The following is a 139,976-nucleotide window of genomic DNA, read 5'->3' as shown; positions in this document are numbered from 1 at the left end:
GTGAACTTTTGCTGAATTTGATTGGTTGGTTTATGAAGTTGAGTGTTCAAACGTTTCAACCACAAATTAGAGATGTGCATCAATTTATCGGCCATTGTCTTATCCCTTTAGATCCCTGAAAGATATTACAGTTTTTTACACAACAAAATTCAACACAAATAGAAAAGCTTCCTCTCAAAGTGCCGGGCGAGCACAGAACCCTGCCACCGCCTTTATTTTAAAATATTTTTTATTCTCATTGTCTATAATCTGTAGGGGACCCTAACCCTGAGGGGCTACCCGTATTACCCAGTTCTCAATAATACCTTTAAAAATACCATCCTCTTGTTTTCAAAATAAGAAGGAGGTTTTTTCTGAGCCCAACTAATCTCTTAAAGCACCGAGGTGCTTCACTACTCAATAAAAAAGTATTATGCTAGATGTCTCAAACATGTATTATCTGATTATTTATATAACATAAATATTCAAATTTAAATAAATTTAAAAAGATAGAGGGTATTCCTAGAAACTAAATTACCTCGCTCAAACATTTTTATAAAATATTTCTCTTTGTCATAAGTTTGCTTAAGGGTAAAAATAAATAAAGAATAAATTTCAGAATAAGAGGGTATAGTTGAATAGACAAAGATAATAACAAAAGTTTCTATTTATTTTCTGTCTCATTATTATACTTTCTTTTCTATATTTATCTTTTTTTGGCAACAGTCTCATTTTCATTTCATTGGATACATAAACAGAATAAATGAAGAAGGGAGGGTTAAGTTTCTTCTGAGGGGAGCCTTTACTAAATACCTTTTTTTTGGTACCGAATTTTTTTCGTACATCAAGTATTACGTTTGCATTTGTTTCATCTATAGATTTATAAAATGTAAGAACTGATTAAGAAAAAGAAAGATTTTGACTGAACTATGGACACTGCCGCTCATGTTAAATATAGGTAAAAATGTAAGGAATTCTGAAAATGATAGTTTGGTAGGGCCATCTTACTCAATATAGCCAACAAAAATATAAATAGTAAGTTTTGTTCAAAGAGGGAATATTATTCAGAAAGTGATTTTTCATCTAAAAGAAACTTTTTTTTCTTTAGTCATAATTTATTATCATTTTGATATAAATATTAAGTAAAATAACTCCTATGACGATGTTTATGATATGTAAGCTGTAAGCAATTAAATACAATGAAAATTTGTTGACGAAGGGCTTTAAAAAGTTATGCTGATGCAATGCTTCATTGCTCGTAGAAAAGTTGGAAGTAAAATAAACCTGGTAATAGTGACTAACTTTTTATCTTTGTGACGTAACTGTCTTAACCTCTTTTCGAGGAAGCTTTGTGTTTATCAAGATCAAAATTAATTTCCTTATTCCATAATTCCAGTCCAGAAAAAATGTCGTCTTTGTTTAACTTTCCTAAAGAGTTGCGGCATTGTGAGATTGTTTATGTTTTGGTAATGCCACGCACTTCTGATTTACATGTGTGTGGATAAAGACATTCGGAGAATTGAGTCGGGCCTAACATTGGTCTCAGAGTGCGTGAATAACCCTAGTATGCCAGGTGCTTAAACCATAAGAACTTCAGGTAGTTTTTTCTTCATTTCATATAGAATTGTATGGCATATAGGACGGATTTATTAAGTTTTAAGGCTTTAGCCAGCTACACGTGAAACTTTATTATGATTCAAATATTATGTTTTAGTAATTTTTATGTGCTTATATTTATGCATTTAACAATGGTCTTTAAACCAAATAATTAACAAGTTTATTATATTCTGTTTATTAATTGATCTTGTAATTTCAGGACTTTGAAATAGTTTGTGTCAATAAATCTATACTCAAACCTGCTGTTGAACTTGATGGTTCCTGGTATTGGGGGTTTTTCCTTGAAAGACTTTGATCTCTAAAACTTCCCGCAAATTCGGAAGTCACACTTAACCAAAGTGTTATGGTTAAGACAGTAACAAAAATCGAAGGATAGGAGGGGAGGTGGGAAAAGAAACCCCTAAAAAAGAGATGGATTTTTGTTACGTCACAAAGATTAAAAGTTAGACACTATTACTATGTTCAGTAATTTTCTTATGATTAAACATACCTACACCTGAATATTCTTTCCATTCTTTGGTGTAAGAAGTAGTGGTAATGAATAATACAAAGAACCATAGCTAGGACTAGGTATACCTAATACATTATCTAAAATAAATAATATCTTGTTTTGTTTGCTTATGTATATTTTATCACGCATATATTACCTAATGTAATCTTATAAATAAACAAATGAAGAACATTGAAAGAACAAAAAAATTTTGGATGGGTTTCGACTTACATACATACATCCAGCTAATTCAGTAAGTATAAAAATTCTTGTGTTGTGTTCTTTAATGTGTTTTTTTAAATACTTAAAAGTTTCCTAAATATAGATCAATAAACCTTAAATATTTAATGTAAACTGTTAGATTAATAGATATTCAATAATATAAGTTTCAAACTAATCAACTCTTAATTCAACATACACTGTAAATACTTTATTCCCATTTATTAAACTTATATTACAGTTTAGCTAGAGTAGATACAAAAAAACAAGAAATAAGTTGAAGTTTGCTTCACTACAACAAAGGAAATAAGTTGCATAAGTTGACTTACTTTTTACTGAATGATTTAAAATTATACACATGTATAAAAATGATTTGCTACTTAAAAGTTTAACAATTTGTACAATAACAAAAAAGTTTCATATTCTAATTATTTTTATAGTGCTGCATATCGATCCACTTAATAAAGTTTTTAAAAGTATTCAAAAAGTTTGTCTTTTAAATATTTTACATATTTCCACAAGAGAGGACTATATGATCAAAAAAATTTATTAAATGCATTTTGACGGATAGTATTTTTCTTTGGGTGCTGTATCCTTGTTCATAGTTTCACCAACAGATTAGTAAATAATTTCGCTGTTTTAATTTTTATCATCAAAGTAATCAATATGATATTAGGAGGTCTTCTTCCAATGTTATGTTTCCTTTTTTATTTTCGTCACAAAAAATATAGAAATAGTAAATTGACATTTGTCCCATGACCCTTCTTAAATCCTTTTACTAGCGTGTCTACTTAATAATTTGGTGTTCGTTGTTAGCTTATCCGTCACTGCCAATTAGTAAAAGATAACTATGTATGTAAAATTTAACCAATAGTAATTTTTAACAATTAAATGCGCTTTGTGCCCAAAATTGTTGCAAAATTATTATAGCTGAACGAAATATAGATATAATTGTCCTTGTTTCCCTTTCCTTAAACATGCTTAATGGATATAGGCACGAAACTTGTAGTAAATGGAAAAGGAAGAAAAAATATATTATTTCTATTTATTTACTTTATAAATGTCAAAGGGGTATTTTTTCTACCATCTATTAACTACATATAACTACAGATTATATATAAGTATAGTATTTACCATATAAATCATTCTATATCCATGTTATTTGGAGCGCAGCAACACTATAACAAGAGTTTGACAGCAAATACGTCTGAGGGTCATTTCAATGGACATATGATAATGATGTGAACTGCTTTGAATTTGATGATACAACCTACTATTCTAATTAAAATTATTTAATTACAGAAAATTGTCCTTATTTATTAAAACATAGGATGAAAATTAACCATCTTATTTCAATTAAGAACACTTAAGTTGTATTTTTGTAGTTTAGACACAAACAAAGCCCTTAACACAAATATAACACATTCTACAATTAATTTACTTCTAGACATTTAACATTAGATAAAATGTAGTAGTAGCCAAATACCATAAACGGGTTTTACTTTTTGGATTTTACACGTGGCTGCCAAGCCATGCCTTTGAAAGATGCATCATTTTATATCTTTAAATCAACGAACCTGTCAAATATGCAGAATAAAAAGACCATTTTCCTAATTCAGAGTCAGGGTTATATCACAAGAAGATTTTAATACATTTAGTGAATCAGCTTCTGTTTATTATTTCAAACTTTTAGATAGTCCCTGAAAATAGCTCTTTTTCTAAGGGACATTAATGAACTTAGTCAACGTAACGTAACCCAGAAGTAACCTCGTAAAAGCAGGATGCAAATTATTTTTCCTTATGTTTTGTTACCCCAGTCCGTGGTAGCCCCCCAACTCATGGTGTGAATTTTCAATTTTATACATCTCAACCAAATATTGGACAAATTTTCTTTAACAAGGACAATTTACAATAAGTTCAGGATAAAAGATTAAATATTAAATTTCTTCTATTGTCCAATACATTCTCTGTAAAATTGACATTATTTGTTTCATTATTTCATTATTATTGTTGTAATGTCAGTAGAATATAATGATGTCGATATTATGTCAGTCGTTAATGAAATGCCATGTTGTCAAAATAAATCATCGAAATTGCATTTCGATAAATGATGTTATTTTTGACGGGACTAACTTGAAAATTTTATTGTTGACAACTACTTGACATTAACTTTGATAGGTTATAACTGTCATGATCGTATAAAATTTGCATTATTTTTTAATATTCATTACCACTAAAAACTTATAATTGCAAATTTTAATTTAATGATAAAGAGATTTTTTTACTGTGATTATGTTGATCTAATAACATTACTGGAGTTTAATTTGATCATCATTAACTGTATGTATGAAATCCTCGTAGTTCAATGTTGAATGTATTAGGGTTAGAAACAGCCGTTGTTTTCTTTCTTATATTCCAACACAATGAGGAAAATAATCAAAATATAGAAACTTTCATGATGTCTAAACTATCACCATAAGAACGGAGGTATAATTAGTCTCTAATAATAATACTAAAAGTTCAACGTAATGACGACTTAAACATATCCTATTCTACGCATGCTTATTTTAATGACATAGTAATTCAATCTGTTTGTAATTAATAAAGTTATGCTTTTCTAATCATTCACTAAATGCAAGTACATAATATTCTAAAAGGGTTAATACGCTTGGTAATGTATTCTACAGGGTTTTAGGGATATCAACAATTACGATACATTAATCTCCCCACTCTGCCTTGGAAGTTTATATAATGGGATAAGAATTGGTTATAATATATTTAACTGACGTCCCCTCCCTCCCTGGTAATACGTTCGAATAAAAATATTCTAGACATAATATATTTACCAACAGACACCACAGTATAGGGTGCCACGTTAATAATTTTTCTTAGTTTCCGTAAATTAAAACCAATATTAAATGTATATTTATATTTATATAAAGGGAAAAAAATATCAAATAGTAAATGTTAGTGTTTATATTATAAATCTCCTCTACTTCCAGCTTTTCCGATGACAAAAATATTAGTTCTATTGGTCCATTAGTATAAAAAGTATTTGTATAAAAATCCAAGTAGATTTTGTCCTAGTGCCATTTAATACATATTGGCATCCTATATAGACAACACTTTTACCAATACTACTAAATATTTGATGAGAATTCTATATTTACAACTAACCTGTGTCAGATATAACCAAGGATAAAGGGATAAGAGATTATATTTCTCCCTTATCTTATGAGTAACTTTGTCTTTAATGGCATATTAAAGGCAAAGTTAGTGTAAGAAATAGTGCGATCAACTTATTATCCAGTGTCTCTTCCCCTCCCTGGTTATAGCATTCAATACATTTAATGTACGTAGTTCTAGTACTTAAAACTCAGTAAGTTTTATTTATTTGATGCAGCAATAGTAAAAATAAATTTAAATTTAGAATATCAAAAAGTGTTTTTTTAATTGTAAAAGCTAATTCACTTTAATTAACTACTCTTTATGTTTGTTTGTCTAACTGTCTGAAATGTTGATAATCGCGTTTATGGATGTTATCTTTCTTGTTAATTTACTATCCTATGTACATGGTACTTTCCTTTAAATGTTAATGTTCATATCCTATAAAGATAATTAAGGAAAAAACGGGAATAGTCCCTTTCGTAACATCGCCTCATAAGGGGCGATTCGTCGTATTCTTAAAGTGGCTTTTTATAGGTTATTTTAGGTTAGGTTAGGTTATATTGGGTTAGGTGATTGCCCCACAGGGTTAGGTAATTGGCCCCGCAGGGACTAGAAATAAGAGAAAAGCTACTGTGAAAGATACGAAGAATCCCCCATAAGGTGCGATGTTACGAAAGGGACTATACCCGAAAAAAACATTATACTAAAGTGTAGATTAGGTAATTTCTGTGCAATTACACATACATAGAGGGATAAGACAATGGGCAATAAATAATCTTCTATTCTATTCTTATTCAGCCACTGCACTGGTAACTGCCAACTATCAGGGGTTAGATTGGTTGGAAGTAAGAATAATTTAGTTACCAATTACCTCTTTATCTACCTAGCCTAGCAATTACAGAAAGGTCTATCAATTTACGTAAAAAAGGAACAGGGGAAATTTTCCAATAACAACGCAAGCTTATTTCATTACTGTCTGTTTCTCAATTATAAAAAGAGAAGAAAATAAATTGAGGTAAAAACTTTAAGTTGGTAAATACTAAGTTAGATAAGAAATGAATTACCAATGGAAAAAGGACGATTGTGTCCATAAGAAGTGCAATCAGCGTCCAACAAAGAATTTGTACCCTGAGAAATTGAAAATTATGGAGCAGCTTTCTCTATAAAAATATGTCAATACATTGTCCTCTTATTGTACAATATATACTTCACAAATTTTAAATATCGGATAAAACATTCTTCAAATATTTTGTTTGGTTGAAGGATATAAAACATTGGTCGTAATATCACTTGCTAGATGTTATTCTTTTAAAAATCAGGAAAATAAGGGAGAATATCAATCAAATCGATAGTAATATTTCACTAAAATTAGATCTCAGTTAAGCTATTATAAAATTTAATTTTAATTTGTTTCAGATAATTAATCGGGGAGATAATATGTGGTCCATTCCATATAACAGGGATAATACCATTCGACATTAAAGCCTAAAAACCAGTCCACCTTAGTCCAATAAGGAAATGAGAAAAAATAACAGAAAGAAAAAAAGTTCATCAATAATAAGCTTTTGTAAAAGTATTTGAAGAATTTTCACATTGCTAAATTATGGAATGTATGCATATGATAAAAAAGTAACTTTAAAAACTACCTAAAGGCGAAGCTTTTCTATAATTAGGGACTGTACGTACGTCCATATGTCACGGTTAGTTCTTTTAGTTTATTTAATCATGTTAGAATTGTCAAATCGATACAACATTATAAAATATTTTAATTTTTAACCTTTTTGACAACAATTTTTGTATGATATTATTGTCCTATTCAACTGATTTTTAAAACAATATACTAATACTCTAAAATCAAGTCATAAAAAAGAAAGTATGCCCTTAAACAGAATGTATTTACGCAGTTATGTTCAATACTTTAAATTAATATTCTACTTATTAAGTTTTGATACTCTACAAGTGTTCATGTTCGTTTGTTGAACTTAGAGTTTCGCTTTTATGGATGTTGTTCTTCATTAGATCGTTCCTGCTAGTCTGTATGTTGGTAATACACCTTTAAGTTTACAAGATCATGCTCGACAGTGACAGAACAATAAAACTAATTTCAAATAATATGCGCAAAGATTAAAATGTAACAACCATGAAATCTCTTTTACTGTTTGCAATTTTATCAAAGGGAAATTTGAATTTTAGATTTACAAAATTCAAATCCTTATTATGTTTGTGCGATGAATGTGCGGTTATATGTGTGTGTGTCTGTGTGTGAGGATGGGTGTGTGTGTGGGTGTGTGTGTAGGTGTGTGAGTGTGTCTATTTGAAATTCTTGTGTGATGTTTGTTTGAAGAAAATAGATGGTGAATTTGAAATCATGAATCTTCAAACATGCCTATAGGCTTCAATATTAGCTCAGTTTCAAATACATTCTAATAATCTTCTTAGAGAATTATGTACGAAGGAAAGCATATGATCTTAGCACATAAAGCGCGCATCATCAAAATATAGGTTTCCCCTATTTCTAGACCCTGCGGGGGTGGGGGGGCTCTAACCCTGAGGGGCCAATTGCCTAATTTTGCGGGGCAATCACCTAACCCAACCTAACATAACCTATAAAAACTAATGTGAAAATACGACGAAACGCCCCTTAAGAAAATTAAAAGTGAAAATCTAGTTTTATCTCAAGGTATCATCAAATACTTTGTTGACTTCAAGGTGTCAAAAATTGCATAATAAAATAAAAAAATATTTACTTTACTTTATTTACAAATTGCCTGTTCTGTTAGTATTTACATAACATAGATCACAAAAGCATAATTCTAAATCGAAGCATTTGACATTTTTTAGACGCAATTATACATATCAAAATAGTTTTTTAAAGTAATTGTAGAATAGATTTTATGTCTTAAAAATTTGTACTATGAGCAAATCTGAAAAGTTTGTATTTTGATAGTCTAACTTTTCCCTATGGACTTGTTGTCAAAATAGTTAAGGTTTTTAGCATATAACCTTATGGTGATTAGTACAAAGCTCTAAAGACCTATAATCTTTTTAAAAATTATTAACAAAACTACCTACTTATAAATACCAAAGTTAAAGTTTAAAAAGAAAATCTTATTTACAAAAACTCTTTTTTTCCTTCTTTTATATGTATTGTAGAATGTAAAAAATGCAATAAATGTAGCGTTGATTTAACTCTTTTATGTTTACAATTTTTCCCCTATTTGACAATTTAACATTTAAAGCTATTTCATTGAAAGAGACAGGGCTCTGCAGTTACAAAAATAAAGTTTTCGTGAATTGCAAATTAGAATGATAAGAGATTAAGAGATATAACAAGGGTGACAACATCCATAAGTAGCGAAAAAAATAATCTTTAGAGTATGTTAAAAAGACATAAATGGAATAAATCACGAAACCTTTTAAAAATGTATAATGTCTTTTGAGGCATTAAGCTAAAAAGAAAAACTTAAAATCTAGGAATCGATCTAGCACCCCAACCAATAACAAGTCTTTATTAAACTCGGTGAAAATATGTATTTGTATAATGTTGACTTAATTAATCCCTAAAAATTCCAGCTTTTTATCTTGGAAAGCAGTCGAGAAAAATTACGAAAACAAAAAAAGCTAGGAATCGATCTAGGACCCCAATTAACAAACAGAAGGACTAAACAATGTATAGATTAGATGCACATATGTCATAGGAATCTTCACTAAAAATTTCAGTTGTCTATCTTTAATAGGAGCCGGGATCACCGGCTTTTCCCCACTTTGTCTCTAACAGACAGACAGACAGACATTTCGGATTATAGAGTTGCTTCGCTACTATAAATAGATGATGAATAAAGGGGGAGGTAGGTTGTGCTAGAATTCCGTAAAGGTGTGAATTTTAAGCCTTAAATCTTACACCTTTACGGAATTTTATCAAAACCTACCTCCCCCTTTCTTCCAAAAATTATGGAATTTGTTGACTGGTAAATTTTGATATGAAAAAAATTATAAGTAATGTGTAAAGAAATTTTTAGGATTTGTATCTGACTCACCTGATCAGCAACCCTATTTATTTCAAGCAAACTAACCTATAATTTTTCATTACCACTGCTAAACTGCGTTAAAATTGTAAAATTGCGGTTGCAAACCCTAAAAAGCTATTTCATTGAAAGAAGAGTGGAATTTTAGAATTTTAGTATGTCAAGTCAATGTTGAAGAAGAAATCCCGTAAAAAGATTAAATTTCCAACATTTTTTATTTGAAATATTGCATTCCTTGAGAGCTTTGCTTTTATACTTCGCCCAGTTGGAGCCACGATTTTTATTTTTTACCGTAGTTTTATGGTATTTTGTTTCCAACTCTCCTTTTTTTTATTCCGAAGGAGATTTTTTTATAAAACACGATTCTTATTTCAATGGGGCTTAACTTAGTCAATCCATGATTAAAATGATTAGCTATTGTAGTAAACAATGTTCGCGTATCTAACTAACTTAAGTATAAATTCTATTCATAGTCTATACAATAAAAGATTTCTGAATTTGTTTTCAATTCATAATCCTTTTAGAGCGCACACTTTTTCTTCAATTTCGTATATTTTCTTGGGGACACATATTTCAGACTAGGGCAATATTAATTCAGAAACATTTCTGAAAATTTCTTTTTCTATTTAGTCTTTTATACTTCCACCCATCACTAAAAACGTGAACATTAAGAATTGAACATTTCTGATAACGATAACGAGTATTGCTAGGCCTTTTAGTTTATACCTAATTTTACATAGATACTCATGTAAAGTTGAAATTGAACGTACAATTCTATCATGTACAAATAAGAAATCAATGCTATCCGATCCTGACTGAAGTACCCAATTATTGTATTTTAATTTTAAAATATCTTCATCTATATATTAAAGTTTATTATATTTAGGAATATATAACTGTATATTTTATCCTCGGAAGTTTTTACATAGATTTATAACAATATTAGTAGCGCAGCTATTCTACAACTAGAATAGTTACGTACATCTCACCGTGAAAATAATGATCTTAGGTGTAATTTTTTACTCTACAACATCTACTTAGTAAAAGTTAAAGTTTCCACGTACATTTATTTGGTTATTGCTGCGCTAGTTATGAACATAGAAGACCTTGTTACTGTGAAAAATAGATATCAAGTTTAAAAGTGTTAAGTCAGCAAATTTCATTGTCTTGGAAGGATTCAATTTTAAAAAGGATTTATTCTTTAGATTTAGTTTTTGATTTAAACTATGTATTGTATGGGCGCTGGCTGCTTGTTTAAGGCAGGAGTCAAAACCGACAAAAACCCTGTGTACGTCACTAGTTGAGAGGATGATAAAAAAAACCGTTATGATTCAGGTATTTAGTCACAAATAGGTATATGTGAATGTCAGATGTTAAATTTTGTAAGTAATAAAATATTGTATGAGGTTAGTTTAGGATTAACATGTTTAAATTACCACCATGGTTTACAAATTAAAAAAAAATAGCAATTGATTAGAGCTTAGCTGATAATGTATCTGCAAAATTGTAGTAATTTAGCAAATATTTTATACAAGGATATATAGATGATAGAAATATTATTTACTGAAATGAAGCAAACCATATTTGGGTCATATTAAACAAAGTACAATACTACACAATTATCTGGTAAATTCAATCTTTCTTAATTTAACTTGAAACATTTATTATTGCACTCTAGATCTTTTTATATATTGCTTTAAAAACAAAGTGTAGGAAATCAAGTTTTTAGGGCTAAAAAATGTTCGAGTTATTTCTAACCTTTAATTTTCCTAAATTTATTGCTTGATAACGAAAATTAAAATTATATAACCAATTATCAAATTTATCATTTTTTAGTCTGACAAAATGATGAACACCAAAAAGTTATTCTTCTTGTGCAATATCCCAAAAAAATGTATTTTTTGATAATTTAAAAAAATCTGATAATATTTATGATGTTATATGAACTTAATAGACTAATATCTAATTTAAAACCTAATTTGCCAATACAATGGTTAGCTGTGTCACTCATGCACCATCAAAACAACACACACCAACACACACACACATACAATCTGTATTATTTGCGATAAAAAAAGTTTCAAGCATCTGTCCTTGAAAATCTTATGATAAAAGTTGTGAGATAAAGAGTGTTGTGTCAGTGCTGGGCAGCCGCAGCTGCATTCAGGAGCTCCTTTTAATTAAGTAATTAAGACGACTGAAAGAAATTTAACCGACCAGTAAGATAATAATTTGAGGTAGCATCCAAGGTGACCTTTATTCATTATCTAAAGCTACACAAGAACCGAGCAGTCCATTTTTCAACAATCAGTAACTAGGCGAAGCCTCTCTTACTTTGCATTTTTTATTATCTGTATCCGCAGGTGAGCCACGCATAAAATGTATGGGTGCCAAGCCCTCCTGTGTTGTGAAGGTGCACAGAACAAAGAACACAAAACTCTTCACCAGAAATCAGATTCACAAATTATCAAAATAAAGGAAAACCATGCACTTTCTTTTACAGATATTTGGCACAAGAGAAAAGTTTTATTTTTTATAAGAGGTAAGTTACTCTTTAACTTCTTTCATTCTGTCTTTATAATGATTATATATTTTCGCCTAATCGTTATTTATCAAGGTTTATTGCATCAAAAAAGACATAAGTTGTATTTTTGGTAAAAGTTTTCAAAATATTTATGGGAAAATAATAACTTGCAGGAATAGCTTATTTTTCTGTCCATCCAGACTAACTTAATTTTAAAATATAACTTCAAACAAATATAACATATGAAAGCAAAAATTTTTATCATTTGACCTAAATAATAAGCTTGCCCTAATATAACCAAAAGTTTTAACAGACATTAATGTTTTTTTTCGCATTTTTGCAGATAATATCTACACATATACAATAAATATAAGATTTAGAATATTGGACATAAGTAATGGTATAATATTGGAAAGGGTTTTTCTAATACATTTACTATTGTAGAAAAACCTAAATCTATTTTTGCCGCATAGAGTATTTCCATATCCAATAAACAGGGCAATTTGAACACATTAAAAACTGAAAAGAAATATTTAAACATTTTCTAGTTCATGTTAAAATATTAACTCTGAGCTTGTGCGGTAGTTTATATTTTATTTCTCTTTGCTTTAAAATACACAATTTAAAACAAGCTTTTGTATGATTATGTTCTGCTCATCCGTATGTCCACTCTTGTAGTAAATTTATTCATGCTATAATTGTCCTATCGAATTTAAACTTTGAATAATGTAAGTACGTCCATTTAAAACATCCAGATGTTCTAACTTATTTGGACAATGATTTATTGTATGATATAATACAATGTAATGTACGTAATGTAATAATGTACGTCCTTAAACAGTATACAGTATTTACGCAGTTTCACATCAAATTTAAATACAACTTAATATAAAATTATGATACAATCGGGGAAATCTTTAATCAATGTTAGATGGTTTGTACGTCCGTTCATTCTGGATATTTAGATTTAAAGATGCATAGCAACTATTTAGTTTGACCTATAAAAAAAAATATTTATTTAAGGCAATTAATGATTTATAAATATGTAATAGGTGTTTGAATGAACTTTTAGCTTTAAATAGCTTTTTTTAAATGTTGATATAGTTAGGTATTTTTATTTTACTAGATCTCTAACTTTAAAAGTTATTCAAATATTTTTAAAAGATAATTTAATTAAATTAAAAGTTCAGATTATTTTTCTTATCAAATAAAGAAACAAAAACAAGAAAAGTAATTATCATAAACATTAAACATGCCTTCCTTAACAAAATATTAACAAAAGAATATTTTCTTTTAATCATTCATATTTAAATATTGAACACTAATAATTATGTTAACAAAAAGTATTTATGTACACTAAAACTCAATATTTGATAATTTAACAACAAAAAGAGAGTTTCTTTATCTAACTTCACTATGTAGCCCATTCTCTCACACTGTAAACACGAAACTAAAATCTTCGACTTTTGTAGCGAAGAAACTTTTTGGAGTTACAATGGAACTCAAGGGGGAAAATAGAGAGAAAGATCGAGAGAGAGAAAATCTCATAAAAGCCTCGACAGAAGAGAGGGAAAATATGTGAGAGAAAGAGAGTCAGATGATATAATAAGGAGTATAATTGGGGGGAGATGGGCGATTTTAGGACTGAGCGAGTAAAGAATTTTGAGGGTTGATGTTTAGGGGGTGGAAAAATGCACGGACAAACAGCCCTTGTGAAATTTACTAGGTGAAGAGGTTGTATGAATAAATTTTCTTGTCTCATAAAATCTTAAAATCTGTTTATGTCTTCTCATATTGAAATGCGAGCGGTAAAGAAATGCCCTCAAATTTTAACTTAGGTTTGAAGGATGGGGGGGGGGGGGGCGGTACTTAGTCATCAGTGGATTAGTGAGTAGCCAATAGTCTTTAAGAAAAATGCATGTGTTTTTTAATATCATGTCTGAGATAAACTGCATTTATTTGATCGAATATCTATTTTTGTCAAATTAATTAATGATTTTCAATGTTTTTGTTTATGTTATTTATTTACAAATTTTTTTAATAAACGTTATAACATCTCAGATACATCAGTATAAATTTTTTCTATCAAAGCATGTTTTTAAACATTTAAAAAACTCTCCACTTTACCAGTTTTGTATTTGCACAATTTTTTATTTGTCTAATTTTTCAGACCGTCCATTATATCAAAACAGTTTGTATAATAAATTGAACTCCGACTACTATTACATTTACATAAAGTCAATGCCTTGTAAAATAAGAAAATAATAGATTTAGACTCAATTAATATATAAAAATATTTCTACAAGTAGGGGCATAGTCGCTAGTGGAAAAAAAAAATATAAATTTATCTAAAGACGATTTCTTAATGGGTCCTTGTACATCATTGTATAAACAAGGGAATATCATCCATTTAGAGAGGAAGGGTGGTGATAGGGTGTGTGTGAGAGTAGGGGTGAATACAGAGTAAGTGTGAGATTGAGAAAGCATGAGCCGGTAAATACTTCCGTGTTATCCAATTTCCATCCCTTCATGGCACCCCTTCCTTCCATTCACCCTTCTGTGCGAGAGAATCTCTTAACAAAATGCGGAAATCAAATTCCCTTTGATAGATTTTATTCCGTGACAGTACAAAATATTTCCATAGGAATTCGAGTTTAAATATTATAAAAGTTTGCAATTAAAAAAAATAATTGCAATAGGCAGCATCCGTGAAAAAAAATAAACTAGGACAATAATTCCCATATTGAGCGTTTCTAACAACAATCTAAAATAAGTACAATGTAAAATAAAACCCTGTTCTACTTCTATTAAGAAAAAACAAGAGTGACATTTTCTATGAAAGCACAAATATATAAAAAAAATCATTTATATATGTAGACTGCAGACAATGAAGGAAATATAATTTATCTATGATACAAAACGAATGATGTCTGTCCGTCTTCTTTTGAAAGGATGTTGGTACTTGGTACACTCCTCTGAAACATCTAGACCTTTCCTTGACTTTTGAAAGAATTTACTGTCAAGGAGAACCATATCGGTTCAAAGGTTAGCTAGATCCTTTGCTACACACATACATAGTAAAACATCCTTTTACTTTCATTTAAGATTATATTTTTATAAAGGTTTTGTGTCTTATATTATTCGTATCTCTCTCTTTATCTATCTATCTATTTCTTTCTCTTCGTATCTATCTATCTCTCTTCTCTGACTGAAAAGTAAACATCTTATCTATAACTCACTATGTCTGTTTGTCCCGATATGACTTTAAGTGTGTCGCTAAAAACTCATTTTGGAAATCATTTGGAATATCACATTTCCCCTATAGCGTTACGGACTGACAGACATAGTGAATTATTGAATTATAGCTGAAAAGTTATATCACCATCTCCCACCCTCTTCAAATGGCATTTTAAAATTCTGATGCTTTTTATATAGTGGTGTTCGCAAGGAGTTGCTAGGGTGGTGCGCACCAAGAAAATTTTACACCACCTTCAAACTATAATCAATTAAAGACAACAAGAGTTGTGTTATTTTATTAAGTCAGGAATAGAGTGTTGTGAGATTTAATTAGGGTTTTTAATGTAAATTGCTAGAAAAAATAGCAAACAGACAATGGAGGCGAGCAGACGTCTTCATATTCAATCCTGTGTAGATTGAATTTTTTCAATCTTACCCTTACAGTCAGCTCTTCAAAAACATGGGTTGAAAATTGTATGGGTACTCATACTAATTCATGTGTTGTTAACATGTACCATCAAAAATAAATCTGCCTTCTTCATCGAAAACAGTGAAGTCACCTTTTTTTTCTTCTGCAAAAAAAAATCAGTCAAGTTATAATGAGAGCTTGTTATACGATCCGATCTGGTCCTTCACCCCTTCCTTCTCCTCATCTCCAAGATGTAAGGTGACACAGACGACCGCTGTTTTACACACCACACATGCACAATGGGAAAATCTCGGAACTAAACAAATCATGCTGAGGATCAGATTTGTTGGTTGCTGCTCAATGTTTATCCTCTGGCTATTACTCAGGCTGTTGGTTTCTACCAATTATTAAAATGAGTTAAAGGCATCCTTCATTGGATGTGTTGCGTCGAGCTGCAGACGACATGTTATCGTTTCTGGCATCTACAATTTAAATTTTCCGCCAAAATAGTATGACAGATGAAAACAGCATTGTACAAACTGTAAATAGAAACAATAGCAAAGAAATGGTTTATACATCTTCAATCAATGTTTCAATTTAGTGAATATCTATCTAAGATATTGAGTAGAAACTGTATCAGACTACAAAGTATAAAATTTAACTGTGAATTGAAATATTATCAATCTACATAACACACATAACATTTGAATACTACTGATGTTTTATCATTATTGTAGTGATTATATTATTCACTGTTTTATCTATATTTGCATTATATGTGCTATCATGATTTTTAACTACTTTATAACATTGTGTCCAATGTTTTTCCCACTGTGAGTGTGGATATCTTATCTATTTATAAACAATGAGAAAGAATTAATCCTTTCTCAAAAGACATGTGTATGTCATTAACTATTAACCTGTATAATAACTCATTATTATAACAATTTTGCTATTTAATATTTTATGTTGTATTAAAATAGTAATTATGATTACACAGTAATTTTATATATATGTAGAATGTTTATGATTTTTATTTTAATATGTATGATATCTTTTCCTAAAGTTGAAATATATCATTTAAAACTAAAACTAGTTAAGGGAATATACACACAAAAAAAATTTAAACTTATCCTAAACATCATATTATAAACTTATTTATTGCTATTAATTTAAACAGTCATACAGTTTTGAGAAAATGACTTTGATAAACTTCAAAGCAGTTTGTAAATTAACGCGCGAAGCGCGCAAATTTTTTCACATATGTTTAAATGTTGATGTTTACAAATGTTTTCATAGAAATAACTATTTATTTAACTAGTCTCCAAAGTTTCATAAAAACTTTTTCTTATTCTTTGGCTCAACAACTTTAGGGACTTGATTGAATTTTGATTGGGTGGTTAATTAAGTTGAGTTTCCATAAGTTCCATCCACTAATTTTAATTTATATAAGGATTAATTTTGTGTATCATTATTGGAGATGTACATAAATTAATCGGCCATTGGCTTTTCCCTAAAGATCCCTGCAAATATGTAGGTATTTTCTTTTCAATAAAGTTTATATTTTATTTATTTTAATGACAACATCCATAAAAGGAAAGTACAAAAAAATAGTAGATGATTATTTTAGATTTATTTGATAAAATAAGCACAAGACCCTATTTTATTTTGTATGATGACTGTTAGACCGACAGTCAAAGTAAATTAGATGCTGGCTGCTAAGAAGAATGGAAAAAATTATTTTGATACTGTAATACAAAAAAAGTTTGAAAATCGGACCAAAAACACCAATAATAAGGGGAAATATGTAAAATATAAAAATAGCCAAAAACCTTCTAAAAGACCTTGTTTTATGGATGTTTTATAGTTTGTCCCTGATAATAGGAATGTTGTCTTCTAATTTTTATAGGAGCCAAGAAAATCGTTTTCCGTTATCTATGTCTAACTTTTTCTACATTAGTTTAAAAAATTGTTGGTCATAGTTGGGAATTTTTAAATATGGTAAGGTTAATTGAATGATAAGTTTGTAATTGTCGCGAAGCGCCAACAATTTTTTTGGTTATTCTTGATTTTTTGGAAACATTGGGACAGTTTTGCTTTTGGAGAGAGTAGGGGGCAAAATGGGGCATTTTTGTTCACCAGGAGGGGTGGCAAAAAGGGGCATTTTTGTTCACCAAGGGGGGTGGCAAAAAGGGTCTTTTTTCAACATTTAGAGGGGGGCGTTGGCTAGGGGGGACGTTTAGGGCGCTAGGGGAGGCAATCACCCCAAGTGCCCCCTTCGGTTTGCACGCCACTGGTAAAGAGTTGCTTTGCTTTATTTAAATACTGTTGTTCTGAATGACTTAACTGTAAATCTATAGATTTTAGCAATAACTAAACTCAGAAGCTGTTCCTTTCAGGGGAGATTCAGAAAAAAATGGTTTTTATCCAGGATTTGACAGCCTGCAGCTAAAAGAAAGGAGATTACAGAAGCTGCACTTGTACCTGCCTTCATTAACACTTTATTCATTGTCAAAGCTGCAGTCGAAGCCATAACAAACTGCACTGATTTTATTAAGAAGCTGAGAAGCTTGGAGGAAGAACCAGTATATGTAAGCTGCGCCCCTAGCCCCCCCCCCCCCTTTTCTTAAACACCCTCAGTCGCAGCCAAAGAAGGAACAGCCAAATGTCTTAGGGGATTGGGTACTTTAATTGAGTACTTTCTTAAAAAATTCCTCCACAAAATATCTATATGAAATAATGTTACAACTTTTTCTTTTTTCAGAGGCTACTGGCGAAGCTCATTGTTTAACTGTAAATATCTCTGCATTAGAAACAAATGTTGGCTATAAAATCCAATAAACTATGTGAGCATAGGAAGTGAATAATGTCAAATACACGGAACTGGCATTCTATGGATACAATCCTAACATTTATTTATGGCCTCCATATGTGTTCAATATACTTACTACAATCATCTCCCTTTGTTCATATACTAGATACAACAAATACGTAGATTTTCTAATTTTAATTTTTATTAATTTTATTATTGAATCAAGTTACAGAGTAAAGGGTCATTCAGAATTATAACCCGTATAAAAATTCCAGGCCCATGTTTGCATTTTCGATGGACTAGAGAACAAAGTAAGTTTGGTTGAAAATCATATTATTCACTTGGACGGACTTACAGAAAACCCAAGTTATAGAATAGCTTTGCTTAAGAATCTTTTTAAAATTGAGTATCTTTGTTGAAACTGAATTTACGATGTCTAGTATTGTTAAAATATATAACCCTATTTTCACCCCTATGTTGCCATTACATTAAGTTAAGTATTTATCCAATTTATGTTTGTTTAACTGAAATTGAGTTCATGTCTTTGAATAAATAGACAGAGAGGGGTAACAATGATTGTAAGGTACCATTTGAAAATAATATTCACATCTAGTTATGTTATGTTTTCATTATCGATTTTATAAAATAATACAATTGGATTTTTTTCAATCTAATATTTGAAATGGCGACCTATTCCTGGAATCAAGAATCTTTATTACAAACGTGTATTATTTCTCATTAATCTAAACACAATTACAGTAGAATGATATACAGTATACGTTACGAAAAATTACCGCTCTTTAAAAAGTTCCTGCCTCCCATCTAATAAAGTTGTAACCCTATTTTTTGTATGTGTGCTTTTATATATATGTACTAGCGGTTTCACCCCTAGCCTCTAGGGGCTTTGCCCCAAGAGGTATAATTACATCTTCTATTACTTACCCAGCAGAACGGATCGCAAATTTTCGTACCTACCCAGCAGGAAAACATTTTCTCGTTTAAAAAACGAATTCGCAAAATTTGTAAAAAAATAGTCTAATGTGTTCTCAAGAAAATTACTACTGGTGCTGCACATAGTCTAATGTGTTCTCAAGAAATTATTTTTTGGGGGGGGGAGTCAATTTACATTTTTTTTTTGGGGGGGGGGGGGGGTGTCCCACCCCCCAAGAAGATAGCTTAAAACCACCACAGGACCGATAGGTATATACCCTGAAGAGTAGAATCCAATTGGTTCAGTGGTTACCGAGATCTTAAGCTTCAGATGGACGGACAGACGGACTGACGGACGGACAGACATCAAGCTACTTTGTATTATAGATAATTGTGTGTGTTGTGGTCAGTTAAATTAAAGAACTTTTACCGACATCCGGCAGGCTATAAAAGAAAAAATTCAAAATGCCAAAATTCAACCTATTATTATTTTTAGTGAATTTTACTTAAGCCCAAAAATCACATAGAAAATTAATTTTAGCCTAGGGGTTATTCAGAGTTTTATCTCAAGCATAAAATTCTGCTTCTATAGACTCCTTACTCAACTTTCAAGCTCTCATACAAGTCATTTAAGCTCAAAAATCATGTATCAAGAACTCAAAATTAATGAAATTTGGGCTTTGTGCCCAGGGTGCCCAATTTTCAGATCTCAGCCCACAGAAGGGCTAGAAAAAAGCTCTTTAGCTTTTTGGTAATGGCAGAAGGAATAAAAAGCAGTTACCATTTGAACCCATAGTCTAAAATGACTTAAGAGTACCCTTAGGGCCCCTCATAGGCTAGAATCGAGACATTTTCAATTTTCGATTTTCAGAGCTTGATCTTTAAATCGTTTTTATGCCGCGCTGAATCGGGGCGATTCAGAGGTGAACCGTAGGCGCGCTGGTGGTAAGCCACAGCGCACCTGATTTTTAAAAGATTTTCGGCGCGGTGTTGTTAAATCGCTTGCGCACTCACTAAAATATCGATCCGCGCCAGTACAACTTTATTACTTAAGCAGTGCCAGTAAGGTATTTTATATAAAATACCGTGTCAGTATGGTATTTTATATAAAACATTAATATAAATTTATTTTAAAAATAACTATAAAAATGTTTTCACGATAGTTTTGCAATAAAATATTAAAGTAATTAAAAAAAATATCCATTTATTACATATGCAATGGGTCTTTCATTGGGGCTCAGTGCATGATTCACCCCGATTTAAACCGGCAATGCCACTCGGTGAGTGCCATTGCCGCGCCGGGCCCGCGCCACTCGCCCGATTCAAATCGCCCATGCAAATTCAATTTAAAGATTGATATTAATAATTTGATGGTGCGCCAAATGAATCGCCCCGGTTTAAATCACCTATAAACGATTTAAAGATCGAGCTCAGGACTCCAGGTATGAGTCTTTGGTTTGACTTTAGCTCCCTATAAGTAGAGCTAGGGTTGAGATATTGGAGTTTTGTCTTTCTCTCACTGTGGTATCTCAGTGTACTATCCTAGCTAGGTAGCTTGATATATCAACTATCAAAGAGCTGAGACAACTTTTAGTTAGACCGCATCAGTAGAGGAAGGAAAAAATTCACTCAAAATACAGAATTGGTTGATTTTTGACATTTTGAATATTTTCTTTTATAGCCTGTCAAATGTGGGTAAATGTTCTTTAATCTCAATGACCGCAACAGACACAAGCATACATATGTATAAAGAGCACAAACACAAAAAATATTGTTAAAACTTTATTAGAAGGGGGGCAATAGCATTTTAAAGACCGGTCATTTTTTGTAACGTATACTGTACGTACATTAGAATCCTTGTAACTGAGTAATCGATTTATTTTCAACTAGCGACTATTTGAGGAGAGGGAAGTCAAATTTGATAACCCAAATTCTTATTATCATTACTACTCTATAATTCCAAATGTCCTTCTGTCTGTCTGTATGTCCGCCTGTATGTAATTAATGAATTGAGGGAAACATTATTTTCTCAGCTCCTGTTCAAGATAGACAGCTGAATTTTTTAGTGAAGATTCCTATGCCATATGCCCATCTAATTTTGTTTTGTCCATCTGTCTGTTATTTGGGGTTTTCTTAATTCTTGCAACTCCTTTTCAAGATACCTAGAGATCTGAAATTTTATGGGGTTAATTAATTTTACATTCTACATATTTTCACTGAGATTCATTTAGATTTGTGTAGTAATTGCGGTGCTAGATCGATTCCTAGATTTTCAAGGTTTCTATATTTTAGCAAGTCCTTTTCAAGATAAAGTCCTGAAATTTTTAGGGATTAATTAATTTACATTCACATATTTTCACCGAGTTTCATTCAGATTTGTGTATTATTTGGGGTGCTAGATCGATTCCTAGATTTTTAGGTTTTTGTGATTTTATCTATTCCTATTCAGGATTGACAGCTGAAATTTTCAGGTATCGATTCCTAGATTTTAAGCATTTGTGATCAGGGGCATCCAAGCTTTTTTTTGGGGGGGGTAAAATTTTTTTACGGGGGGGGCAATTCTTTTTTTTGGGGGTAAATTGGCGTGTGAAGCAAATTTTTGTTACCCCCCCCAAAAAAATGTTTTACCCCGGGGGGTAAAATTTCCTGGGGGGGGGGGAGCGGGTAATTAACCCCCCTAAAATCTGTTGGCAGGGGTAAATGTTGTTTACCCTTCCCCCAAAATTTACCCCCAGGGAAAAATTGTTGGGGGAGGGTAATTTAAATTTGATTAAATATTTAGTATTAAAAATGCACACGAAGCATGCAAAAATTTTTTGTTAGATTTTTTATTTTGGGGGGGTATTTACCCCCCAAAAAATTCTTTGGGGGGTAAATACCTCCTTCTAAAAGGTTGGGGGTGCCTATGGGGTAAATTTTAAATGGGGGGGGGGGGGTGGAGTACAATGAAAAAAATGTTGGGAGTACCTATATACGGTACCCCCAAATTCGTTGGGAGGGGGGGGGGGGGTTATCCCCACTTTAACCCCCCCCCCCCTTGGACATCTATGTTCGTGGTATAAAGGTTGCGTGATTTCTCTATTTTATCAAGTTTAATGATTTTTGTATGACACTGCTCTTTAGTAAATTTTTTTCCAGATATCCATTTTTAATTTTAGAGCTTCGCTACTTATGGATGTTGTCATCCTTGTTTTGTATTTTAAAAGAAAAAGTTAAGAAAAATTTTGGGATGGGGGGAATTTTTTTGATTTTAGTCAAAAAAATTTAATTAAATTTAATTTAAAGGGGGTGGGGTAATTTTTTTCTAGCGGCAATTTGTCTCGGGAGGGTGGTAATACCATCCCCCAAAATAGTTATAAACCTTCCCTGGACCTTTGAGAAGCTACCCTGTTAAGGAGAACCCGGTCGGTTCAGCGGTTAGCGAGATCCTTTGGTACAAATAGACACACAGACAAACATCCTTTTACTTTATCATAAGGATTTATATAGAGGTTTAGAGATTATCGTTTCTTACAATTTTCAGTTAGGTTTCGTGATGTTGCCTAATAATCTATAATACAAAGTAGAACGATGTCTGTCTGTCTGTCTGTCTGTCCGTCTGTCCGTCTGTCTGTCCGTCTGAAGCTTAAGATCTCAGTAACCACTGAACCGATTGGGCTCTACTCTTCAGGGAATATACCTACTGGTCCTGTGATGGTTTTAAGCTATTTTCTTGGGGGGTGGGACACCCCCAACCCCCCGAAAAATGAAACCCCCCCACAAAAAAAAAAATTTTTTTTACTTTTCTTTTTAAATCTAAAATACCAAAAATTAGGTTGATCAAACCTCTTGGGGCAAAGCCCCTAGAGGCTAGGGGCGAAGCCGCTAGTAAATTATAATATACTAGCGGTTTCGCCCCTAGCCTCTAGGGGCTTTGCCCCAAGAGGTTTTATCAAACTTATTTTTCGTGTTTTAGATTTTAAAGAAAATTTTTAAAAATATTTTTTTTTGGGGGGGGGGGTATTTTTCATTTTTGGAGGGGTTAGGGGTGTCCCATCCCCCAAGAAAATAGTTATAAACCTTCCCGGGACCTATTAGAAGCTACCCTTTAAAGGAGAACCCGATCGGTTCAGCGGTTATCGAGATCCTTCGTTACAAACAAAAAGACAAACAAACAAACAGACAGACATCGTTCTACTTTGCATTACAGATAGTTTTTAATACTTTTTATAAAAGTCTTGGAGTTTTTAGGATCATCAATCATTTAAGTTGCCAAAAAAAAAACGGCTAAACGGCTGAGCCATTAGCCGTTACTTTTCCAACTTGTTGTTCGATTTTGGGAAAATATACCTACCACAAGGATTACTCATGCAATGCATGCAATTAAAGTTTCATAACAAAATTCGGATTCTAAAAGCCATTTGCGCATTGATTACGAGATGGTTGGATTACCCCTCCCCCCTTACCCATAAATTCTTTAAAAATTTACAATTCTTTTTATTTAAATACATATCTATCTTGTCAAAAACATTTGCTTGTTGGGTTAAAAAAATAATGAAAATCAAATGTAAATAATAGTTATTTCTCGCATTGACCGGGCTAGATTTGCTTGATTCACTTCACTAAGAGATTTTTCATATAAAAATGTCTTCCCCGGCGGCTGCCGGAAAAAATGTTGTGCTTTGAGATATGGAGAAACAGTTGAGGCGGAATATATAACCCTCCTGTATATGTATAACCAGGATAATTATAATTAAGATTATATTTGTGAAAGAGATATATCTAAAATTATAATTAATTTAAAACTGTATACTTAACCTAACACGACTAACACATATAACATAACCACAGGATATATGTATTCCTGACTAACAACCTTAACCCTAATATTACAGAGCATTGCATTTGTAGCAATAAAAAGATTGTCCGGTCCAATTAATAAATAGGTACTTAAAAAAAAAACAGAAAAAAAGTTATAAAAAAAAAGTTTTAAAAAAAAGTTGAAAAGAAAAAGTTGAAAAAAAGTTTTTAAAAAAATAGTTGAAAAAAAAAAAGTTGGGTAGGGGAGAGAGTGGAATATATTGTATGTTTATGTTGGGAGTTATTGTGGAGTGAATCAGACAAAACTAGCTGTGTCTGATTTTGGACCTTTTCTCATCTACAACTTACAAGATTTTCATCAATATGTCTAAGAAAAAGGAGGATGCTCTTTGTATTGAATGCAAAGAAAAAGTCACTGGCAAGCAATATTCTGTATCCTGTTCCATATGTGATCGTTGGTTACATAAAGATTGTGGTCTAGATGATGATGAATACAAACTGATAGACAAGATTTTTCAGAAAAAGGGTTCACATTTCTGGTCTTGTGATGGATGTTCCAGGGGCCTTTCTAAATTACAGCAGATGGTTACTTCTAATAAAGTGGAAATAGACTCTTTGAAATTAAGAGTTGATAGTCTTGAAACCTCAGACAAATCCCAAACTGCTGATATAGCGCAGGCCAAGAAAGATATCAAGTTACTTACAGACGATGTTGGTGAACTAAAGAATAGTGGTGGTGGAAGCAACGAGACAGTTTATTCTGAACTTGATCTTAGAGAGCACAAAAAGTTCAACATTATCATATATGGTGTACCTGAACAAGACGAGAATGAGCAGCCAAGGGTTAAAAAAAGTAAAGATTCATCCCTTGTCTCTGAAATCTTCACTGATATCTCTGTCAAAATAGATATGAAAAATGATGTCAAGTTTCTTGCTAGAGTTGGTGAGTTCAAAAATAACAAAACTAGACCAATCACTATTGGATTTAGAGAAACAAATACACGTGATAAAGTGCTCTCTTCAGCATGGAAATTAGGTAAAAGCAGAACAAATAGGCAAATATCTATTTCCCCAGATCTCACTAAAATACAGTTGGCAAATGACAAAAAGCTCCGTGAAGAAGTAGAAGCAAAAAATGATTCTCTTTCAACAGAAGAAGCAAAAAACTTTGTTTGGAAGCTGGTGGGAATAAAAGGTCAACGGCAAATGAGAAAAGAAAGGATAAGGGAGGCTACAACACGTCTGGACTACCGAACCAGGACCAACAGCACGAGAAGGACCAGGGAGGAGATGGAGGAGGACGACGATCTCCTGGAAACAAGGGAGGAAAGGCCCAGAGTCAAAAAACGGTGCTAAATGTTTTGTATTGTAATGCACGCAGTATTGTGAGCAAAGTTAAAGACTTAGAGGTTATTTCAAGTGAAAAAAACCCTGATATAATACTTATAACTGAATCATGGTGTTACAGTGAAACTTCAAATAATGTGTTAAATATTCCAGGCTATTTTATTGATGAAAAACTACGTGTTGACCGTAATGACACACTCAATGGAATTGGAGGTGGTCTACTAATTTATGTGAGAAATGGACTCAAAATTTTATCCTGTGACATAGACTCAAATTTTAATCAATTGTGTAGTTTCAAAGTTTTAAATGATGACCAGACAACGGATTTTGTTGTGACTTTAATTTATAGATCTCCAAACTCCAACCAAGAAAACCTTGACAATTTATGTGAGCATTTTAGTGCAATATGTGAAGACGAAAATCACTTCATTATTGGTGATTTTAATATGACTGACATAAACTGGCAAACTCTGAACTCCTGCAATAAATACCAAAGATTTGTTGATACAACTTGTGAAAAATCAATGGAACAACTTGTAAATTTTCCTACTCATAATAGAGGTAATATTTTAGATCTCGTGTTTACTAATGTTCCAAATAGAGTTCTTAATATAGAGAACATTGGAAATTTAGCCAATAGTGACCATGCCATCATCAGCATAGATATTTTATGTGACCTAAAAACCAACGAGTCATCTAATGACATACCTGATTGGAACAATTTGAAGTATGCAGAATTTTGTGAACATATAATGAACAGTAAGCTTGAAAACAACATCAAAAATTTAGATACAGAAAATGGATGGGAATATTTTAAATCAGTGATGTTAGATGGTATAAAAAAATATGTCCCGCTGAAAAAAAGAAGTGATAACTTAAAAAGACCTGCCTGGATTACAAAAAAAGTGATAAGCCTTAGCAGACAAAAAAGTAGAAGGTTTGCTATTTATTGCCATGACAGAACAGAAGAAAACCTGAAGATTTACAAAAAGGTTGAAAAAAATTGCAGGAAAGCAGTTAGGAATGCAAAACGCAAATTTGAAAGAAAAATAGCCAGCAGTTCAAATAAAAAGCAATTCAATTCCTACCTCAAATCAAAAACTAAAACAAAAACTGGTGTTGGTCCTCTCATAAGTGACAAAAAAGTTGTTACAGATGCCAAGGAGATGTCTGACATCCTTAATTCCTATTTTGCTTCTGTGTTCGTTTCTGATGATGCTAATGGAAATACACCTCCCACCAGTGAAAAAGATTATGAAATTCCGTTAAATCTTATTATTGTTACAAAATTGATGATTGCTGAAAAAATTGACAATTTGAAGAACACCAACAGTTGCGGACCTGACAATATTCCCACACCAATATTGAAAAAATTTAAGGATTATATAACTGGTCCATTGGCAGTTTTATTCAACAAATCCTTAAGATCTGGCACTGTACCTTCTGATTGGAAAGATGCGAATATAACACCCATTTTTAAAAAAGGCAGCAAAGGAAAATCTTGTAACTATAGACCAATATCTTTAACTAGTATCGTTTGTAAATTACTGGAGTCCATAATTAAAGATGCTATTAATGACCATATTATTAGATACAACCTGATGAAAAGCAGCCAACATGGATTCCTGAAAGGCAAATCATGCACCACCAACCTTCTAGAATTCACGGAGCACATTATGAAAAGCCTGGATGAGAGCATACCTGTAGATGTTGTTTACCTTGACTTTGCCAAAGCATTCGATAAAGTCTCAAGAACCAAACTCATGAAAAAAGTCCAAAGTTTTGGAATTCAAGGGGAAATATTTACCTGGATACAAAATTGGCTAACTGGAAGAAAACAAAGAGTTGTTATAAATGGCAAGGAATCTGACTGGATTGAGGTGAAATCAGGAGTCCCACAGGGCCCAGTGCTTGGCCCGCTCCTGTTTTTATTATTTATAGATGATATTGATGAAAATGCTATTCTGATTGCAATATTGAGAAAGTTTGCCGACGATACCAAACTTGGCCATCCTGTCAAAAATGATGATGATAGAAAATTGTTACAGTCTCAATTAGACGCTCTTTTTGACTGGTCAGTATCCTGGGGAATGCCATTTAATGTGGACAAGTGTAAAATAATGCATGTTGGAAGAACAAATAAAAAATTTGATTACACCATAAATGGTCAAACTCTGTTAAAAGCTGAAAGTGAAAAAGATGTTGGAGTTTTATTTGATAAAAATTTGAAGCCAGGTTTACAATGTAAAGAAGCTGCACGCATCGCTAATGGTGTTTTAAAACAAATTTGCCAAGCATTTCACTATAGAGACAAAGTAACATTTTTAAATCTCTATAAACGTTATGTTCGTGTTCATATGGAATTTGCCACCCCAGCCTGGAACCCATGGCAAATAGGAGACATTAACTGCCTTGAAAAAGTCCAACAAAAAGCTGTATCTATGATTTCAGGTCTATCTGCAAATTCATATGAAGGAAAACTAAAGGAGTTAAAGCTTCTCAGCCTACAGGACAGAAGAGTTAAAGCTGATCTTGTTCAAACTTACAAAATTTTAAATGGCCTTGACAAAGTAGACCCGGCCACCTGGTTTAAATATGTTGACCCTTCCCGACCCACCACCAGAAATATAAACAACGTGAACTCTTTACACATAGAACACAGGAGGACTGAGCTTGGAAATAACTTTTACAGTACCAGAGCTGCAAAGAAATGGAACGAACTGCCAAATGATATAAAAATGCTGCCTAAACTGTCATCATTCAAGAAAAGAGTTGCTGAATATTTAGCCAACCAAAACTGATGACTGCTGCCCAGTAAACCTCTTATTATAGCCCTATGTTTGGGCTCTCAAGAGTATTATCAACATAAACACATAAACATCGTATTATAAACGGCCTTCGGCACCTCGGGGCTAAAAAAAACTAGTTTTAATCTTATGATTGTACATTTTTATATTCGTAGAAAGCTTGATATAATACGATGCTAGACATAGTTTTTTCGTATGGATGAGAACCGGTTCCTATCCATTGGATTCGAATGAAAACAAGAAATTAATTTAAATATTATTTTGTCTGCTACGCGCAAATACCGCTGAAATTATATAAAACATAATTTCCTCTAGACAATTTATTTTCAACCATTTTATAAAACTTGAAGGTCAAAATGTTTTAAAAACTAGTTAATTTTTAGTTTTCTATATTAACTTTTTCAATAAAATTTATCATATATTCGCGTATTTTGCAATATTTTATAATATTAATTTAGGGTAAAATTGTTACAAAGTAAAAGACCAAGATAATGAAGTTGCTGAATATTTCAACCAATAGCATTACAGGAAATATATTTTATCCAATTAAAATCAAAATAGAATAAAATCCACCAATAAAATGACAGAGAAGAGCCTAGAATATTTTCGAAAGAGAAGAAGGGATGTGAAATAGGCAAAATCGATTTTATATAAAAAAAAAGCCCAAGCATACATTTTTTACTTTCATAAAGGTGATTTTCTTACAAGAAAGGGGATCACGGCATGCCGGGGATCACTTTGATTAAACAGGATAGTAGCAACAAAATTCAGAAAACTTGTTCCATTGCAATTATTGGGTTAATTTACGTAAGAAAAGTCCTCATTTCGAGATATTTGGAAAAGAATAAAAAAAGTGCCCCCCCCCCCCCTTCCCTCTACCAGCTAAAAATGCATCTAGGACTAACATTGTCGAAGAACAATCAAAGTTTAGTTGTGTAAATTAAAAATAAAGTTATTTTATTTTTCTGAAAGCACCATGCAGATAATAATCTGGCAAAATATTTTGAAAATAATCTATCTCTTTAAAAAAATATCTTATCTACAATAAACATTTTACAAAATCGATGTTAGCTATTAATGAATGGGGATCAGCTACTAAAAAGGGAAGGTAGTTGCTTCTGACTCATGTGCTTGCTTGCTTGCTAAAGAAAGAGCAACTAGAATAGAAATATGGAATGGATGCAGAGAGAAGGGAAAAGTATGGGAGAAAAAGGGGAAATATTACATAAATAGGGGAGGTGTACCGCTTATACAGCAAAGTACATACAAATTATTGCAGCAGAGAATTAGGCGAATTTTCTGGAATAAAACCATCAAAACAGTAATTTAGTTGCTTTTTCAGTTAGTAAGTCTGTCCGTGTAAGTGAAGGGAACTATTATTCTCGTCAATCTATCACAATTTACCATTTTCAGATCAAAATTAAAAAGAAGTGAAAAACGACTAGAACACCCACGTGAGAAAAAGTGATATTAACATACAAAAAAAGACATTTTTGTTCGAAATTGTTGTTAAAACTTAAGTGATTGAAAATGTCTGTGGTTGGAATAGACTTTGGTAATGATACCTGTTACATCTCAGTTGCCAGGTAAGACGGCCGGGGGCTTCTCCATTCAATCAAAAAGATTAAGTTAATTGGACCTAGGTATTGTGGTGAAAAAAATAAAAAGTAGGTATTTATAATGCTACTTTATTTAATAGAAATGAAACTTAAGATTACTATATGATCTAAGGTTGATTTGTAACAGTGCAGTGGGTCATTGTTTATTTTCATACATTTTTATAGAAGTATTAGGTTTTTCATAATCAATGACTTAGCATTTTTATTAGTATTACGTTAGGTACCAATTAGAGTTATTTCAGATTATATTTTTAACGAAAATAGAATCTATGAAATCTAAATACTAAGGATCCCTCCGACTTATAATGTATGATATGTGTAGGTATCCTAGAATTATCATGCATGATATTGTTATATTCCATGAGTAGAAGATTTTAAGCTACTCATGGCCAGTTACAAAGACAAATGAATCTTTATTTAATGGTATTTATTTTCTTTAGATACATACTATTACCATACTAGGTACCTACATATATAAGGGAAGGGGGGGTTAATGCAACCATCTCGTAATCAATGATCAAATGGCACTTAGAATTCGAATTTCGATCTGAAATTTTGCATGAATAATCCTTGGTAGGTTTATTTTCCTTAAATCGAACAAAAAGTTGTAAAAGTAACGGCTACCGACTGGCGGCTCATACGTTTTGCCATTTTTTTGGCTATCTTCAGGGCAAATTGGTCACGAAACCTTTCTCCATATGATACTCTTTGCCGCTCCAAAACGTTATCAAACGGTTCTATCCGGTAGCCGTTGGTACTAGAAATTTTAAAAAATGTTTATTGCTATCATTTTAATGAATTTAACCAAACACATGTTTTAAAAAGTTGATTCGTACGTAATTAATGATGAATTGCGGCATTGCCCTGAAAATAGGCAGAAAACGACTAAACTTCTGAGCCGCCAGCCGTTACCTTTCCAACTTTTTGTTCGTTTTAGGGTAAATAGACCTACCAAGGATTACTCATGCAATTTTTTTAGATCGAAATTCGAATTCTAAGGGCAATTTACTCAATGATTACGAGATTGTTGCATTAACCCCCCCCCCCCCCCCCCCTATTATTACTTACTAATGTCAGTATAATAGATAAAAAAAATGAACACACAGCTACATAGATTACAATTATTACTTTGTAGCTTATAAAGTCCGTTCAATGATTACGGTTCTCTAGAATTAGAAATATGAGGGGGGAAAGCTCTGGAATAATAATTAATGGAATATTATGAACTGTGATCTGCATTTTCTTCTTTGTTAGGATGTCTCATGAAAAAGTAACTTCAATTTAAATTATAATATTTCGTGATTTTCTAATATCGATAATCTTACTTTTAAGTCCTGCTGTATTAAACAGATAATTTAGACTGGAAATATTTTTAAATTAAGATTTTGATATCGTATTACCAAATAAGGTGCATTTTTTTGATCTAAATTCAAAGAACGGTTTTGTTTGAAACAAATTTTTAATCATATTTTGAACCTACTCTTCATGCTGTTCAAATTTCAGGCAAGGTGGTATTGAGTCAATCGCCAACGATTACTCCCTGCGTGCGACGCCAAGCTATGTCGCCTTCGGTGAGAAGCAGAGAACGCTCGGCGTAGCGGCTAAGAGCGGCCAGATGACTAACGTAAAGAGAACGTTTTTCGGGTTCAAGCGGCTGCTGGGTCGCAAGTTTGATGATCCCCATACTCAGGAATGTTAGACTAAAAATCAAAATATTAACATTTCTGTATGATATGTAATGGCTTGGAAACTTATTTTTTTTCATTAAGAATTTAATGATGTCCTAATAAATGGTGGTTAGGCTGCTAGTTAAAAAAAAACATTTTTAAATAATTGCTAGGTCAAATGTTAATCACCTACATATGTAATCAATGCATACAAAACGCTGGGTGTATGCTTGAACTAGCCAGAGTAATCAGGGGAATGATTTATTTTTTCTTATTGTAGATAAAAGATATGGCTAAAAGAAATTTTTCGGACACACTCGTAAATAAATTACAATGTTTTCACCTTTAATACCTACCTAGGTAACATGGTGGGTGTTCGTAAAAATGAAAATTTGTAAACAGGTACATAGGAAGGGGAAAATTGTTTGATCAAATGACATGATATCGAATGATAACCTAATGGTGCAACTCTGCACCTCTACTGGTTCCAGTGACATTTCTTTTTATTTTAAGTTTAACATGTTATTTGAGTAGGCTGAGCTATCCAGATACCCATTTGAAGTTCAGAAAAGTCAGGACGGAGGAATAGGATTCACCACACAGTTTAACGGAGAACAGGAAAATAATTTAAGATTGTGTGATTATCCTAGTTGAGGCAGTAAAACCGTAATGTGCTAATTAAGTGGCTGTGATAATAAGACAAAGGTATCCTCCGCAAGGTTAGGTATTCGAATATCTTTATTAGAGTATTCTAGAGTTTCAGTCTCAGACCACCAAGAGCTAAAATATTTTACTGGGAGGGCGGGGAAATGTGAACGTGCTAAAGGTATATTATTTACTAGGGATAATTATCAACTCCGTTACTCTCCAAGACTGCATTTCATGTTAAAGTCAAATAATTCTTTATCGCCTGATGAAACATTCTTAAGTTAGATCCATGGTTGAACCTCTGTGTAATGGGCGAGCAAAAGTATTATATTCTAATATTATTTTGTGCAAATACTATTTTGACTTTGAATTTGCGTAGTTAACTTAATTTTTTTTCTTATCCAAGAAAATTATAATTTTCCCCTCTAAAATATTGACATCTATTCTTATGTTTAACTTTACTTTTGTTGTGTGAAATGCAATAAAATTGGGTCAAGCATTTATTCTACATTCAATTGGTTTGCATAATGCAGGAAAAAACTACTTCCCAAGCAAGCAGGAGCCGCATCAAAATTAAACGGCTCCGACACCCCGCAAAATATCGTAGGGAAAAATACTTAACACTTCAATTATTTTCTATGTATCAAGCTTTCTTAAATTATTATTGGCTGTAAAGAAAATTTTGACAGCTGAGCAGCTGACTGCCGCCCTGTTTACAAAACTGAAGATCACTGCAGAAACTGCCCTCAGTGCAGTGGTAAGTAATACAAATTCTTTACCTCATTACAGCTTCTTTCATCAGGTTGGGAGGGTACTGCAATTTACACGTGTACTTAAATTTTTATATTATCGATATAGTTGGTTATTGAACATTTGGTACTTTAAATTGTGATTTGTTTGTTCCAAAATGGCAGTGTTCAAACTTTTGACCAATTATTTTTATCTACAGAAGCCAAAGGGGAAATTTTATTGATTATTAATGGGGAAGTCGTCAAAAACATATTTGCACAATATAAATCAACTCTTTAAACAACTAATACGCGTAGAGATATTTTCCTTCTAGCCAATAAACTTTCGTAAAATATTTGGCACGATTTACCCCTTTTTCCTATTTGTTAATTGCCCATTAACTATTTGGTATTAGGTACTTTTAAATTCTTAATATTTACGTACTTTGTTAAGGTGAACGATGTTGTTATTTCTGTTCCCTCCTACTTTACCGACGCTGAGCGCAGAGCACTATTGGATGCTGCCAGGTTAGAAGTTAACATTTTTCATAAAACTACTGAAATTGTCAGTTATATTTTTTGTGGTTAAAGCAATCAAATGTTTTTTCTCTCTTATCAAATTATCAATAATGCATTGTAACAAACATCTATTTGTACAGACATTTTTAAAAAGCAGAAATAAATTGAAAATGAAGGGGGGTTTATCTTGTTTGCTTATTACTTAACATCAGGTTAGGTTGTATTAGGTACTGGGTGGCCATTCAAGGGTTAGAAAAATTATCTTCCCCTTATTTTCAATTTATTTGGGATCTGAGCTCAACTGTACTTTGTGCGATGGCATTTGTCTGTCATTGTTGATGTAATTAAAAAAAAACTTACATATAACATGTTTGTTTATATTTCATCATAGTTTAGGAAGATAAGCCAAGTTAACTAAATCATAATTTTTATAACATAATTAAACATTTCTTCTAATTACTTATGAATTTAGAAATTCATTAAATAAACACAATCTACATTCTACAATGTCGATTCTAACATCATATAATCAAAAGTTGCCAATTAAAAATATTTGTTTAGAATTGCTGGTTTGAATGTTTTGAAGCTAATGAATGAAACGACTGCAACTGCTTTAGCCTATGGAATTTATAAGCAGGAATTGTAACTTAATCAACAATAAGAAAACAAGCAAGTTCCACAGTCGAGTATTGTGTAATTGGTAGGGGGTGTTATTACCCTTAAAGGGTTAAAAACAGGTCAATGTACTACCCAAATATATTTTAGGTTTCTTCATTAAACTAAGTTTTATGATTAAAATGTTATTATAATGGATACAAATAGTATGTATTATTAACTCATGCATAAACATATTATAGTATCTAAGCCTGACATAATGTGGATTTTCCAAAAGTTTCCTTATAAAGAAGATAGGTGAACAGAGTGATTATTAGTTTGATATTAGATGTGTTCGTACATGATCGCATAACACCATAATAATGATTTACATGAAAGTGACGTTATTTTGGTTCACATTTCTGATAAGAAAACCGTATTTTGACAAATATGTTACAATCAATTTGTGAGCAGGATCTACCAGAACAGGACCAACCTTCTCGCAATGTTATTTTTGTTGATGCTGGACACACTACTACACAGGTAAACATGCACCTTAGTTAAGAAGTTCTTCTCCATTTTTTATGCCTTTTTAAAAATAAATCCCTTTACAACAACGGAGATTATTTGCATTATTTACCTAAAAAAAATTTAACATCGGATCATAAACACCTTTGATGATTAGTAGTATAAAAACAGCAGTTTGACCGCCATAGATGTCTTTAACTTAAATGTGTTCCATAATTATGGAGAAGTGACAAGACTTTTCAGCCGTTTATCTTAAATAGAAACCTAGAAAATCGCGATTCACTAAAAATGTGGAATTACTTACAACTTGAATTATAGAGTTCTATTGCCATTGAAAATATGCTTTAAAAAACAACAATTTTAAAAGCGGAATTTGTTTCTTGAACCACATAACCTTTACCATGTCAATTGTCAATATGTGCTATGTGTACTGCGTCGGTTGGTAAAAACATGTACTGATCTAGATCATGTGAATAAGTTTAAAATATAAGATGAAAAGAAGAATTAATAGACTATTGGTTAACAGATGAATTTAAAGTTATTGTGATAGAAAGGGAAACAATTTTTCTAAAATAGAGTAGGGGGAGGTGCATAATGACACAAATCAGAAAGACCGTGAGCATCATACAAAGATATAGGTATAGAACATAATACCACATTTATAGAAATGAAACTTTATTTATGACAATCCCTGCCCTCCACCTCCCTTCCTCCCCCCTTGTTCTTTCAACGTTTCGGTTACCTTTATTAGGAATGGCAATCTTAATTAGATTTGAAGATCTCCGCAAATTTTGACCCAAATTTTTAAAAATAATTCTGGGGTGTAATGAATTTTTTCATTTCAGGTTTCTGCCTGTAGCTTTAACAAGGGTAAACTTCGTATGTTGGCATCCAGTTCTTGTGCAGTTGGTGGTAGGCTGTTTGATGAAGCTATCTGTAGTTATATGGCGGAAGATTTCAAAAATAGGTAAAGTGTTTTTTTAAGGGAATTAGTTTTAATGAGATATACAGTATAACAAGATAAATGGCTAGAGTTCTTTCGAGTACTAGATAAATATTATTAATCTTTATTTAAAATTGACAAGACTTACTTGGAAAGTATAAATATACGTATAGTAAGAGTTTTTACACTGAATAGATGAACGCCCATATCTTTGATATATGAATTAAAGCTTAGACTCGTATAAAAGTAATGACTAACTTTGGTATTATGAGAAATTTTTAAGTTTTACCTCGTGTAGTCGTGATTTGTATTGTCCTTTGATAAAATCATTTCGTATCAAAGTAGAAAACAGTTCATTGCATATGAACAAGTTTGAAAAGAGGGGTTGGGGTTAAATATTTTACTCATCTAATATAAACTACTAAGATTTGGATTGATTGGGAGAAGAAGGGGTGGCAAGCATAACATAATATAAACATTTTAAAGTACAACGCCTCTTAAGGGGCGATTATTTTATTTTTGCCTCACACCTAGAAGTTTTGTTCATAAGAGAGACCTGTATGCACTTTCAGTTGATTTGGTTTAAAATATGAATCCAGTGATCAATAAAGTGATCTAATAAAGACTTAAAATTGCACCTTCTACAAAGAATAATGTTGTCTAGGTATAAGCTAGATGTGAGAAGCAACAAGAAGGCCACCCTCAAGCTAATGACTGAGGCTGAGAAATTAAAGAAATTGATGTCAGCAAATCAGAATTCTCTCCCCCTTAACATCGAGTGCTTCATGAACGATATCGACGTCAAAGGTAACTGAATGTTCAAATCACCATGACATCAGCTAAATGCTTTACATTTCCGATAACTGCCCACAATTCATTATTAAAAAAATTTAGTTTGCCATTTCCCATCTTAACTTGACTAATGTCAGTTAGCTAAACAAGATTTTATTTCTGGCAACCAGAAAATCTAAATAATTTCTAAGAAAAGTTTGTGATTGTAGGAGCTATGGACAGAGCAACTTTCCTAGATCTTATTGCACCACAACTCAAAGAACTGGAAGATACAATGAAGGTTTGTTATTATAATGATATATTTCAAATAAAATATAGATATCTCATTTATTGTTGAGACTTTATGAAACGTGTAGATTTCTAAGGAATTTGAAGGCTTTATACATTTAATGCTTTAAAGTACCTAAAAGAATTTTTCATAACTTCTAAGTATGATATATTTATGAAAGTTCTATTTCAATACTAAGAAACAGAAGGAGGGCGAAAGGTGGCTTTTGTTGTTAGAATTAGATGGCTAACTGTAAATATAAATATGTAATATGAAATAATAAATTTTACAGAGAGTGTTAGAAAGCAGTGCATTAAAGAAAGAGGAAATTTACAGTGTTGAGATTGTCGGTGGCAGTAGTAGAATTCCAGCCATCAAAACAATGATTGAAGAGGTAAGAATCTCAGTCATAATTTTTTATGAATTTGGGTTCAAGAACCTGAATATTTTATTTTCTCGGATTCGGATTTTCTTATTCGTGTTCCAAGCTTATTAGATTTTCTGAACCCAAGTGAACTACACCTTTAAACTAATCAAAACAATTAATCTAGGTATATGGCCACAAATCTTCTACAACCTTAAATGCAGATGAAGCTGTGTCCCGTGGTTGTGCACTTCAATGTGCTATACTCAGCCCTACTTTTAAGGTAGTTATCATTCTTGTTATTGTTTCTTAAGCTTAAGAAGTTTAGAGGGTGAAGTTAGGGTTTTTAGTCTACGAGTAGCATTACGAACATTTGAATATTTGTATTCTCTAATACTCCTAAGATCTTACTGTTATCCAATTATTAGAATGTTCAAATTATGACACAGACCAGTGTTAAACTCGGATTTAAAAAGCGGATCTGACATTTGAAGTGAATTATCTAACTGATGTGATATGAATTAACAATGTATGCAATCTATTACTCAAAATATTTGTGCGTTAGCCAAACTTTTGGAAATTTGGGCATATATATCAAGTAAACTGGGCAAATATTGTAGATCTTAAATGATTCCATATAACGTTATTCGGCTAGAAATGGAATTTTATCACATTTTTTTTGCCCAATCTTAGTTCTGTAACTTTTTAAGTGCCTTTTTCAAGTTGGATGGACAATAAAAATATTGAACTTTTTTCGCAGGTACGAGAATTCTCCGTGACAGATATCCAGCCGTACCCCATCAAGTTGGTGTGGAGGGGAACCAAACCCGAGGAGAGCGGAGAAATGGAGGTCTTCAAGGTCAATGAAGGAATCCCGTTTTCTAAGATGTTGACATTTTTCAGGTGATAATCAGAAATTTTGCCAATATTTTAAATAACTTTTTTGTGTTAAAAACGAGTGATTGATTGATATAAAATTTGATGGTTTCAAGCTGCCTGTCTGTATAAGTTGTTTCATTTGTAGTTTCGCTAACTTATTTTCTTATCTAAAAAAGTTAAGATGATACCATCAGGGGGGGGGGGGGATGTTTCCTAAGAATTTAGATGATTTTTATAATTTTTTTAAATGATCAAACTTTTAAAGAACCTGGATATTTCTACTTATTATTAAAGAATAATTTATTTTAAAAATGACTGTACTTTTGAATACCAAATAATTATTTTATCTGTAGATCCGAGGCATTTGTTGTTACTGGTGAATATTCATGTGATGTTCCTTATCCAAACAAACATATTGGAGATTTTGAAATTAGTAAGTATCCACTCAGTATTATCCTTATAATAAAGTAACAGGATGTTTGTTTGTCTCTTTGTACCAAAGGACCTCGCTAACCACTGAACCGATCGGGTTCTTCTTAACAGGGTAGCTTCTCATACGTCCCTGGAAGGTTTAACTATTTTTGGATGGTACCACCACGTCTCCGCAGAGAAATCGACAAAATTTAAAAAAATGCTCCATTGCCGACATTTTTGCACTTAGCTATAAACATAATCAACATCATCTAGCGGCGAAAAGAAATAAATTTAAGTAGCTTATTTTAATATAGATTGAAAAGAAACAATTTTACGTGTCCCTAGAGTCCTCGAGGGGCGTAGCCAATAGTTTAAATATATAATATTTATTAGGGTTGGCAATCCGAAATCCAGAATCCGCCCAATTTTGGGTCAAGTTCGGACTCCGAATCCGAAATCCGTTTTTTAAAAGCGGATTCGGATTCTTAATTGGAAGCAGGGAGTAAGGGAGGGGACATTGGGCAATTAATTGAATTTGATATTTGTGACCCTTTAAGGTTGAAAACCCAGATATTTCCATGATATTTCTCATGCTGCAACTTTTATTAGAAATTTAATAATTAAATTTTTGAATTAGTTTTGACTCCAAATGCATCATCCTCCAAACAGTATTTTACTACAAGCCTTTGATAAAAAAGATCATTAACTTGGTTACAATTCATTTCCATAATTGTTAGTATTATATGTTTGGAAAGTTAAAGTACCAGACCATTTTTCTTTTACAACTACTTTTACCCAAATTTTTCTGTTGTAATTATTTCTAAGCTTTCACATGAAAAACCCTTTAAATAATTGAATTATTAAGTTTATTAAAACAAATACGTCTCTACAGAACTTTTTACACAAGTTATTTCATTTAAAAAGATAAAAAAAAGAGATACCTTGTGACAAAATTTTGTACTACATAAATAAAAAAGGAGCATTAATACATCTTAATTTTAAAGTTCCTTAAAGTTTAGGAAACATATCATAGGATAACTAGTGGCTGCGTCCCTAGCATCCAGGTGAGAGCCATCTTGAGATTTAAATGATAAATAAAACTTTGAACATTGATTACGAGATTGTTGCATTACCCCCCCCCCCCCCCATTTACAAAAGATAAATAATTTCCATAATTAAATTTGGAAACAAATAATTAAGATTTTTTTTTGATTAGCTATGTGATTTTAAAACAATCAAACTAGAATTTTTGTTGAAAATTAAAATACAATTTGATATAAATGATAAATAGATCATTCATTTCTAAATATAACTATATTTTATTTTGTAATAGATATTATCGTTCCAATTTTAGTATATACACTGTACAGTGTACATGTCCGAAATGAAAAAAAAATTTAAATCAAAGTTTTCTGTCTGTTTGTTTTTGTTGTTTATCTTTTTGTTATCGCGCAGTATGCCGCGAGATTTTGCATGATTTCCCGTGACGTCATTCATATTTAGTACCCAAGGTTGGCCAGAAACTGCTAAATTCTTGCATATTCCCTTTAAGCCAGTACCCAAAGTCTGAGACTCCTAGAAATTGATTTTTTGATCCATTGTCCCCTCCCTTACTCCCTGATTGGAAGGCTAAAATTAGCGTCTTTAGTTTTTTTCTTTCAACTCCCCCTTTATGAAGGCAAAGATTATCATCATTATATTTGAAATCTTTTAAAATCTGGTTCGATTCTCGGAAGTGAATTATAGAGAACAAGAACATAAATTTTTAGGACATATGTAGCCCTTAAATTTTTAATTTTTTCAAAAAAGCTTTGTAAAATATTGCTAGAATCCGGAATCCGCCAAAAATAAGAATACGGAATCAGCGGGAATCTGCCATTTTTTGGACGGATTCTTTTAAGAATCCGAATCTTGTCCAAAAATTTGACGGATTGCCATCCCTAATATTTATACTATCGACTAAGCTCCTAGTTCCAGGGCCTCTGTGTCAAAGGTGAAAGTTGGTAAAAACATTTGTAGAGGAATTAGAATAACCAACAAGTACTAAAAATATAAAAAAAAAAATATTTCACTATTTCTAATGTTTTTTTGGGAAAAGCTTTCAACATATACAGAGAATTTCCCCATAAAACCAATTCAATACTTTCTTTGTTTTCAGTGGAAGTTCGACCCAATGCTGAAGGAGGTCACCAAAAAGTGAAGGTGAAGGTTAGGGTGAACCCCAACGGAATATTCAGTGTTGTCAGTGCCAGCCTGGTTGAGAAACATGTAAGTAGATTAATATGTTGTATATATTGTTATACTAGTGGCTTTGCTCCGTGCATCTAGGAGCTATATATTCGAAGGTAGACGTAGAGGCCAGAAAAAAGCCCTAAAACATCCCATTACTGATATTTAGAAGAAAAAAAAACGGTCTTAAAATAACCAGGGAATTTAAATCTTCCCTAAAATTAGGAACTCCTTCGATTCAGTAAGTGAAATAGTGTAGGTTTAAAGAATTACTTTTGTTATAGGAAATCGAGGAGGAGGTTCCTGTGGATATGGAGGTTGAAACCAAGGAGGGAGAGACCAAGGATGGTGCAGCTGATGCTGCCAAAGATCAACCTACTCCAGAGAAGGAAGGAGAGAAGATGGAGACGGAAGAGGCCAAGAAGGACGACGCAGCTAAGGATGCAGTAAGTGCTTTCTCTTGTTCACCGTACCTGTCACGAGAAAATTATATTATCAATGACTGACCTTAGTAGAAATTGTTTTTCAAAAATTTAATTTAAGAGCATATATCCATTTTGTAGACTAGCTAGGTATATAAAAATTCTGTATTTTTTAGGCCAAGCCTGAGGTAAAGACAGAACTCAGAAAGAAGGTTGTCAACAAGACTATCGATCTTGCTGTTACAGCCAGGTAACAATATTTTTATAGCGAAGCTACTCTGTAAGGGTTGGTGTCTGTAACCCTAGTTTTTATCTGAAAATCTCTTCTGTGGATTAACTTATTTCTAGAAATATTAATACAAATATTGTCGTTTTCAGTTTGCTAATTTGCAAAAAATTCTTGAATTGTAGCATAAATGTATGCTTCAGTGTTTTATCTGTTTAATATGTATTTCTTATATATCTAGAGTAACTGGTGCCCTCTCACGTGACCGTATGGAATCAGCTGTTACAGAGGAGGTAAAGATGAACACACAGGACCAAAATGAAGCTGACAGGCTGGTCGCAAAGAACTCAGTCGAAGAATACATTTATGAAATTAGGTAGGTACATATTTTCTTGAAATAAGAAGTGCTTAAATAATGACTTATTGTTTCTGAAAGTTTCTGTCGCATGGATGATAATTATGCATTTGAAAAAAAACGTTTTGCCTTTAATTTTTCAAATGATAATTTAAGATATTGTGCTGTGCGACTTATAGGTACAGAGTAAAGACAGACGTTCACAAAATACTAGTTAGCAATTAATTTTTGTTTCAGAGGAAAGCTATGTGATGAGCTGGAGGAGTTTATTCTAGAGGATGACAGAAACAGTTTCAGCTTAAAGTTGGAGGATCTGGAGAATTGGCTGTATGAGGATGGAGAGTTTGCGGAGAAGAATGAATACCAGGTAATCCTCAAATAATAGAGGAAAGAATGTCCTAGTTTGTGTACTAAACATTTGGACGGATGAAAACAACATGTATGTACCTAATTGGCAGCTTTTCATTTAAAAATAAAAAGTAAATAATTTTATTTTATGGGTGGGGTGGGGTGTTGGTTTATATAGGCGGCATTTACCTTATGTGGGTGGAGGTACCTAAAATAGTTAAAAACCTATTCATTAGGTCATACATATAAGACGTGAGGATTATAATATACCTACTTCTTTTAATTTTAGGGTAAATTATCAGAATTAAAAAGCACAGGGGAGGCTGTCAAGAGACGGAAAAGAGAATGGGATGAAAGGCCAGCAGCCATGAATCAATTCGGACAGTGTCTACAGTTAGCTCAGAAGGCGGTTGATTCTTACAAGGTATTATTTTCTCTTCTGCTTCCTGTACCCAGAATCCGAATCCGCGATCTGCAATTCAAATTGGATTGTTATTTTTTGTAAACCGAAAAAGTATTTTATTGTTTCTTAACTACAAGTAAAATTATATAATGTGTAGCATAAAATGTTTATTTTGTATATTATTTTCACAATAGCTTTTCATGCTTATTTTAGGTTAGGTTAGGTAAAGTAACGGTTAAGAAAGGCCGCTGTACGGGCTAGAATTTTTGTTTTTAGAAAGACCTTTAAAAAATTTGCTAGAATCCACAATCCGCAATACACGGATAAATCCGCTTTTTTGGGGGGGGGGGGGGGGTGGATTTTTGTAAAAATCCGAATCCGACCCAACCCTAATACTAGCTCTCTGGTCAGTGGGTGGACGGCGCGGTCGGAGCTTACCCATAGATTTTGTTTGTTTGGGTTAAAAACTTAAAACTGATAAATTCATCTGAAACAAATATAGATTCGAATTGAAATCCAGCCCAGAATTATGCCTAAAATTGATTTTTATCCTTTTTGCTTGTAGAATGGAGATGAGAAGTTTAATCACCTCGACAAAGCTGAAGTAGCCAAGGTGGAAAAGGCCATCGGAGAAAAATCAGATTGGTTTAACAGGTATTTATAATTCAATTTGCTCGGCTTGTGTTAATGGTAGAAAAAGGGTAGGCGTACCGTTAGAACCGCTGTAAAGTATATGTTTTGGAAATATAAAAATGATTCCTGTGCTACGCATTGATAAGGAGCTACGCGTTATAATGTCCCAACTGACGTAAAACTAGACTTGCGAGTATATTACTAAATATTAGAAAATAGGATGTGCAAAAATAGCTATGTACATTTTTAAATTTCAAATTGCGCGGCTTGTGTTAATACTAGAAAAATGTTACGCATACCGTTAGAACAACTATGAACTATTTGTTTTGGAAATACAAGAACGGATCCTGTTCTTCAAATAATCTAGGAGCTATGTGGTAAAATGTCCCAAATTTTACTCGCAAGTCAAGTTTAAGTCAGTTGGGACATTTTAACACGTAGCTCCCTAACTATACGTAGCAGAGGAATTGTTCTTAAATTTCCCAAACAAAAACTTCATAGCGGTTCTAACATTTTTCTACTATTAACACATGCCGCGCAATTAGAATTTTAAAAATGTACGCATTTTTTTGCTTACCCTTTATAAGTTTTGTATAATGTTTTTCTTAAGCTTAAAACCTAATGGTTTATTTTTACTTTCAATTAGCCTATCCCTGAAAAATAAGATTGAAATAGATGTGTTTTTAAGGAAACTAATAATATATACTAGCAGCTATGCCTTGGCCCGGCATCTAGAAGCAGAGAAGGGCTAGAAAAATAGCTTAAAACAATGTCATGACAAAAATCTGAGAACAAAATAGCCTTAAATCATCACAGGACCTATGTGAAGCTTACCTAAAATTCAGTAGATATTCACATCTTAAGCTGCAGGCAAAAAATACTTACTACTGTATATAATAGGATAATTTAATTTAAGAATGGCTTCAGACATCAGCAAACTTTCCAAGAGCCAAGATCCTCCCGTACTAGCATCACAGTTTGTCCAGGTAAATTTTGAACAAAATCTCATTTGAAACTATACCAATAATGCTCAGATATATTATTATGTGTACTTTTGAATTTTATTAGATATTAAAGAAAAAATTATAAATATTAAAATTGTGACCACTTGAAGAAAGGAAGATATTAGAATTAAGTTTCCCTTTGCTATTATTAAGTTAGATGCTTATTATTTATACAAGTCAAAAATTCAGAAACTCAAGTCAGAGTTATAAGAGAAAAAAATTTAGATGTTTAACCTTCACTTATTTTTTTTCAGGAAAAAGATGCATTTTGGTCCATGGCTTCAGGCATTTTGAACAAAGCTAAGCCGAAGGTGGAGCCACCCCCAATGCCTGCCAAGGAAGAAGCTGCACCTGCTGACAAAGCCGCCGATGGACAGACGCAGCAAGACGCAACGCCGAATGGCGAACCTGCACCTCCTGGAAAAGAGATGGACCAGATGGATGTTGAATAAATATCAACTTCCGCCAACACTAGCTAGGCTGAACAAATATTTTTATAAATGCAGCTGCTATTTAGATATTACACTAGCTGCTGTTTAAGGAACCTTTTCTTTTTTCAACCATGACAATTTCATTGCACTGTTTAACGTTTAGTTTTAGATAGATAAAGTCATGATTGGAAAATAATGTTCCTTTATCATCCAGGACAAAAAAATAAATTATGTGTTATCCAATGTTTTAAATATTTAAAGCATATTATAAACCAATTATGATGTAAAAGTGTCTTTATGCCTTTGATACACCACATAATATCAGTTGGATTCATATAAAAATATATGTATCTACTCCTATCATTGTAAAGTTTTATCTGCTTCAAGATAGATATACTAGATACTAGTTTACCTATCTTGCTGGAAAGATATACCTATTTTACCTAGTTTTATAGTGATACTATCTCATATTATGGATAAAATAAGTTATAAAGCTTCTTTTGCTTTAAATTGTCTACTTGTTATATATAGATATGTTAAACTTAAATTATTCTGCTACTAATCACTCGTAGAATTATGCCTTTAAATATCTTAAACTTAACCTCCATGGTTTAAGCTGCCAATGCATAACATTTTAGGTTTTATTTTCAAGTTTTGATATGCAAGAAAAACATTTTTTGTTAAGATATTAAAAGTTTTTGTGTTTTAATGTCAAGCACATAAAATAATCTTTATAAGTAATTGTAGGTTTCTAGTTTAGTCCCCCAACACCTTGTTTTTAGTCTTTTTATGAAATCCAAGTAACTTTTAAATGTTTCATACTATTAGTAACATTGCCTCCTGTAAAAGTTTAAAAATATTAATCATAAGTAGGAACTTGTTCAGATTTTGCTAACTATGATTACTTGTAACTAATGTTTAGACAGCAAAATTAAGAAAACCAGTCAAAAATTGTGATTTCTACATTAGAACACCGTTACTTATCGCTATTTAATATGTATGATTAAATAAAATCAAATAAATTAATAAAGTTTTTTTCACTCTAAATATCATTTTTTATTTTATTCAGCTCTATTACTATGATAATTTGTACTTAGACCGGATTTAAATAAACAAGGATGACAACATCCATAAAAGCGAAGCTCTGAAACGGTAGGACAAAAGAACATTAACACTTATATAATGTCAGAACTGAATAATCAGAATGCGAATGTATAAGAGTCAAAGCAAAATTGTAAGTAAATTTTTTGAAAAACTTCTTGATACAGGATAATGATTATGGACATACTTACATTTTTAGGACTTTATTATAGAGTTGTTTCGCTTATAATATTGTACTTTGTTGTCCCAGGAATCAGTATACCAAAAATCGGATAATAACTATAAGAGCTATCGGTCACTTACTGATATACCGACCCTAAGTCAAGGAAAGCTTCGCTCTAGGAGCAAAGTACCAGTTGCTTAGTTTTGGTTTTTATTAATATTCAGCAACATCCTATTCTAGGAATAACACTGGCCCTCATATGTCAAATCAACAATCCCCCCTGACAACTGTCAAAATTAACACCAACCCGCCATCATATGATTTGGAAACCTTATTAAATTTTCTGATACCTTTATCACTTTAGCGGTAAGGGAGGGAGGTTTCTATCTCATTTAAAAGTGTAAAAGATAAAGGGCTATAACTAATTTTAGTTATGAGTATAAAACATAACTAAGAGTTTTATTGAATTTTAAAATTTGGCAAGCAAATTAGGTATATGACTATTAGATTATTCAATAAAATCGCCGCCTGCCTTAATCACCGCCTCTACTCGCCTACTCAACCGCTAGCAGGTCCAGGTCAAAATGTACCTGTCCAAGCTGGCGTAGTTCTCCTTGAAAGTGGCAATGAGGGAGGTCTTTGTGGTATGGGCACGTCTATTGGTGCATTCTTCAAAGTAGTCCCAGGCCCAAAAGTCCATTGAATTAAGATCGGGCTGCTGAAAGGCTACATTTCCTTAGGAACGTGAGTAACCGCAGGATCCAAATTCGCCCAACGTTCAAGCTACCCTTATACACGGAGGCTCTTATTTGGACCACAGTTGAGCTAGAACGACGTTCTTTACCTTTTTTGAAATGGCATAAAGTTTCAGCTAGGGTTGTCAGCGCAACCCATAGTCTAAAATGAGTTTTAAAGTTCAATATGAGTCCCTGGAGTCAAAGGCGAGAAATTCTCGCGGTTTTTGACGTTTTTTACATCTCAAAATCTGCTCCGTTTCATTTTGCTTGAGTACTACGGCCAAGCCATTTCAGATAGAGAGCTCTAGTCTTTTCTAGTGTCTTACTTATGTATCTAACAGTAACCCTTAGCAAGTTAAATAACTTTACCTCACATACAGATGGGCTGAGTTCAGATTTAGTGGGCCCTAGTCGAGGATCCAGATTAAACCACCGGCGCATTTGGAATCTGCCTTGTTGAACATATGCGCGGCCAGCTCGTTGTACACGTCCACCTTCGTCCAAAGATTTTTATGTGCTAAAAGGTCATTACCTATGCTTTTTATAGTGTGGTCAAACGTCCTGATTGGTCAAGTAGTTTTGGCGCTATGGCCGTTTTAAAGTTTGTCCGGTCTTATTTGCCCCGGCCCACTCTGTATCTAAACCCAGCACCCTAACGAAATGATGATTGAACCCAAAATGATGTGTAAGTCCATTATTTCAACTTTATGTATATTTTGATGGTTTTACTTCCTCCCCTTATGGGGGTCAAAATTTTATTGTATCAGAACTATGCTCCCAGGAAAGGTATAGAGGAGTAGAATCAGAAACCAAAACTGGTTGTTTTCTCAGGCTAGAAGCGAGATATTGTTAAACGGACTTTGGTTCCTTATTAAACTCCTTAAGACCATTTCTGGAAGCACCTTGAAGCCATATTTCTAATGCAAAAGCTGCATAATAGTCTTGTGGTGACATGGTTTACAATAGTGCGCTAAATGAACTTTTCTTTTTGGATCACCCTAATGTTACCGACTGTGAAAAGTTAACGTAAATTTTCTAATAAAAAAAAAATTATAGCTTAAAAAGTAAAAAATTACAGCCGTTTGAAGTTTTAGTAAAATAGGATAAAAGAACAAACTGATAGAAATTCTTTATCAAACAGATGTCACGCATAAACTTTTTTTTCCATATAGCTCAAATATTTTTATGTGGCAGCTGATTAAGGTCTGGAAAAGGGTCCGACTTATTAAGGGTTAAGAAAAGGAACTAGTATAGGGTAGCGCCGTAAGGTTTAAGTAAGGGGGAAACATCTATATGAATTGGATACTCTGTCTCAAATTATAATTTGTCAGTGTACCCCTCCCCCATCAACACAATTGGTCATAAATTTGCCTGAAACAAAATTAAATAGTTCTTTAAACTTTTCATATTGTCACTTTCCATATATTTTGTATTGTTCTTATAGCTTTACTATACAATTGGACGTAATTGTCCTTGTTTTTATCTATAAATTATCACATTTGAAATTAGTGTTCCTTTGACTTCAGGAAAGCGTTAGATAATGAAATATTATAAAAATTTTAAATATTTCAAAGTTAACAGGTAACTTGTTTTTCCTTTTTGACCCACGACTGTGGCTCAACACGTAGCGCATCCACTCGTCGTCGGGAAGGTGATCTAAGGTTTCTAATCTCGGTCCGACACTGCGTCATAACTAAAGACTTCTCAGTACCTAATAGTTACTTTATTAAGCAACATTTAAAAGACTAATTTAATTTATTCAATAGATATTTCTCTTGGTTACTAAGTTTTAACCCAACAAATTTTAAACATTCAGCTTAAATATTTATGAATAAGACCAAAGTTCGAGCCTTAAATATGAAATAATTATCATGGATGTTTTAAAATATAACTAATTGATATTGTAATTTCAGGACCACTTAGATAGACGTTGTCAATAAATCTATACTAGTACCTGTTGTTCTTGATCCTGGCCTTGGCTGCTTGTCTCAAGTTGTTGATCTCAGACTTTTTTAATTAGTAAAAAGTCAAAGCATGACCTCTAAACCACTATGGGCATGACAACCAGGGGCGTCCAAGCTTTTTTTTGGGGGGAGGGTAAAAATTTTTTAAGGGGGGGGTAATTCGTTTTTTTTTTGGGGGGGGGGGTAAAATGGCGCGCGAATCGCGCCGCAAATTTTTTTTACCCCTCCCAAAATTTTTACCCCAGGGGTAAAATTTGCTTGGGGGGGGGTAATTACCCCCCCTGAAATCTGTTGGCAGGGATAAATTTAGTTTACCCCCCCCAAAAAAATTTACCCCCGGGGTAAAATTTATTGGGGGGGGGTAATTTAAATTTTATCCTTATAATAAAGTAACAGGATGTTTGTGTGTTTGCGTGTTTGTGTGTTTGTGTGTTTGTCTGTACCGAAGGATCTCGCTAACCGCTGAACCGATCGGGTTCTCCTTAACAGGGTAGCTTCTCATAGGTCCCGGGAAGGTTTATAACTATTTTGGGGGGGGGTACCACCACCCTCCCTACAGAAATTAAATTTTTTTAAATTTCTCAATTTTAGAAAGAGAGTTCAACGAAAAACAAACATCAAACGTAAATTTTTTTACTTTTTCTTTTAAAATCTAAAATAAGAAATTGAATTATTAAATTCGACTCTCTCCTCCTCAAGTGCCCCTAGAGGCCTCTAGGGGCGTAGCCGCTAGTCCTTATAATTAAGTAACAGGATGTTTGTGTGTTTGTATGTTTGTACCGAAGGATCTTGCTAACCGCTGAACCGATCGGGTTCTCCTTAATAGGGTAGCTTCTCATAGGTCCCGGGAAGGTTTATGACTATTTTCTTGGGGGGTGGTACACCCCCAACCCCCCCAAAAAATGAAAAATAAAAAAAAGTTTAAATCTTTTTAACTAAAATTAAAAATGAGGGGGGGAGGGCAACTCCCCCCCCCCCCCCAAAAAAAAAACATTTTTTTTTTTACCTTTTCTTTAAAAATCTAAAATAAGAAATTGAATATTAAATTCGACTCTCTCCTCAAGTGCCCCTAGAGGCCTCTAGGGGCGTAGCCGCTAGTTAGATATATAGTATTAAAAATGCGAGTGAAGCGCGCAAAAAATTTTTTTATTAAAGATTTTTTATTTTGGTGGGGGGTATTTATTTACCCCCCCAAAATTGTTTGGGGGGGGGGTAAATACCCCCTCCTAAATGGTTAGGGGTGCCTACGGCACCCCCAGGGTAAGGGTAAATTTTAAATGGGGGGGTAAAATGAAAAAAAATCGTTTGGGGGGGGTAATCGCCCCATTACCCCCCCCCCTTTGACGTCTATGCCTTACCCAACTTCATTTTGCCTTAAAATTGAATGTTATCAGTTAAATGTAATCTAAACTGACCCAACACTTAGTTTTACTTCTGCCTTGATCAACTGAATCAACACGGTAAAAAAATATGTAAAAAATGAAATAGAGAATTAAACTTATTCCTGAAATTGCAATCCACGTTTTTAGTAAATATTTTCTGGGAACATCTACAGCTTAACTCAGAAATTGGCTTTAAAGATATATCTCTTATAAGTAACAGTAACAGTATGTCTGTCTGTGTTTACCTAAGGATCTCGTAAACCCCCACAAGATAAATCGCCCTTAGGATAAACAAACCCAACCTCCTTTTACCAAAATAAATCTTTTTAAAATACTTATTCCTCCCTTTACTCTCAAGTGCCCATAGAGGCTTCAAGGGTGCGTAACCGAGAGTTAATATTTCCAGTGTCTAAGCAATATATAACATGCTTTGTCTTTAAAATAAATTAAAATGTTTTTATAAATTTATATTTCTTATAATAACATACAATTTTCAAATAGATAAACTATCATAATCATAATAAATGGGTATTTCTAAGCAATTACTATTCTTTTGGTGTAAATAAATTTATTTTTACCAAATAATAATTATATTGAATTTTACCTGGTAAAATAAAAGTTTATTTTCTAGTTTTATAATATTCTTTCTAAATAAGAATGAGTAAAAATGAGAAAGTATAGGATCATTATGAAGTTGCATTGAATATTTGCATTATTGACAAATGTAATTCTTAATGAAACACACATTTTAAAAATTTTTTTTGCATTTTTAAAGGAAATAGAAATAGAATAAGGTTATCTGGAATTAACTTTCATGGCTCAACAGCTGCAGGAAAATAAATGTTTTATAACTGATATGGCAATCTGCTTTTTCTGAAATATTCTTAAATAAAGCACCCAAATGGTTTATTTACGACTGCAGAGCCCTGAAGCTTACAATTTATAATGAAAATTATAACTTTGTGTAGATAACTAAATTGAGCAAAAACTTGACACAAGGGTAAGTTACTGGGGAGTACTGGTAAGCCAATTATCTATTTGAAATAATTTTCCTTAATTGATCTCGTTATTCTTGAGTAACATTTTTAAAATTACACTTAAAAGACCATCATAGATTTCATTTTCAGTCATAAAGGAACTTTTACTTTTAGATTATAGATTCATGCTAAACAAATAAAAGAATATAATAAAAAAAATTATTTTATATATTATAGGATATTGAAAAAGTTATTAATTTTTAACATATCTATAATGTTTAAGAAAATGATTAACATAATGCGTGTGTAATTAATATTGGCACTAAAATAATAAATTGGCAATCAGTTGCTACATCAGTTTGAAATACGTGTATTTGGAGAGCTAATGTAATATTAGTTTTATGAATTAGAATCTTGTAGTATGCTCTGAGCTTTATTATTTATAGAATTACAAAACTTTACAGCCCTGTATTTGTAATAACAACCTAAATATGTTGTCCTTTACGTATAGTCGACATAAAAATATCAATTTTGATCTAATGTTTAATGACATGTCGATTAAATGTCATTCATAGTCATATGGTCACTTTTATTGAATATTAATAAGTAACTAAAATTATGTAAGGAAGACTGGAATAAGATACTATTTGGTCATAATTATGTTTTAACTACTCACGGAATAAGGGATAGAACAATGAATTATAAAAGAATCTCCCCCTCCACCTATAATTTTCTTCTAGTAGCAGTAAATGTAACTGTTTTTTTATTAAAACTATTGTCATTGTCCTCTCCCTCCCTGTTTTCTATTAAACTTTTAATAAACAATTATATGATATTTAACAAAACCATAAATCATATTAATACATATATTATTATTTTATGCAATAAAATCTTAAAATACTTTATATAAATTATAAATGTTGGTTAAATATAAATATGTATTTAATGATTATAACTTATTTCAAGTAAATAGATTATATATTAATAATTTTAAGGAGCTATAACTATTATGAAATTGCATTTTGTTATTGCATTTCTTATCTACATCTTTATTTACATATTTATAGATAATCTATAATCATATAGATGTAAAGATACATAACACAATTGAGCAATAATAAACATTTTACTATAAACTAATCATAAAATATATTTAGGAACAATCATTACGGTTTTGTAAAGGGATGAAAAGCAAAAACAAAACAATAGGGAGCTTAACTTATATATTATGTAAATTAAAATTGTTCATTCATTTTAATGTTTTTATTAAGCTTACTATCGGGAAAAAGCTAAAATAAATTGTTTGATTTTGTACTGGAAGAAAAACACTTTACTGTCATATTTATATTTTTACTACAATTTTATACCAACTATAATAAATGCAAAATTTTGTCTGTGTTATTTGTAATTACTTATTTTTAGGAGTAGACCTTTTGAAGAACACAAATTTCTACATGTAGCACTGTAAAATGATGAAAAACAGGCCATTCTCAGCTGATTTGCCAGAAGGTAACATACCAGCAGATTTTTTAAAGGCATGGTTGCAGACAAGGTGATTAATAGTTACTAATATTTGTAATATTGTAAACTATTGTAAAGAATTCAATTTTATTGTGCTTTTGTAGACATCAAGCTCCTTGCATTTACTTTGGAGCCAAATGCTTATCTCATTTGATCTCCTTGGTTTACAAGTAGCTTGTTCTCCTTCAGTCATACGGAATCCATGCTAGTCGAATTGGCAAATCTCTCGCCTTGAAAAAAAATAAACAAAATTAGTTTTCATTAAACCTTATGCCTTTTTTGACATAAAAAAATAGCTTTTCTTTCGTATATAAATCATTTTATTATACTTAAAGCTAAAAAGATAGAAAATGGATTGGAAAGATAAAAAATACACACAAACATCTACTTTTATAAATAGATATTGGATTATAGAATGGAACGTGTGGAAAGGCTTTTTTGATGCCTTTGTCTCCTTGTGGTTTGTAACAGAATTCATAGAAGTGTTGTCTAAATTATCTTCCTTACTACAGGTGATAAATGTATAGATATTTCAAGCGTTACTCACATACTTTTTGCCTCAAAGAAACTACCTGTATTAGCTTTGAAGAATATAATTTACAGTTTGACTACAACAAAACAATTAATATAACCTTAATAATTCTTACCAATAGATTCACAAGTGTGAAAATGAGCATGGGGAGGTAACATTGGATGCTCTCTGCGCATATACTTCTTCCTTCTAAATTATAAAAATTCAATTTGTTAAAGCAATTAAATGTTTTTTATGCATTTTTGGGAAAAAAATAAATATAGATAAATCTTTGGCATTTAAATAGCGAAAAAATCTGTAAAAAGTTTTAAAAATATGTACCTGTATCTTCTACAGTAAATAATAACAGCAATTGTAGCTAGTGAGAGAACTCCCATGACTAGAGCTACCAACATAAACTCATTCACCTCTGTCTCCTTCACACCTACACATTCATATTAGTTTTACATTATTACAATATACGAGATAAATATCAGTAGCACAGCTATTAGAAAACAAGAAAATTACTAAAAGTCAATGTTTACACAAGGAAAATGACTCGTTAAATCCGGATTTCTAAGCCATAAAATAGATTGATAAACCATGTTGCTACTTATACAATAATACATTAGCTATGGACACCAATCAAATAAGTTCCACAATCGTTGAAGAATGTTTTAAGTTTTGGGTACAAAATTCCATGTACTTATTAAAGTTGATTTTTTGGTCAGGAATGCAAATGATGTTCCCCCAGTAATGAGGAAGAAAAATTGCTTAATTATTACGTAGATTTATATTATTCGGAGAAAATTTTAAATCTTTGTACAACCTAATCAGAAGAATGATGCCCTACTAATAATTTCAGAATGAGTTTGAAAATTTAGGAGTTGTATCTTTTATATTAGATTACCTCTCTATCAGAGAATAATAATGTGTACGGGGATAATATTTTTTGTATTAAAACATTGAAGAGGTAGAAATAAATGCAATAAGTTTTATCAAATTCAAAAAGGCAATTTTCTTTAAAAATTTATTAAAAATTTGAAGAAGAATAACAACTCTACAATTTACACTTTAGATTTAGTACACACATATTGCATTTACTATGGGAGGGAAAGGATACCTGAAATAAAAACTATTTACCCTAAATTTTTCTGCAAGTATAAACTGACCAGGTAAATGAATGTAATGCTTTATTGCATCTAATTATACAAAAATGGCATCATGTATCACAAATTAAAATGATAAAATTTTAATCTTGACTCGCTGAAAGAATTAATCAATTTTAGCCATGAAATGTTCGATAATTTACATGATATTAAACTACTCTACATGGAACTGTAACTTAATTTTATCTAACATTATTGCTTGTTAATTGAATAAAAATTGAAAAAAAGAAAAAAAAGAATTATTATTTTGCTCACAATCTTGTTCATCTGAGTTATCATCCATTTTATCTCCAACTCCACAGTTTGACACGTGGTTACACACCAAATTCCTAAAATATTAACAAACTTAATACAATCATTAATCAAATCTTTTTTTTAAGTTAAACGTGCTCCCTTCAGATAAAACTAGTAACATTCGGAAAATTTAAGTCTAGGGTAGAGAGCCATAGATAATACCACTGGCCCAAAAATGTGATTTTGACAATAAAATGTTTACCTTGAGATACAATGTCCAGTTGATCTACACAGGAAATCATTTGCTCCCGTACAACTTGGTCCACTCTGTGAATTAAAATTACTTATGAAAAAAATAATTTAATACACCATCGGCAGAAATGGGTGGGGGCGTAAGTTAAAAAAATAATAGAAAAAGAAAGGAATAGTGTTTATCTGAAGAAGATAAAATATAGTCCAGGTGGACAAAAACAATCCTTTTTTAGTATAGACAGTTAAGATTTTGGTTTTTAACACAATAAATTTTATAAAATAGTGCTCTCTCTCTGTTATATCTTATATTATAAATGATAAAAATGTATTCTTTAATATCTAATTCTTCAGAACTTTTTATTGCATTCTGGCCAAAATTTTTTCTTTTTAAATGTTTAATGTTTAAAATATAATCTTCACATATGATTATATAAAACTTTTTATCATATACTCTACTTGGTATTATGGTTTAAGGTAAGAATTAGGTACTTATATAGGAACATGGTTATTCATATTTTTCTAAGAACTAAATACTTTACCTTTATTTCAGTATAAATTGCCTTGAAACCTTTAGCTCCAACAGCTTTGTCAGCTAAATAAAACCTAAACAAATGTAAATGTCCATTAAAAAAAATAATCAAGCTTTGATTGAGTTTTAAGAAAATTTGGGTTTTCAACAAGATGGAAACACCTGATGGACAACCAACTTTTTCCATGCACGACACTTGTCTAAAAGTTCTATTTAGGCATAGTAATGATTTGATTGGTCGAAGCATGTCCTTAATCTTATTATAAATCAAGCGACGGACAAAGCGTCAGTAGGTGCTAGTTTTCGCAAAATATTTCTCTTCTTATTTTTCTGTTTTGAATTTTAGCATTCACTATGATCATATGCAAAATTAAGTAGGTAATAAACCCCTACTTCGTGTTATATAGACAGTAAAAGAATTATTTATAAAATATGTATTTTACTTGATCCACTGATAAAATTGTGATTCTTTCATAATAAAATATGTTTCTGACAGATAAATCAAATTCTTTTAGACCAGGGCTTGGCAGCCGCATTCAGCCATTCGGAAACAAAAGCAACCAAGTAAGCTGCAGTTACACCATCCCTCGAGTTTTTGTTTAGTTTAACAGATTTTTCATCTTGACATTTTTTCATTTGGTTTTTATGAACGATGTGAAATTGAATTATGTTTAATAAGATATTAAAAGAAAGGCCACATAAGAAGTTGGACAGCTAACATCCCTGCCAATTCTTTTATTTTTCCTACATGAAAAGTAAAACTGTTTTGAAGGAGATTGTGAACTTCAAAAATTATCTTGAAGGGGGATTAGTCAATAATTTTAGCCGTTTTAGATATCTTGAAACCAATCATCATAACCCAAAACATAAATTTTCTTCCATGGGAAGGAGAGAATGAGATCCGTTCAATTAATTTACAACCCTTTAATCAAACCAGAATATTGATTAGCTAATATTTTAAATTAATAATTTTGGGGAAGGTTATTATTTGTAAGCTGTCCTATCCTTAAATCCCTGTTACATCCACATTTATTTCTAAGTCTGTGTCTTTTAATCTTATTGATGGTTTATGTTTGTCCGGAGATATAAATTGAATTACTTTCATCTTTCATTTTCAAAATGGATATAAGTCATATTACATAATTCATAATATTTCTGTCTTCTTCAATATTATGATTTTCCTTCTTATTGTATCACACTGCTTCTTAATATAAACAAGACTTTTCAATAAATAAACAAATTGACCATTAAAGTAGAAAAGCTGTTTTCAAGGTAAAACACAAGTCAACAAAAAAGTCTAGTTTTAATTCAAGTTATTTAAATTTTATGAATAAAAACATTCTTTTTGGGATATTTTGTTAAACTTTAAAATTTTTCTTAGACCCCCCAAGCGTTCATAAAACTTATCCAATTAAAATAATTGTCTTATTTTGTAGTGTTGGACAAATGTTACAAATAGCTTATTATTTTCAAAAGTTAATCTTTTGACGTACTCAAAGCATTTAATAACGAACATCAATTTTAAAATTCCACTTAGAGATATTTTGTGGTGTTTGTTTTATGTATAAAACTGGATTTGCTTAGAACTGAATTGTAATAATTGTTTTAATAAAGTTGGATTCTGCATTAATTCAGGTGGCTTAAATTAAGGCATGCAAATTTTATTTCCTAATATCTTAGCATAGTTGTTAAAATGATTTGAAATTTGTTAGAAATAATTCTTAAAAGGGTTACATTAAAATGTCTTAATTGTATTCAGGGGCGACAATATATAAATTACTAATCCATAATAAAAAATACTTACGATAATCTTAAAACATTTGTATCTGAGATAATCTCCTTATATTGATCTAGGGTATCTCCACATAGCTCTATAATACAATTATAATAATATTCCTTATTTAATATTCATAACAGACGTTCAGCAGAGAGAGAGAGAGAGATAGAGAGGTAGGAGAGCAAAAGACTGTAAATTATTAAGTTTTTTCAATTATTTTTCTTGTCTTAAACAACTATTTCATCCCATTAATTTCTTGGAAAGGTTTATTTATTATAAAAGCTCCAATTTTAATGAACCTAATACTACCTATTTTAAGAAAAATTTTAATTAGAGCTGACTTTGGAAATGTTTTTTCAATAATCCTTTTTTTGCAAGCAATATGCACATGCTAGTAAAAAAATTGCATAGATCCTTTATTATTGCTTTTGCAATTCAATTTACATTAATCTAATTTTGAATAAATGCGTTTGAATATGTTCTAATATATACAACTTATCCAATTTAATCAAGGATGGATACGGTCGTTAGTAGTCATATTTCTTAAATGGTAAGGGAAGTAGTGTAGGTAAAAGGAAAAAATTGGAAAAATGAAAAAGGAGAATGGATAAGAAGAGATAAAAAGGAGAGAAGAAAGAAAAAGAAGTACAGTACAAAGTGGAACACAGTAATAGTGTCTGACTGATTATGACGTAATAAAAAAAATTAGCCAATGAGAGGCCATTATTGACCAATGGTAAAATTTATAGTGGCCTCTCATTGGCTAATTTTTTTGTTACGTCATAATCAGTTAGACACTTTTACTGTGTTCACAAAGTGTCTGGAGAAATCATTGATCTGTCGGAATACATATGGAGCACTGTACTTTAAGAAAGTCACGGTGCAACATACGTACGGTAACATCACAGTTATAAAGTAGCAGCTCGACTACTAAAAACAAGAATAAAACATTTTTCTATACCATAAGTAGTTTTTTTTTTTAAATTTGCAATGTTAAACTCTATGAAAGATCAGCTCTGTAAACAGGGAAAATATCATTTTACTTTTAGCTAAAGTTAATTTCTTGTTAGAACAAAAGAATGTTTATTTTCTTGGGATACGTTTAATCTTTTGTTAAAAATAGTATTTTTCTGTTTAACTAGAACAGGAACTAACCTAAGCAATAAAAGTCAACAAAATCTTATTTAAACAATAATAAGTAAAAGAATAAACTAAAATCTGGGAGTAAATGACTCCATTTAACTTGACAGACTTAAGGGATAGAGATACCTTACATCAAAGGTGGCTCAATAAAGGGGTAAAAATCCGAATGAAAACAGAAATTCTAATATCTCTATCTAAGAAAGGAGCCGAGATAGGGGTGCTCGTATCCACGTCTTTAAGGATTAACTTTTAAGAGTTATCGCAACTTTTATGAAAATTATTATAATGTTCCTATTGGTGTTCTGGCCATATCTCTCCAGGGCCAAACTCTAAGAGCTGCAGCTGGACATCCACGGTCTAAATGCAAAATAAAATGAAGGGGAAAAACTAATAAGTTGAAGAGTATGTAAAAGAAAACATTGATATATTTTCATAAAATCCAAGCTTTTTTTACATGCATACAGAAAAATTAAGAATGATAGAAAATGTTTTTCGTGTTGAAAATTAAAACTAACCTCCAGGATTTCCCTCAACTTCAAAGTCCGTGAAGTGTAGAAGAACTTTATGTCCAGGTTTTGCATAGATGAACCAGTGGCACACTTTAGAACCAAATTCTTAAATATGAATAAAAATTAAATTCTATGAATCTATATATCAGGATTTGATGTTACACCTGAAGAAAAACTATTTTGCCAGCAACTTTTCCTTAATAAAGATTACCCTGTCAAACGTAGTGGTATTCTATAGTGGCTGACAAATTAATTATTATCTATTTTTAGTCTGTGGCTTTAAATATTTAACCTAAATAAGGACATATAATATGATATAACAAGGAAGATTATGTACAAAAAGTAGAGTAGTAGTATGAAATAAAGTAGAGTTGTAGTATGAAATCATAAGCAAATATACGGCTAACTATTTGGTGTGTGTTAAAGAAAACAGAAAGAAAATAACAGTCTACCCTCCTTTCCGTTTGAAAAACATTATAAATGGGGTAATTTTTTTATTCAGATAATACATCCTTCATTACTTGATACTTAATGAAGAATTGTGTGACTAAAAATAGATACTAAAATTTCCCCTCAGGCTTAATAGAACTCAGATTAAAGAATCCATTTTTGCATTTTTTATGTGTGACATTAGATACATTTGATTAGAATTTTATCAATTATTTTCAACAACCTAATTTTGCTTTCATATGACAGAGTCAGAATAATGCTGTTTGATTGTTTCATAAACAGTTACTTATTGTTTTACAATATTTTATAGTTCAGCCCTTACCTCTACCTGATGAAGTGTATTTGTCTGGAAAGTTTGGAGATTTAATGATACCATTCTCTGCATCTGTAATATTGCCTCCACAGTCACCAAAAGGACTTTGAGCCTCGATAAACATATACCTAAATAATAATTCTCATTCATAATTGTACAGTATACGTTACAAAAAATGACCGGTCTTTTTAAAATGCTATTGCCCCCCTTCTAGTAAAGTTTTAACCATATTTTTTTGTGTGTGCTCTTTATACATTTGTATGCTTGTGTTTGTTTCGGTAAATGAGATTAAAGAACATTTACCAACATTTTGCAGGCTATAAAAGAAGATATTAAAAATGTCAAAAATCAACCAATTATATATTTTGAGTGAATTTTTTCCTACCTCTAACGAAACGGTCTCACTAAAAGTTGGTTCAGCGCCTTGATATTTGAGATATCAATTACCAAGCTAGGATAGTACACAGAGATACCACAGTGAGAGGTTAAAGAAGACTAAACTCCAATATCTCAACCCTAGCTCCACTTTTAGCGAGCTAAAGTCAAACCTAAGACTCATACCTGGAATCTTGAAAATCGAAAATCGAAAATGCCTCGATTCTAGCCTATAAGGGACCCTAAGGGTACTCTAAAGTCATTTTAGACTATGAGTTCAAATGGTAACTGCCTTTTATTCCTTATGCCATTACCAAAAAGCTAAAGAACTTTTTTCTAGCCCTTCTGTGGGCTGAGATCTGGAAATTGGGCACCCTGGGCACAAAGCCCAAATTTCACCGATTTTGTGTTCTTGATACATGCTTTTTGTGCTCAAATGACTTGTATGAGAGCTATGAAGCTGAGTAAGGTGTCTAGAGAAGCAGAATTTTATGCTTGAGATAAAACTCTGAATAACCCCTAGGCTAAAATTAATTTTACTATGTGGTTTTGGGGCTTAAGTAGAATTTACTTTAAAAAATAAGGGTCTGAATTTTTTCATTTTGAATATTTTCTGATCTTTTATAGTCTGCTAAATGTCGAAAAATGTTCTTTAGTCTAATTTACCGATACAAACACCATCATACATGTATATAAAGATCACACACACACAAAATAGGGTTATAACTTCATTACAGGGATGTCTAGATCATTTTAAAGACCGGTCATTTTTTGTAACGTATACTGTACAATCAAATCAAAATTATAATATAATAGGACAAAATATGTTTAATTAAAATCCCTTGAGCTCCAATGTGAAGAATTTGGTCTTTGGTAGATGGTAAATATAATAGTTGATGAAAATATTTTGACATCAAAACTATTAATTCTTTATAACAACAGGGATTAAAAACATATTAAAATAGTGGACAGGTTTAACAAAGAAGAAAATTATTTTGACCAATTGGTCTCTGTAAAAATAACACTGAAAAAAAACAAAGAAAATATACAATTATCTCATACCTGTAGATAAAAAGACATACAGCAGACACACAGAAAACTGTCCCGAATTTGTATTAATTTTGAGGAACAAGACTCCAGTGACGTCATATTTTTCTTTCCCGAAAAAGGGAAGGGGGGAAGAAAATCTCTTCAAAAGAGATGGGGAAAACCCTCTTTTCTCCCATCTCTTTTTTCTTCCCCCCTTCCCTTTTTTTTCTTTCCCCCTTCCCTTTTTCGGGAAAGAAAAATATGACGTAACTGGAGTCTTGTTCATCAAAATTAATACAAATTCGGGACAGTTTTCTGTGTGTCCATACAGCATCGTATGAGGCAAATTGACAAAAACTTTTTACCCAACTTACCCAATCCATTCACCAAAGGTAAATTTGTTTTGGAAAGTTTTGAAAGAGGAGAGAGAGAGAGAGAGAGAGAGAGAGAGAGAGAGAGAGAGAGAGAGATATGTCCCAATTGCCCTGACTGACCAAAGTATTTACTAAATTAGCTTAATTACTTTTCGGATCTAGTAAGAAAAACAATGGATTGTATTTTTTCTCAACTTATGCCCAAAATGAATGTCACATAGTTCCTAAATAATTATATTGGAAGCAACAAATAATCTGAAATAGAAAAGACACATTACTGGCAAATAGCACCATTCTATTTTTTGGCTTGATCCACCTACTTTGTTTTCTAAACTACATTCAAACAAATTGTAGTAATGTCTGTATGATATTGTGGCAAGCTAGATTCCTTGTATTAGCTCAATAATAAATGCCAAGGCAATAAGAGGATTATGTTGATTAAAATTTAAATATAACCTATATAGTATATATAGATAAGCAGCAGAGTGGCTAAAAATAGATGATTCAACTAGTTAGTTGAAAAACTACGTGCCCTTGTTATGACAAACAATTAACTATGAGAACTAAGAAGGAAAAACATTTGCAAATGTTATGGAAAAAACTTTTAACAAGTTTAACGTTTTTTTTCCAGGCAAAGTATAGCGACTGGTAGAAAATAAACAAAATTGTGTTTAATTATCTAACATTTTCGTTTTCTTTAAATACGTATACAATGAGGAAAATCTGACACAATTGTGACTATGAGCAACTTGACTGGAAATTATTAGTTGGGCAAATATTTTCTGATAGCTGAGGGGTGTTTATTTTTTACTAAGTCATTAAAATGAAGCAAGGAACATACCAAAACATACTGACTTACCTTTGTTATAAAGTAGCAAGTAATGGAAGGGCAAGAACAATAAAAGATAATATTAGTCTGACCACTTAAGTAAACTTAACCTACGTATATACCCTACTGGCTTCTGTGTTTTGTGAATAGGTTCACATTTTAACTTTAAATCAAAAAAACTTTAACAGATACTTTTTAATTCTTCTAAACTTAACTCTAAAAATGGGGTTGCAAAGAAAATCCTATCCAAGCCGAATAAAAAATCCAATAATATTTCAAGATTTTATCGCTTAGTCGGTCCAGAATTATTTGTGTATAAAAAAAATTAAATAATGGTCATAACCACATGGATAGGTAGATAATAGATTAATAGATCGATTGGTAAAAAAGTAAATTTCTTACCTTCCCTTGAAACCAGAATACACGGCATCACTAAAAAATACGAAATTATTATTTTTGAACACATAAATGATTGAAAGAAGGACAATAATATTTATAAATAGCTCAGCAATAACAAGGTTGCAAAACTATTTTATGACGAAGGAATAACTTCGAACTTATATTCATTAAAAAATTAGAATTTCTTTTTCTAAATATTCAATCAGACTTATACATATGCACATTATTCAATCGGACGGTCAGTTGGTCATATCATAGTTATAGAGAACCCGTGCTACTAAATATTGATTCAAAGCCTCTAATTCAGATTTCAGCTTAAAATTTATTCATAAAATATTTTTTGCAGTGTTTCGCACACACAGAGAAACACAAAAATGCAAAGTTTCAAGAGAGAAAGGATTTAATGAGATAACTTTTAACTTTTTCTCAAAAACTTTCATGAATAATTCTCCCTTGTTAAAACTACGTATTTAAAGTAAATTTGCTTTGCAAACAAAAATGAAGATATTGAATAAAATTTAGGTAGAAAAGCTACTCTATATATGAGCAACCTATAGTAAATTTGTTTAATAGTAAATTTTGGTGCAATTGTCTCAACCATGACACTTTGGTTGAGCTTGACTTCCGAATTAGCGGGAAGTTCACGAGATCAGTTGGCGAACATACAAACCCCCAATACCAGGAACCATCAAGTTTCAACAGCAGGTTTGAATATAGATTTATTGATGAAATTATTTCAAAGACCTGAAATTACAAAATCAATTAATTCATAATTCCAGTTATTTATAACCACGTAATCTTATTTGCTTTTTAAAATCATTTTCTCTACGGTAAAAAAATCTTTGGAAACTTTGGCTTTAAAGGAAAATTATTTGGTTTAATAAATCATTGTTAATTGCAACAATAAGGCACATAAAAATTACTAAAACATATATTAATCATAATTAAGTTTCATGCTTAGCTGGCTAAAGCCTTTTTAAAACTACATATAATCGTCCTATACACCATTCTTCCTTATAAAATTAACAAATTCTACCTGAAGCTCTTATGGTTTCAAATCCCTGATATACTAGGGTCGTTCACACACTATGAGACCAATGATAGGCCCAATTTTGTTCTCCGAAATCTTCACACACTCATGTCTCATTCAAAAGTGAAAAACGTGGGCGCATATAAACAATCCATGCTGCGTCACTTTATGAAGGGAAAGTCAAAAAAGACGACATTTGCGCTTAATTCTAGGATTAATGATAAGGAATTAATTTTGCACTTGATAAACACAAAGCTTCCTCGAAAAGAGGTTAAGACACACCCCCCGTTTGAAAGTCAAATTAACTTCCTTAACGAGATTCAAGGTTTTTTTTGCGCTGAGCACTAGCAACATTTCTCACTAAACTCAACTCACCTTAATCACATGAGAATGGCCACATCCCGAAAACGTGACAATTTTGCTCCTAACTAAATGAAACCCCGTGAAATGCATACACAATATTATACTCCTCACTAGGACTCATAATACCTCACATTTTAGGATAGAAGGATGGGGATTGGTTTGTACCATACAACATTCCATGCACATGACAATCACAAGATCACATACACAAATCCTAAAATGGATAATCCTATTAATCATGATGTTGTAAATATAACAACTTATACTAAATAATAATCATTTCATAATCAATAGGTAATAAATCATTATTAATAAATCAATAAGTACCTACGAAATCAGGTCGAAATGTAAACAATAATGGTAAAATAAAACGAAATAAATCTTAGACAAGAAAATTAAGATTTATAGGTACTTAAAACTAAATTTGTTAAGCATCAAAAAGAGTAGTAAGAAAAAATGTTTCAAAATCCTTGGGCAGAAAGTTTTTCAAACTTAATGAATAAGAACTGTAATATCTTAATCAACAATAAAACTTTTTAATACTTAAAGAATAGCAAAATAATAATATCTTCGTTAGAATTTTCATTGAAATTATGAAAAAATACCCATTTTTCTTTGTAAAAAATATGAGACTTTAAATATGAATTTTCAATCATTCCTTGATCTGAATAAAAATGTTTTACTTGATTGAAATTCATATATAATTTAAAAAATCTGCTAAAACATACTTGATTTTTTTCTTAGAATAAATATCGAATCACGCAACCTCGACACATTTATTCCTTTTTGGTAAACTTTTCAGGTAAGTTTTATAATGAATTGTACTTTTGAAAAGAATTTAAACTCAATAAAATTAAATTTGAGCATATGAAATAGAAGAATATTTAATCGCATTTCATTTGATTCTTATTTTAGGCATAAAAATAGGCATATGAAAAATGTGGCTTTTTTTACTAAAAAAAATCTCAATTTCCATAAAATAAGAATCAATTGTTAATCATAATTTTTGACAACTGCTTTTATTTTAATATCTGCGATAAAAATGAAGGAAAGGTTAATTTAAAATATGCATAGTTTATCTTAAATTAATTCTGTGATATTCATATAAATAATAATCAATAATTTAATAATATCATACATCGTGTTCATTATTATAAATGCTTATCTCATAGAAAATAGAGTTTATATTTAAACATGAACGAAAATATATGTACCTAGGAAAATAATTGCTATAAATACTTTCTCAAGGTTTAAAATTGTCCGAAGTCGCTAGGTACATATATTACTACGAATCTCTGCTCTCGGAATGAAGAAAAATCTTTACGCGTGGATTATTAGGAATCCTTGCCTCCGGAGTGAAAGAAAAAACTTTATTTGCTTACAAATTAAAACAAATATCTTGATTTTTTGCGATAATCTTTTTAAAATAATAATAAGAAATATTTTAAACATTATCATAATAATTTTACATGTTGTGTTCTTTACTTTAATGCATTATCTCATATGAGAATCTGAGAAATAACATTTTTTAAGCAAACGTGAACCATGAAAAAAATACCTCGAAAAATAATTCTTAAAATCTATTTTTCTCAATCTAAAAAAAATCTGCAAAATCATTTGGTAGTTAATACACAAACTTTGCTTTTCAAAATCATACTTAAAGAAACGAAATCTTTTAAAATCTGCTTTAAAAGTCTAAACAATTTTGTAGAATTCTTGTGCTTAAATATGAACAATAAAATTAGTTGAATAATGAATACTTATTCTTTACAAAACCTTTTTAGGTTCTTTTCACAAGCTTAATATATAACTTGTATTATTTTTTCTTTAAAGATCATTTTCACACATAAATAGTTTATGTTGTAAATTAGATTTGTGGGGTTGGTAGACTTTCAATAACTTTCTGGCGGCAACACCCGCCATATTGCAGGCCCTTTACCCTGTGTCGGGCGGCCAGCCTGGCAGCAGCCAGGTCGATTCTTGATTCACAACAGCACCAACCTCTATATCAGAACCGGCTGCAACACAACCAATTTCAGCATCATCATTGTGAACGGCTACAGCCTCACCTGCCGTAGCAATGTTATCAACAGCTACGGCAGCATCTTTAACATCAGATTTGACTGCAACACAAACAACAGCGTCAACTGCAGAAATAACAGGTTTCTCAATAACAGCATCACAAGCAGAACCAACAGGTTCATCATTAACAGCTACGGCAGACCCAACCGGTTCATTATCAACAGCTACGGCAGTACCAACCGGCTCATTATCAACAGCTACGGCAGTACCAACCGGCTCATTATCAACAGCTACGGCAGTACCAACCGGCTCATTATCAACAAAGAAGGTACAGGGGCTGGGTGCAGAACTTGACTTGTAGACTGTATTCACACCAGCACTAGCCTCATGGAGCAACCTACGACTATAATAACTGTCGCAATTATTGGTGCCACAGACACCAAGCTTATCCGAGTTAGATGAACGACGTTCCATCTCTCTAAGCCTTCGGTATATATCACGTACTTCTTGGCGCAACTCCATGGAAATTTTAAGCACTCCCATGTCCATTCTCACCTTCTCAACAACGTCGAGGTTCCTGGCGACAGTGCTCGACCTCGCGTCGTCTGAATCATTGTCAAGCCAGTGCAGAATTTTCGTACACTGCTCCAACGACGCATAAACTTTAACTGCAACAGTTTTCTGTTCACTAGCTTCATACAAATCACGCTTGAACTTGCGCATCTCACTAGTCTCCACGGCAGATTTTAGACTTTTTATTAGGTCAGATTGGTCCTTGACCTCACTAAAAATGTCACGAATTGATTTTAAATTCACATTTTCACATGAACTAAAACTTTGGCAGGCTTTTAGATTTTCATAAAACACTTTTATCTGTTCGTCAAACACCTCTAGCCTTTCATTGCCAATAGCGATAGCTCGCTCAATTTTCTGCTTTTTAGTGAGCACCATATTGATTCACTAGGTAATTATTTCACAGAAAAATTGTCAATGTTTTTTTTTTCATCAATACACTATATGCTATTGATCTATTGAAGAATGCTAACGCCTATTCTCCAGATTCTTTGAAGAATGCTAATGCCTATTCTTCAGAACCATTTGAAGTTGCTTGTGCAGCTCCTTCAACCATCAGGTTATTTGAAATTTGCTAATGCCTAAACTTCAACCTTCACTTCTTTGAACTTGCTTGTGCAGCTCCTTCAAACATCAGGATATTGAAATTTGCTAACGCCTAAACTTCAAGTCCTTTGAAATTGTCTCAACCATGACACTTTGGTTGAGCTTGACTTCCGAATTAGCGGGAAGTTCACGAGATCAGTTGGCGAACATACAAACCCCCAATACCAGGAACCATCAAGTTTCAACAGCAGGTTTGAATATAGATTTATTGATGAAATTATTTCAAAGACCTGAAATTACAAAATCAATTAATTCATAATTCCAGTTATTTATAACCACGTAATCTTATTTGCTTTTTAAAATCATTTTCTCTACGGTAAAAAAATCTTTGGAAACTTTGGCTTTAAAGGAAAATTATTTGGTTTAATAAATCATTGTTAATTGCAACAATAAGGCACATAAAAATTACTAAAACATATATTAATCATAATTAAGTTTCATGCTTAGCTGGCTAAAGCCTTTTTAAAACTACATATAATCGTCCTATACACCATTCTTCCTTATAAAATTAACAAATTCTACCTGAAGCTCTTATGGTTTCAAATCCCTGATATACTAGGGTCGTTCACACACTATGAGACCAATGATAGGCCCAATTTTGTTCTCCGAAATCTTCACACACTCATGTCTCATTCAAAAGTGAAAAACGTGGGCGCATATAAACAATCCATGCTGCGTCACTTTATGAAGGGAAAGTCAAAAAAGACGACATTTGCGCTTAATTCTAGGATTAATGATAAGGAATTAATTTTGCACTTGATAAACACAAAGCTTCCTCGAAAAGAGGTTAAGACAGCAATGATTCTTTTGAAATTTTTCAATTATTTGACATGATAGCTTTATATAGGCTAAAATAAAAATACTTTTGTTTCAGCGTTTTATGGACATAATCGTCCTTTTCTAAATGTAATTATATTTTTTTACATACACATGAAAATAATTCAAATACAAATATTGTTTCCATCCCTGGAATACTGAAAGGACTGGAAGATTGGAAAACTATGAGACTGTAAAAATTTTGACATCATATCAAAAATTTTCCCAATGATAAAGGTCAATTTATATTCAATAATAAAATTGTGTGCATAGCCAAAATAATAATTTAGTTCCTGTCAGTATGAAGGAAAAGCTGAAGTCCCATTGTTCCTCTGGGTGATACAACAGGTCCAGGTGAACTCGTTGAACAATATCTAAAATCAAATTCTATTACTTTACTCTATTACTTTACTAAGTCGAAAATCTCAAAACCTATATCCGAGGGATGAAGATGAAAAATGGGGTTTGAATAATTAAATATTCTTTAACTGTCTACAAAGAATATAAGCTATCCAAGTCATATAATATAAGTGCACTTTAATGTTCGTTTAACATCTCATTTTCAATTATTTTTCCTAATGCTGTTATGCTGTTCTACGAATCTACATTTTTCGTTTTACATTACGCCTTTTTCTCTTCTCTTACAACTCCCCCCCCCCCCCCCAATCTAATGTTTCACCATTTAACAAGGCTCGGTGCCCGCAGCCACATCAGTCGGTCGTGGGGCCTAATAAAAGTCTAAAAATCAACCACGCAGCTTTCTCAGCCACCCATTAAGCCTGAGTCTCAGCCGCGCAGCTGAAAGAAATAATAAGCCACTGAAAACCCTATTCACTGGAAGCCTCAACCACCAACCTGCAACCCCCCCCCCCCCCCCCCCTCCCACTCTATTACGTGAAACTATCCCTGCAGACACAGTTGACTTGTGAAAATATATTTACTGACCTGCCCAAAAGTTGACTTTCTGTAGGGTTTGTTATTGTGTAGATTTCTACATAATCTTCAATACATTGCTCTCGACTTAAAATGTAAAATGTATTATGTTAAACAATGCGATTATTGTACTTAGAGTCTTCAGTATAACGCGTCGTAAATCTTAATATTAGAAACTAAACAACTGTCATAAAGGTTTTGTTTGAACATAATATAGAGTTAGATTATTATTTTTTTTGTTGGCATAGAGAATATTCATTAACATTATTGGGGATGATAATGAATATAACTTTATATCAACAAGAATCAACATACCCAAAAATTAGCGAAGCTCAAAATACCCCACAAAATATTAAAAAATTAAGTGAAGCCGAAAATCCAATAAAGATATTTACTCTGGGCCAAGAGAATCTTTGCATGAAATTTTATAGGCATAAGAAGTAGATATTGTGAGTGTAAATTATGTTTCTACTGTTCATCTATAAGTAATTTATACAAAATAATATTGAAACATCTTCACATAAAAATTGCAAAAACACTGACAGACGAAAAAAAATTTCTAATTTTATGGTAGCTTCGCAACTTAAAAGAACAGTGCAAAATATAACTTATGTATTCTGGCATTTTACATTCGTGTGTATAACAATGTAAGAATTTTTTGTCTTCTTATCTGCGTTGTAACTCATCTTACCCAACAAAATCTTACCCATATGATTTCCAATTTCCTAGAGAGCTGTTGCTGTCAATACCATCAGCTCTCACTCGGAAATGATCAAATACCAACATAACCTACAAAACAAAGTTATATCTTTATTAGAGAAGCCACTCTTTAAGAGTTTTTGTCTGTTCCTTTACCTTCTCCTCACACTTTCTTCCCTCCTTCCCTGTCTAATCACCCTCTTCAATACACATTCCTTTTACTAATCCTTCAACATATTACATTAACATTCAATATATAGATTGTAAACTGAACCAGGCTAATAGTGCACACTGCCACCGAACAAGGGATGTTCAACTAATGGAACTGTTCCAAACTTTTTACTTAAAATCACCAGTCAAAGCGTTAAAATGATTTGGACAAAATTTCTTTTTTACTTTTTTTTTGGGTGTTGGAGAGTTGTTGACATCCATGGACAAAATCTAATGATAGAGAGATTAGATATACACAATTTCTAAGTGATTCTACTTAATATACCTGCTGTGTTGGTTTTGACCAGAATAAGTAGGTACAGTTGATGTCATTTGGATAGTTTTGAGGATGCCTAAACAAAATATTCTCATTTCATTTTATTTAATGCAAGAAATGTTAAACAGGAAGGCATTGTGTTAACATTTGATTTTTACAGGGTTTTAATAAAATTGAGACTCAAGTGTCTGCAAAAATGAGCCATGTGACGTCAATAGATCCTCTTTTTAAAAGGGTTTCTTTTCCACTTCTCCTCTCATCTCTCCCGTTTATGACGTTTATGAAATAAAATTTTGGTCTGTTGTGTGATAGTTTGAACCATGGTAACAAATTATTTGGTATTAAAAGTTGACACTTTTTCATTTTGATAGGATTACAACGAAAAGGATATATAACATAATGCAAAAACATTAAATATATACATACACACAAAACAGGTTTATTTTGTATAGAAACTAGTTTGCCGTAAAATAATAATATAATTTTATAAATAATTCATACAATACTTTAAGACAGTAAACAGACAAACAGACGATCAAAAACATATATATGTTTTGCTTAATAAATTATACTTTTTTGTTCTGTTACCTTGGTGAATTAAATCTTCCATCAAGCTTGCTGTCAGTTCTATATTCAAATCTGCAACTTCCATCTGGTGACGGAGTTCCAGGGATTTGGTATTCTAAACAATAAGATTAACATTCCTTCATTTCTAAACAAAAACTGGGTAAACAGTGAGTAGACTGTAAAAATTTAATAATGTCAGTTGCGCGACATTAATAGTAAGTGCAGGAGAGAGACAGTTGCGCAGTTAGGACTTTTGAATAAGAAACAAAACATTAAAGAATACATTGGGAGAGATAAAGAATGGATGAAGGAGAGAGAGATAAAGCTTTACAGAGTTTCCGTGATGGGGTATTTTTTCGATTTCCCTACCTCTTTAATCCAGAGCTCCTAGATGTCAGGACCGTAGCCGTTAGTGTTGGAATAAATAAGCAATGTCATAAACAAAATAATGCTATAAAAACAGACATAAAAACTGTAATCTAATAGAGTAACTTTTCTACTAATAGAGAAACCTTACTACACATAAATGTTACCTGTTTCAAAAGAATAATTTGCCTTGAATCCAGCACCTGACTTTGATCCAGCTTTAAACAAAATGACCAGCCTAGGACCTGGACTGTTGATCTTCTTCGGAGTTTTCTGTCCTGGATAAAAATTTCGCACAATCAGAATTAATTCCACTGGTTATAACCTAGGTTTAAGTCGTTTGAAAAACAGCAGTTAAGCTACTAAAATGACAATTAATGTCTATTAGACTTCTGCAAAGCATTTAAACATCTACTCCCCAAAGAAAAATCGATCCTGTAAAAATATATCCCGAAAATTTTCCATTTCAAAACTAAAATTGAATGTGGAATGCCGACTCACCCCCTCCCCCCTTCACTTCAAGTCCCCTTTAGAGTCCTCTAGAAATACTAAATGTGATAAAGTTATGCCTTGACTTGATATATAAAACAATGAGGAAAGTTTGTATTTATGGCGCCAAGTCTTAATGAGCAAATAGAATGAATTCTTATTAAGGCAATACTCATATTATTAAGAGAAGGGACAGTCTCTCTTTATAGGTTTTTTTTGTAACTGGTTTAAAACATGGTTGACACCAATCATAATCTTGCAGTCATGCTTTATTGTTTTTTTTTTGTTTCATAAGCTAAATTGTTTTGTGACTCAATAATTATGCTTGTAATTTCATAATAAATTCACAGTTATAAATGTGAAGAAAAAAGGATAACACGGCATCCCCTGCGTATGGGGATGCCGTGATATGTAGGGTAAATTATAATTGAATCAAAACTATCTTCTTTTAATTAAATTGTCTTTATAAGTGAATGATATGAATAAGAAAAACCAATCAATAACATCTACTTTTCTCACTGATAATTAACTTTGATACTGTCTTAGGTTTGGCATCATTACAAATAACATTCACACATAAAAAAACCATCTATAAACCTTTTTCATTATAATCCTGATTAGAGTAGATAATGATATATTAAAGTTTCTTTATTATGAAAAGAAAATAGGATGAAAAATGAAAAACGAATAAAACAATATTTTAAATACAGAAGTCACCAACCTCCCCCCCCCCCTCTAATAATTGTTACAATTATGTTTTAGAATTACAGCACTAACAAGCTTATTTCTACATTTCAGATAAAACAAAGACAACATCCATAGGGCGAAGTTCTAAAATAAGAAGGAAGGACAAAGGAAAATAACTCTTGTAGAGTGTCAGAACATTATTTTATGAGTCTAAACGAAATTGGACATAACTTTGCTGCAAAATTGCTTTAAAACAGGAGACAGTAAAGGTAAACATACTTTCAATTATTGGATTTGACTATATAGATGTCTCGCTTTATGATGGTGTACCTTGTTGTTCTAGGAATAATTATTACAAACATCAGAAAATAGGATAATTATTTCATACAAAAAGTTGTTGTAAAAAATATAAAAATCCCCAGGTTTTAAATAGAATTGCTACGCTTCCTAAATCGTACCTAACTGTTATAGAAATCATAAATATTACAAAGTTTAAAATCGATAAGACAATTATAACATGAAGAGAGCTAAGCGTTACGAACAGACCGACCCTAATTATAGAAAAGCTTTGCTTTTAAAAGGATTATCAAATTGTTATCTAGTATACATATTGCATATTAAACATCTTTCTTTAGTCAAATTTATTTCTCTGTTAAGTAACATAAATTATTTTTTGAAGTAGCAAAGGCAATGCCATATCTAAAAATTCTCTAGAGAGTAAAGGCTGATTATACAGATTCAAATTTTGTTTGCATACAAGTGTAATGACTTCCCTAACAGTAAAGCTCAACTAGTCAGACAAAAAAACATAAATAAATATAGCGTAGTGATGTATATTGGTAAATAGTTTGACAGATTCACTTACCACAGAATTCAAAATCATGATTATTATAATTATGTTCTTGCTCCTGACCCTGGATATACACCTTCACATACCCATCTTTACACCTAAATATTGTAAAGAAATTTTAATTTTATTATATTTTTGAATTATAAGGTAATACCTAAAAGCATTTAACTCACTTATCATTAGATGTGCCCCTGACAAGGCAAACTTTGGGTAATGTTTGTGACCGTTCCTTAAAACTCATCTGTCAAGATGTGCTCTTGTCAATGTCAAAATATATGATAATATTTGTGAGCGTCTCTTAACTTACCTGTCATTAGTTGTGCTCCTGCCAATGTCAAACTTATCAAAAGACAAAACCACTCTCTCTAAATTCTGGCTATCCTATAATTAATAAGAGATTTATATGTAACATATTAAACATACATATAGATTTACTTTTGTCATAAGCAAAAGTATAATTGTTTAAACAAGTTAACCCTTACAGATCGGGCCCCCTCTATCTCGGCTTCTGTTACAGATAAAGACGTAAAAATTTTTTCTGGTGGTTCATGTGTATTTTTAGAGAAAATTACTTTTTCTAGTCATAGCGGTCAGGCCGCTCCTTAGCCGCTTTTTAGCGGCCAGCCGCTAAATTTTAAAACAGCTGTAAAGCGGCCAATTTTGCAGCTAGGATGACCAAATTTTAGGACGCACTTTTATTTTTCATAACAAAAAAATTACTTTTTCTGATCATCGCCGAAATACGGCAAATAACGGAAACCGCCATATTCGGCGGTTATGGCGGTAAAACGGCGGTTGGCGGTGCCAATTAATATTTTTATATGTTTATTTTTGCTCAAGGAATTACCAAAAAAAATGATAGGTCTCTAGCTGTAATAGAAGCCACGATATTCATGATATATGTCTGTAGTAAAAGCCGGACAAAAATCGGTCATAAAGTCGGTCAGGGTGCGGTCAAACGGTCATAACACCACTTTTCTCATAAGGTCATTGATATCTCAGTATTCACCAAAAAAATTTTAGGTTTCTACCTTATACACAAAAGTCATAATGTAGAAATTAAGATTTATTTAGAATTATTTTAAAATTTTGGTGCTACCCAACCGACTTTGACCGGACACCACGACCGACAAAGACCAGATATCCTAATAAAATCAACTCTTGCCGACGTATAATTACTAAACTTAAAAAGTCATGAAGTCACAACTCTCTATCTTACCTACAAAAAAAATGACATTGAAAAAACTAGAGGGGGGGGGGGGTCATATTGACCCCCCCCCCCCCGATCTGTAAGGGTTAAGATCTTAGTTTTGATAAAAACTATAAGATCACAAATTTAAAAATCAGTAATGTCAAGAATGAGATGATTCCCAGTGTTACTCCAACCAGCAATATTATCAGTAAAAGCACATAAAATTCCCGAGCCCATATAGGCGCTGATTATTATCCCCTGAATATAAGGACTTTCAAACAAAGGGTGTGCAGTCAAAGGGTTAGTTATCTGCATGTTGAAGGTCACATTATGCAAATGATTGATAAATAAATTTGATAATTGATTTAATTTGAGTTTTGTGTAAAAAATACTTTATTGTACCTGCATTCCATAAATGAAATATCTACAAACAATGTGGGGTAGGTATGGGAATGGCCAGCTAGGACTGAACAGCTAAATATTTAAAATTATTGTTTTAAAAATCATTAATTATGATTTTATTTTCCAGGCTCGGCATTTTACAGCAAATCATCAAAGAGATCGCTAATTTGAAACTGATTGCATTAATGTAAATGAATGCCTGTATAACAACAGCAAGATAATTTAAAATGTTATAATTTCCGTTTGACTTTATATTTTGAGATATATTGCATAGTGGACATCTACCTGTCCACTACTTTCTTTCTTGCTCAGAATCTTTTGATCACATTCAGTTCCTCTAATATGCTCAGCATCATCATGTTGAATAAAATCTAAATAAAAAAACAAAGTACAGTTGTAGGTCATCTAAAAAGAAGTTGGTTTTCCATGGTTTGTGTGCCATTTTTTGTTTGAAAATGTGATCTTTGATGATAAAAGAATAGACATAGGCATTATTTACGAACTATTATATGGAGCTTGAGCGAAGCTGCCTAAAGTAACATTTTTTAACATCGATTCGGACTCTAAGCCGACATCTTATTAACGCTAGCTACGGAGTGAAAATCCTATTTTTCTTTAATTTTGCCCTCCAAGAAAAACCGACGTATCACTGCAGTTAAAAAATAGGTGCGCTGATGATAATCTTTATTTACCTAATTTAACATATTTATCAGAAAACTCAAAAAGTCCAAAGAATCCTCTATTGAATACTGGAGCTGTTCTCTTCAGAGTTGTGAAGGTTACAAATAAAACATTCTGCACATTAAATCATAAATCATAGGAGAAGCTTCTTACGTACACACTGTGTCGAAAGTATTCAACATAATGTAATTTTTGGCATATTACATTTTTATTTTGTAGCAGAATTTTGACGTTTCAAAAGGTAATGTTTAAAAAAAATTATCTTTGTCTTCTATTTGATGAGCTTTGCTTTATTGAATTATTATAGAAGAAATATTGCACAATATCAAATACTTTTGCAAAAACACATTCATTCTTAAAATGTAAATACTCTTTTCATTTCTATATTCTAAACATAGAAGGGATTATATAACCTAAAGGTAACAGGGCAAAAATTTAATCTGATATAGGTAACAAACAAGGAAATTTAATTTAATAAATAGCTTAAATAAACAAGTCTAGGGCAATCCTTATTCAAAATTAACAGGATGTCCGTATTTCTCCTTATTTGTAGCGAAAGATATCGCTAATAGCTGAACCGATATGTTTCTTCTCTATAGTGTATCTTCCAATAAATCCAGGAGATATTTTTAACTATTTTAGGGGAAAGTACTTGGTCTCTCTCTCTCAAGAAAAATAGCCCTTGATTTACAATTCCAACGATCGGTCCCAGCATTGGTTAATATGTCTTCTCCTCCTAATGAGTAAATGGCTCTTTTCGTTTCCTTTAATATTAAATTCAATGATTCCTAAAGAGTGGAGGGTGAAAATGTAGGAATATGCGAAATCAGCTTTTCTTTCTGTAAAAGTTGCTGACAGAAACATTATTTGATAAACTAATAACATCTTTAAAGAGACTCAGCATATCTTTAATCTTTATCACATGTTCTGCCTTTATGTGCTAATAAGCAAAAATTAAATATTATAAAGACAAAGATAAACACAATTTATTTAAAATGGATAATATAAATATGACTAAGCAATAGTGAAAAATCGTGTACTGTATCGTTTTACAGACAACTTCCACGAATAATAAAATTTAAATTGTTATTCATACAATTTTTAATTTTATTATCCGCGGAAGCTGTCTATGATACAATTACAATAAAATAAAGAGCAAAATGGAAGCCCTAATTTTTTTTTTGTAATAAAGGCAGACTGTAGGCAGTTCTTGAAAAAGAAACATTTGTATTTGAAAACACTAAGCAAGTCAGTTACAGTTTTAGTAACTCTCTTCGGCGAATTAACATACTTTCGTGCAAATAATAGGGGAAGAAAAGCTGCTGACATTTTTTAAAAATCTTTTGAAACCTATGAACATTATAATATCAAATAAAGTTCTTGTGAAGAGTCAAAAAATGATTAATACCCTGAAATATAATATCTTATTAATCTTATAATATCAAAATAACAAGAACAATAACAGACATAGCAAATAAAAGATAGATAGTTCAAATGAAATCAGAAAGCGGTAATAATACTGCTTAGATTTAAAAGAACAATAAAGAGAACATTAGTTAGACAAGAGCACTAACATTTGTGAGTGTGTGTACTAGTCTGTAAAGGCGTGTAGGTGTACAGAACGAAAGTATATCCATAAAAAGAAAATATTACATACGGGGTCTCACTAATAATAGAGAGGGAAGACCCAAGCTATAAAGTGTTTGCGCTATCTGAAATTGTTATTACAAAGATAATGCTCTAATCTGATTGAAACCCACAAAATCCTCTGGATTCCTAGGTATTAACGCTTTTCGATAATCCTTTTTTTACATTTCTTTTCTTTACAAAAATATTTATCTTCAAGAAATTCAACAAATACAATGTACGAAAATCATTTATAAATTAAATTAATTAAATTTTAAGCTCTTAAAAATGAATATGATTAATTCCTTAGTAGAATAGATGACAAGATTTCTCATTTGTCCGCAGTAGGTTCCAATTTTCTCTGCAAGATTGTCTGGTCCATCATAAATAGTCACGCGGTCAAACGGACAACTAAAGAGTTTCAGTTATATTAAAAATCATCAATAAATAGACCACTGATATCTATCAAATTATGAAATCATAAATTGTTGTATACAGGCTGATCTGCAGCCCACATTTTGTATTCTATGCTTAGATGTGAAGTTTATTCAGTGCAGTATATCTTGGTATAATTAACCTTCTCGCAACCCCTTCAAAGTAGCTAAAAACTTGTCCTGATTTTATACCAGTCTTCTCTAAACGATCAGTCCAGACGTTTACGCGATCTTACTGACAAACTAACATGTGACATAAAACTAACATCAATATGCATGTTTATTACAAATAATGTTAGTTTGACTTAAACAAAACAATAACTAGAGTATATATATTCCGATACGGTCCTTCTTTACAGAGAAGCTTCTTATAAGTCTATGGAAGGTTTATAACTATCTTAAAACTAAAATTAAAAGTGAAGGGTGGACGTAACCCCTCCCCCTCCTAAAAGTCACTGAGGCGTAGCCGCTTGTAATAAATATGGTATATAAGAAACGTACTGTGCTCCTCCATAGAAAAGATCAAAATCTCTAAATTCCAGACGAATTCTGTGTCCTGGATCTCCAACAAACTTGTAGGAACACTTCATATTCTTTGGATAGGTTCCTGGAGAGAATAAAAGAAATCATTTTAAATTACAGAAACTTTTAAGCAATATTAGTTTATGTTTAAAATCGGTTGATAAATGCAAAGATGCGTCAAATTTCTGATCCTTCCCCTTTTTCCAATCCCAATTGTTTAAAGCTTGTGGTGCGCACCCCTGGATATTTATAATTATTTACCTGGATATGTAGGTGAGTAAACTTCACCATTCTTTTGCTGAAACAAAATCTACATTGTTTATGGAGTTTTATATAAGTGGATAGCTGACATATTCATTTGACAATTTCTATTGACATTTAGACTATGTACCATAAATATGTGAAATAACAACTACAATTAATTGGACAGAGTTGATGGGGTTAGAATGACCCAGTCGCTTGTAAGAGGGATTACAAAACTTGAGTATACCTGACTTCCATGAATATCAAATGAACATAAAGAACTTCTTCCTTCTGATCGAGCATTGTTGGTTCCAATCATTCGATATTTATCTTAAATAATATTTTTTAAAAAACTTTTTAGTCTTACAATGTAAATATTCATTTCCATATCTAAAACTTTTACACAATAGTTTTTTCTAAAGATATTTTTAAGGTTTTTTTTAAATTTATTAAAATAAACGACTTAGTTTTACTTGCAGAATTAAAAACTTTAAAGAAAAACTACATTGGAACTTTGATTATATATAGGACTAAATTTTAACAGTGTCAGATATCTTGAAGTTTAATTGTTCTAAATTAATTAAGATAAACGATTTAATTTACTTGCAGAATTATAAACTATAAAGAAAAACTACATTGGAACTTTTCATATGTAGGAATAAATTTGAACAATGTAATTGTACAGTGTACAATTATAAAATATTTTTTTTGTATAAATATCATAAAAGTATCTTTTACATAGAAAACATCACTTGTTTAAAATAAATAAATTTCACCCATCAAAAATTATTCAAAAAAGGCGTACTTAGTAAATATGAAATATTTAATTTTGTTGTCATATCTGATAAAATATTTAGTATAAAAAATCGATAACTGTGTGAGTATGTGTGGTGAAGAACTCAGGGACATAGATATTAATAGGATAAGAAACATTTTTACCACCAACCTTGCTAAAAATTAACTAATTTGCTTTTATTTCACATTAAAGAACATGATCATAATTGCTGTAAGTAAAGAAAATTTTATATTTAAAAACAAGATTTTTTGACTCGCTAAAATATTGTAGGCAAATTTTATTTTATAAATCATATCCCAGTCCCTCTGGATTAGCTTACCGTCAGGCAAAAATTCGTAGAATCCAGAAAATCTCAAATCTGTTATGTTTTTCCTAAATATTACATTAATAATGTATATTGATGTTTTTACTTAATAGAATTTCTAAGACTCTCCTTCTGATTTGCTTAATTATACCTTGCTTGATAATAAAAATTTTTGTAGTCATATAAATATTTTGGGATAAACTGCAGTTCACGGTAAAATATTCCTGGTAACGAATATTTACAAAAATCTATGAATTTTAAAGGCTGCTAGCTGCCAAACGGCTGAACGTACAGATCATGCCCGCACACTGTTTTACGCGGCATAAGAAGGCCTACAAATAATCTGAAATAGCCATAAATCAATTATGCATAATTATCTCGCAGTGCAGAGAAATGCGCAAAAAAGACCTATTTTACGCGTTTTTTCTTCAGTGAAGCTTTCCCGGTGCATCATTGGATCTTGGCTATTCCAGATTATTTGAAGGCCTTCTAATGCCGCTTAAAATGGTGTGCTGGTTTGATCTGTACAGTCAGCCGATTGGCAGCAAAAAGCCTTTAAAATTCATAAATTTTTCGAAATATTCGTTACCAGGAATATTTTACCGTGAACTTCAGTTGATCCAATTTTTGTTTAGGTACCCATTGCATCATAAAATTAGATAAATCTCATTTTGATTTGTTCCTCTCATTTTTGTTCCTTTTTTATTGTCTTTGTTTTAGACCACTTGTTACAAAATTCTCAACCTAATTTTAATCATTTGTTAAGTTGAAGCTTTTTTGCTAACTATCAATTTTGAAATTGTCTGACCTGTCAGTAAGAAACACAAGGGATAATGAGTTGTACAGAGAAATCCTCATTCTAAAATGGAGAAACTAGTATTAATTTGTTTAAAATTTTAAATTCATTTGACCAGAACGATTTCTTTAAAAGTAGCTTAGTTTTTACGGAAATAATGGCATATCCTAAATTTATATCCTCTTACCCCTTTCCGCACCTCAGCCGGTCGGAAAATAGGAGCGTTTAACACCCCCCACCTCTATTACCACAGCTCCTATAAGAGCTATAGGGCTAAAAAATTGTACATGTCCCCTGTTTGATAAAAATTTTCCGACTATAAAGGAGTCATTAAGTAAAATTTCATTATTTTGGCATTTTATTTAACAACCTTTGTTTTTAAACGGCTGTTGTTTTCTTAATTTTGAAGCTAGATGATCATTTTTTCAAAGAATATTTATATTTATGTAAATTTTATATTAGAAATCTCAAAACATATGGCAGTTGGCGGTCGGCGGGAAAACGACGGCGGATTAGAAATTTAAAATGTCATGTTAGAAAAGAATATGTTAGAAAAGTCTCTAAGTAAAAAACTGTAGTCTTTTGAAGATTTATGGAGACCAAGAGGATCATACCTGGAACCTGAAATTCATATGAAGATGTACTATTATAGGATATTTTAATTATTTTGGTAACATAAATGCTTTGTTTAAGTCAAAAAATATTCTTGCTCTTTACCTGGATAATCCCCCCCCCCCCTCCCTCCCGATTGTTAAGGGTTAAATGAAGTAGTCGGGCATCAGGAACAATTTGTCTGCTAGTTTCATGGAATCTTTGCAGAGGAGGTTTGTTTTCGTCTCTACCCCTCCTTCCCCACATGAGATTCTCATAAATAAATTAAGATAATTCTAAAATAATCAAAGTTGCCTCATTTGTATTAATTAGTGTAAAAGTTTGTTGTTAGAGTGAAAAAAGATGATTATAGCCTTGAATTTATTCGAAAAGTAATCTGCTAAAGGTAGTAAAGATATAAATGAGAAAAAAATATTCTAAGTTAGTACGTCAGTTAGCTTCATATAAACTAAGATGATTTATTACCTGCATAACTCAAATTATACAACTTTTATTAAATTTTCAAGGCTTCAAAGCATATTCTTTCATAAGATCTAATAAAAAATCTTTTATCTTGGTAGAACATTTATTTTCTATCTAGACTATTTAATCAATTGATAATGGAAAATAAATCTTTGTAAATAAGATTTTAGTAATGAATGAGTATATTTCATCTAAACCTATGACTAGAACAAATGTTGTTAATTCTTAAATTAAACCCAAAATGACATGTAATTCATATTTATCCAATCATTTTATAGACAGCCAGTTCTGTGCATAGGATAATTTCCTATTTTGTTGACTTTGGGGATTAACGATGGACAATAGGAGTACAGAGGAATGTTTTTAAAAAATAGCTTTTTATATTTAATAACAGCCATACAAATCTCGGTTTCCTTTACAGGTTTAACAGCTAAACTGATATATATATATAAAGGTATGAGGTGCTTACCTATGCTTTTAAAGAAACTCTGTATGTAAGTTATGTGAGGCGAATTTCTTGTTAAAACTTTTTTATTTTCTTTTCATTATTGAGTTACGCGAGAACAGCGCAAATTGTTTCCGAGTTAGCAAATAGTAGTAATCAAGAAACAAGAATATTAACATTCATCAGTAACAAAGTTAAGGACAGGCTGGTGGACATATTTCCTTGAAGGATAGACGCTTATTAGTCATAGGAATTTTCATAAAATTTTTAGCAGTCTATATTTTATAACATATGAGAAAAACACATATTTTTACTTGGTGGAAAAAGTAAAAACTTTTTACTTAGATACAAAGAAGTGCTTCTATACATACAAAATGCAGCATTTGTTAATACAAGTTTATATAAAAGTTGTTGTAAGTGTAACTAACACTTAATTTGATAAAAACAATCACCTTTCATTACATTCACTTTAATCTAAGTACAATAATACTAAATACACAATGTAGAAATATCAAGGACAATTGCGTCCAATAGAAACTTTATGAATGCAGTTATAAGTCATGCAACAATTAAAGAAAATAAGGCCTTGATATATATATGAGTGAAAGCGTTACACACAGATACGTTTACTTGATAAGTAGCTTTGCTTTCAAAAACTAATCGAAGTTATTACTGAACAACACAAAAATCTAAATAAGAGAGATACACGAGCTATAAAAATACAATCATACTTTTAGGAAATAGGCGGCTATAGTATAAATTTTGACGGTTAATGTAAAATTACCTGGGTATATTTTGTCCACAAAACCTGCCACCAAAAGGAGTTTCAATCAATGGTTGTTTCTCAGGAGCCATTATCTCAGTAAACAGATCAATATGCTCATGATAACACCTTTAATAAGAAATATCAATAAATATTTGAACTCTCTGTAGCAAATCAAACATGTTGATAAACAATCTGAATTATAAAACTAAACTTAATTGGTATTTCTTCAAATGTAAAATTTTTACAAAATACTAAATATTAATATATTTCTTTAATCCTTTTAAATATTTTAATCGTAATGAACTTTATAACACACATGAATAACAAAATAACTGATAGAATGTATGAGTCGGTGAGGGACAAGGACACTTATACAGAAACTATTTATAACTTACTCTGGTGGAGTTCCTTCAAGATTGAATTCTTCAAATTGAATCATAACTCTCTCATTGGGCAGACCTCTAAACAAATAAAAACAAACTTTACTTCTTTCTTCAAATATGTATTATCTTCTAAAAGTAGATATCCAACAATTGTTTGGAGAAAAATTATATGATAAGCAAAAACCGAGGGGTCTGCGGCCTCGGCTGCATTCTTCTGAGCGCATACAGAAGCATTGTCAGCCGTGTGGCTTACACAAACTCAGCCGTGCGGCTAAAGAGGCTAAGATATAAATCTAAACAATGATTAATAAAGTAAAATTTATAAATGGGTAAAACTCTATCACTGTTAGGAATCTAAAGGGGTAAGACAATTGAAAGTGATAGAAACTCCCATTTAGAAATCACTTTGATATGATAACTTACTTGAAATTATAGGTGCACTGTCTGACATATCCTTCAGGATTTAGAAATACAGGGGCAAGGAAAGTTCCATTCTTTGAGGTCACACTTGACGTTGATATAAAGTGCTGGTCACATGCTAAAACAAAACAAAGATTTATCTGAAGAGAGTTAGATTTTCTTTTATTGTAAATAGATTTAGCACCCTGGATGGTCGATCAAACACAATAATACGTCCAAGGATCCTAACAAACTAAGATTTTTGATTTTATATATGTTTTTTTTTTATTTAAGGGGAACTTAAGGTAAGGGATAGGGTAAGTTGATCCTCCACTTTAAATTTTTAAAAAGTTTGGAATTTATTTTTTGCAATGAGTGATTTCTCCTAGCACCCTGCCTAAAATAGTTATAAATCTTCCCTGATGCTATAAGAAGCTTTGCTGAAAGAAGAACCAGATTGATCCAGTGGTTAGTGAGATCATTCGGTACAGACAAACACACACACATACAAACACTAGGAGACTTCCTAATACTTTTATACAAGGATATGGACTATGGCATAATCTCATTAAATATAGAGGTGCTTCACTTACAACATTATTCCTAATTGTCCCTGGAATCAATATTCCTAAAATTAAGTGAACAGGCTTATTATATCATATATATGAAATGTAATCAAACAAGGATGACAATGCTCCAGAATACATTTTTCTCTGCTGTAAATAGGATAGCAAACCTAAATTATTCGTAACGAATCATATCCACTAAACAATAATCATCATTCATTCTTTGCATTATTTCCTGGAGTACCCTGCGTAAACAGCACAGCATTATGTAATCAATAATAATTAATTATTATGAGACATTTTCACAATAATATCTTCTCTTTGATATTATGAAAAAAATAACGGCATGTGTAAAAAATCATCCTAAATTCGCTCCAAGCCCAGCTAAAGATGCTGACACTCACTTGGCAATTTAAAATTTATCATTTGAGTTAAAATCCGCGCTATAATAAGCCATACTATTCATTGTTGGGTTTCTAAAGGTACATATAGACAAGCGAACGTGTATTAATACCAGGAAACCTAGTAACTGTTGAAGTATCAACACTTCTATGTTTATTAAATGTAAGATTTATGTTTTCATAAATGTAATATTTACATTCGACTCTTATTAAGAACTGTTTGATTCAAAAGAAAATACAAAAACGTTTGTTTATTATAAATATGTATTTTATATTACAAGAATGACTCAATGACTGTACATTAACATATTTTAAAATGGGTAAGGTTAATCATTGATTTCTCAAAGGCTTTTGATACTGTCTTTTACAAACCATGCTTAAAAAAATTAATTCAAATTAGAAATTTAATTTATACAATTCTCACATTTAGTCTTAATTTAGATAACATGTATCTAATCTTCTTTCAGTTGTGGGTAAAAATTATTATTCTGCTCACATGAATTCTAAAGGTTGGTGTATGGGTAATAACCCCTCCAAACTAAATTTTAATTAAATAATAAGACTCCCCGCCCCACACACCCTCCCAAATAAAAAAAAATGGGTAATATCCTCTTAGATAAAAATTTTTAAAATTGAAAAAAAAAGAAGAGAACGCCAAAAAATGGAAGCTCTCATGTTCTATTTAACAATTAAACAATAAATCATTTTTTAAACCATACAAACTTTAAAAAAACAAGTATATTTATTGACAAAATTGGTTTTCAAAAGAAAGGTAATGCAAGTGAACCAAAAATTGTTAATACAGTTTTACATGATATTTAACTTGTTTCAAACAACCCTAATCTAAACAAGATCGAAGCCGGCCATAGAAACGTAGATATTTTTACTTCATATGAAAAATATTAAGTATAACATATGCATATAACAGTAAAAAGAAAGAGAACTATTTTTAATTTTCATTGTTCTCTCTATCCTGGAAAAGAATAAAAGTTGGTCATATATTGTAAAAAGGTTTTTAGTGTATAAGCGTTTAAAAGACAAACCCTAAACTGTCCCAGTTTTGAGCAAGACGATTCCTGTGACGTCATATAAAAAGGGAAGGGGGGAAGAAAATCTCTTCCCTTTTCTCCCATTTCTTTTGAAGAGATTTTCTTCCCCCCTTCCCTTTTTATATGACGTCACAGGAATCGTCTTGCTCAAAACTGGGACAGTTTAGGGTTTGTCTTTTAAACGCTTATACACTAAAAACCTTTTTACAATATATGACCAACTTTTATTCTTTTCCAGGATAGAGAGAACAATGAAAATTAAAAATAGTTCTCTTTCTTTTTACTGTTATATGCATATGTTATACTTAATATTTTTCATATGAAGTAAAAATATCTACGTTTCTATGGCCGGCTTCGATCTCTTCCCTTTTCTCCCATTTCTTTTGAAGAGATTTTCTTCCCCCCTTCCCTTTTTCTTTCCCGAAACGTATATGACGTAACTGGAATCGTCTTGCTCAAAACTGGGACAGTTTGGGGTTTGTCGTTTAAAAGTACAAATACTAAATTTATTTTGTCACTATATTATTAAATAGTATCAAAAATTGGGTAACAAAACGAATTAAACGAATTTTAATCTATATACAATATACACTCTAATAACATTTACTCTAATAGCGGTATACAACATTTCTTGTCATAGGGTCAGTGAGAAAAGTAGATACTTATAGAAATGCTACGTACGCATTTAAAAATCTAATACAAATTTAATTATGTAATGATAAATTATTGATCTACATATTTTGTTCAGTTTGTAATACTATTATGTATTAGAAGTAGACTTTATAAATTTAATTAAATCAACAAAGAACATAAAATGCATAAATATAAAATGTCATCCATTTCATTAACTGCTGGGAAAGTTGTAGCATGTCAATATTTTCTTTTCTTCATTTTCTTTATTTGAATATGACATCATAATATTATAGTTGATAATCATAACTTTATCAGTTTTCTTTTGTGTAACCATCACTTTTGTAATAGCTTGAAAGGTATACATATCTTTTATCAACGATCTTGATACTCTTATTAAATTAGTTTTCCCTATGATCAACATCAACATTATTATGAAATTATTTGCATATCTTTTCTTTTTGTATATTCATAAAATATGTTTAGTTTGCTTCTGAAACCCCTGCTTTGACATTAGTAAAAAGCAGTTTTAGTAATATTTGTGTCATGTTCTTTATGATCTTAGTCAAGACCAGGTCTAGTAATATTGCTGGCATGTCCTCTCTCATCTGCATCTCCAAGAAGAATAATCAGAATTATAAATATCAGAACAATGAACAGAAGGAAGGTTATAATCACTGCAACCATAGCTAACAAAAAAAATCATTTATAATTGAATTCAAAATTCTTAACAAAAATATCTAACTTAATTAATATTGCAAGAATTTATCTCCCTAAACCTTAGGTTCCTCTAAAAGTTAATTAAAAACGGGACAAAAATCTCTAAATTCAATTAATTACTACATCTCTCTTCCATTCGGATTAGAAACTTTTTCTTAGTTTTTGAAAGCTTTCAAGAAAAAGGAACACAATTAAATTTTATCTCTATATGCCGCTGAGTCAGAATTAACCTCTTTAAATATCTTTATTTGGACAAACTAATATGACCATAAAACGATTATGTTATCTAAAATTGTTTCATAAAGCTCTAAAATTTGTGTTTGTATAAGATATTAAAATTAGATCGAAATATAAAATTTTTTTAAGCTAAATAACATGAGCTTGTTTTGGTGTTTTTAGTTGGACATGCACTTACATTAAATTAATGTCAGTTAAAGAATGACATGTTTGAAAACAAAATTGTGTACAAAACACGTTGGGTTTAATAATTTTAATGGTCTTCTGGAAGTGCAGCTACTTTAAAAGACAGTTCTTGTCTTCTTAACCGCGAATTATCTTTGGCCTATCTTCTTATTGGCTATAAATAGATATAAATAATTTTTCTTAATTAGAGCTTTAATTGACTTTCAATGTTAAAATGATAATTTCCTGATGTGGACTCCGTAGCGGTATTTACAGAACTAATATTTTCATTTCTGTCCCACCTTCATAACCATTTAAGACTTTTAAATCTAAATACTACTAAGATTTTTTGTATTTTTATTTTAAATATATATTAATTTTTAATACTTTTCTTATCTTAAACTGATAAGTATGTCAAACTCAGACAAACTCAACTTCAAGGAAAATCTGAATTCTATTTAAAGTTTTGGATTCAATCCAAGACATATTCATCACTTAATTTTCAACTCTTTTAACAATAATCTGAATCATGTTAAAATGAATAGGTAAACCATTGTTAAAAAGATGCACCAAACAATCATATTAGATAAATTATACTTGATGATTGGTACACATAAATACCCCAGAAGAAAGCATCTTTTCATTTCCCCAATAAAACGACTCTTATAGCATTGACAGACAAACAAAATTGTGTAAATGCCTTGCGCATTCGCATAGGTCATGGATATCATCGCCAAAAATTTCAGCTATGGATCTTAAATAAGAGCTGAGAAAATCACATCCCTATTAGCCATACAGACAAAAGGACGAACAGACGGACAAAGTGAGGTATAAAGTTGCTACGCTAAAAATAGGTTCGATTTTGTATCAAATTTGAGATAGTTAAATTTCACCTATTTTGGTCCAATACCGAATATTGTTAAAGTTTTAGATGAAATTTAGATTGTTAAATTAATGATTGTGTCAATTCAGCATCCTGTCAATTTCTAGTTTCAGCTCTCTTCCAGTAAAATTATGTTTTTCATTTCAGATATTTGATTCTTTTCATTAAAATATTTTTAACCAATCTACTTACTTGGCAAATAAAATTATAAAAAAAGAAAGTGCATTAATATTAAATTAGTCTTATTTAATATTATTTACCTAATTAAGAAAAGAATGACTAAAGATAAATGTATAAAAGTCTAACCAAAATTTCCTTGAGCTACTGTTGGAGTTAGTAGAAATCTTATGGACCCTCTGGGAGCCGGAAGATCCCTCCATTCAATAGCTGGGCCATTAACATTACAAAATAACTAAGATTCTATCAGATTTCTTGTCTGATATCACGAGTTATAAAGAATTCAACAACTTTAACGTAACAGAAATTATATCATTTCTTTTTGTCATGTTCTTGTTATGATCTATCACTGTGTATTATGCTGTTCTAAATTTTATTAATCTTTTTTTTGTGATTTGCGTGACTTGTAAACTCTTCTCCGATGTTTAAAAGATTCTGTAAATTTTAATTTAAACATAAAATAATAATATTAAAAATGAAATTGTATAAAAAAATTATTTTTCCCATCAATAATAGTCAAAAGATGTATTTTAATTTGAAAGCTGAAATAGATTGTAAAAGATAAAGTCCATAAGTTCAGATTTTACATAAAAATCTTTAAATAATTGTATGTAATATGTGAACAGATAATTCTTGGAAACTTAATAGAAATATATTAATACATATATATATCAATATTATTTTTGAAAATATTTGTTTGTCCCTGAACAAAAGCTGGACAACTAAAAAGTTCTTACTACCCCTGCACATTTTCATTTTAAGAGAAGTTATGGGACCTCTCTCTACCTCCCCCCTCTCTTCCCTCAAATCAGACTCTCAGAGCTAACACATGAATAGAATCAACAGGATGAGAGGGTAAGATGAGAAGAGAATGAGGATTTTGGCGAATTGATAGAAAGGGAGGGGATGATGGAAAAAAGAATAAAGATGAAGGAAACCAAATCCGAGGTTACCCCTATTTGAAAGAATTGGGGATTAAATGCTATTTTGCAGTTTTATTTAAAATTGTAAACCTGCAAATTGAATTTCCATTAAAACTAGATAATTTGATTAATAGATAAACGAGGATGACAAGACCCGAAGCTTTTAAATGTAAAAGTAAGAACAGCTAAACTACAAGAGGGAACAAAGCAGACATTTTAAGAAATAGTGCTCAGTTGTCATACGAATCTACACACAACATACCAGCCTTTTATCTTTAATAACTTATGAGAAAACTGACCAGAGTTGATGTGCATTACAGACAATTTGACATAGATGTACATGGACGCGTCTGGCAACCGAGTAAATCAGTCAGATAATACCGAAAGACTTTCAGACTAAGTAAAATATTATTTGGTTCCTAAATAGTACAGGGAATATTCACAAAAAATTGGCCGTCTACCTTGAAAAGCAGCAAAAAAATCACGGTTTTTTTCTGAACGACTGAACGACTTACGGACATTTCGAATTATGGAGTAAGTTCTGTGTTTTTTTACATTACACAAATGTAGCCAGGACGTTTGTTTGACTTAAAGTATTTTTGTATTCCCCCCCCCCCCATTCTCTCAGCAGAAATCTTACCTATAAACAAAAATCACACCTCGCTGAATAAATGACTTGCACCATAATGATTACACCCCCTGACCTTAATTTTGCCCGTATTGGTTTAAGTAGAGTATCAAAATTTGCGCTGTGCATGCAACTGACAGATCCAGATAACAATGATAAATTACTTGTTAAATTGAGAATATGAACTTTTTGTTATTTTACATTAACCCATTTGTGCCAAGCGCCTCTTTTATGGACGTATCGAGCTGAAAATTTCAGGGAAGCTTTATTATGGTAAAAATGGAATTCCAATTTTTTTTTCTCTAGTGGCGTCCACAGGAAAGTTGCAAATAAACCCGGTCCGGCCCGAGTAAAGAAACTTTTCGGCATAGGTACCCGTTTTTGTCGGTTTCCCCCGGTATTAAAACCCGTTTTTTTTAAATACCCGGTTATTTGGCCCTAAAAACTTAAAATGTAATTTTTGAACGTCCAAAGTGAGTTGTAGAGTAGCTAATACTACGATATGATCCGTAAATGAAAACTACATAACCTCATGTAATTTATAGAGCTACAAGTAAGATACAAAACGATTTATATCACATTTAAGATTTTGGCTATAGGTACTACCCCTTTTCGGTTAATAAAACCCATTTTTGTTGTTGTTAGCGCCTTTTTTCTTTTGTTGTCAGAGAACGCGTGCGATGTGAGATGCATGTTGTTTGTTGTGAAAGAATAATGCCTGTATGATAAAACTCACCTGTAAAACTGTCCTGCTTGCACGGATAATTGACGGTAATGACTATTTCATGCGTGATGAATATAGGGCTTTAACCATAGAATATTTCAATTCCAGTAAAGAAAAAGCAAATTATTTTCTTCTATTTGTTTAATAAAGACTAATCATACCTATGTAATAATTTGACCGCATGTTGAAATAGGGAATGTTTGGCCTATTGTTTGTAGTTCTATATTTAGCTGTGTACCTGTGAGCTAAGCCAGCTTATTTTATGACCACTAATTTGACTGCTACCAGAAAAAGGGGGAACACAGGTTACCCAACGCCCCCTTTCACCACAAAGGCTCTAGCTACTTATAAAAGCGGGAAGTTTGTAAATATTTTACTCAACACACTAAATCGTTACAATTTTCATGAGAAATACGCATTTTATAAGGCATACAAAACGCTCTAATTTTCGTTCTATTTAACGTAATTTTGTAATTTTTTTTGCTGGTTATTTCATTTTACATATACTTTTATCATTTTATCAAAAAAAAATTTATCTTTTTTCATCATTTTTTGGAGAAATTAATGCTTAAACTAAGGGTATCTTTAAACTGTTTTTAACCTATTTTTAAAACATATATCAAAAATATACTATGACACCAGTAGAATTAAACTGCAGAGCCTAAATTTGAATTAAGTCCCCAATAAACTTTTTTGAGGGGATTTAAAAATTAATTTTACTGTTGCTGTGGTCATTTTTGATCAGAGCAAAAGGTCTTTTTTTATTTGGGTAAAATTCGTAGCTTTTAGAGTGTTTTGCTTCATATATATAGTATTCTGGTATAGAGTAAAATTAGGCCTTTTGATTTCATCTAAATTAATTCATTAAAAACTTAATTCTTTACAATATATCAATGAATTAACTTTATCGTGCTTGTTTTCCATCACTTATTTAAACTTGGCTGTAAAGGGTTAAAAAGTGAAAGATGACAACAAACGTTTACGCAATACAACAAATTTTTTTTTGTCACATATACAAATATGATAAAATATAAGATTATTCAAACTTATTTTTTTAAATATTTTTAAAAAGCATGTATCTTTTATGTGTATAGTTTTCATTCTTTTCATTTTAATTAAATAAAAATTATTTAACTACATTGGAAATAAGTCACTTTGTGAAAACACTCTTTTTTGAATTGTAAAAAACTGAAATGAAACAAGGCTTCTAATTGGTTCAGACTTCAGAATAATATGTTTTATTTTAATGTTAAATTTCTTCTTTATAAATTATTGTTTTATAAAAAAATTAATTGCATCGAACAGAGTAGAGTTTTTATTATTGTATTGATATAATCTGAATCACATCAAATTGTTCTGTAATAAACAATTTAACCCCAAACTAAAAAATGCTTTTGCTTCCATCAAAATGATCACAGCAACATATAAAATTGATTTTTAAATCCCCCAAAAAAAGTTTATTGGGGACTTAATTCAAATTTGGGCTCTGCAGTCTGATTCTACTGGTGTCATAGTATATTTTTGATATATGATAAAAAAAATAGGTTAAAAACAGTTTAAACGCAAAATTGACGCACTTAGAATTAAAACTGCGTATTGAGTACAAAGGGGGGATAATTTCAAGACATGCATGTTCCAAAGATATCTTTTTTTCCATAAAATTTTAATGTTTAGTCCACCAGAGATTACCCTGAAAATCATATATCAATTTAGGAAGATAATTTTTGTAGAATAGTTACTGAATTTTCAACTTTATGTACTCTAAAAGTATAGTTAAGATCAAAGGCGTGCAAAAGGTTGGTAAAGGGGTTGTTTACACCACCCTTGTAAACTAAAGGGGGATGGATACACCTCCCTAGGTGTCCAATCATGTCCACCCTCTTGACAAGAGCCTACACCCTCAGATACAACCCTCTATAAATTCCAAGGGGGTATAAAGGAAATAAATTTACACCCCTTAAAATAAAGTGGGGTTGGGGGTGTTTAAGGAGGGTGTATTTAAGCAAGTCACTGATTCAGATAATTCTATGCTTTCTATTTTTAGGTAAATTAATTACCAGACTTTACTAAAAAAATCTTGCAATATTCTGTACAACTGTACTGTACAACTTTTAATTAGTAAATTGAGACATGAGGAAACTCTCATACATATGTAGGGGGGGGGGGGGAGTTAATGCAACCATCCCATAATCAATTAATCCAAATTTTGTTATGAAAATTGGCATGTGTAGTCCTTAGTAGGTCTGTTTTTCAAAATTTAACAAAAAGTTAAGCTTAAGGGGAGGGGGGGGGGGGTTAAGGCAACCATCATGTAATCAATGCACAAATGGCACCTAGAATTCGAATTTCATTAGGGATAGGTTTTAAGGGGTGTTGAGCTGAAAAATACTACCAAAAATAGTGGCAGCTGGGTAATGGCTTACAAGGATATAAAAATTGAATATTTCCATGGAATTAAACTTTTCTTAATTAACATTATAACTTTATGTCATGGACAAGGACATATTACTAAAAACACTTTTTTAATTTCTAGATTTCGCTGTCATAACAGCTGAAAACTGCCAAAAATGGCTGAGAACAGCTGTCAACAGCCAAAAGTATATATTGTAGATTAAATCATCCCACCATGAAAAAATTTTGAAAAAATTTTTTCCCCCAGTAAAAATGTGGTTGATTTAAGCAAAAAAATGACCCATGCTAAATATTTTTTTCTGTGATGCAATAATTGTGACCTTACGAGCACTTCAAAGTTTTTGAAATCTGCAAAAAGAATGTTTTTTTGGTTCTTTTGTGTGATCTCAATTTTAAAGATTTTTACAAAATTTCTATTCTAGTATGTAAATATAAACCTGAAATTTACCAAAAAAATGGAGCAGTCTCAATAATAACATATGAAGGTGTAGCAAGAAATCTGCAAAGTCAAATTCCATTTTTGTAGTTTTTCTTACCTAACTTAAAAAAAAAATTTAATTTTGTTTTTCTTTTAGATGCAGTAACTACTGGACCAGGTAGTTTAAAAATTTTAGCTCAATATATATCAATTTTGCCCGCCTTCCAGCACCAAACCCCCCTTTATTGATAAGAAGACCATTAATTTTATTTTATTAATTTTTGAAATACCACAAAAAAATTCATTTGGCAGCTTGCTAATGGCCGCAGCTCAGCTGGGAGCGGCCAAGAGTAGAATGGGTAGATAGGGCTTGTGACGTGTCTCTAGGTAGGTTTTTAACAGTCTGTGTAACAGCCCCAGCTGCCAAATGGATGGACCCCCACTATTTATAGTAGTATTTTTGAGCTCAGTACCAATAAAAACCTACCCCTAGACATGTTACAAGCCCTATATACTCTTCATACTCTTAGCCGCTCCCAGCCATTTTCAGCCAGTTCTAGCAGCTGGTACAAGAAATTTTAAAAATGGATATTTAAAGCAAAAATATGTTTCAAAAAGTTGATTCCTATGCAATTAATGATAGTTTCGCCCTGAATATAGCCCAAAAACAACTAAATGACTGAGCCGCCAGCTGTTAGCCATCACTTTTGCAACTTTTTGTTCCATTTTGGGAAAATAGATGTACCAAGGATTACTCATGCCAAGTTTTGTAACAAAATTCGAATTCTAAGTGCAATTTGTGCATTGATTACGAGATGGTTGCATTAAGCCCCCCCCCCCCCCCCTCAAACTTGAGTTAATTCCTTTAATGATCTTGATGGATACATGTTTATTACTTTTAATATATTTTACAATAGTTTTTAAAGTTAATGTTGGGAGGGAGATACATCCCAATCCTCTTTTATAAAAAAAATTTTAAGATGTAATAAATTTCTTATGTAAAGTAGGTTTGGTAAAATCCTAATAAAATCACCATTGATTTTAGTTAAAGGGGGCTGTTAAAAGTCATAAGTGGGGTGTCAAAAAATTTTGCTGTTAATAAATTAAAGGAAGCCTGCAAGAAATAACATGCTTTAACTGCTGAAAGACTGCCACAAGTAGACCAAATACCCCAAATTTGAAGCCTTCAGCTTCTATAACAAAAAAGTTCTAGGCATTTTAAAATGACATTTTATGTACCTAAAAATTTTGAAAGAATTGCAATGCTCATGTTGAAAACTTTGAAATTAAACTACGTAGCCTAGAAACAAAATTATAAGCTTATTTTTGTCATAAATTTAGGTTTCCAGTAACCATTTTTATAGTCAAAATCATTAAAAAAATTATGTTTTACTTGCGTTGTACTGAATGTACTGTAGACAATCAGAAGGCTGAATCAGCTTAACAACCAATCACAGCTAAGCTTGTATTAGTTTACCCCTTTGTTTGCGCTATGATTTTCGTTTTAAAATGCATGCTATATCGAATTTTTTTCATAGATTTTGACTATGAAATGTGGTGTTTTTATTGTAAAAATGTAATCAGTTACAGGCAATCTAAGTTTCTGACAAAGATAAGGTTATAATTTTGTGTCTAGGCGAAGTAATTTAATATTGTTTTTTCTTTTATGAGCATTGGAAATCTTTCAAAAATTCCATTGTACATAAAATGCTATTTTGAAATGCCTAGAACTTTTTTGTTATTGAAGCTGAAGGCTTTAAATTTGGGGTATTGGGTCTTCTTGTGGCAGTCTTTCAGCAGTTAAAGCGTGTTATTTCTTGCAGGCGTCCTTTAATGGAATATAACCTGATATTATAAATTTGAAACATATTTTTGATGTACAAAGAGAATAAAGGAACATGTATTACACTTTTCTTCATAGAAGAAATTGAATCATTTTTTATTTGTTTTTTTCAACACAAGGTTATTTGTGTATCTCTTGGTACAAGATACCACCATATTATTAGTTAAATCTAATTTTTTATAAATTAAGTGAATAAGTCTGTTAGACCAAGGGTAGAAACTAAGTAGATAGACAGACAGACGGGCAAGAAGAATTATCAAAGTTTTACTAAAATAGACAATCAATTAGATAAAATCCAAAAGAGAACCTGTGAATGATCAGACAGACAGAGGGACAGGTAAATAGTAACAGAGAGTCTTTGAGGCATTAACAAATTACAATTAGGCTAGGCTAGATGATTCATTGAAATCCAAAAGAGAGGCAGTTAGACAGATAGACAGACAAGTGGTGGGACAGACAGACAAATGGGTATTGCCTAAAACAGTTTGGCTGCTATATGAATCATTAAAACCCACCGTAGAAAAGAAATTTACATTAGTTTCTTATTTCGATACTCAACGCCCCTCCCCCACTGAAAGGGGTTTATTATTTCTTAATATCAATAAGTGACTTTTCAGCTTAATAAAATTGAATGTACTTTTTATTTCATCAATTTATCTTAAATAGAATGAAAGTTATAATCATTTTATTGTCTACAAGATATATGCTTTGAGTAAAAATCAACATAATTGTCAGTAAAAACGTCATATTTATGCATATTTACACAGTAAATAAATTTTAAAATTGTATTTTACTGTAATGAATAACTTAAGGGGGTTGTATGAAATATCAAAAACCTAAAAAAACCTAATTTGGTTAAATTAGTCCAAGTAATGATTGATTTAGTACAGTACGTATAAATAAGTTGTCAATTTCCTACCAGAGTCCTTGTGTCACCAGCCTGGTCTTTCCCTCTACCTTCACCCCTTTTGGACACTGCCCCAGACAGGTGAACTGAGCTTTTTTTCCGTCCTAGGGGGCAAAAATCCCTTCAGATGGAAAGCAAGCTGTGAATTCCAGCCTGGATTCCCTAAGTGAAGTTCTACCTAGCCCAGTAGAGCAGCAATGGTCAATCCCATCTGCTATTAGTGACTGGCCACCTCCAGCCATGAACCAGACCAGATGTGCAGAAAGATGTCAGTGTACCACCCCCCAGGAGAACAAGAAGCCCTGTTAGACCACGCCTCCACCAGGATTCAGTAGATGAAAACCTGCCTGTTCCAGGAGAAAAATTGCCACCATTACCCCCAGCTGACAGTGAGTGGACGCTCCTAGCTGGACATCCCGTCCAAGACCCAGCAGAGGAGAACCTGTCTGCCAGAGAAGATCTACCAGTACCTCCGCCCCCAGCTAAACATGTGTGGACCCCAGAGAGTACTTCCCAAGATCCAGCTGATTCGGTGAAACCTGTCACACACCACCAGTCAGCACCTGAGTGTCCGCAGCTGCTGAGGGGAGGTTGTTGTAGTGCGTGACCAACAAGAGGGGTATGGAAAGCACTCCTTAGTTATTAGAAATGTTTGGCCTATTGTTTGCAGTTCTATATTTAGCTGTGTACCTGTGAGCTAAGCCAGCTTATTTTATGACCACTAATCTGACTGCTACCAGGGAGAGGGGGAACACAGGTTCACCCACACTCCTTCTACCAGCCTGGCCTTCCCCTATACCTTCACCCTCTTGGACACTGCCCCAGACAGGTGAACTAAGAGAAGCACCACCTGCTAAATCTATTTATAGTCTATAGCCCTGTTTACAAAAGACAAAGTTCGACCTTTGGAAATTTTAGGTTGATCTATAGAAGCTTTAGGTTGACCGATTTTATAAAGGTATATGTGGGTTGTACTTGTTTAGGTTGACCTACAGAAAAAATCGGACGACCTTTAATAGTTATTTGTGAATTGGGCATATAGTTTATAGAAGCCTACCATCTACCTAACCCTTATAATATTTTTGCATATAAACTGAATAATTTGTCAATTTAAGTGAGTAAATAAAATGCTGCCAAAATGATAACAACAACTGTTAATCATTACCCCTGTTATTATCAGTAGCTACGTTCGGGTGCCCTATACTACAGTATAATTCCTCAAGAAATATTTTACAAATATATAAAAACAAAATTTTTTTCTGGAAACTTATGCCTTTTTTAAACAAACAAAAAATACTGTCTGTGTGAGTAAAGACAAACCTCAAATATATATAGAAATAAAATTCTGAAACGTAAAGGCTAAAAAGTTTAAAGGGCGAATATAGGTTTGATATGATATGAGCTTATATGAAAAGTGCCATTTCATACTTTTAGAATATCTATGCCAAATTTAAAAATTCAAAAAAATCCTTAAGTAGATTTTGCAATTTTCTGTTTCAATTGAACATATGATAAATGAGATTGACGACAAACGGTTTATTTTAGCCCTTTACAAGACTTTTTTTTACTATTTTGCTTAAGTTTGATTGATTATTACAATGACACGCATCTTAAATGATAATTTAAATGTTTATTATTTTAGATTATATACTCTTTAATTCAATTTTTAAAAATCGTAAAAATAATTTGCGTATAAGTGCGCCAATAGTTTTGACTAGGGTAAATAATACGTCTTAAAGTTTATTTTCTGTACAAAGATCATTGGTTAATTCTGGAAAATATAAAAACCCTCAAGTACGCCATTTTAACACACACACACGAACCTTAAATAAACAGGGATTTGAAAACATTCTTCCTCCAAGAAAATTTTATCGATAATTTTTTTTAACTTTTTACATTATTTGATGTTTTTTAAAACTTTTAAATATCTTACTTTATATAATTTGTATGAAGGTAGAAGATGGGTATATTTACCCCTGATTAATTGGTTTTCACGTTATTACGACTATCCTTTAACGAAAGCTTTTTAATTCAACCTTGCTACGAAGCCTTGTGTGATGCTAGGGTGTTTGAGTTCTTAGGGAACCACACTAATTACATAATATTATCTTGAGTTAGACAGGTTTTAAGCTATAAACAGACTTATACAATTAGATATGTCAATATCTTTAAGTTATTTATAATCTATATAATGGCACCTTTGAAATAAGCTCATATTATATCAAACCTATATTCGCCCTTTAATATTAATATATAGTTATCTTTCCATCTAAAATTACCTCAAGATGAATAAAAAAAAGTCCTGAGCTCGATCTTTAAATCGTTTATAGGTGATTTAAACCGGGGCGATTCATTTGGCGCACCATCAAATTATTAATATCAATCTTTAAATCGAATTTGCATGGGTGATTTGAATCGGGCAGTGGCGCGGGCCCGGCGCGCCAATGCCACTCACTCACCGGTTTAAATCGGGGTGATTTATTTAATAAATAAATATTTTTTTTTAATTACTTTAATATTTTATTGCAAAACTATCGTGAAAACATTTTTATAGTTATTTTTAAAATAAATTATATATTAATATTTTATATAAAATACTATACTGACACGGTATTTTATATAAAATACCTTACTGACACTGCTTAAGTAATAAAGTTGTACTGGCGCGGATCGATATTTTAGTGAGTGCGCAAGCGATTTAACAACACCGCACCGAAAATCTTTTAAAAATCAGGTGCGCTGTGGCTTACCACCAGCGCGCCTACGGTTTACCTCTGAATCGCCCCGATTCAGCGCGGCATAAAAACGATTTAAAGATCAAGCGCTGGTAAAATTTTCAAACTCTCCACAATATTTACGACATGAAATCTCATTAATAGACTGAACTATTTATTGACAATTCAAGATTGAATTTTCTTGACTCCATAATTTATAGGCAAAACTTTTATGACCAAAGAATAGGTAGATAATTTCTTTCCGACGGATTTAGAAGACAACAGGACAATTAAAAAACAATCATTTTATAAACATATAATTTCATATACATGAAATTTCTGAATAGCAGGTCACGGCAGCCATAAGTCTCAAGGAAATCAACCTTTCACAATTTTAAAAATCACCTGAGGCAAATATCAGATGGTTTTAAGCCCAAATATTTATAAAGTGGTAAATTTTTCATTTTCTTTAGCTAAAATTATCCCATCAATTTCAAACTTAGATGTTGATATCTGTATGCAGACAGTGTAGCTCTGTATTCATCACAAGGAAGTCCTTATATATACATAACAATTTTTACATTTTTTTGAATATGATATAATTATCCAATTCACTTTAGTTTTAAAATATTAATTCCTTGACAAATAGACCCTATGTTATAAGCGATTAATATCTTAATAATGTATATACTAGAGTTGGGCTCGATATAATTATCTCGATATTGGCTAGGTTTATTCCATGTTTTATTTACTTTCTTTTGAAATTCTGACTTATAACCCTATTCTTCCATTATCTTCTCCCTGACGATTTCTTTCTTTAAACTATTTTAGGATCTTAATATTTTAAATTATCGTCCTGAAAGGGTTAAAATGTTTAGTTAACTGTTAAATTTTAGTTCAATATCTAACCACATTACACACGTATCACTAGTATCAAATTATTTTAAAACTAAGTTTTCTTTTATTTACTACAGCATGACCCTCAAAAAAGTATTTTTAAGCATCTGCAGCCCTTATTTCTCAATGAATTATAAAAAAATGCATATGCCCTTGTTCTCCATAGTATTCCACATAAGTAGATATAAAAATATTTTTTTTACCTCCATTAACACCGGAGATTTTTAGAGCTAAAGTTTTGAAAAAGTGACTGAGAAAAAGAATTTTTTTTTGTTTCTCTTATTTTTTGGATGGTTATATTATGTTTTTCTGGCAACTGAATAATGAGACACAAAGAAAAACAAGTTAACTAATTATTTCTTTTTTATTCCACCAAAAAATATAAATTTTTAATGGCAAAAAATACTACTGAATGAATTGATTATTTGCAAATTTTAGGTTATTTATTAACCCTTATTTGAGAAAAGGATTAATTATGACAGTTGCTCCGCCTACTTTTCTGACATCTCAATAATTTAATAGGGGGTTAATTAAGCTTTTTAGACAAAAAAATCATTATGTTTTAATTTTATTTTCTTTATAACTTTTTTGTTATTAAATTTAGGATTATGAAACAAAAACAATTTTCCTGCTATATTCATAAAGATTTATTTGGTTTTTTAATCTTAAAAAATTTTGCCTAATAAGTAAGTTTTTCAAAATATCATTAAACTAAAAAGACTCAAAAAATATGTGTAAAAAAATGCTTTTTACTCAAAAACTAAATTTTTTATTTCATTTTTGTATAAAGTTTCTGCTAGTAACAAAAATAAAAGGATTTCTACCTTAATTTTGCTAAAAAAGTCGTTTCATGTTAAAAGTTACTTTTTCCTCAGTCACTTTTTCAAAACTTTAGCTCTAAAAATCTCCGGTGTTAATGGAGGTAAAAAAAATATTTTTATATCTACTTATGTGGAATACTATGGAGAACAAGGACATATGCATTTTTTTATAATTCATTGAGAAATAAGGGCTGCAGATGCTTAAAAATACTTTTTTGAGGGTCATGCTGTATATAATATTATAAATTAAAATATTCTGTTTTATGGATAGAAATTTAATACTTCAATATAATTCAAATAGCAACATAAAATAAAAAAAATGAATTTATTCTTCATACAGTAAAATAATGGGTCCTATTGTTCTGGTCAATGAGAGTTTATTACGAATTATTGGAGCACTATGAGTTTTAAACATTTATTGCTTGGAAAACTTGAGCTCATATATAGACATTTATTTCCTTTATAGATCTGTCATGGATCTTGATGCAATAATTGAGGCTGTTTTGTACATGTTAAAAATTGGAAGATTTCATTAAACAAAAGTTCTCGCAAATATAAGTATTAAATGATGAAAAGTCGAGTTGTTTAACTCTACATTTGTTAATATTTGTTCATGTCCGTCTGATATGATGAGCTTTGTTTTTATGAATGTTATCATTAATGTTACCCAGACTAATACATCAATCTTGTCGATGTTTTTGAAATGGACAATACCACTTTTTTATTTTGATTTGGTTAGTATTGAGAGCCCTGCAACTTTTCTTGTCCCCAATCCCCTATTTTAAAAAGTTGAGCTGATAATCTTCTTTAAAATTAAATTATTGTATGGTTTTTTATTTTGCAGTTTTCTAATGATTATACAGTGACGAACAGACAAAATCTGCTAATAGTCTATATTGTATAGGATATAATTATTGATCTACTCACCACTCTCAACATCTTGGGTTCTGACAAATAAAGCAGATGAAAAAGTAATCACAAGGAAGACGACTTTTGTTAACACCATTTTGGCACACATTTTATTTACACAAACATTCTGAAAAAGACCAATTTAATAAGGAGAGAAAAATATCACAAAAGAACTAAAAAAGGATAGTAGAAAATTTTAACTAAATGCGCTTAATAAATATTTAAATTTGATTAAATAGGAGTTGAACTGAAATATGAATCGGAAAACTTTAAGATTATATATAGCAGTGATTTTACAAATCTATTTCCAATATAAGATTTAAAAATAAATATTTATAGGATACCACATTTTTTTATTTCACCCACCTAATTAATTAAAACCAGAAAATAGACATAATATATTATTGACGACGACATTAGTTATGAGCGTTGCTTTTGATTACATCCAATCTTTATAATAAAGTAACAGTATGTTTATGTGTTTGTCCGTGTGTCTGTATGTTTGTACCGAGGGATCTCGCTAACCGCTGACCCGATTGGGTTCTCCTTAATAGAGTAGCTTCTCCTAGTTCCCAGGAAGGTTTATTACTATTTTAAGGGAAGGTACCACAGCCCTCTCAAAATTTTTTTTGCGAAATTTCTTCTTTTTGAATAGAGACTTCTACGCAACATTGCAAAGTATCGTAGAAATTTTATAGAGACTCCTACGCTACATTGCAAGGTATCGTATTATTTTTCTAAAACCAAAACATTTAAAGTGCCACTAGAGGCCTCTAGGGGCGTAGCCACTAGTGAATAATAAAGAAATCGGGATATATAGACAATTATTCCATCTAATTCGTATTAAACTCTATCAGCTTCAATTTAAACAAATATTATATATATATATGACTCTTAAATATGATAAGTAACTTAATATTTGTTTTAAAAGATCAGCAACAATTATTTTAAAATAACCTAACACGTTTAAATGACCCCATTCATATTATCTCAGCTTCTATTAGAGCTAGATGGCTTTAAATGGTTAGGTCCTTTTTTACATAAAAATCGTACAATGCTGTAATTTTCTTAAAGAAGTTGTATCAACTTTTTTGCTTTTTATTTAAGATAGCTAGCCGGTTCTTTCAGTAAGTAGTAGATGTAAAATTGTTCATAGAATTCAGATATGCAATCGGTTTTTTTTGTAGACCTCTTATTTTTTAAGTAATTTAAGTTTTTTAAAAAAATAATTAAGTCGGTTTTAAGGTACTAAAACGCAACAAAATAAAAGAAGAAAATGGCCAGTATGAACAAAAATAGTAAGATCTTTAATTTGACACCTTACTTTTAAAATTCTGTTGAGTAATTATTGAAAAAATCTATTTTTTTAACCTCGGTTTAATAAAAACTTTAGACCTAAATATTTTCTCAAACAGACATAAAAAACATGGGTTCATATATACCTTTAGAATCAGAAAAATATTACGAATCTATTCTAAGCAAAATTGAAAAAGTTTTATAAAACTATAATAAAAAAAATAAGTTTATTTTAAGAATCATAATTTTCGGCTTTAAAGGGTTAGCTTGAACCAAACCTGAACAAAACCTAAACAAAAGACAATGCAATGTAGCAGATATTTTTTAAACACAAGAAACAATAATGTATTTTAAACTGCATCGATTTGAAGTTTATAAACAGACTGATGCATATTTGTTCATAATTTTTCATTCTTTACATGTTCTTTAATATCACTATATTTTTTGTAGTATCTATTGTATATATTGTATGAACGTTCTCCTTTTTTTCTGGCAATTCTATAGGTTAGTTTTATAGGTTAAGCTTCCCGATTCGTCAATTTTTGCAATTTGTGATTGGCTAGTTTAGTAGTTACAATTCTTAAAATAAACTTTTTATTTTTTCTATTTTTTATTACAATTTTTTAAAACTTTTTCAATTTTGCTTAGAATGGATTCATATTATTTTTCTCATTCTAATGGTATATATGAACCCATATTTTTTATGTCTGTATGAGAAAATATTTAGGTTTAATGTTTTGATTAAACCGATGTTAAAAAAATAGATTTTTTCAACAATTACTCAACAGAATTTTAAAAGAAAGGTGTCAAATTAAAGATCTTACTATTTTTGTTCATACTGGCTATTTTCTTCTTTTATTTTGTTGCGTTTTAGTACCTTAAAACCGACTTAATTATTTTTTTAAAAAACTTAAATTACTTAAAAAATAAGAGGTCTACAAAAAAACCGATTGCATATCTGAATTCTATGAAAAATTTTACATCTACTACTTACTGAAAGAACCGGCTAGCTATCTTAAATAAAAAGCAAAAAAGTTGATACAACTTCTTTTCAATAAATTGAAATTAGAAATAAACTTGAACACCTATATTTTGTCTACAAATATACTTTATCGAACTAGGAATATCATCACTACATCAATTTTTTTTTTGTGATGTAATTGTCTAAGGGTAATGCCACTAACTTAAATCAAATGAACAATCAAAAAAGTTATTACTACAACAAATAACCAAAGTTAGCATAATGTCAACCTATTACTGTAATAATATCCTTTATTTTAATTGGCTATAAATATAACTAAGGAATTTTTACCTTTTATGCATTTATCCAATAAGAAGTAGAGGTTGTATATTGTATAAGGTTTATATATTTTGCCATAATCGAAAGTGGTGAACCCAAAACCCTAAAGAATTGTCAGTTACATATTGATATAAATTCTTACTTAGTTATATTTGAAATGCTTTTTAACCCTTACAGATCGGGGGGGGGGGGGGTCATATTGACCCCCCCTCTATTTTTTCAATGTCATTTTTTTTGTAGGTAAGATAGAGAGTTGTGACTTCATGACTTTTTAAGTTTAGTATATATACGTCGGCAAGAGTTGATTTTATTAGGATATCTGGTCTGTGTCGGTCGTGGTGTCCGGTCAAAGTCGGTTGGGTAGCACCAAAATTAAAAAAAAAATCTAAATAAATCTGAATTTCTACATTATGACTTTGTATATAAGGTAGAAACCTAAAATTTTTTTGGTGAATGAGAAAAGTGGTGTTATGACCGTTTGACCGCACCCTGACCGACTTTATGACCAATTTTTGTCCGACTTTTACTACAGACATATATCATGAATATCGTGGCTTCTATTACAGCTAGAGACCTATAAATTTTTTTGGTAAATCCTTGAGCAATAATTAACAGATAGAAATATTAATTGACGCCACCAACCGCCATTTTACCGCCGTAACCGCCGAAAATGGCGGTTTCCGTTATTTGCCGTTTTTTGGCGATGATCAGAAAAAGTAATTTTTTTGTTATGAAAAATAAAAGTTCGTCCTAAAATTTGGTCATCCTAGCTGTAAAATTGGCCGCTCTACAGCGTTTTTAAAATTTAGCGGCTGGCCGCTAAAAAGCGGCTAAGAAGTGGCCTGATCGCTATGACTAGTAAAAGTAATTTTCTCTAAAAATACACATGAACCACCAGAAAAAAATTTTACGTCTTTATCTGTAACAGAAGCCGAGATAGAGGGGTTGGTCAATATGACCCCCCCCCCCCCCCCCCCCCGATCTATTAAGGTGGGAATAGGGGCCCGATCTGTAAGGGTTAAAGTTAGTTAGGCTTGGAAAGTGTAACAGTGCTTGTGTAGTGGACAGACCTATAAAGAGTAGCTACGCTCCCTGTGTTATTGTAAGAAATATAAATTTAACTTGTAAAACTATTGGATTTTGAATCCTTCCCTCAAAATAATTATAAAGGGAAAGCCTTTCGATTATATTGTAATTGAACTGGTCTAATCTGTAAGAAATATTTATTATTGTTTAAACCATAGACCAATATACTTGGGAATAAAATTATTGTTGTTGTTAAACTCTGAACGAAGCTTCTCTATAAAAATAAAGAACGTCCGTCATGTCTGCAGCTTACATTCAACGAATCAGACTTGTTCCGCAGACTTTCGAGGAAAAAATATACAGATGGGGGGGGGGGGGGAAGATGAAATTGTCAAACTAATGGATTGTACCGTATATTGTCATCAATACCTGAGTCTGTTGTTGACATATCCCCATTCCAATATATCATTTACACAAATTTCTACCAACATTAAACATTTTATCCTGAAGAAAATGGATCCATTAAACTAACTTTTACTTTATACGTTACTCCGCACAATTACTTTTGAACACACAAAGATTGTTCTTTAAAGCTTAGGTCCATATTTCTTTTTTTAATGCTAGTTTTCTTTAATTAACTATATTGAATTGCATTAAATGTCTCTCATCCAAAGTTTTTTGCCTCTTATTTAGTTTGTAAAAGGTACAATTTAATCAAATTTCATACTTTATATATGGCACAAATATGCATTTTTTTAGATGCCTCAATCCTGGCGGCCACAGGAACCCTGAAAATCCAGGCATGTTTTTAAAGGTGTCTAAAAAAAAGATGCTTTAAGCCTTTTTTAGTTCTAAACACAAAGTAACATTGATACTAAGCTTACTTAAGCAACCTTTTGACCCCAGGCCGTTGACAGGTACCTTAAGAGTTTCTTTTTATGGTCATAAAATCTCCAATCTTTTAATATGTCCTAATCTAACTTTCAAGAAATGTTCATTTTATGTATATCTTCCACATTTCTTTTTTTCCAATAAATATAGGACCATTTTAAAAATGGTCCTAAATTAATAATTATACGTAACTGAAAATAATATTAATAACGATGCCACTGTGCAGTAAAATTAATTTAAATCTTCCTAAATTTTAATAATGAATAGCTTTGCTTTTAAGTGTGTCTGCATATCAAACAGAAAAGCTTGCATAGGAATTACCATATATAATAAATGCTAAGTGGTTAAAAGAAATAAACTTGAACAGAAATAAACTTAAACAATTGGAAAGAAAACGAAGTAGCCCTTTTCTTATTTCTAGCCCCTGCAGAGCCAATTTCCTAACCCTGTTTGACAATCATTAACATTTATCTAAGCTAACCTATCAAAAGCTACAGTGAAAATACGATAAAACTGACAACCAACTCTGTGAATGCACGATTTTTGCCTGGATGTCCTATCTGTGCATGGTAATGAGTTGCACCTGTTATGGGCCAAGCCATTCCCCTACTCTAACTATTATTGTCGCGCTCCTATCAAAGCAGCGGTGTTAAGCTGAGATTCAAACCTACCACCTCCTCGACTACAAGCGGATGTGCTACGGGTTAAGCCACGGTCGCGTGTTAACCTTCTTCCTTATAAAGTATTACCATCTTTTGTAATATAATGTTACATATAGCATTTTAGACTGACCGACAAAGTGCGTTATATAGAAGATAGACCAGCAGAATATTAAAAAATAATTTTTTTTTAAATCAGCTATCTATTGCAAAAAGTGGTCTCTTTAGTATGAAGAGACGGACTGAAGGACAGCTTAGTTGGTTAGAGAATTTTCACTACCAATAAGTAATATAACAAGGATGACAACATCCATAAAAGCGAAGCTCTGAAATGGTATGACATACAAGCATTAACTCTTGTAGAGTGTCATAGCTGAATATACAAAATATAGATATATAAGTTTTGAAAAAAATATACGTCAATTAGTAGCAAAACTTCTTAAATACAGAATACTGTTTAAGGACATACTGACATTTTAAGCCTTGATTATAGAGATGCTTCGCCTTTAATATTGTACCTTATTGTAATAGAAATCAGTACTCCAAAAATCAGATCAATCGGATGATCATATCACATAAACAATTGCTGTAAAAAAAGTTAAAAACAAGGATGACAACATCCATAAAAGCGAAGCACTGAAACGGTAGGACAAACGGACGTTAACACTTGTATAGTTTCAGAACTGAATAATCCTAATACAAATGTATAAGAGTCAAAGCAAAATTGTGAGTAAATTTGTTAAAAAACTGCTTGATACAGGATAATGTTTATGGACATACTTACATTTTTAGGACTTGATTATAGAGTTGCTTCGTTTATTACATTATACTTTGTTGTCCCAGGAATCAATATACCAAAAATCAGATTTATCGGATAATTTTACATAAAAATTTGATGTTAAAAAAGTAAAAAAATCATCATTTTTAAAATGGACGTACGGACATTTTGGTAATGATTATAGAGTTGCTACGCTTTCTAAATCGTACCTAACTGCTAAAGGAATCACCATGCAAAATTTGAAATCGATAGGACAATTCTAACATGCCTAAATTAACGAAAAAAGCTATCCGTTACGGACGGATGGACGTACGGACGGACGGACGGACTGACCCTAATTATAGAAAAGCTTCGCTTTTAAAAAACAACATGTTTAAAATAGACGTACGGACATTCTTGTAATGATTATAGAGTTGCTTCTAAATCGTAACTAACTGCTACAGGAATCACCATGCAAAGTTTGAAATCGATAGGAAAATTCTAACATGCCTAAATTAACGAAAAAAGCTATCCGTTACGGACGGACGGACCGACCCTAATTGTAGAAAAGCTTCGCTTTTAAAAATAAAGTAAAACACCCAAACACTCCTTCTAGACCCCACCCTTTTATTAACTTTCTGTAATGAAAATAATAATGATATAAAACTTTTATAAAAATAATTTATGTAAAGGTAAATATACTATACAATATATTCAATGTATTATCTAAATAGACAATATTTTTATTTATAAATACAATAATAATATCAATTAATTAAGGTTACTTTCACATTCACTCTCTTTGCATAAATAATAAGAATATCTATTTACAAATTTCTTTACATCTTTCATAATACACATATTGTTAAAGTACCTTGTTAATCTCACTATTTAAAATTTTGATTATCTTAATATGTCACTTTTACTGAAAAACAACCCAAAATTGTAAATAATTTGGTATAAAATGTCCTGGTGTTTAAATACATAGAGATGATCATACTGGACTCAGGGAGATGGAAACAGCTGTGTGTATGTGTGAGTGTGTGTGTGTGTGTGTGTGCTTGGAGGCTGCATTGAGAGGACCAAATAAGATCTACGTTTGGCCTCCTTACAACAAAAAATTTCTCCAGAAAAAGTATCATAAACCTTAAATTTATACTCTTACATTTATGATTAGAGTATTAAAGAAAACAAATGGATGTACATAGAAATTAACCATCTTGAAGACAAAAATAATAGGTTGAATACGTCTAATTGTAACAAAGGATGAACATAAAGGCAAACATACACATATTATCTAATATAGTTTCTTTGCTATTAAAGAGTAAATGCTTTTGATCCTTTGATTGATTTGGAACTTAACTGAACCAATCAGTGGAGAGGACATAAATAATAGAAAAAGCAAATAATAAAAATTTTAATTTCATTGTCTTAAAGTCCTATACACTACACAATACATAGCTAATCATAGTCGCTAAATGTTTTACCTATAATTGGTATTGATTACAGGTTATACTAAGGAATATATTGGTATAAAGTTTCATGATTCTCTATTTATGTCTGCATGTAAGCAAAAGTTAGGTTTTTAAACAATCTTAACTTAGAATACACTAGATATATTTAAAGTCTTAAACATGATAATCATATCTAATAAGAGAAAATATATTCTGATAAATATAATATATACTTCGTAAATGGCAAACCTTTGTAAAGATTATAAAGAGAAGACAAAAAAATCTATGTAAGAAGAAATAAAGTCAACAACATGTACTGTAGATTCCTTTTTTTTTAAATCAAGTTGTTTTTAAAAAATGTTTTTAAAAACTAGATTCTTTAGGTTGAAGTTTACACTCACATAACTTGAAGCATCAAGCCTCCCTGAAAATATACAAACAGGAGAGGAGAAAAACCTCTTCAATTTTATGAACATGTGCAAAACATAACTTTGCCTTCCATTTAAATTTACTTTTTATATAGCAAAATGTGTTCTATAAAGCTTCGTTTCCCTCACACTAAATGTAATATTGTATATAACGCATATTGACCTGAAAGGCGTATCTTGATTTTATTTACAAATCTGGTAGAATTTGATTGTAATTTCAAGATAAAAAATGTGATAAAACAAAACATATCCCTCTATCTAAATTTTCATGAAAGCATCTTTATAAAGCTTAGGTTTCATTACATGTAACTTTTGTTTATTAAGATTTGGACTTTCATTAATTTTCAATTTTATGAGGAAAATATTTATTTATCGCATCGTATTATAGACAGCTTTCCGCAGTTATTAAAATTGAAAAGTTTTGTTAGTCACGAGGTGTTAATTTAATAATTTTTTGCCCTCCTTTCTTTTTAATATTTCTATAGTAGCTGATAAATACTGGGGGAAGAAGTGAGTAAAGAAATCACTACTGCCTCATATCTAAATCAATGGAATATATATTTTATAGATCATTTTAATTTTGTAACAAATATGCGCCTTTGTATTGTATATGCATTAGAAGTATTCGCTTTCCTAATTCTTTTTTATTTTCGAGGCTGTGAACGTTATGAACATTATTGTCCTTGTTTATTTGAAAGTTCCCCCTTCTTGTTAACATAAACCAATCAAATCAAGATTCTACAATCGTGACACATTCTGATAGGTTAGTTTGACGCATACTTAAAGTTTTCAAAATAAGCAAGTTTATGTCATCAGCAACATCCATATCATCCCCCTCCCTCATTTCTATACGAGTAGGAGGGATGGGACATTCGGGCGGGATTATCCTTCGATTTTTAAGTGGTCATCTAGATAATCCAGAGTATAATCCGCTTGTAATGGGATGCATAGCAGAAGTAGGAACCATTTTACCGTCTTTAGTTATGACTCGGTGTCGGGCCGAGATTCGAAACTATCACCTCCCGACGACGAGCGGATACGCTACGTGTTGAGCCACGGTTGCGGGTTTTAGTCTCGTTTTAAAAACGTTTCATATTCGTTGGCTCAACAATTTCTGGGACTTTTCAAAATTTTGATTGGTTCGTTTATTAAGTTGAGTGTCCAAACGTTTTAACCGCTATTTGTAATCTACAAAAGGTTTAATTTTGTGTATTCTCATTGGGCTTGTACATCAATTTAACGTTCATTATCTTATCCCTTTATATCCCTGTCTATAATTGGTTTTACACCACTTTGTGTGACTATAACCCTACAATGCTCCACAAAACCTTTTTATAAACCTAACCTAAAAGATACATAATGAGAGATATGCAGATTATCCTAATTTCGAAGTATCAAGTTATAATTCGTCACTTTTAAGTTATCAGCTTTGTTAAGTAAGACATTGTGTAGTTATGTAGTATATATTTATCATAATAATGGGTTTACCAGTTAATATCTAGTTGTACTTCACATGTATCAAGGGTTTATGGTATGACTTCATATTGACGCATATTTAACGTCAATATCAACTAAGATGGTTGTTCTTACAATACAGTAAATTAACTGAAAATTTGGAAACATAAATCATAATAATAAAAGTACGGGGTTGTTCATAAGTTACACAGTTTGAAAATATATTTAGTAGATAAAAACAGCCGATGACAAATCCTACTACCATTAGAAATGCTAAATCACCATAAAAATCATAATTTTCATAGCAGAAAAAAAAATTTGTTTTACAAAAAAAATTAAACACAACATATAAATCGCAAATGATTTTTCAAACAACTTATATTTACATTAATATAAAAATACCAAATTGTTGAAGCTGAATTAAAGTTAAGGAATTCTCATTGATGAAAGAAAGGGATGAGTATAAGGGGAATAGGCCTTAGAAATGGGGTGGATAGGAGTGGGGTAAGATAGGTTGCCTAAGTAGGGTAAACACAACACCAGGAAATCCTACCAACAACCCCGACATTTTTAATTTTTATCAACATTTACATTTTTATAATTTTAAAACTTAAAAGTCTTTTAGTTTTACTTTAAACACGTTTTAAAAAATTACATTTTGATAAACTTTCCTCCTCTGTGAAATGAAAAAATAAATCCAGTAAAAATTTGGTAGGATTCTGTTTGTCCGTCTTTACAAAAATAGATATTTGTTTGTTTAAAATTTACTGATATTATTTCATTAGAAAAATTTGTAGGTTATGCAATTTCGAACACTTCCTTTTGAAATAAATTTTGAGGACATAAGATTTAAAAATGTTGGTTTTCTTTTCTAGTATGCTTAAGTGAAAGTTGCTGTTGTTCACATAAGAATAATAATTATGTAATCAGTTCATTTCAAACATTCAGGCACTCAACTAAGTTGTGAACTTGAAAATGTATAGTTTCAGATAATAGACTTTATTAAAAAAAAAGTTTTATTTATATTACATTAAAACGTTATAAAAACCACAAATCGTGAAGATGTTAGATTTAAAAAAGTGTTAACAAAAAATAATTCTAAAAATAAAAGTAAGTGTTTAAAATTGTTGAAAAGGTTGCAAAATTTACAGATGAATAGATATTGTATTGTTGATGTTAAGCCACTCTATGATTATAAATTTCCGTCTTTTAGTCCCTTTATTCAACTGTCTATCCGAAACGTTTTTTGTTAAACTTGAACCTCACAGTTAATGGCAATTTAGTTTAGACACTTATTTCCAAGGAGGCTATGTGATTTACTCGACTGATTTAACGAAAAAAGGAGTTTATTGAAGACGCCTCTGGTCATTTATCTATGGTAGTCTGACTGCTTGTAAGCAGCTTTTCTGCTTTTCTTTTTAAAACTTTCAGATATAAACCTTAAATCTTTATGGTTTTTGCATATTTATTTGCATATATTTCTCTTTCTTTTATTTGTTATGATAACAGTTATTCTGCTCTATAAATCACTTTGTCCGTTTGTTAATTTCATAATACATTTTGTGCTTCGCTACTTATGGATATTGTCATTCTTGTTATTATATACTTGGCAATGAAATGCACTTTACACTGTGTGCTTTGCTTAATATTTAAACTAGAAGCACAAAGTCCATAACCAACAAATCCAACATCAACAAACCTAATTTTTTGGTGAAAATGGACAAAAGGATAATTATTTTCTTTATTAGCAAGATAGAAAAGAGTACAGAAGAACAAACTAGGAAATTTGTTTGAGATTGTAAGCAAAATATACCAAAAACAAATAGTTTAATATAGAACAAGGATGACAACATCCATAAGTAGCGAAGTGCAAAAAATTGTAGATGGGAATACGTAGAAGTAGATTTAAAGTGTATTTATTAAAATCAAGAATAGATTTATTGGAGAAAATAAACACGAAACCTCGTTTTATTTTGTATGATGAAGACGGTTAAAGTAAATTACATACTAGATGCACATAACAATGAGAAAAAATTTTTTGAAACTGTTAATGCAAAAAAGTTTTAAAATTGGATCAAAAATACCAAAGATATGGGGAAATATGTCAAACATATAAAAATAGCCAAAAACCTGCTATAAGGCAGTTTGGCCGCCATTGTTTCTTTTCTTAAAACGCCAGAAATTTAATTTTAATATCTTTAACTGAAAATTGTTTAAAAATTGGACCATAAACACCAAAGATATGGGTAGAAATGTGAAAAATATAAAAAAAAACCTGCAATAAGGCAGTCTGACTGTCATTGTTGTTTTCTTCCAACGACAGGAAATTTAATTTTGATATCTTTGACTGAAAAAAATTCGAAAATCGGACCATAAACACCAAAGATATGGGGGAAAATGTGAAAAATATAAATTAGCCAAAAACCTGCAAAAAGGCAGTCTGACCGTCATTGTTGTTTTCTTGAAATGACGGGAAATTTAATTTTGATATCTTAAACTGAAAAAATTTTGAAAATCGGACCATAAACACCAAAGATATGGGGAAAATTTGGAAAATATAAAAAATAGCCTAAAACCTGCTAAAAAAGTCCGACCGCCATTGATGTTTTACAGTTATTTGTGCTCCTTAATGGTGAGAATGTTGTCAAAAAATTTCAGCTCTCTATCTTGTATAGGAGCCGAGAAAATCACGTTTCCCCCAATTCATTAATTACGGAAAGACGAACAGACGGACGGACGGACAGATGGACAGACGGATGGACATTGTGAATTATAGAGTAGCTTCGCTACTAAAAAGAAATATTAGATAATAATTTAAATATATTTGTGTCATTTACTCATTAGAGTGTAGCAGTGTGCGTTTTTTTTCTTCAATTGTATATATGTTTAGGGGTTGTTAATAAAATTGAACAATCTTAGCATTATTGAGAGAAGGAAGAAAGGCAGAAAGGCACCAATCTTATAAAATAGGTTTGCTTCTAAAAATATACTTCAAAGAAAGAATTTAATACAAAAAAATGAGAAAAAGTGGAAGAAAAGTGTAAAGTTCAAATAAAGCAAATCTAAAAATTATACATTCAGAGAGGCTTCACTCCTAAAAAAAAATAAAACTCTAATGTTATTTTTATTAATCTAATATCATAAATAATTAACGTAGTGATAAATTGTTGTTTGCAAATATCTGCCATCGTTTCAATAAACACTACTCATATAGGCTCAGCTCAAGATATTTGGACTATTAGCTACTAGAGATATAGGGAGACACGAGGATCACCTCCAAAAGTTATTTGGATTTATTACACCCAACCCCATCACCTGCCCAACCCCCCACCCCCACCTCCCATTACTATCGATTTAATTTAAAGCTTGAATCTCCTTGTTAGTAGCGAAGCTACTCTATAATTCACAATGTCCGTCCGTCCGCCCGTCCGTCTGTCCGTAATTAATGAATTGGGGGAAACGTGATTTTCTCGGCTCCTATAAAAGGTAGAAAGCTGAAACTTTTTGACAACATTTTCATCATTAAGGAGCACAATTAACTATACGACATCAATGCCGGTCGGACTGCTTTTTAGCAGGTTTTAGGCTATTTTATATTTTCCAAATTTTCCCCATATCTTTGGTGTTTATGGTCCGATTTTTAAAATTTTTTCCTTTAAAGATATCAAAATTAAATTTGCCGTCGTTTGAAGAAAACAACGATGACTGCCAGATTGCCTTTTTGCAGGTTTTTGGCTATTTTTATATTTTTTACATTTTTCTCCATATCTTTGGTGTTTATGGTCCGATTTTCAAAATTTTTAAGTTAAATATATCAAAATTAATTTTCCTGTCATCTAAACAAAACAACAACGGTTAGACTGCCCATTAACAGGTTTTTGGCTATTTTTATATGTTTGACATAATTCCCCATATCTTTTGTATTTTTGGTCCAATTTTAAAACTTTTTTTGCATTAACAGTTTTAAAATATTTTTTTCCCATTGTTATGTGCATCTAGTATGTAATTTACTTTAACCGTCTTCATCATAAAAAATAAAACAATGTTTTGTGTTTATTTTCTTCAATAAATCTATTCTTGATTTAATAAATACACTTTAAATCTACTTGTACGTATTCCCATCCACAATTTTTTGTGCTTCGCTACTTATGGATGTTGTCATCCTTGTTAATTCCCTAATTACAAAAGTATTACATTAGAGCTGAGTTCTGTCTTAGAATTTTAGATCCATTGCCCCGTCCCTAATCCGTAAGTAGCTACTCTAACATATCATCAATCAAAATATAAAAATAATCTGACCCTTAAATGCAACCAAATTATTTTTTAACAAGGATGACAACATCCATAAGTAGCGAAGCACAAAAATTTTGGATGGGAATACGTAGAAGTAGATTTAAAATCAATAATAGATTTATTGGAGAAAATAAACATGAAACCTTGTTTTATTTTGTATGATGAAGATGGTTAAAGTAAATTACATACTAGATGCACATAACAATGGTAAAAATATTTTGAAACTGTTAATGCAAAAAAGTTTTAAAATTGGACCAAAAATGCCAAAGATATGGGGAAATATATCAACATATAAAAATAGCCAAAAACCTGCTAAAAGGCAGTTTGGCCGCCATTGTTTCTTTTCATAAAACGTCAGAAATTTAATTTTAATATCTTTAACTGAAAAATTTATGAAAATTATACCATAAACACCAAAGATATGGGTAAAAATGTGAAAAATATAAAAATAGCCAAAAACCTGCAAAAAGGCAGTCTGACTGTCATTGTTGTTTTCTTCAAATGACAGGAAATTTAATTTTGATATCTTTAACTGAAACAATTTCGAAAATCGGACCATAAACACCAAAGATATGGAGAAAAATGTGAAAAATATAAAAATAGCCAAAAACCTGCAAAAAGGCAGTCTGACCGTCATTGTTGTTTTCTTCAAATGACGGGAAATTTAATTTTGATATCTTTAACTGAAAAAATTTTGAAAATCGGACCATAAACACCAAAGATATGGGGGAAATTTGGAAAATATAAAAAATAGCCTAAAACCTGCTATAAAGCAGTCCGACCGCCATTGATGTTTTATAGTTAATTGTGCTCCTTAATGATGGGAATGTTGTCAAAAAATTTCAGCTCTCTATCTTTTATAGGAGCCGAGAAAATCACGTTTCCCCCAATTCATTAATTACGGACGGACAGACGGACGGACGGACGGACAGACGGACAGACGGACAGACGGACGGACGGACATTGTGAATTATAGAGTAGCTTCGCTACTAAAAAGAGGGTTCTGAGGGGGGACTTACCTTTAACTTTGATTTTAAAAGAAAGAAAACATTTTTTGTGTTTTGCGGTGATTTTTACTATGAGCGATTTCTCTTCTGAGAGTTGAAGAAACTTCTCCTGAAATAGATAAATAACCTTCCCTAATAAAAACCTTCACTGTAAAGGGAAATCCTTTGTTTGGTAAGCAATATTTTTCAGTACAACAACACAAACAGATATTCTTACATAACTATATAAACTACCTATTGCATCGTTAATCAAACAATATTCTTAAGTTTCATAAAAAGTTCAAATTAAAAATTTTAAATGAAAGAGACCTAAAAACTGTATAAGATGTACTAATTTCGGACGCTGTGATGGTTTTAATATAAAGGACTTAATGATAGGAAAGCTTTGCATTTAATAAATAAGTGTATTTGATTTAATCGTTAATGATAATAGCTCAAATTTCAATTTAATTGCTTTAAACTTCTTATATTGCCCCTCCCCTTTTTTTCCTCCCTCTCCTCTCTCACTCTCTCTCTCTCTCTCTGTCAATCGTTATTTTTTGCTAAAAAATACTCTTTTTTCTCTTTGCATCTTTCACAAAATTAAGTTTTCATGTATTTATTGCTATAGAACTGCTAAATAATGATCTTGTTCTATAAAAATTGTTATCTTTTATTATGTTTTAAGATAAAAAATAGTTGATTGGTTTGTGTGTATGAATATATATATATAAGCCGCATAGCATAACTCTCGCCTGTACTTGCCGTGCCAACCAACGCGACGCAACGCAACGCAACAGCGCTTAGAAAATCCTGGTCTAAGGTCAATGCCAGAAAACACTCCTCACTTACCTCCCCTTCACCCCATCCCACCACATCCACACTCTTCCTTGTTTCTTTACCCCCAGGATAGTTTGTTTGGTTAGTCCTGTTTTATTTTTTGGTTCTAGAGGGTTTAACAAGAAAACAAAAAGTGATCCTAATGACATTTTTATAAGTGATTATTTTTGTGATGTACAAAGTTTTAGTTGTATTATAAGAAACCAGAAAATACAGTAATTAATAGTTATTTCTCGCATCGTATTATAAACGGCTTTCCGCGGATATAGAATGTACAATTATAAGATTAAAACTAGTTTTTTTAGCCCCGAGGTGCCGAAGGCAACGGCTAAAAAAACTAGTTTTAATCCTATGATTGTACATTTCTATATTCGTAGAAAGCTGGTTATAATACGATGCTAGACATAGTTTTTTTGTATGGATGAGAACCGGTTCCTATCCACCGGATTCAAATAAATACGAGAAAATACATTCCCAACTTTTTTTTTTGTAGAGTTTCATTACTTTATGCCTAGTTAAATTATAAATTATTAAAATTTTTGATGAAAATCTTTTTATTTTTAAAATTAGATGCAAATTTAAAAAGAATGCAACGAATTGGTGCCAAAAGTTGCCAAAAGGGAACAGTTTTGTCCTTAAAAATCACACTAAAAAAAGCTGGCAATTTTTATGATAACCTAAGATTTGGTAAGTCGGACATACATACCATAAATAAAGAGAAGCGCACCTACTAAACAACGTGAAAGACTTTTAAAGTAAATCTGAATCTAGTTGATTGATGATGTATTGATAAGGCTGAATCGAATAAGGTTCATCTTAGAACCTTTGTTCAATGTTCTTGATATAAGAATATGCACAAATATTTAAATACATTTAAAACCAGCCACTCTAAAAGATATTTTTCTTTCTGGTTAGTTAGTTTACATCATCTTATATCTTTCCAAATGTAACCTATTTAATGTCTAGGTACTTTTTTATGCTTTCTTTTTAAACTTTAATATAATGATGCTATTTCATTTCATTAAGAAATAAAGAGAATTATGAAAATACACTTTTTGTATAAGTTGAACAATAATATTTCTGTTCAGCTACTGTGAAAATACGACGAAAGGGACTATACCCGAAATTTGATTTTGATACCCTTATCTACAAAAATTTTGTTAATTGGACCAAACAGTGGGGGAATTGTGAAAGATACAAAACTAGCCATAATGATGGGAATGTTAACATTAAGTTTTAGCTTTCTATCTTTAATTGTAGTTGAGAAATTCACATTACCTTCTTAGCATTACAAAGTGACAGCCATAGTGAATTATAGAGAAGCTAAAAAGTTATATCAACATATCCTACCCTCTTCAAATGGCACTTTAAAAATCTGTCAATTTTTCATTAAGTGGTGTTTCCAAGGATTTATTAGGGCGGTGCGCGAAGAACACCTAAAAATATTTACTCCCTCTTTGAACTAAAATCAATTAAAGACAACAAGAATGGCGTATTTTATCAAGTTAGGAATATAGAGTGTAGTTAGTTTAATGGTTTTTAATGAAAATTAGGGGGGGGGGGCGTTTTATTCGCTAAGGGGGGGGGGGCGATTGTCCCAAATGCCCCCTTCGGTTCGCACACCACTGACTACACATGAAAACTATTAGTATTTTGAATTGTAACAAGAACGACAACATCAATTAAAGCAAAGCTTAACTAATCAAATGGACAAAGAAATATTTACATAAATGTTTAAATGAACCTACGGACTTTCTGGTTATTATTTTGACTGTAGTGTTGCTTCGATTTTCTAAATTGTTTGAAATAGATAGGACGATTCTAAAATGAATATACAGAGTATTCCGTTATATTCTCTCAAATATGGCGACATGGTCAACCTTTATTTAGACTGGGTTTAATCGATGATAATGTTTGGCCTAGATTTTATAAAGTTCAAATTTATTTATAAACTTTATCTGGATCTCACCTTAAGTACAATATTGAATAGTTTACATTTACTCACAAACAAATTTGGGAACAATTTATGATAATTTAGAGGAAGGCAAGATAAAGTTTCCTCTGTCTATCTAACATTGCTTAAAAATGGATTGCCCATGCATGCAGATATAACAAAGCAAGACATGTAGATTACAATTTAATTATTCCACGACTTGTTTTGCAATCTATTAATCAATATATTTATTTATTATTCATATTTAATTCTGCTCAAATTGTAAATATAAATTTAAATCTAAATTTTAGAAAGTTTAAAGCTGTTTTTGATAGTAATTGTCTATAAATTAGTTTCTACCTAGATTATTCAATGTTCAGTCTATCAATAAACCTGGAAAATCTAGTTGAATTAATTTGTGTAGATGGACTATCAAACACAAGGATAAAGTCTATTCATAGAGTTGCTCAGCTTCTAAAACTTAATTCAATCAAATCAACAAGTAATTGCCAATTTTGATATATGTGTATTTATATTATTACAAGGATGACAACATCCATCAGTAGCGAAGCACAAAAAATCGTAGATGGGAATACGTACAGGTAGATTTAAAAGGTTTTTACTAAAATCAAGAATAGATTTATTGGATAAAATAAATATGAAACCTAGTTTTATTTTGTATGATGACGATGGTCAAAGTAAATTATATTAAAGATGCTCCTAACAATGGGCAAAAATTATTTTGATACTGATATCCCATAAAAGTTTGAAAATTGGATCAAAATAAACAAAGATATTGGGAAATATGTAAAACATATAAAAATAGCCAAAAACCTGATAAAAGGCAGTCTGGCCGCCATGGTTGTTTTCTTATAAAACGACAAAAAATTTAATTTTTAAATCCTTAAAAACTTTAAAAATTTGGAAAATCGGACCATATACACTGAAGATATGGAAAAAAGTGTTAAATATATTTATAAATAGCCTAAAACCTGCCAAAAAGGCAGTCTGGCTGTCATGGTTAATTCCTTTTAAGACGGGAAATTTAATTTTGATATCTACAACTGAAAAAATTTTGAAAATCGGACTATAAACACTAAAGATATGGAGAAAAATGTTAAAAATATAAAAAAAAAACAGCCTAAAACCTGCTGAAAAGGCAGTCTGGCCGTCATGGTTGTCTTCTTTAAAAGACGGGAAATTTAATTTTGATATCTAAAACTGAAAAAATTTTGAAAATCGGACCATACACTGAAGATATGGAGAAAAATGTGAAAAATATAAAAATAGCCTAAAACCTGCTAAAAAGGCAGTCTGGCCTTCATGATTGTTTCTTTAAACGACAGGAAATTTAATTTTGATTTCTGTAACTGAAAAAATTTTGAAAATCGGACCATAAACACTGAAGATATGGAGAAAAATGTGAAAAATATAAAAATAGCCTAAAACCTGCTAAAAATCGGTCCGACCGCAAATGATGTTGTATAGTCAATTGTGCTCCTTAATAATGGGAATGTTGTCAAAAAATTTCAGCATTCTATCTTTTATAGGAGCTGAGTAAATCCCATTTCCCCCATAGCGTTACGGACGGACTGACTGACTGACGGACGGACAAAGTGAATTATAGAGTAGCTTCGCTACTAATAAAAAGGGGGGAAGTTATTAAATGAGATAAAATCAACCTTATTCGACGTTCACTCAAAGCACAAAAATAATGGACTTAAAAGTGTATTAAACTGTATATAAGACATTTGCGAATATATTGATACCATTAATTTGCCTCTTAGATAGAAAAAAGTATGTTTTTTTAATATTTTTCTCTTGCTACAAATCAAATTTCAAATTTGAGTCACCAAAAATGCTAAACTAATTTTTGCTCTAGAAGAATCAATTTTTGGAGTTAGAAAGTGCTTAATACCTCATTTTAATCACCTGGCATTGCTTTATAATATACAGGTAATGACTTGGTTTTTTATGGAACAGCTGACTAAAAAATCGAGGTTTTGTGATAAACCCACTTTTGTTGTTGCTCCATAAATGATATTTTTTTCCCCAATTTTTTTAGCTGTAAAGAAGCTTTATACATTCATATAACATCCACCTAAATTTGACTTTTGATATTTTATTTATAACATCACCAGAGGGAATTGAATTTTGGAAAAAAATATCAATTTATATTTTACACTGCTATGCATTGTTCTTGTTCTTGTTTCTAAAAAAAATTTATATTATAAAAAAGAGAATTATTTAACGCTTCTATAGGTATGTTTATCATTTTTCTAGGCTAAATATAACTATAATTACACCATTTTAAAGTTAGACATCTTAACATATTAACACAATTATTGAATCGGTCTGTATTATTAGGCTGGCAACCCTTAAAACAGCTGCATTTCATTATCCTATTATATATAGTAATTATTATATGTATAAACACACTTAATTTTTTAACTTTTTATTGATGGAATACATATGTTTCTCTATAAAAATAGATCATCAGTTCCAACTAAGATGTATAAAATAAGAGTTAAAAAAAATTATATATATATGTCAATGCATTTTGAATCCTTTTAAAAGACTAAATAAGAAAGAAGTGTTAGAAAATTGTGCCCCCTGCGGGGTTTTTTACTGCTTATATCCTCTTAGGGTTGGGGGGGAATTAGCATCTTTATATAAAAAGGGGGAGGTGTTTGAAGAGAATCTTTAAAGAGAAAAAAATAGGTCATATTTTATCATTTGCAGTTTTACAAATTAATACATATTATATAAAGCTTTTTTGTCTGTAGCTTAAGATTTCGGTAAAGTATAAGGCTATTTTACTAATTTCCTTACTCCTTTAATTACAGAGCTCCTAGATGCTTGGAGCGCAGCTGCTAGTAAATAAACAAAGTAAAATGATTCCTGAATAATTGATTTACAATTTTAAAAAGCAAAACATTTTCACAATTAGGATGTGTATATCCACGCCATGGTTAGCTCTTTTTGTTAATTCAGGCGTGTTAGAATTAATCTTAAATGTTGGAAGATGATTTTTGTAGCAGTAAGGTACTTAGCAACTTTATAATCATTACTTTATGTAAAGGGATGTCCCGGTGGGGGGGGGGGGGTTAGGGGGTTAAGGGTTATTAATTAATTTGGGGCGACCCCATAATTTTTAATCTTCCCCTTCCCCCCCCCCAAAAAAAAAAATATAAAAAGCTTTGACGTCCTTGCCTCTATTATATAAAGATTACCCCACAAAATGAACATGGGGATGCCCAAATTTAGATATTTCAATTCCCCCCCCCCCTTCCCCCCAAATCAAAAAGCTTGGACGTCCTTGATTAAGTAAGCTCATTTAAAACATACTGAAATCAATTTGTGTACAACAATTATCCTATTTAGTTTTTTAGTAGTGAAGCTACTCTATAATTCAAAATATTTGTCCGTCCAATGTCTGTCCATTCATCTGTATGTCTGTTCATTGGTATGTCTGTCTGTCTGAGACAGAAAGGGGAAAACGATATTTTCTCGGCTTCTATAAAAGATAGAAGGCTGAAATTTTCATGGATTGAATATTCTCTCTCTCTATCAATACTCCATATTTTCATCAAGTTTCATTAGGATTTTCCAAAAAACTGGGGTGGGCTATATCGATTCCTACATTTCAAGTTTTCATGATTTTCTCTACTCCTACTCAAGTTAGATGGTTGAAATTCAGGGATTGAATACTTTGATATTTTGCATAATTTTATCAAGTTTTATTGAGATTTACTTATTGGGGTTCTACCTCAAACATAGGAGTCCCAAATGTCGGAGTGGACAAATGCAGGAGTCCCAAACATCGGAGTGGACAAACGTAAGAATGGGACAAACATCAGAGTGGACAAACATCAAGGTGGACAAACGTTGGAGTGGAAAACATTGGAGTGGACATTGCTTAAATAAAACCTAGGAGTGTCTACTATTTTAATAATATTACAATTTTGAAATTTTTTATACCCTTGTCTACAAAATAATGCCTATGGCTGCAGCGCTCAACCCCCTAGCCTATATCCTAACCTAACCTAACTAAGAAAAGTAACAGGACGAAGGTAGGGGGGGCTGTGTTTGTATAAAAAAAATTCAAAATTGAAAAAAAAGTTTGGGACTCCTGTGTTTGTCCACTCCGATGTTTGTCCCAAAAATCCTGCGTTTGTCCACTCCAACGTTTGTCCCACTCCTGCGTTTGTTCCACTCTGACGTTTGGGACTCAAGCATTTGTCCCTCCAATGTTTTTCCACTCCTACATTTGGCATGGAACCGATTATTGGTTGGGGTGCTAGTTTGATTCCTAGATTTGTAAGTTTTAAGGATTTTCTTTACTCCTATTAAAAAAAAAATAAAAGGCTGGTTTTATACCCCCTATAATATATTACGGGGGGTGATTACCCCCATCCCTAAAAAAAATTACCCTTTTACAAGCACCTCCCCCTGGATACTCCTGCACTCCCCCTTGTAGTGACTAGGCCAACTTTATGGTCTCTGGTTTCAGGAAGCCCATTCAATTATGAGAAGAATAAGAGCACTCTTATAGCATCCTCTCTATTAGCATTACATGTGTAATGCATTATAGACAGGCAGATAGATATTGTGAGGGATCCTACACTTTATAACACCTTGTTTTGCATGGTAAAAATTGTTCCAATAGTTCTTGATATTGATATTTTATTTAAAAATTACAATAACTTGAATATAATGATATTTAAAAAATGCTGAAATTATAGTTATATTTAGACTAGAAAAATGATTAACATACCTATAGAAGCATTAAATAATTCTCTTTTTAATTATAAAAATATTTTTTAGAAACAAGAACGAGAACAATGCATAGCAGTGTAAAATATAAATTGATATTTTTTTCAAAATTCCAAAACTATCCAGGGTCCTATAAGAAGCATCCATAAAACACAGAACTCAATAGGTACTGTAATGGTCGTAATCTTAAGCTGAAGACAAAAAAGATTACTACTTTATATAATAGGATAATGAAATGCAGCTGTTTTAAGAGTTGCCAGCTTAATAATACAGACCGATTCAATAATTGTGTTAATATGTTATGATGTCTAACTTTAAAATGGTGTAATTATAGTTATATTTAGCCTAGAAAAATAATAAACATACCTATAGAAGCGTTAAATAATTCTCTTTTTTATAATATAAATTTTTTTTAGAAACAAGAACAAGAACAATGCATAGCAGTGTAAAATATAAATTGATATTTTTTTTCCAAAATTCAATTCCCTCTGGTGATGTTATAAATAAAATATCAAAAGTCAAATTTAGGTGGATGTTATATGAATATATAAAGCTTCTTTACAGCCAAAAAAATTGGGAAAAAAAATATCATTTATGGAGCAACAACAAAAGTGGGTTTATCACAAAACCTCGATTTTTTAGTCAGCTGTTCCATAAAAAACCAAGTCATTACCTGTATATTATAAAGCAATGCCAGGCGATTAAAATGAGGTATTAAGCACTTTCTAACTCCAAAAATTGATTCTTCTAGAGCAAAAATTAGTTTAGCATTTTTGGTGACTCAAATTTGAAATTTGATTTGTAGCAAGAGAAAAATATTAAAAAAACATACTTTTTTCTATCTAAGAGGCAAATTAATGGTATCAATATATTCGCAAATGTCTTATATACAGTTTAATACACTTTTAAGTCCATTATTTTTGTGCTTTGAGTGAACTTCGAATAAGGTTGATTTTATCTCAAATATAAAACCATTTTTAAAAGCGAAGGTTTTCAATAGTTAGGGTCAGTCCATCCGTACGTACGTGCTTAACGGATAGCTCTTATCTTTAATTTAGGCATGTTAGAATAGTCCTATCGATTTTGCTACTAATAGTTAGTTACGATTTAGAAAGTAGAGCAAGTCTATATTTTTACTCAACTTTTCTTTTGCATTATTCGTTACTAGAATTAACATATTAATCTGATTTTTGGAATAATGATTCTATGGACAATTATAGGCTAAGATTTCTATAAACAAGTTCTACAAATTAAGGTATTTCCCTTAACTGTACACCGTATTAAAGTAATGGACATAAATTTTGTTTAGACTTTTAAATTACTATTCTAAGTTATAATACTAAGTTATGCTAAGTTATAATACTATACAAGTGTTAATATCCGTTTGAACTACAGTCTTATTTTAAAGCTTCACTTTTATGCAGGGTTCGGAAGCCGCGCCTCAGCTGCGCATAAGCCTCAGTGAAATCTTCATTCTATCACTATAAAATTCAGCTGGATGTATAAAACTGCTCTTTAGCAGACAATCCTTCTTTCTGAAATTTCTTTTTCTGCTCACAAGCAGGTTTAAAACTGAGGCTTATGCGCGGCTGAGGCGCGGCTTCCGAACCCTGCTTTTATGGATGTTGTCATCCTTATTATAATTAATAATATTGTTGGCTGCTGTTGCCTTACTATAAAAGTTAATGGTAAAAAATACAAATAGAGTAGCTATACCTATAATATCATACAAACACCATATAATCATCAAATCTATTATATTGTCTATAATTGGTTTTATTAGTCTTGCTGATTAAAAACAAATTAAAGCTTAAACCCGATCTGAGTTGAGAGCAGAAGGGTGAGGCAATGCAAAAACAAAATGTGAATGTATCAGTGAGGAACCTAAGTATACTATTATTTACTTAAACTTTTCAACTTCTCTTAAATTTGATAACACGTGATCAACAAACTGTAACGTTTAAACCAGACTGGACTAGACAACCGTTGACGCATTAAACCGCGTTACTTGAAATATCACAGCCGCGTAGTTATCAAAATCTATTCAATATCAGTATTAATGAAAAATAGTTTCTTTTTTTACTAGATAAAATTTGAAATAAAAGTATATTTTGTAAAACTGAAATCTATGTAAGAGAATTGCCACTGTAGTGTAGAAAATTTTATTTGAATTCATCATTGTAAAGGATTGGCTGAAAGTGAAATTTTTATAAATGCACCTCGGCAATTTTAAAGGGTTGCCTATTTTTCTTGATTTTTTTGTTATAAAAAAATAGATTGTTGTTTGATTTTATTTTAACAAATACCAGCTATTGCATTAAAGTTGAATTGTTAACATGCTCATTGAAAATATAGATTTTTAGATTTAAGCGATTAAAGTAGGGCATAGTTGTCGTCAGAGGCATGGAAATGGGTGTGTATACACTATATACCCCAATTGCAAAATTAAGAGGGTGGATACACCCCTCTAGGTGTAAATCATTCTTCAATCTTCACCCAATTTGACAAAGGTCTATATCCCCTTTATGCAGCCATGGGGGGTGTCAAGTAAAAAGTCACCCCATTATTAAAATTAAGGAAAGGTGTGAGAAAAAGTCCCAGTCCTTTTCAAATTAGGGGAGAGGGGAGGTGTGAGAGAGAAAAATATCCAATTAAATGTTTTTTTTATATTTTTTTTTCTTCAAAATTTTATGTATTTTTGAATAAATCAATATATTTATGTATATTATATGATGTTTTTTACATATTCCTCTAACATAAGACATGTTTTTTTTCCCAGCAATTTACATCAAAACACCCTAAAGCTTACACCCCCCTGACAATGAAATTATAACTTTCTTAATGTCAGTAAAGAAACCCCTAGATTTGGGTTAAGAGGGGTGTCAATAATCATAAAGCGTGTTAAAATTTTCGGGAGCATCCTCCTGGCAAAACTATGTGTACGTACAATACTAGTTGGCGTAGTATTTAAAAGATTAAAAAGTTGTTTATACTTAGATTATGATCTCAACTCTAAGTAAAAACAACAGAAATAGAAACTTGAATTACAACATACATACTATCAATAACAGTAAAATGAATAAAGTAAGTAAATAGTAGAGATTGAGCAGATAGCAAATTTTCAGAAATTAATTTAAACATTTTTGATAGCGACCGAGCAATTCACTTTACTGATAAACTGATAGACGAAAAATTACAGACTATGTATTCTCATTAGGCAGTCAAATCTTCAAAGAAATTCATTTTTTTCTAAACTAGCAGTCGAGAAAATTGCATATCTTCCACAGCCGTACGCACTTATTGATAAAATGGGTTATAGAGCAGCGTTGCTACAGTAAGACATTTTTCGATATTGCACTACTTATAAGCACCTCTAAATTTTTACTTTACTTTATTTTTGTTTATTACAGATGTGAGGAAATAACGATCTTAAAATGAGGCAAGTTCAGCCTATACTGATAACAATTATCTTTTTTTTCTCCTTGTCTCCTACCAACCCTGCCCTCAATGCTGATGTACAACTTCTAAAGGTAAAAAGGGTATATAATTTGAAATTCAATTACTTTTTATTTTGTTATATCAAAGAAATGTCAACAATTAAATGCATTTTTAAGAACAACAAAGTAAACATTTAAGGGAAAATTAAGAGAATATAAGATTTAATAATATTAAAAGAAATGGAAAACACCACATAAATTAATCCTATAATTTTTATTTTCCTGTAGAAAACTGTCTGTATTTTAATGTGTTAAATAAATATAATATAAATATGGATTTCTCTAGGCCGAAGTTAAACTTGCTTTACAAAATGATTTTGATATTGAACAACGGATCTTACAACAAACTTTAAATTCGCTTATGTCAGGTATTCATTTTGATTAATATATTTCTACTTGTTATTAGTAGCGCACGTTACTCTATAACTAGGATCGGTCATTATAAAGAGCAAGGGCCGGTGCTTTATTTTGATATCGAACTTTGAGTAGTTTGTGAGTTTCATAAAATAATTTTTCGATGATTAAGGTTTGTATTTCTATTTACGAAATAGACGGCTGAAACTTCTTGTTAACATTTCCATCAACATAGAGAATAATGAAGTATAAAACATCGATGGCGGTCGGACAGCCTTTAAGCGGCTTTTTAGTTACTTCTACTTTTTGCAATTGATTTTCTCATATTTTTGTATAAAATGAAGACGAAATACTTTTTAATTCTGTAATTTAAAAATGTCTGTCTGTCCGTCTAAATTTCTTTTGTATGAAAAAGCTTTTTACATTACTTAATTGTTTTTTTTGTCTGATTCTATAAATGTATTGAATAGATATAGGATCAGAATTAGGTTTGCTTTGAAATTATTCTCTGATTTATCAGAATCTACTCTTTATTTATTTATTGATATCTTTTATTGTTTGTGCTAGCTACTTGTGGATGTTGTCATTTCAAAACGGCATCAGTTTTCATAAAAAAAATTGTTTAATCTTATATATTTAGAATTATCTGTAGAGAAACAAAGATATGATGGTTGGTACAATAACAGAGCTAATCCGGATTGGGGATCTGTCGGTAATTCACATAGTTTGTTTTGCTTGGTTGCAACAATGTTGTGTTTAGTAGCAAGCACCAGCAACGCGTGTTGGGGTTTGGAAACAAAGGCGTGCAAAAGAGGGGTGTAACTACCATAATTTCCAAATCAAGGGGTGTGGAACCACCACCTAAATTGTCCAACCACCTGCACCCCATTGATACATCCTCCTAAAACTGTAAATGGGGATGAAAAGGCAAAATAGTCGGTGGGATAAAATGCACTCTTCGAGCGTCAATTTACCAGCCCAAGGAAGACAAAGCCCAAATTGTGTTAAAATTGTGTCAAAAATAATCCATGTGACGTAATAAAATGAGGGAGAGGAGAAGAAAAGTGGGAAAGAAAACCCCTAACAAAGAGATGGATAATCCTTCATTTTTATTACGTCACATTGATCATTTTTCACACAATTTTAATACAATTCAGGCTTTGTCATCAAGGAACATTTTTTACCTTCAAGTTTGTTGCTTATGGAAGGAGGGGACACCTAGTTTGTTGTATTCACAACCCTAACACTAAAATAACACGCCTCTTATATACGTAATACACCAATTTGAGACTTACACTTCCATCGATTTTGGTTAAAGAAGGTTCGCAAAAATTTTCGGGTGCGTCATGTACCCCCCTATCAAAACCTTGTGAACGCCACTGATACAAAGGCTTGCAGAATTGAAAAATAATTTGGATAATTCCCCTTTACTCCAAAAGAATTACACATGGCATGGTACAACTAAATTTTTTTTAGCCAAAACAGAAGGCTATTTAAATAAGGTTTCAAAATAGGGCTTTTAGTTGCAACTCTTTTATTATTTCTCTCTTTTTTTCATGACTTATTTAACTCTCTGTTCACGTTTAACTCCTTCTCCAGGTGGTGTATTATTTGCAAAGTGGATCACTTTTCTGTACTACCTCTCCGATTTTGGTAATACTCTATATTTTGTTCTGTTTGGTGGTTCTTTCCTTCAGGAGGGCAGAAAAAAGTTTTATAGTCCCTGGATGTCTATATATATTAAGGTAGGTACTGAGATTATTTTAAAAATTGCCGCCAGCCTTAATCACCGCCCCCTGTTCCGCATTTAGGCCCTGGTCAACATATCCCTGTCCAAGATTGCGAATTTCTCCCTGATAGTGGCAATGAGGGAGGTTTTTGTGGTATGGGCACGTCTATTAGTGTATGCTTTAATGTCGCCACAGGCAAAATATATCATTGGTTTAAGATTGGGACTGCTGGGAGGCCATATCTCCTTAGGGACATGAGTAACTGTAGGATCCAAATTCACCCATCTTTGAAGCTTATTTGAGCTAAAGGGTGTGCAAAAAAAATGCGGACTTTTTTAAAATTGAAATTGCGCAGCTTGTGTTAATAGTAGAAATATACTACGCATAGCGTTAGAACCGCTAAGAAGTCTATTTTTAGGAAATATAAAAACGATTCCTGCGCTATGCATAGTTTAGGAGCCACGTGTTAAAATGTCCCAACTGACTCAAAACTTGACTTGCGAGTAAATTTTGGTCCATTTTACCATCTGGCTCCTAGGTTATTTGTAGCACAGGAACCATTCTTATATTTCCAAAAAATACAGTCCATAGCGGTTCTAACGGTATGCGTAACATTTTTCTACTATTAACACAAGCCGTGCAATTTTAAATTTAAAAATGTAGGCATCTCTTTTTGCAAAATATCCTCTCTAATTTTAGTTATATTTTAAAATTTACTCGCAAGTCAAGTTTAACATCAGTTGGGACATTTTAACACGTAGCTCCCTAACTATACGTAGCACAGGTTCCGTTCTTATATTTCCAAAAAATAGAGTTCATAGCGGTTCTAACGATATGCATACAATTTTTCTACTATTAATACAAGCCGCGCAATTTTAATTTTTTAAAAGTCCGCATTTTTTTGCACACCTTTTAGAATGAGTGACAATGACGTTCTATACCTTTTTGGAAATGACATGAAGATGCAACCCATAGTCTAAAACAAGTTTTTAAGGTTCCATATTGGTTGCTGAAGCCGAGAACCAAGAAATGTTCAAGATTTTTGACTTTTTAAAATTTGCCAAGGTTCTCTTAGCCGGAGTACTATGACCAAACCAGCTTGGATAGAGAGCTCTAGCGTTTTTAGTTAATTACTTATTTATCTAGCAGTATCTCCAGTGAGTTCCATAAGTCTATCTAACCAACATTTGATCAGATTTTGTGGGCCTAAGTCGAGAATCAAGGATAAACTCCGGGCGCATTTTAAATCTCTCTTGTTAAAGATTTACGCGCCCAGCGGGTAGTAGACGTCCTCCATCATCCAAAGATTTTTTTTATTCAAAAAGGTCATTTCCTAAGCTTTTTAAAGTGGGATCAAATGTCCTGATTGGTCAAGTAGTTTTGACACAATGCAATGGCCGTTTTAAATAGTCCGAATTTATGTGCCGCTGTATATTAACTTAAAAGTTTTACTAAAAATTGTCTAAATAAAGGTACTTAAGAGTCATCTTGTTAAAACAACTCCTTCCTACCTTAATTGCACATCAAACCCATAAAACAAAGTAGATGGATAATGCATATTGCATATGTACCAAAAGAAGTGCCTTTAAAAGTTCTACAACAACAAAACGGAGGTCTACGGCTACAAAATGGCTCCTTTCCCCCTAAAAGGGACAAAAACAAATTTACAGGGTGTCCCAAAGGGAATTCGACAACCTTATAGTCCAGGCCAATCAAAACCCTCAATACACCACATGCTACACATTCTTTACACAGGTTTTAGGTAAAAAAAAAAACTTTTTTTCGGATGAATATTTTGGGTATTATGTTAGATTTGTTGGACACCCTGTAAAACTGAAGTTTTGGCCAAAATAGCATTATGATTGGTTTTTAAATGAATAATCGATCATTTTGTTGTATAATATGCTAATGTAATATTTCATGGGACATCCAGGGACTTATTTTCTGTCCTCCTGAAGGTAAGAACCACCAAACAGACAAAAATATAGAGTATTAACAAAATCGGAGAGGTAGGCCAGAAAAGTGGTCCACTTGGCAAATAATACATCAAGCAAACAGACAGATGATCAAATGAAGAGGTGTATAGAGACATCCTTGTTCTTAAAGATTACAATTTTTTATAATTTCATTGATCTTTTTTGCTTTTATAATTATATAGGAAGTAAATTAAGTAGAAGAACACCTGCAGCCTACTCTGATGGAGTTTATCAAATGGGGGGTATAAACAGGTACAACAAGGATGACAACATCCATAAAAGCGAAGCTCTGAAACGGTAGGACAAACGAACATTAACACATATATAGTGTCAGAACTGAATAAGTTATAGGCTACGGGGCCGAGCGCTGCGTTTAGGCAGGCCAAGGGGTCGAGCGCCACGGCCTGTGTAATATTTCTGTCCTGGGGGGGGGGGGGGGGTGGAGGTACAAAATTTTCAAAATTGAAGTAAACAAATCCTAAGAGGATAATACCAGTTTTTTAACCCTATAACCCTTCATTGTTTTACTTTAATGGTACATACATATTAGCTAATACTTTTTAGCATTTTTTTTTTGTAATTATTTATTTAAATCTACATATCTATTTATTGCAGATGTAGATATTCATATAATCTAGAAAAGTTTTCATCTTTTTTATGGCATAAACATTTTTCATGGTTTTAAAAAATTCTAGGCCTTCCCCTCGCCAGCTTAGTGAAGCCTTTTCCAAAGGTTTAGATGGAATCGGTTCTAGAAACAATAAGACTGCTATGATGGCATTTTTTGGACAGGTACTCTAGTTTTAAAGTTAAATATATATTTTTAAAGAAATTTTAAAATTTGTTATTATCTTAGATTATTTATTTTTTTAGGCCATAACATCTGAGATACTGATGGCCAGTGAAGCGCAATCATGCCCGCTTGAACTAAGTAAAATTAAAATATCTAGGTAAATTATACATTTTACTAAATTGTGCTTTATTTCACATCTCTCATACTTAATGATTAAGTAATACAGAAAAAATCTGCATAATTATTAATATTTGTTGTCCTTAATATAAAAATAATTTAATGTTTATATTTTTATTGTAACCGGAAAGTGAGCAATTTTAATTAGGTGTGATGAGATGTATGATAAGAAATGTGATGGAGAGTTAAATATGCCTTTCTATAGAGCAAGCTATGATAGGTCAACAGGACAGAGTCCAAACTCTCCTAGAGAACAGGTAAATTTTCATAGAGTAAGCTATGATAGGTCAACAGGACAGAGTTCAAACTCTCTAAGAGAACAGTTAACATTTTATATAACAAGCAAATGCCTTGATAGATCAACAGGTCAGAAACTCTATAAGAGAACAGGTAACCTTCAAGCTATAAAAGGTCAAGTAAAATTTCTCCTAGAGAACAGAACAATCTATATATAAATATTTTGTCTTTAACTTTTTCTTCAGTCAAGCAATATATTTTTTCAAGGAAAAATGTAATGTTTTGACATATCCTGACAAAAATGATATGTAGTAATTTGTAAGAAAGGTGTTTTACCTTCCAAAAAATGACAGGAAACCTTTTTATTCTTTACATGTGATTAAAATATAAAAATGAACATGTTTAGGTTTTCGTGTTTATGTACTTTTTTGTAAGATTTATGTAATTAACACTTGATTTTTTTAGCAAAACAAGATAACGGCCTGGATAGATGGCAGTTTTATTTACTCAACTGTAGAACCATGGGTTAATTATATGAGAAGCTATGAAGATGGGTAGGATTTCAATGTTTACAATCTGAAGTATGAATTAAGATAATTTTTGTTCAATTTGTCAATAAGAGGAAGATATGTAAAAGTAAATATCGTAAAGGATATATGTGATTTGTGAGAAAAATATTATTCAGTCACTTTTAAGTTTGTTTGATATTTAGCTCCATTATATTTGCATTTTGCTTTTGTACTAAGTGGAGCGCAAATAGATTTATAAATCTAGATGGATTTATCCAATAAACATAAAAAAGATTTTTTTCCAGACAAAATTTTTGCATATATTTAGTTTACTTTTAAGCTGTTATTAACTGTAATGAGACTAGGAAAAATTTTAGTAAAGCCTAATTATCAAATTTCAAAGAAATTCACCTGTTTAAACTGTCATATTAGACTTATGAAAAGAGAAAAAACTGTTTTAAGTATAAACCAACCATTAATTGTTCCTCCACTGTGTTCTTTTTGGTCAAATTTACTGATTAGGAATCATGTCTTTTATCTATACTACTATTTTGTAGTGACGAACGGATGTTCGTACATACCCTCGTTATATATTATAGGATCTAGTGCATTTCACCGTAAAATGTTCCTGGTAACGATAAACTCCATACAATTTTATATAGGAATCTTCAAATGACAGAAGATGGTTATCCACCTTTCAATACTCAGGTATGGATATTGATAAATCAAATAATTCTGCAATTAAATAAAAAATCTAAAAGTGAAAATTTGTTTAAATTTGTTTCAGAGTGTTCCTATTTACAATTTTCCAGTGCCACAAACCATGAAATCTGCAGATCCTTCTAGAATGTATCTTCTTGGAGATCCGAGGTAAGCGTTCATATATTGACATTCATTGCTTCTTATTGTATGCCATCCTTTAACACACATTTTGGCATTCTTTATGAATCTTATAACTATATATAGTATTTTCTATTTAGAGTCCATCAAAACCCAGCAATTCTAACTTTTGGTATTCTCTTCTATCGATGGCACAACGTCTTGGCCAAAAGAGTAAAAGACAAACATCCAGATTGGTCAGATGAGGATATTTTTCAGGTTGATATTTTTGCGGTTCAAAATCTTATAATATAAAAAAATTTAAAGGTTTGCTTTTTCAAGTTGCTGATCATGTGAAATCTTTTATAAAACTTCTTTTTTTATAATATATTTCTTATTGCCTGCATGAAATTCACATAAATGAATAATAATTAATTTAGAGAGCTAGAAGAATGAATATTGCCACTCTACAAAATATTATATTCTATGAATATTTACCTGCTCTTCTGGGTGAGGCATCTCCAATATACACAGGTTATAAAAATTTTATTTATAATTTTTCTCAATTTATCCTAAATTTGAATATAATTAATAAAGTTTTTCAATCTTTTTTTTATGTTGTTTTCTTATGTACATTTTTCAGGGTACAATCCAGATATAAATCCAAGCATCAACCATGTTTTCCAATCTGCAGCCTTCAGGTATATATTTTTAAAAAACACTTTTGCATCTTATTATCTAAAAATATTACTTAAATCATTGACTAGGGGGTTAGGAATATTCGAGCATATTGAGAAGAACCCGAATAAACTTATTGTGCAATGCATGTTATGTATAATAATTAAATATGTTTTCTCGTATTCATTCGAATCCGGTGGATAGGAACCGGTTCTCATCCATGCGAAAAAACTATGTCTAGCATCGTATTTTATCCAGCTTTCTACGAATATAAAAATGTACAATCGTAAGATTAAAACCAGTTTTTAGCCAGTGCCTTCGGCACCTCGGGGCTAAAAAAAACTGGTTTTAATCTTATAATTGTACATTCTATATCCGCGGAAAGCCGTTTATAATACGATGCGAGAAAATACTATTCTAACACTTTTAGTACTCTAATTAAATTTACAATTTAGATTTGGACACACACTCATTCCTCCTGGAATATACCTGCGAGGACCCATGAAAGCAAAGAAAAATAAGAAAAGGTCTCCACTAAAACTAGATAAATCAGACAGCTGTAATTTCATATCTGATGCTGATGGAACTGCTGGTCTTAGGTAAGGATTTCATGAAAAATGTACTTAACTAATAACTGTTCAATGTACTTGTCTTCATTATAGATTGTTTATATTTTTGCTTTAAACTAATTAGGGAAATTTCCGTTTTAATTTCTTATGCCAGTTTTATGTGTTAAATATAGCCAAAGTCATTCATTACTAACTCAATAAAAACTTATTTAACATTAAATAAGTCCTGACAAATTTTTAACCATATTCAACAGTTATTAACTTTTTAGGTTATGTTCTAATTGGTGGAATGCACAAGAAGTGGTAAGTTAATTCTTAAAAATAATTTATGGTTTCCATGGAGGTACCTATTGAGCTCAACCCTCCTCTCCCTTATTTTGAAATAATTAGGTTAGGGTTATTTTTCGTTTGCATGTTTTTACTGCAGGTCAGGTTAGGTTATGCTTGATTGTGTTTTAAAGAATATTATTGGTCATAAAGAAAAGACTTGATCATGCTCTAAGGATCTTTTAAACCTCAAACAATGAGAATTTAAAAGAAGTCATGTGCAGATATCACCTAGGCTTAAGTAATGGCAAGAAAAATGATAATAGAGACAGACTTGTAAGTTTCTGTACTGAGATTAAACTTAACATGGTAACACAAAAGTATAGAATAATACTAGCCGAGAGAATTAATGCCTTAGGAAGACTAGCCCAAACCGTGGGTCTCTCAAATATACATTGATCTCATGGATCAAATGAGAGAGTAAGACAAAAGACACTCTTTACTATCTCCAGAAGATAAAAACCTATATAAGATGCTTTACAAGATATTCAAAGAAGTGTTAGACATTACAAAAGTACATAACCAAAACCTTGCAATGCAAGCAGAAAATGCGACTAAACAGAATAATATGAAAGATGTACATATATTAGGTTAAAGTCCATAAAAAGGATGACATGTCAGAGGCAAGGAGAGATCACTACTTAAAAGTTATGAAGATATTCTTAACTGGTTGGCAGAAGTTTATTGACTTCTGCTTTATTGGGCATGGTTTCCGAACACATAAGCGCTCCAAGTTACAGACATATGTTAACATTAATGTTAACAGGGGTTAGGCATATAGGAAAAACACTCCCTCTTGTTTTCAATTTATTTTTAAAATAATGGGGGAAGGTGTAGTGTTTGATAAGTTCTTTTGGGGAGAAAACCAATGATTTAAAAGAATATATTTACTTGGCCTTTACTACTTTTTTTTACAATTTAGGTCAGAGGAGGTGCTGTAGAAAATATACTTAGAGGTATTTCAATTCCTTTATCTATAATTTGATCTTCTTGAAGTAATCTTGGTATAAAAATACAAATAATGAACAAATTTTTAAGGTTTAAGTAGTCAGATTTCCGAAAGAGAGGATTCCACATTGTGTGCTGACATAAGAAACAAGGTTAAATTAATTGTATGTTTTCACAAAGTCACTTTTTACTTAGATTTGCAGGTTAAGGATTCGAATCATGTCCTAAACCGCATTGTAATCAAATATCAAACTACTGCTGCTATTCTTGAGTTGGGATATTTAACTTAGATATGGAAGTTTAGCTGATTTATTGAAGACATTTGGTCTGTTTGTAATGTAGCTATAAAGGCAGAAGATAAAATGAAAGTTATCTTTTTATACCAGCATCTTAATACTATTATTTCATGTTTCAGTTATTTGGGCCTCTGGATTTCAGTCGGAGAGATTTAGCTGCACTCAATATAATGAGAGGAAGAGACAGTGGTTTACCTGATTATAACACTGTTAGGTAACAAATGGTTAATATTGTGTAAATAATTGATTTCAGTTTATGATTTACAAGATTTAATAAGATAAAAAAAATGTGTTCCTTATTTTCAGAAAACATTTTAAATTGCCCCCAATTTCAAACTGGAGTGATATTAATCCTGTTTTATATGAGGTGACTTTTAGTGTTAAACATTTGTAATTTGTATTTATGCTATATTGCAAAATATAAATCTATTATTTTATTATTAGGAGTTTCCAGAAATCTTTCACAAATTAGAAGAGCTATATGGCTATAATCAATTAAAGGTAAGTACTGATATAATTTTAAAGTAAGATTTGTTTTAGAATTCGAAATGCTTAATCTACCATTTGTAGGATGTTGATCTTTACATTGGAGGAATGTTGGAGTCACACCAAGGCCCTGGACCATTATTCAGGTTTATAAGAAATATAATATTATCTGAAAAAATATACATAAAATTAATTAATTATGTTTTTGACATGATGACAACATTTGTTTGTTATCTACACCAACTTAAAATTCAGAGTGTGAAAAAAGAGCACATCACTTCATTTAAAAAGCAGTTACCTTAGTTATTTTTACATATGTATGTCTGTGTGAATAAATAGCTTAAAACATACCAACACCAAGTATATACAGATTAGATGTTATTATTGAAAGTTTTATTCATAAGAAATTTAAAGATTCTGTGTTATACAAGAGCTAAATAAGTCCCATCATAGTAATACAGACGGACTGAAAGATCAAATGTGTTACAAGAGAGATGAAATTAGTCATTAGAATCTACCCAATTAATTTTAATCTATTATTTCAAACAGTAGCCAAGAAAATTGCATTTTCTTATTTTAATAAATTCCATATCTCCGACAGCACTACCTACAGATGGATACTGATAGCTTTACTACCTACAATACTAATCACATTTCAATTAATTTATTAAGGAGTAACTATTAAATTCTCAAGTAAAATGTTAATAATGTTTTGTTTTAGTGCAATTATCAGAGATCAATTCAAAAGGCTCAGGGACGGTGACAGGTACCCTAAATTGAAATGTCCATTGCACAATAATATTTTACACAATTATGTCCCTAAATCAAGTTAACATTTTTAAAATTATTTTTTAAAGCTTCCGTCCGTAACGTTTGACATGTTAGAATTGTCCTATCGATTTCAAACTTATTATGATGATTTTATATAACAGCTAGGTGTTATTTAAGAAGCATTGCAACTCCATAATCGTTACCAGAATGTCTGTACGTTCATTTATATCAACTTGATTTTAAACTTTTGGGACAGCAATTTTTTATGTATTTAATAGTTTTGAAAAGATTTACGTACAATTTTGTCAAAACTTATACATTTATATTTTTCCATTCTGACACACTACAAGAGTTAATGTTCGTTTGTTCTACCGCTTCAGAGCTTTGCTTTTATGGATGTTGTCGTCCTTGTTTTTCCATTCTGACACACTACAAGAATTAATGTTCGTTTGCCCTACCGCTTTAGAGCTTTGCTTTTATGGATGTTGTCATCCTTGTTTATTTAGGTTTTGGTTTGAAAATGCAGAATCTGAAATATTTACAGCAGAGGAAATTGAAGAAATAAGAAATATTAGGCTATGGGATGTTATTGTCAATGCAACTAATGTCAAACCATATGAAATTCAAAAAGAGGTAATCTATAATACAAAGTAGAACGATGTCTGTCCGTCTGTCTGTCTGTCTGTCCGTCTGTCCGTCTTTCCGTCTGTCCGTCTGAAGCTTAAGATCTCAGTAACCACTGAACCGATTGGGCTCTACTCTTCAGGGAATATACCTACTGGTCCTGTGATGGTTTTAAGCTATTTTCTTGGGGGGTGGGACACCCCCAACCCCCCCAAAAATAAAAAATACCCCCCCTACCAAAAAAAAAATTTTTTTTTACTTTTTCTTTTTAAATCTAAAATACTTAAAATTAGGTTGATCAAACCTCTTGGGGCAAAGCCCCTAGAGGCTAGGGGCGAAGCCGCTAGTTTTTTATATAGGAAGAACCACGCACAGAAGTTTAGAATATACTTTTTACTCATCTCTATTTCAATATATTTCTAAATTGTATTTACAGGTGTTTAAGTGGAGAGAGGGAGATCCCTGTGGTCAACCTAAACAGTTAGCTCACCAAGATATGAAACCATGTATCCATCATGAAAAGTTTGATTATTTTATGGTAAGTAATATTTAATATACACTTCTCTAGCTCAAGTAGGAGGTGGGTTGCTTCGAACACATCAAACACTTTGTTGATTAGTTGCAAAGCTACTGTGATATTATTTGTAACAACTTTGTACGTCAGTTTGTCGATCATACTATTAAAGACATATACTTTTCACTTTTCCATCAATTGATTTGTCTAAAATAATGGTTTCTATAAAGTTTGTCTGTCTGTGTGTTAAACTTTTTCACACTGACTCTGAGCTTAGGATATATGTAGTATATCTAGAACAGTTTTTTAAAGTTTTAAAGTCTAACCAAGTCTAATCAATCTAGGACACTCGGACGTCCACATCCTAAAATTCGTATGTGCGTCCGTCTAAGAAAGTTAACAAATAACTTTAATTTTGGTTATAATTGTCTAACCTTCCGTCTAATTAATCTTGAATTTCTAAATGATAATACTTTTGCAGGGAAGCGAGATGGCTTTTATGTATGGAGTTCTTTTATTAGTTGTGTTCCCAGCTGTGACAATTTTCTGTGCATATCTCACAATTATTTATTCTAACACAATGAGAAGAAAAATAAAAAGACAAAAGTGGCCACAGCAACAGTAAGTTATTTATCGCTAAATAAATACTTAGCTAAATCATATTCTAATTTATTAGAGACCAGATTTTTCTGGAACAACTAACTATCTCATGATTCTGAACAGTATTTTTTTTTAACTTTGACCTTTTAAACATAATTTTAAAATAACACAAGTAATTTCAATTTAATTTATGTTTCTATAAGTAAAATGTGCCAATATTTTTAAAGATATGTTTAATACATAAATATTTCTGCTCCAGGAAAACTGAATCAAGTGAGAAGATGTATGTGAGAGAAATCCTCCAAGAGGATTCTTATAGATTTTGCAAAGCTAAATTTGGCCCTGGTCCTTGCATAAAGACAGTTGACAGGTAAATTTTTTAGATGAAAGGAAATTGATGTAACACAATCAAATTTACTTCCTAGAAATTAATTTTCTTTATAAATATTTCTATTATTTAAGGTTATAACTTATTTCAGGAAAGGAAATATCCTGACAAGTGTTGAATTTAATAAGTCACATCCTGCACTTGTGAAGTTAAGTATTGGTTATGTGTTTATATATCTTGTGTAAATTTGGACAACATTTAATTGATATTAAATATTAATTATAATATTAAATATATTTTAATTGTAGGTGAATGTTGATCACCCAGGAGAGTATTATGTTCTAATTAAAGCAAAAGATTATCATGATCTTGTGTTTTCATTTGACAGTGTTGGAACTAGAAAAAAGTTCCTTTTGAAGGTAAAAATATCACATAAAATACTGCCTGATAGTTATGATGTTATTAAGACAAATTAACATCTTGTAATTTTATATTGATTATTTAAAATAAATCAAATTTTTAAAAGTTTGTCATATTTTAATTAGTTGTTTTGTTAGACTTAAAATATTTTACAGATTGAGAATCTATTACGGGAACATGGCTGTAGAATGGACACTGTACCAACAGATGCCAAATCTTTAAGTAAGCATTATCAAATCTTTTATATGCAAAAAAAGGACATAACAAAAAAACACATCTGTGTGTAATAAGTTTAAGTCTTTATTTTAAAAAGTTGCAGTAATATATATTCAACAATATAGAGTATTAAACGGTCTTTTAATTAAAGAAAAAATAAACTTTCAATGACAAAGTGCATCTTCATAAGAAATCAAAGCAAAATATTCATTTTTAATTGTGCCAATTGTACTCCTTTTACATTCTATATAAAATACCTACTGTTTGGAAAGATTAGGACAATTCCTAATTTGCTTTGGCTCCATTTTATGATTTATAAATT

At 31.4% G+C, this 139,976-nt stretch overlaps 3 protein-coding genes and 1 long non-coding RNA gene across 5 annotated transcripts in view; 2 read left to right on the top strand and 2 right to left on the bottom strand.

Moving 5' to 3' along the window:
- The first annotated feature begins 24,001 nt into the window (after window positions 1–24,001).
- Window positions 24,002–45,425, top strand: Hsp110 (heat shock protein 70Cb). Its single transcript, XM_080180681.1, has 24 exons — window positions 24,002–24,020; window positions 29,780–29,950; window positions 31,487–31,674; window positions 32,186–32,268; window positions 32,975–33,055; window positions 33,481–33,554; window positions 34,107–34,184; window positions 34,616–34,682; window positions 35,513–35,634; window positions 36,275–36,417; window positions 36,612–36,682; window positions 36,963–37,064; window positions 37,222–37,317; window positions 37,795–37,937; window positions 38,267–38,346; window positions 40,486–40,595; window positions 40,841–41,002; window positions 41,155–41,228; window positions 41,446–41,580; window positions 41,797–41,926; window positions 42,197–42,331; window positions 42,876–42,964; window positions 43,860–43,929; window positions 44,202–45,425. Exons 2-24 carry the CDS (start codon window positions 29,895–29,897, stop codon window positions 44,397–44,399), a joined length of 2,487 nt encoding a protein of 828 aa, XP_080036807.1. The 5' UTR covers window positions 24,002–24,020; window positions 29,780–29,894; the 3' UTR covers window positions 44,400–45,425.
- A 4,754-nt stretch (window positions 45,426–50,179) lies between these two features.
- Window positions 50,180–100,814, bottom strand: LOC145335008 (bone morphogenetic protein 1-like). Of its 2 annotated transcripts, none has more exons than XM_080180678.1 (32): window positions 100,710–100,814; window positions 82,692–82,806; window positions 82,281–82,346; window positions 81,904–82,011; window positions 79,613–79,663; window positions 78,820–78,872; window positions 77,952–78,034; window positions 77,723–77,759; window positions 77,441–77,546; window positions 76,813–76,916; window positions 74,891–74,995; window positions 74,484–74,569; window positions 74,199–74,270; window positions 72,912–72,985; window positions 72,620–72,702; window positions 70,746–70,856; window positions 70,234–70,327; window positions 69,655–69,721; window positions 69,166–69,248; window positions 68,472–68,546; window positions 67,822–67,900; window positions 62,120–62,151; window positions 59,120–59,238; window positions 58,354–58,452; window positions 58,134–58,195; window positions 56,723–56,793; window positions 54,929–54,992; window positions 54,400–54,464; window positions 54,159–54,232; window positions 53,077–53,179; window positions 52,871–52,944; window positions 50,180–52,453 (listed from the first exon to the last, which is right to left on the bottom strand). In XM_080180678.1, the coding sequence occupies exons 1-32, from the start codon at window positions 100,798–100,800 to the stop codon at window positions 52,413–52,415; spliced, it is 2,547 nt and encodes an 848-aa protein (XP_080036804.1). In that variant the 5' UTR covers window positions 100,801–100,814; the 3' UTR covers window positions 50,180–52,412. The 2 variants fall into 2 exon arrangements, with proteins under 2 accessions (XP_080036804.1, XP_080036805.1); XM_080180679.1 differs by having other exon boundaries at window positions 59,126–59,238.
- LOC145335009 (uncharacterized) lies at window positions 83,881–87,926 on the bottom strand. Its single transcript, XR_013885115.1, has 3 exons — window positions 87,625–87,926; window positions 86,684–86,737; window positions 83,881–86,004 (listed from the first exon to the last, which is right to left on the bottom strand). It is a non-coding gene; the product is annotated as an uncharacterized LOC145335009 (long non-coding RNA).
- Window positions 100,815–126,175: 25,361 nt separating the features above from the next.
- Window positions 126,176–139,976, top strand: part of LOC145304560 (dual oxidase-like) — a 25,528-nt gene continuing 11,727 nt past the window's right edge. The window contains exons 1-29 of the mRNA XM_080146468.1: window positions 126,176–126,315; window positions 126,569–126,650; window positions 127,277–127,348; window positions 130,525–130,594; window positions 131,038–131,134; window positions 131,216–131,292; window positions 131,461–131,569; window positions 132,015–132,103; window positions 132,721–132,766; window positions 132,846–132,928; window positions 133,039–133,156; window positions 133,318–133,411; window positions 133,521–133,578; window positions 134,011–134,154; window positions 134,394–134,427; window positions 135,374–135,407; window positions 135,490–135,551; window positions 135,815–135,909; window positions 136,002–136,062; window positions 136,140–136,196; window positions 136,266–136,327; window positions 136,903–136,947; window positions 137,459–137,585; window positions 138,013–138,114; window positions 138,572–138,711; window positions 138,950–139,060; window positions 139,170–139,227; window positions 139,327–139,437; window positions 139,594–139,660. Coding sequence (XP_080002594.1) covers window positions 126,220–126,315; window positions 126,569–126,650; window positions 127,277–127,348; window positions 130,525–130,594; window positions 131,038–131,134; window positions 131,216–131,292; window positions 131,461–131,569; window positions 132,015–132,103; window positions 132,721–132,766; window positions 132,846–132,928; window positions 133,039–133,156; window positions 133,318–133,411; window positions 133,521–133,578; window positions 134,011–134,154; window positions 134,394–134,427; window positions 135,374–135,407; window positions 135,490–135,551; window positions 135,815–135,909; window positions 136,002–136,062; window positions 136,140–136,196; window positions 136,266–136,327; window positions 136,903–136,947; window positions 137,459–137,585; window positions 138,013–138,114; window positions 138,572–138,711; window positions 138,950–139,060; window positions 139,170–139,227; window positions 139,327–139,437; window positions 139,594–139,660 — 2,401 coding nt within the window. The 5' untranslated portion in view covers window positions 126,176–126,219. The remainder of the gene's footprint in view (window positions 126,316–126,568; window positions 126,651–127,276; window positions 127,349–130,524; window positions 130,595–131,037; window positions 131,135–131,215; window positions 131,293–131,460; window positions 131,570–132,014; window positions 132,104–132,720; window positions 132,767–132,845; window positions 132,929–133,038; window positions 133,157–133,317; window positions 133,412–133,520; window positions 133,579–134,010; window positions 134,155–134,393; window positions 134,428–135,373; window positions 135,408–135,489; window positions 135,552–135,814; window positions 135,910–136,001; window positions 136,063–136,139; window positions 136,197–136,265; window positions 136,328–136,902; window positions 136,948–137,458; window positions 137,586–138,012; window positions 138,115–138,571; window positions 138,712–138,949; window positions 139,061–139,169; window positions 139,228–139,326; window positions 139,438–139,593; window positions 139,661–139,976) is intronic.

This window comes from Acartia tonsa, chromosome 13, assembly GCF_053477335.1.
Source record: "Acartia tonsa isolate MP-2025a chromosome 13, ASM5347733v1, whole genome shotgun sequence".
Taxonomy (NCBI): domain Eukaryota; kingdom Metazoa; phylum Arthropoda; class Copepoda; order Calanoida; family Acartiidae; genus Acartia; species Acartia tonsa.
Note: the sequence above shows the minus strand (reverse complement) of the source record. Positions and strands in the feature narration are given on the sequence as shown.

Coding starts and splice junctions, on each gene's coding strand:
- Hsp110 (XM_080180681.1), top strand. CDS start 29,895: ATGTCTGTGGTTGGAATAGACTTTGGTAATGATACCTGTTACATCTCA. Junction 29,951..31,486: donor TGTTACATCTCAGTTGCCAG/GTAAGACGGCCG, acceptor TTCAAATTTCAG/GCAAGGTGGTATTGAGTCAA. Junction 32,269..32,974: donor CACAGTTTAACGGAGAACAG/GAAAATAATTTA, acceptor TTGGCTGTAAAG/AAAATTTTGACAGCTGAGCA.
- LOC145335008 (XM_080180678.1), bottom strand. CDS start 100,800: ATGTGTGCCAAAATGGTGTTAACAAAAGTCGTCTTCCTTGTGATTACT. Junction 77,547..77,722: donor TTACTCACCTACATATCCAG/GTAAATAATTAT, acceptor TATTCTCTCCAG/GAACCTATCCAAAGAATATG. Junction 56,794..58,133: donor GAGATATGGCCAGAACACCA/ATAGGAACATTA, acceptor TATAATTGTATT/ATAGAGCTATGTGGAGATAC.